Source organism: Peromyscus californicus, unplaced genomic scaffold (genome assembly GCF_007827085.1).
Source record: "Peromyscus californicus insignis strain IS unplaced genomic scaffold, ASM782708v3 Scaffold_7__1_contigs__length_154581171, whole genome shotgun sequence".
Taxonomy (NCBI): domain Eukaryota; kingdom Metazoa; phylum Chordata; class Mammalia; order Rodentia; family Cricetidae; genus Peromyscus; species Peromyscus californicus.
This window is the reverse complement of record NW_026294595.1, coordinates 63,873,036-64,017,214: the sequence shown is the minus strand read 5'-3', so window position 1 is coordinate 64,017,214 and position 144,179 is coordinate 63,873,036. Positions and strand designations below refer to the sequence as shown.

The following is a 144,179-nucleotide window of genomic DNA, read 5'->3' as shown; positions in this document are numbered from 1 at the left end:
AGAATGAGACTAGATTGTCCCAAAGGCTTGTGCCCCTAAGGCTGTAACTTCTAATATAATAATGTAAATCTCTCAAACAAAAGACATTCTACAGTTTTTTACAGGTTGAAGACTGAAAGAAAATATTGTTTTCTTTCTTTCTTCCTTCCTTCCTTTCTTTTCAGACAGCACGACAATTTTGGAGGGAAGAACCCAGCCCATGCTGCTTCCCTGGGTTTTGGAGCTTGTGTCAATAATGAATAAGTGGAGATAGTCTTTCTGCAGATGTTTTAAAGGGCTCATTCAAACTCCTCAGCACAGGTAAAGAAGGACAGATGGGGTACAGGGATAGAAAAGAATGGAAAATATGAGAAATGTTAGTCGTCTAGGTTCTGTAAGTGGGTGGAATCAATGAGGTGATGAGATATATAATTATTTTTAATGAAGCACAAGACCGAAAAAAGAGGTTGTAAAAAAGTTGAGTGGGGAGGGTAGTAAAACACTTGTGGCTTGGAATTGGATAGGGACACGGGGGCTAGAATAGTACAATCAAGACAGACAGAGTAATGAAAAGAAGAAAGGAGGAAGAGCCACACAAATAAAGTGTGATGGAAAATGTCACAAGGAAAATCATTCATTTATGTTAATTAAAGAAACAAATTGAAGTGGAACAGTTTATGCTAGAGAAAAATATCAAAAATACGAATTTCCTTTAGAGTTATGAGCTCTGGGAGCAAAGAAACAAGCAAATAACATGGGAAAAGATAATAAAGAAGATTTATGTGCAAGGTAATAACAGAACTGTTCTCCTGGATCCACTGTACTCTGTGCAAATCATGCTTACAGGAACTGCAATAATTTGCAAAATGAAACATTATGAATAAGTACACGTGACAGCTAGAGTCCCTTGCTTAATAACAGAATGTCTTAAGAGGTTGCATGTCGTATCTCAATTTCGTGAATATAAGAGCACAGAGGACACATGAGTGAATTACTTTTGTAAGTATTTTGACATCATTACCAACAGATTATCTGATACCATGGTCTGTATAACAAAGAGATTATTACCAGAAGACACAGAGATACATATTCTAGGTAAGGAAGTATTTGGTACTTGACCTCCAAGGAAATAATATAATGCAGTATTTTTGATATTAATTACAAATTTGTATTTACAGAAAATCCCTATAGAATGTAATATTAGTTAGTTAGTTAGTTACTTAGTTAGTTATTTAGTTAGTTAGTCTGTGTTTTATTTCATTCTTCTCAGATAATTGAGGGACAAAATGACTATATTAAGTGTCTTGAATGGAGAATCAGAAAATGAAAAAAGGCAAACAAACAGACTGGCTTAGAAATGTGAAGTTTCTGTCAGTCTTCATGAGAACTTACTCTTTGATGAGAAAATCCTCTTGCATTCAGTTTTCTTGTGCCTTTTCTTAGTGAAGGTGTTAAAAAATATCTAATTTCCAGCATAAATGCTCCATTTTCCACAGTTTTACCCCAAGAGTACTTACCAATATTCAACAAGATGATTACTTAGAGGAAATATGTCATCATCTGGGCCTAAAACATAATCAGTCTGATGTTAAGGAAGTGTATACGTGGCTAGGTGTGTGAGGATCAGAGGTGTAGATATGAGTATGGAGGTGGAGCTCTATCTGTATGCTAGTGAGAATGTCACATTTCTCTGCCTTGAATCCTAACAAATACTATAAAGAAGTAAAATACAACTTCTTTTGCTATGTTTTTTATTATTCTGTCAATGTGGAATGATTAATAAATAGAATTGTCTGAATTGCCAGGCATATTAACAGAAAAAAATAATTGTCTTGCGTCTGGTTTTAAAATGTACCAGGTCACAGAGTAAGGAAAAAAGTAAAACAATATAAAAACAAAGAAGCACAACACGAATTATTAGGACTGTGTAAAGGTATAATGAAAACATAGTTCAAAATTTTCTGTAATACTGAGTATCAGTTTAAGATAACATATCATTATATTAACATCAGTCCTATCACTTAGGAACTTGCAGTATTCTGTGAAGAAAAATTAACTAATTTAAAATAAGTATACTACAATCTCATTATATAATCAGAAATATAAAAAGTCAAGAGTTTGCATTTTAACTCAATATGTCTTTAAGAAGAAACTGTAAATGTGGTATTTCCATTAGTTTTTGCCCTGGTCCTTCTTTAAAAATTCCAGTAGTCTATCTAAGACGGCAGGTACACAGATGATGAAATGTACGCTTTGCCTCACTCACCATGGTTTATAGTTGAGTAAGTGTTTCACAGATAACCTCTTTCTATTATTTTTTCTCATTTTCAGGACTGAACAGACTCTTACAAACCAATGATGTTGATATCAGAAAGAAACAATAGTGGGGCCATGTTCACCCTCTTGGGCTTCTCAGATTACCCAGAACTGAAAGTCCCTCTCTTCTTGGTGTTTCTCACCATCTACAGCATCACTGTGGTAGGCAATATCGGCATGATCCTCATCATCAGAATCAACCCCAAACTGCACACCCCTATGTACTTCTTCCTCAGTCACCTCTCCTTTGTGGATTTCTGCTATTCTTCCATCATTGCTCCCAAGATGCTGGTGGACCTTGTTGCAAGAGACAGAACCATTTCATTTATAGAATGCATAGTACAATACTTCTTATTTTGTATCTTTGTGGTAACTGAAGCCTTTTTATTAGTGGTTATGGCCTATGACCGGTTTGTGGCCATCTGCAACCCCCTGCTTTACACTGTAGTTATGTCCCAGAAACTCTGTGTCACACTGGTGGGGGGATCCTATGCATGGGGTCTCACATGTTCCTTGACACTGACGGGTTCTATTGGGCAATTATCTTTTTATGGTGTCAATAGAATTGATCATTTCTTCTGTGAATTCTCTTCACTGCTAGCCCTTTCTTCCTCTGATACTCACATCAATCAATTACTGTTGTTCATTTTTGCCACTTTTAATGCTGTCAGCACACTCCTGCTCATCCTGTTGTCTTACCTATTCATTGTTGTTACTGTCCTCAAGATGCATTCAGCCAGTGGGCGCCGGAAGGCTTTCTCCACCTGTGCATCCCACCTGACAGCCATCACCATCTTCCATGGCACCATTTTATTTCTTTTTTGTGTGCCCAACTCTAATAACACCAGGCTCACAGTCAAAGTGGGCTCTGTGTTTTATACAGTGGTGATCCCCATGCTGAATCCCTTGATCTACAGTCTTAGAAATAAGGATGTCCAAGACACAGTCACCAAAATAATGACCATGATACCACATGTTAAGAATGATAGACACAATTAAAATGTTCAGACACTTGGAGTCAAATAATTTCTCATTGGACTTCACATTATTTTGTGGTCTTTCATGAATATATGAACTGTCATCATACATAGTCTTAAACATACTTTTAGAATTAATTGAGTTAATATTATGCATGGCTAAATTAATGGGTTTGGTTTGGAAAAACAAAATCTACTTCTTTTAGCTTCTGAAAAAGGTCAATGATATTTTAACATTTCATTCCAAAATGGGTCATGTTAAATAGTTTAAAATATAATCATTTAGATTACATGATGATATGTTTGTTATCTAAAAATACTTGTATAATCTAATAAATATTATTCTATCTTCTATTCTTGTCAGATGTTTAGGACACAGGAGCATCTTAAAAAACAGAATGTTTTCATTCTCACATAAAATGGAAATCATTGTGAATATGAGAAATAGTACTTGCCTTCAAAAATGCAGTCATCTATAGTATGGAAAGGATGAATGTGACTATTGCATGATACAGAAAATAATATCTTTGATAGAGATTTTTAAAGAAGTAAATGTTGTAATTGATTAAAGGGTGGTAGGAGGATATTTTCACAAAAATATGTATTATTACAAATTTAGTTCATAAAAAAGAATATATATCTTTTGCATATAACTTTCATTGAGGAATGAATTTTACTCAGAAGAAAATAAAGGTGTAAAATCAGGCATATAAGAATATTGTTACTGTATCAATAATCAAAAATTGTTTTGAGAGCTAATATGACCTTATTGTTGTGCAAGTATATGTGTGTGCATGTACTCAGCAACTATAGTTATTTAAATAACATATTCTCAGTATATTTTAATGGATATCAAGAGAGACTCAACCAAAATTTAAAACTAATTTATTATATTAAAGAAATCTGACTTCCCATATCAGGCTTTATGTGGTTCTGTCCACCTTTTATTTTATACTGATATTGTTACAAGATGCAGGAAACAGAACTCAGAAGATGTCTCCTCAAGATTATACAAGCAGCAATAATTGACTGCTTAAGAGAAGAGATCCTCTGACTGACCAAGCTTGCTACAATTCATGCAGAGAGCAAATGTCTAGATTCCCATCTTCCATTGTACCATTTTACTTCTCTCTTCTGTGCCTGACTCTTAAGAACTCCGGGTTCACAATCAAAGTGGGCTCTGAATTTTACACACTGTTGATCCCATCTGAAACCCCCGTATCTAGAGAGACTCCAGTGATGCTTCTTCATGTACAAGAGAGCGTTACAGTGACATGGGTGACTTTGAGTTCATTTCTCAACCAACGTCCTCTAAATAACCTCAATAAATTCAATAAATGAGTTGAGTGATGTAATTACTTTTGTCTGCCCTTAGTGCCTTCTCTTAGATGAATATGTATTTACTCACCTTTTCCAGCAAATGAAATGAAAAACAATATAGATTTATTTCTATCATACTTGGAGTAAAGATGGTCATATTTTATTTATACAAAAAAATCTATCAAGCTGTCTTCCTGCCTTATAATTGCTAATAATTCAGTAAACCACCAAAGAGATAAGTTTCACAGTATCATTTTCATACTTATATATAATTTTTCTGTGTTCTTATTTGCTTTGGAAATATCTGGGAGATCAGAACATGTTTGAGGACAGCCTGCTCTACATAGAGAGTTCACAGTAAACATGAGATGCAGATCAATATCTTGTATTAACTATCTCACCAACCAGATAAATAATCCAGAAACTCAAAACAGAAGGATGAAAAAAAGAAACAAAAAGTAATCCAATCAGAATAAAAAGATAACAAAAAAAAGAGGAAAAGAAACCCCTCCCAGTAATATTCTTAACCACCATAGATTCAATTTACTTTTTTAAAAATTGAAAATAGATTCTTCTCTCATACAATACATCCTGACAACAGTTTCCCTGTATCCACTTTTCTCAGCCTCCCACAATACCTAGGCAAATATCCAAAGAACTTGATCCTACAATAGAGATACTTGCACATGAATGTTTATTGATGCACTGCTCTCGTCAAAAGCAAAAGTCAGCGTAGATGTCAACCAACTGAGGACTACATACATGGCATGTGGCACATACAGAGAATGAAATTTAATTTTTCATAAAGAATGGAATTCTATTCTTTGTAGGAAGATGGATAGAACTGAAGATCATGTTAATAAAATAAATCAGACTCATAAATGAAAACACTGGATTTTTTCTCTCATATGTAAGTCCTGGATTTCAGTATTTATATTTGTGTATATATATTTGCTTCTATTTCATGACTCTATAAACAGGCAATATGATAGGATAAAGCAATCTTACTTAAGTAGGCAGGGAGGCAGGGCTAGAATCAAACAAGGATAATAGAATACATACTACATAAACGTAAAAGAAGGGGCATTGCAGAGAAGGAGGGAACCAGTGTATGTAGACCATAGCACACAAAAGAAGGTTAAAGGAATGAAATTAGTAGAGAAAACATATTTATGAAAAAATAACATAACAAAACCAACTACTTTGTATGCTCATAAACAGACACTAGAATGAAATATACAGATAGCCTATGGAATGGCCACAAAAAAGACACGAATGTATTTTTTGTGATGTGAAAGTGAAGTTAGTGTAGCATATTGGAGTAATTCAAAGAATAAAAAAAAGATTAAGTAAATTCCCAAGAATTATGATTAGAGGAATACCCTATGGAATACAGTTAGCAATGTATCAAAACCGGTTCAATACTTGTGGCCAATTTATATACTAACAAATATAAGGGATAAGTAATATAGAAATCATAAAGAGGTGGGAAAAACAGGTCTAAAATATTTAGTCCTCATTATTAATTAAATCCACATCTGCTCTAAAAAAATAAACACTATCAAAAAGAAAACCATAACAAAAATATAATTAAAAGATTAATTTATATGATGTTTATGAGTAATGGTTGCAAAGTATTTTTAAAAGAATAAGCCACTTCCTATAATATTTTTCATATCTTCAGGTCTAAGGTAAGGGAGACACCAAAAACCTCTTATGTGAGGCATCTGCTAGGATGCTTACAATCTATTTCCAAAGCTACCATCCATAGCTGCTTTTTCCATTTTGCTCTTGTAGGAATTTGTCATTCAAGAGACACACATAGTGTGATATTATTTCTAATGTCACTAAAAACGAATGGGAGGGTACTATATGTCCATCAACTATGTTACATTTGACTTCAACATATCACTCCACAAACTAAAATATGCATAAAATACGATTATCTTATATAAAATAAAGTTATAGATTTGAATTGTCTTGACGAAAAAAAAATGTCAAGCTTCATGAGAAAACCTCGAGTAATTCTGATGCTTTAAGCTTTGAGCATTTACTCTTGATTTTCCCATTGGAGTAGTTAACACAGATGTAAATATACAAAGGAAACCCTGTGTGTTTAAAAATGAGAGCAAAGATATATCATGATACAGAGTATAAAAGGACACTATGAAAATTACTTCAAACTTGAGAAATTCTCATTGATTATAGGTAATTATATATAAGCCATTGATAGTTGGAAACTCTGATTCTAATTGCACTCATACAATTTTTGGACACTCTGGTGCACCCATAAGCACACAGACTGCTTGAACACACATTTTTGAAGTCCACGTTGTATACTTAGGAAAAGACCAGGTGTGGGGAGAGAGGAGAGCCAGTGTCCTGGTCTCCATCAAAGCACATGGAGTCTGCCATTCCAGTATCACTTCAGCAGCTGTGTTCTTTCCATTGCCAGATGGTTTTACAAACCCAGAAGACAAATCCAGTTTCTTCTAACAGAGATCACATGTTTTTAGCTGAGGGTGGGATTTATCTGCCTAAGTTTCAGTCACCTCGTCTGTAAAGGTAAAGAAATGCTGACAGTATTATAGAAATTATGACAATAGATACTCTAAGTGTGTTAGTTGGGGTGTAGGTACGGCTCAGCCACATTCACTCACTTCTCTCTGTTCTTTGGGGAAACTGTGGTGACTTCTCACCCTTTATTGTGTCTGTAGTGGACTGTTGAAATAAGACAAACATGTCTTATGCCACCTATTCACATATTACACAAAGGAAATGCTCAGTAGTAGCAAACATTGTTCATCAAGAAACTTGAATTAAATTGTGTTAGCTTATGATACACTGATTCACACTGATTAATTTCCACATTTTATACCTCATTGTACTAATAATTGAATCCCAAGAGGGAGTAATTTTCTTGCTGTTACAATGATATCCCACAGAGATTGGTGCTTGTTTTCAGAAGTTTAGGATTGTAGGCTTTTGGGATGTATACTTACACATAAAGGCTGTAGCATTTTCTGTAGTGACATCACCAGGAGCAGAGGCAGGCATGTAATGTTTGTTTCACAGGTTTGTTGGTTGGATCTGCATAAATACATTATTTTGTGGTGGAATACACTAAAATAATGGTTTCCTAGAGTTCAAAATTTGGATGTTTCTCTATGGGACAATATTATTCTACTCATATATAAAGAAGATTTTGTAAATGGAGACTACAAAAGAGTAAACCTTTGTTATTTTGTGTTTTATGCCTTGATTCTGGAGTGTGCATTAGCGGATACCATGCTATGAGAATGCAAGTAGGAGAATGTACTCCTTCCTTGGTAAGGTGTAATCCCAGCAGGAAATCCTATCAGTTTAATCCACAGAAAGACATAGAAGAGCTATTGGTCTGAAAGGAAAACAGTGTGAACAAACAGAAGTGGGATGCTTGCTTCTATATCCTTTGCTACTTTCTTCTTCATGCTAACTTCATCTATTCCGGCTGGCAGAGGCCATGGGGAGATTGGGCTCACAGTCACCCCAACACTGAGAGGAGTAAATAACCCTTGGTACTGTTCAGGAACATAGACATATGAACTATGGCTGAAGAGAAAGGATTTATTTCAGTTTTGAGATAAGAAGTCTGATAAGTCCCTCTTACGCAGCTTTCCCAGCTCTACACCCAGGGACCCTTTAGTCTAGATTCTACTTTATTTGTGTAGTGTATTTAGTGTGAAATGTAAAGCACAATGGGGAGATCAGCAGCCTTTTCTATTAGGTGTCACCAGACTTCCTTCCTCTTGTGACAGCAGAAACTGTCCTTGGAATCTGACACATACCCTCTTGCATCACACTCCTTACTAGTAAAGAAGCAGTGCTTAAGAGGCAATCGGTAAGATATTTTTTCATCATTATTCATGGTAATGGTAAAGCATTTTTAAAATTAGGTTTTCCTTTGAACTCAGAGAAAGAAAAAATTCACTTTTCTTGTACATTTGAAGAATGAACACCTTCAAAGCAGAATAATGGCAAGTGTTAAAAATTAGGTATAATAAAATATATTCTCAAGTCTTTTAAGTCAGGTGATAAATTGAGAAAAGACTGTGATGTTCTCTATATTCATTCCTCCATAAATATCTGAATGCTGCCGCAAGAATGTTTCTATCTAAAGTTAGGGCAAGTGGGCAACTAAGGGGCTCTTTACATTTTTTAATTCAAATTCCTAAAACATCCCAACTTCTTCACAATTATAGCTTGGGAACTTGCTTTAGAATCTGGTTATGTTATAAGTTCTTTATTAAGATATAATTATGTTGAATGGGAAAGCAAAACATGCAGTTTATGTATACAATATTCACCCTATATCCATCATGTTTTTAACTTCCAGTGACTTCCTCTTGGATTTTGTGAGATCAAATATATACAATTATCAATTCAAGTGATGTATTTTTTATATCTATTAATGATATTTCCAATCAACTCAGTTTTCCACTTGATTTATAAACTTTTTTGTTTTGTTTTGCTTTTTGATTTTGTGAGACAGGATTTCTCAGTGTTACCAAGCTGGCTATCTGAGAATTCATTTTGTAGGCCAGGCTAGCTTCAAACCCACAGAGAACCGCCTGTCTCTGCCTCCTGAGTGCTGAAAATAAAGGTATGAACCACCCCCGCCCACTTGATTTATACACATTAACACAATAAACAATTCACAATTAATAGTAGGCAATAGTCTTAGTGATGTTCTGTCTACATCTTTCGTTAGAAATTCTGTCTATATCTTTGAATTTCCCAAGAAATTCAAAGTATATATTTTAAAGTAGTTTTAAATATATATACATATGCATTATGTGTATATAATGTATATATTTATATATAATATATATTTAACTGAAGAGCCATGCATGTATAGTGGAAGGTAGCACTCAAGAGTATTTATTCTCTGAACCATGGCTGGAATTAAATCCTAAAATTAACTAAATCAATGTTATTATTTCACAGAGGTAAATGGTAATATAGAAAGTAATCCAATTTTTCCATTTTAAAACACCTTGGGGGAGCAAATAACTCATCACATCAACCATTTAAGTTTCTCTGGAGATAATGGAGGTTATCTCCAAACTTAGAAGTCATTTCCTAGGGTCTTAATATTTAGAGGATTGTTGAGGTGTCTGGGTAAATATAATATAAATTTTAGAGATCAAGGAGTTAACCAAATAATTAACAATTAATGCTTCTTTTAAATTTAAGATCATGTTTACAATTATGATAAAATCATTATGTACAATGAATGTATTTTAATTTTACTGTGATTTCTGAATTAAACTGTAGATTTTAAGCACTTGTATTATCAAAGTCTTAGTTAATGCTAAATTCAGATGAACATTTGCTTATATCCTTACAGATATTTACTACAACCCTGAATCCAGAATCTATTGTTAGGAAAGAGGTGAAACTACACTTTAAATCATGCAAGAAAGTATAATGTAGTTATTTTCTCCATCAAATTTTCAGTGGAACACATGATTGAGGGAAACTGCACCACTGTGACACACTTCATTCTCCTGGGGTTTTCAGATGTCCCTGAGTTGAGTGTTCTCCTCTCTTTTGTGTTTCTTCTCATTTATGGAGTCACTGTCTTGGCCAACCTGGGCATGACTGCCCTGATTCAGGTCAGCTCTCAACTTCACACACCCATGTACTTTTTCCTCAGTCACCTGTCCTTTGTGGATTTCTGCTACTCTTCCATCATTGTGCCTAAAATGCTGGCTAATATCTTCAATAAGGACAAATCCATATCATTCCTGGCATGTATGGTCCAATTCTATTTGTTTTGCACCTGTGTGGTCACTGAAATCTTTCTGCTGACTGTGATGGCCTATGACCGCTTCGTGGCCATTTGTAACCCACTACTGTACATGGTCATCATGTCCCCAAAGCTCCGCATGGTACTGGTATCTGGCTGCTACCTCTGTGCATCAGTGTGTTCTCTGATTCACTTGTGCTTAGCCCTTGAGATCCCATCATTTAAGGCAAATGTGATCAACCACTTCTTCTGTGATATACCTCCTCTCTTAAGTCTTGCTTGCAGTGATGTCACTGTTAATAAGGTGGTGCTGTTTGTTGTAGCCACCTTCAATGAGAGCTTGAGTATTGTGATCATCTTAACCTCCTACTTGTTTATCCTCATCACCATCCTGAGAATGCACTCTGTAGAGGGGAGACGCAAAGCCTTTTCTACCTGTGCCTCCCATCTCACAGCCATCACTGTCTTCCATGGAACAATTCTTTCCATTTATTGTTCTTCCACATCAGACAACACTGGGGATGCTGACAAAGTGGCCACAGTGTTCTATACTGTAGTGATTCCCATGCTGAACCCCTTGATCTACAGCCTCAGAAACAAGGATGTAAAAGGTGCTCTCAGGAAGTTTGTGACCTCTAAGATATATGCCTAATGAACATTATATTGTCAGTGTGTAGAATTCTTGGGTAGACACAGGCAGATGGATTAATAGATGCCACAAAGTTGAGCTAGAAAGAGAAGGAAGGAGCAGGGCCATTCATAGTGAGTCATTTTTTTTTTCAGTTTTGTGACTCAAATTTACAAGCATAGCACTTTAAAGTTTCCAAAATTTAAAGTTGATTTCCTTGCTTGATTTAAATCAGTTGGTTATGAGTTATGCCCTAACAAGTGAAACATATTTCATTTTGGGCAAGATCTTCCTCAATCTAAAAAGAAGGATTTTGCAAAGTTTATAATTTTATTTCTGTATCCATAATAGATATATATTCATTTCAAAATAGAATGTCTGTAATATATGAAAGTCATTAAACTAACAAACCTGAATGCACACAGTGAGAAGACCATGGAAGACCATGGATATTTGCTCAAGATTTTATTTAGTTTGCTATTGCAGGCTCATTGCTTATTTTATTTTCCCTTTTGCAATGCTGCTACACCACTTGTTGCTTTTGGACTATTGGATGATATGCATTCCTTTAAAAATTTTTAATAATATAGAATAATGCAAATTATATTTTTTAAGTATATTGGTGTTTGAGTCTGTGTATACGCTGTGCATATGAGTGCTTTGTCCACAGAGGACAAAAGTCTTGGGGTCTTCTGAATCACCTGATGTGTGTCCTCAGAAGGATACTCAGTACATCTGAAAGATCAAAAAGTCATCATAAATGCTGAGCCACATCAACTGCCCTTTTACAGAGCATAAAGCACGCATAAGAAATTTTGAATTCCTAGAAAATAAAAGCTTCCATCTTATTTTTCATTGTATACACAGAGAACTCTCTTTTCAGGTAGAGTTAGTGAAATGTTTCTTCCCTTATTTTGTATCTAATTCTGTGTTCATTGCTAACACTGCTACTGATGAAATACTTCAAGTCACCTCTGTTCTCATTCTATGCTTATATATGCACTTACAGATTTTATTTCATTAAAGTTGTACTTTGAGGATTTCATATATGTATATATTGCTTTCTTATTACTGTCAGCCCAATCTCTGTGAGTTCCTCGGCCCTATTATTCCCTCTCATTGAGTGTCTCTTTCCCATGTTCATGATTCTTTTCCTCCTTTTTGTGACTCATAAAGTTCAGTTAGGGCCATCTGTGTGATCTTGGGTTTGAGACTATCCACTGGAACACGATTCCTCATCAGTGGGTTTGAAACTGAATACAGTATCTTTCCCTCCTCCGTGATCCATCCAAAGCCCATAGTTCAACTCACACATCTTCCATCATGATGCAATGTCTGTCATTTCCAAAATTTCCATGTTTCTCAGCCATGTTCATTTTCCATTCTATCTACACTATTAACACTTTTGTATTACACCTTAGTATTTATTCCAATTTGTAAAGTGCATTCAGTTGTTGATAGAAGCCTCTCTTCTTGAATCTATGATGTTATAAAAGCAATGGGCTGGAGTTCAGGAAGCCAGGTTGATGTCTTGACTCTGATATTTCTTTGTCTTTAATTTTTATTCATTTACTCTTGAAGTTTTGTATAATTACCTATATAAACTCTGGGAACCACATATGACAGAAAGCATACACTGTTTATCTTTCTGAGACTAACTTAATTCTCTTCATATGATTACATGAATTTTCTTACAAATGGCCTAACTTTTGCATGAATTCCACTATATAAAAAACATCAACTTTATCCATTCCTCTGTTGTTGGAGACCTAATGTGGCTCCATATTTTACCTATTGTGAATAGTGCTACAATAAATATTAACTTTAAAAACTGTCATAATTTAATTTTCCCTGGTATGGTGGAAAGCTAATGGGAATGTTCTTTACAGGCTTATGCAATCACTATTTCAGTTCAATGAATTGAAGACTTTCTCAGCAAACCAAATGAAACCCAGTCAGCATCTTAGTGGCTTCAATGTAGACTTCAGGAGAGACATTTACCTGTTTGTACCCCAACAAGAGTGCATTGTTCTTTTCATTGTGACTGAGCAAGCACAGTAAAAGTTATTTCTCTAACATTGCTCTAAGTTTACCTTTTGATGGGTTACAGACATAAATCATGTGTGATGAGACACTTAAGTCACTTAATGATACAGAGGAAGTAAGTCTGTATAGGAAAATTATATGATAAAGTTTCTACATTCTCCACATTTCCATAAATTAATTAGGCTCATATTTTCCTGAGTTGTATTAACCAAAATGAGACTCCATGAGGCAAATGATCCTGATGAACTCACAGAAAGTAAAATATGACTTAGAACCTGGGAGGAAATGGAAGGGAGGCATAAAAAACTCAACTGTAAGGTTTCAGATTGGACATTTATGTTTATATTTATATTTTGTGTGTTGTCTTAAAATAGTGCACTCATAGCATGTAAATTGGCCAGGAAAATTATAAAGAAACATTTTTTTCTATAATACCATTCCAGGCAATAAAATCACCTTATCCTGACTAATATGAGATGATAGTTACTCTTGTATCAACCCAAAATTTAGGAAATGAGAGAAATTTTAAAAGAATTAAATGCAAACTTATAATTTCATTGACATTTTTCTTTAATTTTAGTAAGGTACTATGCAAGCACTATGATCCTGTTTTCACAGGATGATAATGATTTTCCATAATAATTTTCAATATGACTTAAAAATTATTCACCCTATGAATAAGATGAAAAAAATAATACAGCAGTGCTTTTTAAATTTATGTATGATACATGCTGTTATAATGTATTATATACATATTTCTGAATATCTGAAAACTTAGAGAAATACAGAGACACCAATCATTATTGTTCCATTCAATTTTCTTAACAAATTTGTATGTTTTTTGCACAGAAATTTAAACGATTTTGTTTTTGGCTTTCTTATAAATTTTAAATTGATATTTGTGACATGATCATCAAGTGAACATTTCCAAAACAAATAGTAGCATCCATGCATTATGTATTGAGTTTAATGTTTAAAACATTCCTGAGAACAACAATGATGACACTCAAGCCATTCCTTGTTCTAACTAGTAGCATTTATAGCGGGACAGAATTCATTGTATAGCAGTTTGGCTGACTTCCCAAAGTCTCTTAAAGATGAGTTCTAGCAATACTTCTGTGTTAAAAATAACTTTGCTTGACATGGCATTTGTACATGGAATTTTTGAGAAGGCATTACATCCCTCTATTAATACACAGAAAAGTACAACATAAAGGCCTAGATTGACATTTTAAAGCCAGAAGAACCTCCAGGTAGAGCCGATGATGGGCATGGCCATATAGCTCTCCATCTAGAAGGCAGAACACAGTGCTGACATCTTTCTGAGCTTGTGCCTTTGTCCATAGAATCAAGCAGATGGGGAGGCACAAAGCCAGCATTTTGCCTTTTCTAGCAAACTTATTTTAATTTTCCCCCTGATTTGTCACCATTTTTCCTTTGCAAGACTAACACAAAGACCATACTGTATTTTGGTTGACTATGATACAGTTTAAACAAAGTAATATTTGTATAATTTTTAGAGGAATCTAAGTGTGTATTATTATTTACCAGTTCTACTCAGTAGTATGTGGTCCTGGCTTTGATTTAAAATGTTTCCTAGCAACACAATAAAAAAAGACTTTGTGAGAAATCCCCATACAATCTGAATTATATTTTAAACTCTTTATACAAGAATGTCAACATCCAGAATCATCCACGAAGTCTGATATACAGTGTGTTTTGATTTTTGAATTGTTTTCCATTATTTATTTGTGTACGTGTTCACACATATAGGAGTCTCTCTCTCTCTCTCTCTCTCTCTCTCTCTCTCTCTCTCTCTCTCTCTCTCTTTCTCTTTCTCATTCTTTCTCTCTCTCTCTCTCTGTTTGTACATTTGTATGAAAGCGTATGTGTGTATGTGTGTGTGTGTGTGTGTGTGTGTGTGTGTGTGTGTGTGTGTGTGTGTGTGTGTGTCATTGTGCATAAGCAAATGTTAGGAGAAAACTCTAAGAGTTTATTTGCACTTGAACTTTGTGGGAATCTTGGATCAAACACAGGTTGTTGAAAACAATTTGCTGGTGCTTGTTCCCAATGAAGCATCTATCAGCAAATATGCTTGGTTTTACATGGTAATTTCCCAAATTAGGGTGTTGGCATTATAAAGACACGTTTGTATTTTGAAAAATCTCACATATGAGAATTGCAACTTTATCACATCTACACCTCTCTATCCACAATCTTCTTTATGGTCACTTCTAATTCCATGCTCTCTTCTTTTAATAATTAGTTGTGTGTTTGCATGTGTGTGTGTGTGTACACACATATATGTATTACCTACTGAGTCCATTTAAAGTTCCTTGTATTTACATTGTCCAGCATTGATCCCATGGGATAGTTTATGCTATTATGTGGGAGCTGGATCTTTTTTGATATACAGATAATAATTATACATGTGAGGGGGAAATTCTGATGTTTTGATTGCATGCATGCATTATTCAATTATCAAGTCAGAGCTATTCTCCTATTCAGCATGCAATACAAATTTCTTTTTATAGTGATAACACTGAGCTTATTTGATTCTTAGCTACAACAGTGGGCAGAAGCCAAAGTAGCTGTACCTGCCTAAGACATCATTTCAGAGGTTTTCTGACAGTTCAAGCTGGGAGTCTTGCTTGACCCTGCAGAAAAAAAAAATTATCTAATGTGTCAGTATGAAGCAGAGTTGGAATTTATTACATAAAAGTTTCAGCACAGATTTACAGAAAATCTTGATAGAGAGTGGTACTCAGGCAATGGATAGACCACACGTAACTGTGGGTGTTTCTCAAGACAGTGTTTCAGTCTTTTATCTTTATAGGATTTTTGTGGCTTCTGGAATTGCATCTAAAATCCTCCCTACAGAAACTTAGATTTGATTATATTGTTAGTCATAATATTCGCTGAATAGGTTTACTGTTTATAAGGTAAATCTCTAGGTCACTTAGGTTGTTCAGAAAATTAGAGATTTTTTTTCACTATGAAAAGTTTAGTTTTGTTTATGAGATCTCCAGAAATCTTCTAGGTCTAGGAAACAAGTGAGAGGCTTATTTGCAGGTTTAGTAGACTTAGACACAGGAATGTCTCGTTATTATTTTAACTCTTTATTTGAAAATATCTCTGCTTAAAGGAATGGTATTTAATCTCTATAATGGCAAAATTCAGTCCAAATGATGTATTTTCTCATGTATAGTATATTGTTTTAACTTTATTGCCACTGCTGTGCAATAGCTCCCTAAACCTGGGTGGTTTATAAACAGATTTCTGATGATGTTCCACAGAGAATAATTTTGAGTCTTCCAGGACATATCTTTAGTTTAACTTTATTAACTCTGTTATGGCACAGAAATTAGTCTTTGTTTTACATAAGAGATCCTTTTCCCAGGAGCTTAATTTACAGAATAAATCTTTGCTTATGAGAAGTGTTTAAATCTCCAGTGCTGGGGAGAAAAATGTCTCAGGTTTGCTCCAAAGCGAATGGCTCTAGTTACCTGAATTTGGAAATGGACACATTTTATTGAGTAAAGTCATGTTAAAATGTATCTAACTTTTCTGTCTTCTAATACAGATTACATATGAGAAGTCTTCAACTTTAAAATTTCTAGGAAAAAGTTGCTTGGTGTTTTATGGAAAGACAGCTGATGATAAATGAGAATAGATTCTTCTAATATCAAGCATTTTGAGCCTGAAAAATTTCAGACTACAGAAATGTAAGACATATTTGTTTTTCTGTCTGTCTCTCTCTGTTTCTCTTTCTTTATCTCTCTCTCTCCCCCGACCTCTCCCTCTGTGTGTGTATGGATGTCTGTGTCTGTGTGTATATTCGTGTGTGTGTGTGTGTGTGTGTGTGTGTGTGTGTGTGTGTGTGTGTGTTACTCTTTTTCTTGCTTCTGCCAACTTACTTCATGACATTTATAACTTATGGCAGAGGATGAGTTTCTTATTACCTGTTAACACAAATCAGAGTGCTGAATTGTCTATAAACTAGTCATGAGTTTAGGTCATGCATACTTTGCTTGGAAACAAAAATAAGTATTTTGTATTCAATTTAATTTGAATTTATCATAAAGTAGCTGCATGTTATCAGCAGAACTCATTGCAAAACTGATTTCCAAGATTTGCCAATGTTATCAAGAAAACTTTCCTAGCATTTTTTCATTGCCCTTTCTTTTCTATTGTCTTTCTCCTTTTTTGTGACCTAGAAACATATTTAATGAACTTTTTAAAAATTATTTTTGCCATCCCATCACCAGAGTAGGTCAGTTCGGGCTGTCTCTCGACCACTGCCAGCAGTCTGTTGTGTGGGTATCTTTGTGGATTTCTGTGGGCCTCTCTAGCACTTTGCTTCTTCCTATTCTCATGTGGTCTTTATTTACCATGGTCTCCTATTCCTTGTTCTCCCTCTCTGTTGTTGATCCAGCTGGGATCTCCCGCTCCCCCAAGCTCTCTTTCCCTCAACCCTCGCCTTTCATTACCCCCACTCATGTCCAGGCTGTTCATGTAGATCTCATTCCATTTCTCTGTCGTGAGACAGTTGATTGGCTTGATCTGTTTGGGAGGCATCCAGGCAGTGGGACCAGATGTTGTGCTCATTGCATGAGTTGGCTGTTTGAAACCTGGGGCCTATGCAGGATTGTTTGGCTCGGCCTGGGAGGAGGGGACTAGACCTACCTGGACTGAGTCTACCAGGTTGACCTCAGTCTGTGGGGAAGGCTTTGCCCTGGAGGAGATGGGAATGGGGGGGGGGGGGTTGGGGGGAAGGTGAGGGGGACGGGAGGGGGGAGAACAAGGGAATCCGTGGCTGATATGTAGAACTGAATTGTATTGCAAAATAAATTAATAAAAAAAATTATTTTTGCTTTTGTTTGGGGGAATTATAATTTAATTGCATTTATCCCTCCAAACTTTCCCATATACTTTATATATTTCCCTCAGCTCTCCTTTCATGGCCTCTATTTTCACTATTTGTTATTGCATATATATATGTATTTATATACATGCATATATATACATGTTCTTCAATATTCAGTATAGCCTGTTCAGTTCATATGGAGTTATATGCATGTATGTTTTCAGTGCTGATAGTTTAGGACTATAAAGCCAATGGATGAGCTCTTCCCTGGGCAAGAGCCCTTTCCTGCTTTCAGCTTTACTCAGTTGCCTATAATACATTGTACCGAGTAGAGGCCTTTTAGGCTTTTTCTTGTTCACTATAATATGTTTCTTGGTGTCTTTCCTTTCTTTCTTCCTTCATTCCCTACTTTCTTCATGTCTGTCTGACTTTCTTTCTTCCTTCCTTCCTTCCTTTTTTTCTTTCTTTCTTTCTTTTTTTGAGACAAGGTTTCTCTGTCCTGGAACTTGCTTTGTAGACCAGGCTGGCCTCAAACTCAGAGATCCACCTGCCTCTGCCTCCCAAGTGCTCAGATTAAAGCAGTACAACACCACACCAAGATTCATTCATTCATTCATTCATTCATTCATTCATTCATTTATTCATTCTCTCTCTCTCTCTCTCTCTTTTTCTGTCCTTTTTCAGTTAAAGAAGAAATCAAGACTACATGACTTTAGTTATTGTTTTCTATTTCTTTTAAGTTAGTTCATGATGTAAGAAAATGCCAGGCTTTTTTTTTTTTAATTTTCCTGTTTTCTTTGTAGTACTGAAAAAAGTATGCATAGTTCTCATTTGTTTTATTTCAGAAAGTCAGAGAATAAAATAACCTCCATGATAGGATTGTGTTTTTACTGCCATATGTTCTCACTGTTTTAAGTCAGCCACTTTGACTCACAAATTGCTTAAGAAATCTAGAGAAGTTGTCACTTACTTCTTTCTTAATTTAGGTAATTGTAATTTATGATAAATATGTGACATATTATATATCATATTATTGTATGTAACATATACATGTATGCCCTTGCATGCTATAACTCTTTTAAAATTAATCGTGTCTAAGATATAATTTGAAAAGTTCATGCGAATTTTCCAACTTATATATAATGATGAACCTTAATATAACAATTCTTCCTTTTGGCAGTTTTTTTGTATTAATATCATATAGATACTCTAATATGATTTGGTAAATGGTTTTCAATAATTTTAACATGATTATATTTTATGAAACATTGAAATTAAATCTTTAGTTTAGAATAATTTAGCTTTTCGATTTTATCTGTTGTCATCATAAGATTCTGAATACATTTTTCTTATTTCCTCGAAAGCATTTGTCTCATATGTCTGAGTCATTGTAGAGTTTGATTGTAGTGAATCAATTAGTTTTAATTGAGAATAAAATTATTTTGGATTTATCATATAGTTTTTAAATTTTACTTTTAATTTTTAATATCATTAACACTTCAGAATCTTTCCAAGGCATTAATTTCAGATGAAATTTTATAGTGTCACAAAGTGTAATTGTAGGTAATTTTGCTTCAAATCTCACACTATTAGATTGAGTGACAGTAGTTTAACTATGTATATGACATAGCTGAAATACTCCACAAATGGCAAAGTCAGATCTTTAATAAAGTTTTTAGTGGTTAGATCAAATCCCATGATATGTCATATTATAGCACTGAATTATTTCAGACAAAATCGCACCACCACCCTCAGATACATACTTAATTGTATTTTAGATGGCCATGACTTATAATAACATGTATGAAAGGGGTATGCTGAGATATGTGTTTTTGTATGAATCTGAACTATGCAATATTTTGAAATTTTTGTAATTCTGTTTTGCTTGTACTCCAAACATATGTTCTTGACATTAATGCTCTATTTTTTTTTTCTGCAGTTAACATGAATCCCTTTTTTCTTTTTCTCTTCCCAGAAGTAGCACGTGGCTTTTCCTAAACTGTCATGTAGCAGTCATGGGTGAGGAAAACTGTACCTCTGTAACAGAGTTCATTCTTATTGGCTTTTCTGATGTCCCTGAGCTGGCTTTCCTTCTTTTCCTGGTATTTCTTTTCATTTATGGAGTGACAGTCATTGCAAACCTGGGCATGACCGCGCTGATTCAGGCCAGCTCTCAACTTCACACACCCATGTACTTTTTCCTCAGCCATCTGTCCTTTGTGGATTTCTGCTACTCTTCCATCATTGTGCCAAAGGTATTCACTAACATCATTAACCAGGAAAAAGTTATTTCTTACCTGGGATGCATGGTACAATTTTATTTATTTTGTGCGTTTGCAGTCACTGAGGTCTTTCTATTGGCTGTAATGGCCTATGACCGCTTCGTGGCCATTTGTAACCCACTACTGTACATGGTCGTCATGTCCCCAAAACTCTGCATGGTACTGGTATCTGGCTGTTACCTCTATGCATCAGTGTGTTCCCTGATTCACCTGTGGTTAGCCCTTGAGATCCCATCGTTTAAGTCAAATGTGATCAACCACTTCTTTTGTGATCTGCCTCCTCTCTTAAGTCTTGCTTGCTCTGATGTTACCAAGAATGAGTTATTCCTGTTCATCATTGTCAATTTCAATGAGATTCTCACCATTGTAATCATCTTCACCTCCTATTTGTTTATTCTTGTCACCGTCCTGAAGATGCGCTCTGCCGAGGGGAGACGTAAAGCCTTTTCCACCTGCGCCTCCCATCTCACTGTCATCATTGTCTTCCATGGAACAATCCTTTTTATTTATTGTCAGCCTAATTCTGGCAATAGTCTAAATGTTGATAAAGTAACTACAGTTTTCTATACTGTGGTCATTCCCATGCTGAACCCCCTGATCTACAGTCTGAGGAATAAGGATGTGAAAGAGGCTCTCAGAAAAGTTTTAGAATCTAAAAAGGATTCTTTCCTAGATTTTTTTTTCACAAGACTTAAGGAGCTATAGTGATCACCCATATATTTACAAATATATGAGCTGAATATGAAGCATAGAAAAAAATAGCTATTATACTAAGATACTTATTAATGACTCTTAGTATTCATATATCTTTGTGTGTTCTCTATTTGCAAAAGTAGGAATGAGATTTTTCAAAGGTTATATTTATGTGTTGTTCTTTATTTTGTAGTATTTTAAACTGATATGAGTTATAATGTGGAACAGGCACCATTTTTCATTTTTGTAAACCTTCGTTATAGCATAATTATGGAATATATGATCCATCTAAAAATTGACTTCCTGATACTGTAAGCAATTTTACAATGAATAACAACACTTTATCAAGCAGTTTATACACAAGTATCTGGAGTTTATACACTAGTACATATTTTGTATACATTAGGCTTTTTGATACTTCATTTAGTCTTTTGTATTTGTATTACTAAATTATTTTTAGAACTTCCTTTAGTATCTGCTTTAGAAAAATGAATGCAAGAATAACATTTATTCATAAGAATACAGGACATATTAATTACATTTTATAACTCATGAAGCTTTGGATTCCTTTTTGTTTTTAATTCTTTGTATTATTTGTCTTTGTGTTTCTCTGTATTGAGTTTTACTATCATTGGATTGGATTATCCATGTCTGCATTTATGACTTATCACTGACTTCATACTATATCTTCAATAGAGTGAAAGTGAAGCATGTACTTTACCTCTAAGTGCATCTCCAATCTCCATTAGTGCTTTACATATGTACTTGACCTTAAAAAATGTTCCTTTGTCACTCTTTATAACTGCCTAACTCACATACCTTCATGCAGTGACTCATATTTCATGTCTATTATATAGGATGATTCATATCAATTTCCACCTCATGTTTACCTGTTCAAGTAAAATATTTATCCTGGTATCTATAAAATGTCAGAATAAAGGTTGGATTAAGTTTAAGAAAGTAAAAATTGGTATTTTGACCTTGATTTTAACTTTGTAAGCAATTTATTTCTTCAGTCCTTGGTGTTCTCTGTGTTAACATTGGTTACTTTTGTTATCCTCATGCTTCTTCAGGGATGGCCAGCAACCTCCATTGAGAGGTTTTGTGGCCACCTCATTCTCTCAGGAAAAGAACATAGACTACCACATGGAAGACAGAGTGGTTTTGGCTTCCTGAAATGTCACTACCTGTGCTATGTATAGATAATGTATACTCATGGACATTTGTGTTCAAATACAAAAATAAATTTTACCATTAAAGTATGATTTAGTAAATTTTAGAAGTAAAAATTATTATATAGATATGCATAAATATTTTCTATAAATATAGTTATCAGCTGGTACAATTGATGAACATTAGTCTTAGGATACATTAAATTTGGGATTTAAATGTCAATGCTTTCACTTCCCATGGAGACAGATGAATCCCCCATTGGGCCCTCCTTATTACCTAGCCTTCTGGGGCTGTGGATGTGGCATTATTATCCTTTAATTTATTGTCAATGTCCACTTATGAGTGGGTATATACTGTGTTTGTCTGTCTGGGTCCGGGTTACCTCACTCTGAATGAGTTTTTTTCTAGTTCCATCCATTTGCCTTCAAATTTCCTGATGTCATTATGTATATCAGCTGAGTAATCCTCCATTATGTAAATGTACCACATTTTCTTTATCCATTCTTCAGTTTAGAGGCATCTAGATTGTTTCCAGTTTCTGGATATTACAAATAAAGCTGCTATGAACAAAGTTGAGCATATGTCCTTGTGGTATTAAAAATCCTTTGGGTATATGCCCAAGAATGGTATCACTGGCACTTGAGGAAGGCTGATTCCCAATTTTCTGAGAAACTGCCATGCTGATTTCCAAAGTGGCTGTGCAAGTTTGCACTCCCACCAGCAATGAAAGAGTTTCCCTTATACCACATTCTCTTCAGCATAAACTGTCATTTGTGTTTTTTATCTTAGCCATTCTGCCAGGTGTAAGATTGAATCTCAGAGTCATTTTGATTTGCTTTTCCCTGAGGGATAAAGATGTTGAACATTTCTTCAAGTGTTTCTCTGCTATTTGAAATTCTTCTGTTGATTATTCTCTGTTTATGTCTGTATCTTAGTTTTTAATTGGATTATTTGGTTTTTTGATGTCAGTTTCTTGAGTTGTTTATATATTTTGAAGATCAGTCCTCTGTCAGATGTGGGGTTGGTGAAGATCTTTTCCCATTCTTTAGGCTTCCATTTTGTCCTATTGACAGTATCCTTAGCCTTGCAGAAGCTTTTCAATTTCACATGGTCGCATTTATTAGTTGTCAATCTTAGTGTCTGTGCTACTGGCATTCTATTCAGGAAGGTGTCTCCTGTGCCAATGTGTTCAAGGCTGTTACCTACTTTCTCTTGTATCGGGTTGAGTGTAACTGATTTTATGTTGAAGTACTTCATCTACTTGGACTTCAGTTTTGTGTAGGGTGATAGATATGGATCTATTTATATTCTTCTATGTGCCAACACCAAATTATGCCAACAGGATTTGTTGAAGATACTTTCTTTTCTCAATTGTATAATTTTGGCTTCTTTAAAAAAAAATCAGGTATGTCTAGGTGTATGGATTTATGTCTGTGTCTTTGATTCCATCAAGTAGAAACCTGAAGCCAGGGAAACTCCCACAAATCTACAAAGATGACTCCAGCTAAGATTCTTAGCAATTGAGAATACATAGCCTGAACTGGCCATCTCCTGTAATCGGATTGGTGACTACACCAATTGTCATCAAAGAACCTTCATCCAATAACTGATGGAAATGGATGCAGAACTCACTGCCAAACATTAGGCCAAACTTGAGTAATCCTGCTGAAGAGAAGGAGGGAGGATTGTAGGAGCCAGAGGAGTCAATCAAGTATACCACAAGAAAAACCATAGGAACAACTAATCTGGCTCATAGGAACTCACAGAGTCTGACACAAAAACCAGGGAGCCTGCATAGGACTGACCTAAGCCCTCGACATATGTCAGACAGTTGTATAGCTTGGTCTACTTGTGAGACTCCTAACAATGGGAAGAGGGATTGTCCCTAATGCTTTGGCTAGATATTGAGAAGCTCTTCCTCATACTGGGTTGCTTTGCTCAGCCTAAATAAAAGGGGAGGTTATTAGTCTTAAGAAAAGTTGATAAGCCATGCTTTGTTGATATCCATGGGGGGCCTGCCTCCTTCTTAACAGAAACAGAGGAGGAGGGGATTGATGGTGAAAGGGAAGAGGGAATAGGAAGAGATGGGGGAGGGGGACTATGGTTAGGATGCAAAATAAATAAGTAAATTTTTAAAAATGTTAATGCTTATTTCAAAAATAGGTCAGGAAACAACACTTGCTTCCATCTTTTCATATATTTTGCCCTGGAATTTTGTAGCTGAAATAAGATTTTTCTGTTCATTACTATTTCATCCCATTCCAAAGGCCTAGTTTTGTGCTTTGTACTGTGCAAACAAAATCTGGGGACATAGAAAATATGATGGGTGATACTGTTGACTATAAACATTATTAAGATAATTCTTGTGCTGAATACAGTCTTTCTCCTAATATATTAATATCCTAAGAGAAATATACTGATATTGAGAATAACAACCCATATTTCTTATGTGGCAAACAAAGCCAAGTATCCTGTTTAATAGTACTGATATGAAAAATTCACAATTGTATCGAATCTGCATTTTACTTGGAGAGAAAGCCATTAGACTATATTCAAAGATAAATTTCTCAAACTTTTTGCAGGACAATAATTAAATAATAGCCAATTCACAGAAATTACAAATAGCAAATAAAATGAACTTGTTTTAGAGTTAGAAATATTTTAAATGAAAGTCACATCTGAACAAAATGTTTGTATTTGAATAAGAAAAATAGATACATAGTTTGATGAGATGTTCTGTAAGTATGCATACATGGAAAACTTGAAAGATACATCATAGACGCATATATAGATAGAAGATGGTAGAAAAATATACAGTGAAAGTGAATGGAGCTAATTCTCATGGAGAAAACATTATGGACTACTTTTAAGAACATGAACATGTTTATATAAGCAACATGAAGTGTACTTGGACTTACAAATTTGGAATAATTTCTTATTATAACATTCACATATTTATTGTAACTGTTTACACATCAACAATGTTATAAAATTAGTCAAGAATTTTAAATTTAGTAGAGATGTTATGTGGAATGTAAAGAGTCATTGTGGCTCAGTGAATCTGGGATCATCAATTGTGCAAAGGAAAGGTCATTGTGTGACCAGTAATATTTTAAAAATAGAGAAACATTATTTTACATTTACTTAAAATTACATATAACATATAAGTACACATCCTTTACTTTAATAGCAATATAATTACAACTAACCTCTTCCTTTTCTTTCATTCAACACTTTCCATGCTCCTGACTCTTACTTGAATCAGTGGCTTCTTTTTCTTTGACATATGTGTCTATATCTATAAATATCAAATGACATATTAATTTTTGGAACTAATTTTATTATATAGACATATCATACATGGATATTCCTTAAATTCCTCAAATTTCATATATATATATATGAAATATATATATATATATATGATTGAGTTTGTTTTTGTTGCTTACGTGTATAAGATTTCAGAGATGACCACTTTGTATTTGATAATTAACTGTGGAGCTTATGGTGGTTTGAAAGAAAATGGCTCCCAAAAGGAATAACACTATTAGGAGGTATAGCCTTTTTGGAGGAAGTGTGTCATTGTTCAGGCAGGCTTTGAGGTCTCTTTTGCTCAGGCTTCATTCAGTGTAACAGTCAATTGACTTCCTGTTGCCTGCCATATATAGCACTCTTAGCTCCAGCACCACATCTGCCTGCATGCCACCATGCTCCCCATTATGAACATAATGGACAGAATTTCTAAAACTGTAGACAAGTAACCTCAATTAAATGTTTCCTTGTAAGAATTGATGAGGTCATTGTGTCCCTTTACAGCAATAAAAAACTAACTAAGACAGAAATTGTTACCAGGAGTAGGGTATTGCTGTGACAGCCCTGGCCATGCTTTTGTTTGGAATAATAAGGACTTTGGAACTTTGGGTTAGGAAAGCAGTGGAGTGCTTTAAACACTCTTAATGGGGCATTAGTAGAAGCATGGAAGACAATGGTACTGATAATTATTTGAAATGTCAATAACTGCCTCAAGAAGTTTCAGATAAGAATTTTAGTATGTTGCCTAGAAATCATTTCTGTGATATTTTTGGTGAAGGAAGTAGCTGCCTTTTGTCCTTGTCCAAGGAGTCTGCCTCAGGCTAAAACAGTTTTGGATGAATTCTGATGGCAGAAGAATTCTCAAAACAGCCTCATATAGACCCTGTCATGTGGATATTAGTGATGACTCTAATGAAGATATAAAATGAAGCGCACCAAGCTAAGCAAGGAAAAATATATGAGGAGAAAAAGATCACCAGAAAGAAGAATGGAACTAAATCCTTTGTTCAAGGAGATAAACAGATTAAGACATTAAATGAAGGAAGTGGTGACATTAGGGTAAGATCCCACCCAGCTAAGTTTCCTACTTGTAAAAAAGAACTGTAGAAAAGCTTAGAGATAGGTGTGGTGGAGCACACCTTTAATCCCAGCACTGGAAAGGCAGAGGTCAGCAAATCTCTGAGTTTGAGGCCAGCCTAGTCTACAGAGAAAGTTTCAGGAGAGCCAAGCTTAGGCATTGAAAGACAGAAGGCTGGTAAAGATGTAATTGAATGAGACGGCCATGTTCCAGCCCCAGGCAAGCAGCAGAACTTGGTAGCTTTGGCCAAGTGGTTCTAGTTTTAGAGTTAAGGATAGAAGAAAGGAGTTATGAAATAAAGCCTCTGAGGCCAGACATGTGTCAGGGGTGTCTCTGAATGGGGGCCATTTTGTGAAACTGTGAAGTTGAAGCTTGGATTGCCTTGGAGAAACCAAGATGTTAGAGATGCCACAGTTGTGGGATATCTTCCAAGGAGAGCTGCGAACTGGCAGTAGAACCAGCACAAGAGAAAAAAGTATGTTGAAGTCAATGAAGTTCAAAGGGTTTGGAGAGCAGAAGAACATTTTGATGTAGAGTTTGGAGTTTGCCCAGCTTGATTTTGATCTCACTGTGCTCCCTTCTATGCATTTTGAAATGGTAATGTATATCCTGTGCCATTATATGTTGGAAGTATGTGATCTGACTTTTTATGTAGCTTTTAAAGGAGATTAAAGTTAAGAGATTGCCATGCGTCTCAGAAGAGACTTTGGACTTTGAAACAAGTTTGAGACTGTTATGGACTGTGGGGATTTTGAGGTTGAACTAAATGCATTTTTGCATTATGATATGGATATAAGCTTTTAGGGGCCAGGAAGTAGAATGTGGTAGTTTGAAAGAAAATGGCCTCTCAAAGGGAGGTGTATACTTGTTGGAGAAAGTGTATCACTGTGGGCATAAGCTTTAAGGTCTCTTTTGCTCAAGCTTCCCTCAGTGTGAGTCAGTGGACTTCCTATTGCCTGCAAGATGTAGTACTCTCAGCTCTAGCACCATATCTGCCCACACATCACCATGCTTCCCATTATGATGTTAATGGACTGAACCTCTGAAACTGTAAGCTATCTCAGTTAAATGTTTTCCTTATAAGAATTGTTGTAGTCATGGTGTCTTTTTAATCTCTTTTTTTTTTTTTTTTTTTTTTTCAAGACAGGGTTTCTCTGTGTAGCTTTGCGCCTTTCCTGGAACTCACTTGGTAGTCCAGGCTGGCCTCGAACTCACAGAGATCCACCTGCCTCTGCCTCCCGAGTGCTGGGATTAAAGGCGTGTGCCACCATCGCCCGGCTTTTTAATCTCTTTATAGCAATAAAAACTTAATCAAGACAGGGCTCATTCCTGGAAGAGACTAATTGTCCCTCCCTCAGCAACAATTAATTGCCTATAGTTATTGAGAACTATGAAATTGAAAACAGAATTGCAGATGACATTACCAATGCTAACACTCACAGGAAACACTTCCAGAGATGCTTCAGTGTTCCATGAAACAGCAATTACATCATAAAACAATATTTAACTTTAATTGCTTGTTCTGAAGTCACAAGAGAATACCACAGCTAATTATTTGTTGACTATAATGCCAGGGGAATTGGTAGTAGGAATAATAAGAGTTAATATCTCCCTCAAATAAGCTCTCTCTACAGAGGCAGGAAGGGACTGCACCTACGACCAACAGGTTTGTCTGCAGGTCTTAGAAAATAGCGGTAGTATTTTTCATGTGAGCTATGTAGAACACAAGATGGCTTTTTATCACTACTTTATAAGAAATATGACTTAGGAGAAATTTTGAGCCACTAAAGACATTTGCATCTGGACATCTAAGGACCAGAAGTCTACTCTTAAAAGTTTTATTGAAAAGACCTTGTTAAGTTATATGCATGTATTTGGAGAAGATACGCCATAAGTGTTTTCAGGAATGTGTTTCTACTTACATATGTGACAATTTAAAATAAATTGTAGTTCAGATAGACATTTAAATTGTTGCATCAAAACAAAGTACACATTCCGACAAAACAAAATGAAGAAAGACTTCAACAGACTCTTACATTTTCTTCACAGGAATGGAGGGATTGAATGAATATTCTAGGTGATTTATAGGGAGAAGAAAGAAATGCATTAGAAAGACACACCATTGTCACTGTTTGTGAGCTTTATTCCTCGATGAGAGAATTTCCTTCCTTCTAATCTGTGTATTTAGCTCAGTGTAGATACTCAGAATAGTTTTGCAGCCATCATCATACTCAGTAGACTAATTTCCACAGTTTTTGACTTGTTAAATGTAACAAGTAGAGATAATCTAAAAGATAATCAAAACAAGAAAATTGATTGTGAGAAGTGGATTTAATCATTTCATATGCTGAAATCTTTCTGAAAGGCAAATACTGACAGTGAAAAACCTTAACAGACTCTTGCATGTTTTTTCCTATTGAAAAGTTTTGGTAAGATTCACTTTACAACAATAAGAGGCAGCACGAAAGGTAACTTACTTTACATTAAAAGCAAAAGTAATCACTGAGTTTGCTAGGCATGACTCCTAGTCCGTACAAATAATATTAATTTTACTGTGATTGCAAGTGACATTGGCGATGTTTAGATACCACAGCATCCAAAAATATTACTACAAATTAGTTGTTATTGGTGATACTTTCTATACTTCCTTGTTTCATTAAGAAATTCAGGACCATTAAAATAAATGATTTAATTTGGCTAACCTTTAGGAGATGCTGCATGTTTGATCACATTTTTATCTAAGTTTCTTAACTATTGTATTGTGCAATAATGATTTTAAATCCTATTTAGGAATGTGATTAAAACTATCCAATCATTCATCATATATTAATAATTTAATTTCTGAATCTCTATTTATTCTGCCTTGATATTTCAACATCTCAAAATCACAAAAAGGGATATATTTTGTTTTACCTTTAGGCATGCAGGCAGTTCATTAGGCATGCTTTATGTGTGAACCTGTTTTCCTGTTTTATTTCCAAGATCAATTTTCGGATCTCACCAGAAGGAATCATGTTTCTGACAGACATAAATCTAACTTCTGAGGCCACGTTCACCCTCTTGGGCTTCTCAGATTACCCAGAACTGCGGGTTCCCCTCTTCTTGCTGTTTCTGGCAGTCTACAGCTTCAGTGTGGTGGGGAACCTGGGAATGATTATGATCATCAGGATCAACCCCAAACTGCACACCCCCATGTACTTCTTCCTCAGCCACCTCTCCTTTGCGGATCTCTGCTATTCTTCCATCATTGCTCCCAAGATGCTGGTGAACCTTGTTGTAGAAGACAGAAGCATTTCATTTTTAGGGTGCATAATGCAGTTCTTTTTCTTCTGTACATTTGTCGTCACTGAACTAATTCTGTTTGCCGTGATGGCCTATGACCGGTTTGTTGCTGTCTGCAACCCCCTGCTTTACACAGTTGTCATGTCCCAGAGGCTCTGCGCCCTACTGGTGCTTGGGTCGTATGCATGGGGTGTGTTGTGCTCCTTGACCCTCACCTGTTCTGCTTTAAAGTTATACTTCCGGGGTTTCAACACAATCAACCACTTCTTCTGTGAACTGTCCTCCTTGATAGCCCTCTCTTGCTCTGACTCTCATCTCAGCCAGTTGCTTCTGTTCATAGTTGCCACGTTCAATGAGATAAGCACACTGCTCATCATCCTTACATCGTATTTGTTCATTATCGTCACTGCCCTGAAAATGCATTCAGCTAGCGGGCACCGCAAAGTCTTCTCCACCTGTGCTTCCCACATGACAGCCATCACCATCTTCCATGGTACCATCCTCTTCCTCTACTGTGTGCCCAACTCCAAGAACTCCAGGCACACTGTCAAAGTGGCCTCTGTGTTTTACACAGTGGTGATCCCCATGCTAAACCCCCTGATCTACAGTCTGAGAAATAAGGATGTCAAAGACACAGTCAGCAAAATAATGAATGTAAGGTATCTTTCTCAGTGACTCTAAGCTTTAACATACAGTTAATTGTGTTACTGAAAAATCTGTTTGGTTTTCAAATGAGTGAACTGTGTATTAACCATTCATTTTTAAATTTCTTTAGATTTTTTTTTAAACAGACATAACATTTTCAGTGAACAGCTGATAATACGCTTCTCCTAAATTTACCCTACCAATTTGGTTGACCTTGACTTCAGTGTTTGTCTTTAATGTTTAGTGTAGTTTATTTTATAGAATGATTTTGTGTAACAAATGAAAATGTACGAGACATATGCGATATATGCATTTGGCACCATCTTACACTGTCAAACATTTATTCTTTATGACAAATGATGCTAGAGTGCTAAATGATTTCCATTTCCAGACTGTGGATTTAGTAAAATAAATGGTAGATAGGAAAAGATGGTTTCATCTTTACAGGACCTCCAAATCCAGAGGTGTTAAATGTCTATCTATCTTATCTATCTATGTATCTATCTGTCATTGATCTATCTATTGTATGTGTATGTATATGATTTTTAATCCTGCTTATCAAAGAAAATATCCAGAGGTAGAGTTTAATGGGGACACTTGAACATTCTCCGCATCATGACTTTTTTTTTTTTTTTTTTTTTTTGGTTTTTCGAGACAGGGTTTCTCTGTGTAGCTTTGCGCCTCTCCTGGAACTCACTTGGTAGCCCAGGCTGGCCTCGAACTCACAGAGATCCGCCTGGCTCTGCCTCCCAAGTGCTGGGATTAAAGGCGTGCGCCACCACCGCCCGGCTGACTTTTTGATAGCTGCCATTCAGTGGTTCAGTGTAGCTGCTATAAGCGTTTGGATCTAAATGCCTTGGTTGTACATAAAAAGTATACTAAATTCTCATTTCTTTTCCTCAGTTTAATTTTTTTGTTTTTATTTTTTTCAAGTTAGGGTTTCTTTTTGTAGGCCAGCCCAGTCTCCTGGACTCACTCTATAGACTAGGCTGGCCTCAAACTCAAGAGATCCACCTGACTCTGTCTCCTCCCAAGTACTGTGATTAAAGGTATGTGCCACTCAACCCAACTTAAATTCTCACTTCCAATTTTAGCCTAAACAGAGAAAAGAAGACCAAGAATATTGTTTACAGTAGAAAAGGTTGATATTCCTATAATTATTGTGACATTTTTCATTAAAAATCTCAAAGAGAAAATGTTAGATTTGGAATTTCATATTTATCTTTTATTAGATTGCCCTACATTTCTGTTGGATTGCATAGAATATAATGGTCTCATAGTCCACATTCCCTATGTCTGGATCACAGAGGTATTGAGAGACTTACCTCTCTCTCTCTCTTTCTCTCTCTTCCTCTCTCTCTCTCTCTCTCTCTCTCTCTCTCTCTCTCTCTCTCTCTCTCTCTCTCTCTCTCTCTCTCTCTCTCTGACAGTGTTCTGTACACCAGGTTGGCCTGCAGCTCAGAGATCAGCCTGCCTCTGGGATTAAAAGTGTATGCCTTCATGCCTGGCTTTTTCACTTTTTCAATTGATTGATTACCTTCTGCAAGAGTAGAAATATAGTAGAAGGTTTTTATGTTATTTTTCTTAAAATCAATAAAATAATAATGAATTACTGTAGCATGAATCTTAAAAGTTCTTATTAATAAAATCAAACCTGAGGCCAGTTATTGGGGTCAATGCTGGTAGATCAGAGAGACAGAACAAGCCACAGCTATCTCACCTCGCCGGATGGATCCTCAGCTGGTCTTGTCTCCTCAGACTGGAGGCCTCCGTGTCCTCATCCCAATGGCTCTCAGCTGAACTGTGCTTGAAACCTAAAAGCTTAACCAGCCAAATGCTTCTCATTTCTGGTCCTCACGCCTTATAAACCTTTCTGCTTTCTACCACCACTCCCTGGAATTAAAGGCTGCTTTCTGGGATTAAAGGTGTAAGTCACCATGTTTGGCTGTTTCCAATGCAGCCTTGAACTCACAGAGATCCAGAGGGATTTCTGTCTCTAGAATGCTAGGATTAAAGGCGTGTGCTACCACTGCCTAACCTCTATGTTTAACATTGTGGCTTTTCTGTTCTCTGACCCCAAATAAGTTTATTAGGATACACAATATTTGGGGAACACAATACCACCACAAATTACCACTTTCAACTAATGAATTGTTGTTTCTTCCAATGAGAATATGACTATGTGTTTTCTTTAAAAAAGGATGGTGCCAAGTAACCTTTTACTCTGATAAATAATATTTTTAAAATAATAATTTAATTTTTGAGCTTCTGCAATCAAGATAACAATTGAGAAACTGGCCTATATAAAAAACATGTTTAGTAAACACTTAATGAAAATAATGATATTTTCATTCTGTGACTTTCAATTTTAAGGAACCTGTGATAGGGAAAATAACTAACATATAGAACTTGATTTATTTTTGTGGATTCAATTTTCATTCCTATGATGCTTAAAATATTTACATTTGAAAAAAATACTAAAAACAGTTTCAAGTGTGAACATGTTTGTTTCATATTTTTTATTTCATATTTTTATACATTTAAATTGAACCAACATGAAACTGGAGAGATAGCTCAATGGTTAAGAGCACTTAATGGTCTTGCAGATAATCTGGTTTGGTTCTTAGGACCCACATGGTGACTCACAACCATCTGTATCTCCATCCCTAAGGTATCCAATGTTCTCTTCTCAAGACCTCTGGCACTAAACATGCATGTTGTGTAAGTACATATATGCAGCCAAACACTCATTCACATAATATAAAAATAAACAAATCTTAAATAAATTGAAAATAGACAAAATTTTCAGTTTATGTCACAAATATTTCATGCCCAACATGATTAAACTGAAATGAATTGATGTGAGATTTCATGACATTTCTCCTGCCTATGACTCACACTTAAATTATACTTACATTCTATGCGTATTTCTTTTGTTAAACCTCTGAATATCTTCTGTGAAACTTAAATTGTATGGAAATCGATGTTTACTTATTTTTATTTATAATAATAACTAATCCAGCCATGATTGCCTTTATAGAATACATTGGTGAGAAGACAGGATTCTGAAAAATGACCTTGCTCAGTCAGTTGGTCAGCCCAGAAGGAATGTTTGCAGAGACAGCTGTCTCCTTTAAAGCAGACAATTCAAGGAAAGAATGCAGAACTGCCCTGGCAACCTATGGCTACATCCTAAACCCAAGGAAAGAGAAACTGCGAAACTGCCCTAGCCTCTTGTGAATAAAAGCAATTCCCTTACCCCACCCCCCATAAGGAGCCACAACCAGCTTTTCTCCCTCACGGGCAACCCTTTTCCTGTGAAATAATGTCCAGCCTTCACAACTTAAATAAACAGTCCAGTCTGTTGAGATCAGGCTCTGGTTTCTTTGCTGTCTTTAGTCTCCTCATGGTGCCTCAGAAATCAAACATATTCTACTCCTATGAATTGTTTCCATTAAATATTTTGTTAAGTATTAAAAACTCACAAAATACATCTTGAAATGTATTCCCTAATCATATTTATTAAGGTGCCATTTTATTAGTTGGTGTGGAATAATCCCCTTCTATTCTGTAAAGATTGTCACTTGAATTGGTTTAATAAAATGCTGATTGGTAAGCAGCCAGGCAGGAAGTATATAGGCAAGGAGACCAAAGTAAGATGATGGGAAGGAGAAGAGCAGAGTCAGGAGTTGGAGGAGAACTCAGAGGGAGCAGGAAATGAACGTGCCATGCTAATAAACATATCACCATGTGGCAAAGTGTAAATAAGGAATATGGGTTAACATAAAATGTAAGAGCTAGTTAGTAGTAAGCCTGAGCTATTGGCCGAGTAGAGGAAGACAGTAATATAGAAAGAATCAACCAGCCATTCAGCAACATATGGAAAATATATCCAAGAGTTTATGTATAACAATATAGAAATATGAAATCCAACTTACCTGAGGTAAAATTAAATTCCTCAAAGTTGTTAAAACATATATATATATATATGTATGTATGAAATTTTGTTTTAGTAAAGTAGGAAATGAAACCAAACTAAAGTTAAGAAAGCAATTTTATGTCAAAAGGAGTACAGCTCTTAGAAATATGATAAGCAAAGTTTGAATAAAAAATCACTAGCATACTTGTGAAGGTCCATTAATTGAAAAATCTTCCTGACCAAGAAAATAGAATGTTTGACCTAAGTGAATGCATAACATTCCAGTTGGGCACGGTTAATCACCCAACCAAGGGTCCACCTCCTAAGAAGGTGGGCTCACCATAAACCGTTTCAAAGCAATAGGAAGAATAATTAATATTTTAATGGGATACTGTACTTTTCATTCTCAGATTCTCCCACCTCCAACCACAGCCATGAGGATCCACCATGAGGTTTATAAAGAAAGGAAAAGACAACACTGCTCCTAGGTTTGGTTGAGGAGAAAGTTTATTGTAGATGAAAGGGAGAACATCGCCAGAGGCAGAAACATCTGCGAGAGTCTACAGTGGTCATGACCCTGAGCCATGTGAACAGAGGTAGGAGGAGAAGAGAGTATGAAGAGAGGGGAACCAGGTATACGGCAGCCAAGGGGGCAAAGGTACAAAAGGGGTGTGTAACCAAACTGGCTGGATCATATAGGGAAGAGCCTCCAGGGAGGAGGGCAGCCCAGCCCAGGGCTGAAGAGTTCAGGCTCGGTGGTTGAGTATTCCAATCATACCCTGTAACAGGTAGAGAATGAGAGATAATGGGGGGACCTGGGGGCCAGGTCCACTTCCATATGTTAAACAGGCACCTCAACCTTTGTCCCAGGGTTTGAGACTTAACAAGGTTTGTCTGGGTCTGCCACCTTTGGGACCTGACTCAGAAAAGAGCAACTTTTTCTTACTTATTTTTTCCTGTCTTTTTCATTCTGATACTGATCAAAACCTATGTGTGTCTTTTCTAACTCTTTGGCTTCCCTAGCGTTTCTCTAGAGCCTCCTCTTACCTGTAGCAGCGTTCCTACCAAGTGTCTGAACTTGATGCGGGATTGAAAGAGGTGACATTTTTCTTCTCTCCTACATTCTTTTTTTTTTTTTTATTTTGCAATACAATTCACTTCTACATATCAGCCACGGATTCCCTTGTTCTCCCCCGTCCCGTCCCCCTCACCTTCCCGCCAGCCCCTCCCCCATTCCCATCTCCTCCGGGGCAAAGCCTTCCCCACAGACTGAGTTCAACCTGGTAGACTCAGTCCAGGTAGGTCCAGTCCCCTCCTCCCAGGCCGAGCCAAGCAATCCTGCATAGGCCCCAGGTTTCAAACAGTCAACTCATGCAATGAGCACAGGACCCGGTCCCACTGCCTGGATACCTCCCAAATAGATCAAGCCAATCAACTATCTCACCTATTCAGAGGGCCTGATCCAGTGGGGACCCCTCAGCCATTGGTTCATAGTTCATGTGTTTCCATTCATTTGGCTATTTGTCCCTGTGCTTTATCCAACCTTGGTCTCAACAATTCTCGCTCATATAAACCCTCCTCATTCTCGCTAATTGGACTCCCAGAGATCCACCCAGGGCCTAGTCATGGATCTCTGCATCCAGATCCCTCAGTAGTTGGATGAGGTTTCTAGCACGACAATTAGGGTGTTTGGCCATCCCATCACCAGAGTAGATCAGTTCGGGCTGTCTCTCGACCATTGTCAGCAGTCTGTTGTGGGGGTATCTTTGTGGATTTCTGTGGGCCTCTCTAGCACTTTGCTTCTTCCTATTCTCATGTGGTCTTCATTTACCATGGTCTCCTACTCCTTGTTCTCCCTCTCTGTTGTTGATCCAGCTGGGATCTCCCGCTCCCCCAAGCTCTCTTTCCCTCGACCCTCGCTTTAAACTACCCCCACTCATGTCCAGGCTGTTCATGTAGATCTCATTCCATTTCTCTGTCATTGGGCGATCCCCGTGTCTTTCTTGGGGTCCTGTTTTCCAGGTAGCCTCCCTGGTGATGTGAGTAGCAGACAAATCATCCTTGTTCCACATCTAGTATCCTGCTATGAGTGAGTACATACCATGTTTGTCTTTCTGAGTCTGGGTTACCTCACTCAGGATGATTTTTTCTAGATCCATCCATTTGTCTGCAAACCTCATGATGCCATTGTTTTTCTCTGCTGAGTAGTATTCCATTGTGTATATGTACCACATTTTGTTTATCCATTCTTCAGTTGAAGGGCATCTAGGTTGTTTCCATGTTCTGGCTATTACAAACAATGCTGATATGAACATAGCTGAACAAGTGCTCTTATGGTGTGGTTGAGCATTCCTTGGGTATATGCCCAAGAGTAGTATAGCTGGATCTTGGGGGAGATGGATTCCCAATTTTCTAAGAAAGCACCATATTGATTTCCAAAGTGGTTGTACAAGCTTGCATTCCCACCAGCAGTGGAGGAGAGTTCCCCTAGCTCCACATCCTCTCCAGCATAAGGTGTCTTCAGTGTTTTTGATATTAGCCACTCGACAGGCGTAAGGTGGTATCTCAGAGTTGTTTTGATTTGCATTTCCCTGATGATTAGGGATGGTGAGCAATTCCTTAAATGTTTTTCGGCCATTTGAGTTTCCTCTGTTGAGAATTCTCTGTTTAGTTCTATAGCCCATTTCTTAATTGGACTGTTGGGCATTTTGATGTCTAATTTCTTGAGTTCCTTATATATTCTGGATATCAGTCCTTTGTCAGATGTGGGGTTGGTGAAGATCTTTTCCCATTCTGTAGGCTGTTGCTTTGCCTTGTTGACTGTATCCTTTGCTCTACAAAAGTTTCTCAGTTTCAAGAGGTCCCATTGATTGACTGTTTCTCTCAGAGTCTGTGCTACTGGTGTTCTATTTAGGAAGTGGTCTCCTATGCCAATGCGTTCAAGACTACTTCCTACTTTCTCTTCTAGCAGGTTCAAAGTAGCTGGATTTATGTTGAGGTCCTTGATCCACTTGGACTTAAGTTTTGTGCACGGTGATAGATATGGATCTATTTGCAATCTTCTACATGTTGATATCCAGTTTTGCCAGCACCATTTGTTGAAGATGCTTTCTTTTTTCCATTGTGCACTTTTGGCTTCTTTGTCAAAAATTCATAGGTGTGCAGATTAATGTCAGGGTCTTCAATTTGATTCCATTGGTCTACATGCCGGTTTTTATGCCAGTACCAAGCTGTTTTTATTACTGTAGCTCTATAGTAGAGCTTGAAGTCAGGGATCGTGATGCCTCCAGAGGTTGTGTTATTGTACAGGATTCCTTTGGCTATCCTGGGTTTTTTGTTTTTCCATATGAAGTTGAGTATTATTCTTTCCAGGTCTGTGAAGAATTGTGTTGGTATTTTGATGGGGATTGCATTGAATCTGTAGATTGCTTTTGGTAAGATTGCCATTTTTACTATGTTAGTCCTGCCTATCCATGAGCATGGGAGATCTTTCCATTTTCTGACATCTTCTTCAATTTCTTTTTTCAGGACTTAAAGTTCTTGTCATATAGGTCCTTCACTTGCTTGGTTAGTGTTACCCCAAGGTATTTTATGTCATTTGTGGCTATAGTAAAGGGTGATGTATCTGTGATTTCCTTCTCAGCTTCTTTGTCCATTGTATATAGGAGGGCTACTGATTTTTTTGAGTTGATCTTGTATCCTGCTATGTTGCTGAAGGTGTTTATAAGCTGTATCAGTTCCTTGGTGGAATCTTTGGGGTCGCTCAATTATACTATCATGTCATCTGCATATAGGGAAAGCTTGACTTCTTCCTTTCCAATTTGTATCCCCTTAATCTCCTTATGTTGTCTTATTGCTCTGGCTAGAACTTCAAGTACTATATTGAATAAGTATGGGGAGAGCGGACAACCTTGCCTCGTTCCTGATTTTAGTGGAATTGCTTTGAGTTTCTCTCCATTTAATTTGATGTTGGTTGTTGGCTTGCTGTAAATTGCCTTTATTATGTTTAGGTATGTTCCCTGTATTCCTGATCGCTCCAAGACCTTTATCATGAAGGGGTGTTGGATTTTGTCAAATGCCTTTTCTGCATCCAGTGAGATGATCATGTGGTTTTTTTCTTTGAGTTTATTTATATGCTGTATTACATTGACGGACTTTCGTATGTTGAACCACCCTTGCATCCCTGGAATGAATCCTACTTGATCATGGTGGATAATTGTTTTGATGTGTTCTTGGAGTCTGTTTGCCAGTATTTTATTGAGTATTTTTGCATCAATGTTCATGAGGGAGATTGGTCTGTAGTTCTCTTTCTTTGTTGTATCCTTGTTTGGTTTAGGAATCAGGGTAATTGTAGCCTCGTAGAAGGAGTTTGATAATGTTCCTTCTGTTGTTATTGTTTGGAACAATTTAGAGAGTATTGGTATTAACTCTTCTTTGAAGATCTGGTAGAATTCTGTGCTGAAACCATCTGGTCCTGGGCTTTTTTTGGTTGGGAGAATTTTAATGACTGTTTCTATTTCGTTAGGGGTTATTGGACTATTTAAATAGTTTATCTGGTCTTGATTTAACTTAGGTATGTGGCACCTATCCAGAAAGTTATCCATTTCTTTTAGGTTTTCCATTTTTGTGTTATAGAGGTTTTTGAAGTATGACCTGATGATTCTCTGGATTTCCTCAATGTCTGTTGTTATGTCCCCCTTTTTGTTTCTGATTTTGTTGATTTAGATGCTCTCTCTCTGTCTTTTGGTTAGTTTGGATAAGGGCTTGTCTATGTTGTTGATTTTCTCAAAGAACCAACTCTTTGTTTCATTATTTTTTTGTATTGTTCTCTTTGTTTCTATTTTATTGATTTCAGCTCTCACTTTGATAATTTCCTGGTGTCTATTTTTCCTGGGAGACTTTGCTTCTTCTTGTTCTAGAGCTTTCAGGTGTGCTATTAAGTCACTAGTGTGAGATTTCTCCAATTATTTATGTGGGCATTTAGTGTTATGAATTTCCCTCTTAGTACTGCTTTCATAGTGTCCCATAGGTTTGGATATGTGGTGTCTTCATTTTCATTGATCTCTAGGAAGTCTTTAATTTCTTTCTTTATTTCTTCCTTAACCCATTGGTGATTCAGTTGGGTATTATTCAGTTTCCATGAGATTGTAGGTTTTCTGTAGTTTTTGTTGTTGTTGAAATCCAACTTTAGCCCATGGTGGTCTGATAGAACACAGGAGGTTATTCCAATTGTTTTGTATCTGTTTAGATTTGTTTTGTGGCCAAGTATATGGTCGATTTTAGAGAAGGTTCCATGGGGTGCTGAGAAGAAGGTATATTCTTTTTTGTTAGGATGGAATGTTCTGTAGATATTAATTAAGTCCATTTGAGTCATGACATCAGTTAAGTCCTTTATTTCTCTGTTATGTTTCGATTTGGGAGATCTGTCCAGTTGTGAAAGTGGGGTGTTGAAGTCTCCCACTATTAATGTGTGGGGTTTTATATGTGATTTAAGCTTTAGTAATGTTTCTTTTACATATGTGGGTGCCCTTGCATTTGGGGCATAAATGTTCAGAATTGAGACTTCATCTTGGTGGATCTTTCCTGTGATGAGTATGTAATGCCCTTCTTGATCTCTTTTGATTGATTTTAGTTTGAAGTCTATTTTGCTGGATATCAGGATGGCTTCACCCGCTTGTTTCTTAAGACCTTTTGATTGGAAAGTCTTTTCCCAGCCTTTTATTTTTAGGTAGTGTTTATCTTTGGATTTGAGATGTGTTTCTTGTATGCAGCAGAAAGATGGGTCCTGCTTTCATATCTATTCTGTAAGCCTATGTCTTTTTGTAGGTGAATTAAGTCCATTGATATTGAGGGAAATTAATGACCAGTGATTGTTCATTCCTGTTATTTTTTGGTGGTGATGTGTGGGTACTTCTATACGTTGGGGTTTACTGCTGTGGCTTTATCTGTTGCCTGTGTTTTCGAGGGTGTATCTGACTTCCTTAGGTTGGAATTTTCCTTCTAGTGCTTTCTGTAGGGCTGGGTTTGTGGATAAGTATTGTTTAAATCTGGCTTTGTCATGGAATGTCTTGTTCACTTCATCTATGGTGATTGAAAGTTTTGCTGGGTATATTAGTCTAGGCTGACATCCATGGTCGCTTAGTGTCTGCATTACATCTGTCCAGGTCCTTCTGGCTTTAAAAGTCTCCATTGAGAAATCGGGTGTTATTCTGATGGGTTTGCCTTATTATGTCACTTGGCCTTTTTCCTTTGCTGCTCTTAATATTCTTTCTTTGTTCTGTACGTTTAGTTGTTTAATTATTATGTGGCGAGGGGACTGTTTTTGGGGGTCTAGTCTGTTTGGTGTTCTATAAGCTTCTTGTATCTTCATAGGTATTTCCTTCTTTAAGTTGGGAAAGTTTTCTTCTATGATCTTGTTGAATATATTTTCTGTGCCCTTGAGTTGGTATTCTTCTCCTTCTTCGACCCCTATTATTCTTAGGTTTGGTCTTTTCATGGTGTCCCAAATTTCTTGGACATTTTGGTTCATGACGTTGTTGGCTTTAGTGTTTTCTTTGACTGATGAATCTATTTCTTCTACTGTATCTTCAACGCTAGAGATCCTCTCTTCCATCTCTTACATTCTGTTGATTATACTTGCATCTGGAGTTCCCAATCGTTTACTCAGATTTTCTATTTCCAGCATTCCCTCTGTTTGTGTCTTCTTCATTTTTTCTATTTCCCTTTTCAGGTCTTGGACTGTTTCCTTCATTTGTTTCATTGATTTTTCTTGATTTTCTCTCAGTACTTCATTGTTTTCTTCCAGGACTTTATTGATTTCTTCTAATTTGTTTGCCCTTTCCTCTAGTTGTTTACAGCGTTCTTCACATTTTTTTGTCTTTTCCTCTACACAAGCCTCTAGCTTCTTCATGATGTCATTCATAAGGCTGTTTTCTTCTGCTTCTTCCAATTTCTGATGTTTAGGTCTAGGTTTTGGAGGAGGGCTAGGTCCTGGTGATGCTGTATTGCTATTCATTTTGTTGTATATGTTTCTGCCTTGACGTCTGCCCATCTCCTTGTGGTTCGTTCTTGGCCTTATCTGCACACTTGGTTCAGATAGAGCTGACAGATTCAGGAAATCTCTCTCTCTTGTCCAGATGGGAGCTCTCTTGTCCAAATTGGAAGTCCGGGGCAGGATGGGAGCTCTTCTCTCTCTCTCTCTCTCCTCTCTCTCTCTCCTCTCTCTCTTCTCTTCTCTTCTCTCTCTCTCTCTCTCTCTCTCTCTCTCTCTCTCTCTCTCTCTCTCTCTCTCTCTCTCTCTCTCTCTCTCTCTCTCTCCTGCTCCAGAAGGGAAGTCCGGGGCAGGATGGGAGCTGGGGGCCAGCCTCTAAGTCTCAGGAAGAGGCTTGGGGCTCGGGCGGATGGGCGTGTGGGCAGGGCGTGGAGACTGCAGGGTCTGCCAGGGGTCTTGTAGACGGGGATCCTTCCTGGTGGGGTTAGAAGGGAACCTGCCCAGTGGACAGAACCTGGGGCCAAGTTGGGCAGGTTTACCCCGGGGTGGCTGGTGCCCAGGGATGGGGTCTGGGGCAAGCTAGGGCACTCACCTGTGCTCCAAAAGAGAAGTCCAGGGCAAGATGGGAGCTGGGGGCCGGCCTCTAAGTCTCAGGAAGAGGCTTGGGGCTCGGGCGGATGGGCGTGTGGGCAGGGCGTGGAGACTGCAGGGTCTGCCAGGGGTAGTGGAGAAGGGGATCCTTCCCGGTGGGGCTAGAAGGGAACCTGCCCGGTGGCCAGATCCTGGGGCCAAGTTTGGCAGGTCTTCCCCGGGGTGGCTGGTGCCCAGGGATGGGATCCGGGGCAAGCTAGGGCACCACTCACCTGTGCTCCAAAAGGGAAGTCCAGGGCAAGATGGGAGCTGGGGGCCGGCCTCTAAGTCTCAGGAAGAGGCTTGGGCCTCGGGCAGATGGGCGTGGGGGCAGGGAGTGGAGACTGCAGGGTCTGCCAGGGGTCTGTGCTCCAAAAGGGAAGTCCAGGGCAAGATCTCCTACATTCTTTACTGAATTTTACAGCTTGTCTGTCCTGGCTTGCTTGCTGACTGGCTTGTTTTATTTATTTATTTGTTTAATTAATTAATTAATTAATTAATTTATTTATTTTGTTTTTTGTTCATTCATTCACTTATTTATTTGAGACAGGGTTCCTCTGTTTGTTCGTTTGTTTATTTGAGGCAGGGTTTATCTATATATACCTGGCTTTCTCGTATCTTGCGTTGTACACCAGGCTGGCCTCAAACTCAGAGATCAGCATGCCTCTGCCTCCCAAGTTCTGTGTTTAAAGCCACCACCACCCCGGCTTTTTTTTTTTTTTTTTTTTTTTACACGTCAAGTAGAATTGTTCATGAGCTTCTGTTTGGGTTCATTCTTAAATTCTTCGATTATTGAGATGAAGAGCCCCAAGAAAGGACCCTTGCATCAAAATTACAAGGAGTTTTTATTGAATGATTAACAACCTTCACAAAATGAACTAGAAAATTAGTTATAATGCTGAGTGTCTCTGTCAATTCAATAAAATGACTCTCAAATATGAATTATTTGTCATGAATACGTACTAACTAATCTTAAACCTCATGTTGTGTTATGTATCAAGTGACCAATAAAACCGAAGCTAGAGAGTAATTGAAGCAATTGAGGAAGTGCAGACAAAAGAGAGGAAACAAATACTCAAGTTAAAGAAATTAGAAGTCCCAGTGTTAAAGGGTTAATCCCAATGGCGAGAAGAAGACTGCTACCACAATTTGAGTCAAATTTGAAGCAAGCTTGATTTTTACAGAAAGGAGACAATGGGACAAAAGGAAATACAAAACAACTTTTAAAAGATCATGAGGTAACAATGTGACTAGGGAGGGATCAGAAAGGGCCAGGGAGGGTCTTGGTATTCTCAAAAACAAAACAAACCAAGGTCATGAGTGGTGAACTTCAGGTTCCAGGAAACAGAGAGCAATTCAACTCTCATAGTAAATAGAAACTTATTTTTAAAAATACAGCATAATGGCTCCTGCTTTCAAAATGGAGTCATGCAGGTTCTCCAAAAGCTTATCTTTATCTCAGTAATGAAGGAAGTTAATAATTATCTTTTGAAATATGACACACATACACATTTATAGTGATCAAACTGAGGCCCATCAAAATCCCAACACAATTCTTCACAGACCTTGAAAGAACAATACTCAACTTCATATTGAAAAACAAAAAACTCAGGATAGTCAAAACAATCCTATACAATACCTCTGGAGGTATCACCATCCCTGACCTCAAGCTCTACTATAGAGCTATAGCAATAAAAACAGCTTGATATTGGCATAAAAACTGACATGTGGACCAATGGAATCAAATTGAAGACCCTGACTCTGCACACCTATGAACACCTAATTTTTGACAAAGAATTCAAGATCATACAATGGAAAAAAGAAAATATCTTCAACAAATGGTGCTGGTATAACTGGATTTCAACATGTAGAAGATTATAAATAGATCCATATCTGTCACCATGCACAAAACTCAAGTCCAAGTAGATCAAAGACCTCAACATAAATCCAGTTACACTGAATGTGATAGAAGACAAAGTAGGAAGTAGCCTTGAATGCATTGGCACAGAAGACTACTTCTTAAATATAACACCAGTAGCACAGACACTGAGAGCAACAATTAATAAATGAGACCTCCTGAAACTGAGAAGCTCCTATAAGGCAAAGGACACAGTAAATAAGGCAAAATGGCAGCCTACAGAATGGGAAAAGACCTTCACCAACCCCACATCTGACAGAGGGCTGATCTCCAAATATATGAAGAACTCAAGAAACTAGACATCAAAATACCAAACAATCCAATTAAAAAATGCGCTACAGAACCAAAAAGAATTCTCAACAGAGGAATCTCAAATGGCCGAAAGACATTTAAGAAATTGCTCAACATCCTTAGTCATCAGGGAAATGCAAATGCAAATGACTCTGAGATACTATCCTACACCTGTCAGAATGGCTGAGATAAAAAAAAAAAAACATTGGTGACCTCTTATGTTAGAGAGGATATAGAGCAAGAGGAACACTCCACTGTTGGTGAGAGTGCAAACTTATACAGCCACTTTGGAAATCAGAATGGCAGTTTCTCAGAAAATTGGGAATCACTCTACCTCAAGACCCAGCTATACTATTCTTGGACATATACCCAAGGGATGTTCAATCGTACCACTGCTGTGGGATGTTCTGTATGTTAAATGTATTGTTCTGATTGGTTAGTAAATAAAACACTGATTGGCCAGTAGCCAGGCAGGAAGTATAGGTGGGACAAGGAGAGAGGAGAATTCTGGGAAGTGGAAGGCTGAGGTAGAGAGACGCTACCAGCCGCTGCCATGACAAGTGAGATGTAAGGTACTGGTAAGCCATGAGCCATGTGGCAACTTATAGACTAATAGAAATGGGTTAATTTAAGATATAAGAAGGACTTGCGGTGAGAGAAATTTTTCCTGACTGTGGGCCAGTCAGGACCAGGAAAACTTTAGCTACATACCACAAGTACACATGCTCAACTATGTTCATAGTAGCATTATTTGTAGTAGCTAGAACCTGGAAACAACCTAGATGCCCCTCAACCAAAGAAAAGATTAAGAAAATGTGGCACATAAACACCATGGAGCACTACTCAGCAGTAAAAAACAATGACATCATGAAATTTGCAGCCAAATGGATGGAACTAGAAAATATCATCCTGAGTGAGGTAACCCATACTCACAAAGACAAACTGATATGTACTCACTCATAAGTGGACACTAGATGTAAAGCAAAGGATAACCAGACTACAACCCACAGCTCCAGAGAAGCTAGGTAACAAGGAGGACCCTAAGAGGGATACATGGATCACTCTGGAAAGGGGAAATAGATGAGATCTCCTGAGTTAACTGGGGGTGATGGGGGGAACAAAGGGTAGGGGATGGAGGATGGGAGCATGGGGAATGGGATGGTAGAGCTGGAACAGGGGAGGAGTGGGAGAGCAATGAGGGAGATATCTTGATAGAGGGAGACATCATGGAGATAGGGAAAAACCTGGTGTGAGGGAAATTCCCAGGATGACTCCAGCTTAGAATACTAGTAGTGGTGGAGGTGGTGCCTGAACTGGCATACCCAGATTGGTAAATGCCCTAACTGTCATCATAGAGCCTTCATCCAGTAACTGATGGAAATAGATGCAGAGAGCCATGGCCAAGCGTGAGGTCCAGAAATCCAGTCAAAGAGAGGGAAGAGGGATTCTATGAGCAAGGGGCATCAAGACCATGATGGGGAAACTTACAGATACAACCAAACCAAGCTAGTGGGAACTCATGAACTTTGGACCAATAGCTGTGGAGCCTGCATGGGACTGGACAGGGCCCTCTGCATGGGCAAGACACTTGGTCTGTTTGAGGGGCCCCTGACAGTGGGAATGAGATCTATCCCTGGTGCATGAACTGGCTTTTTGGAGCCTATGGTGGGATGACTTGCACAGCCTTAATGCAGGAGGATGGCCTTGGACCTGCCTCAGATGAATGTGTGGGCATTGCTGAATCCTCATGGGAGGCCATACCTTTTCAGAGGAGGGGTTGGGAGGGTCGGCTGGGGGGAAGACTTGGGGAGAGTGGGATGAGGGATGAGTACAGATCTGTGGTTGGTATGTGGAATGAATAAAATTTTTCTTAATAAAAAACCAAAATGTTTAAAGTTCAAAAAATTAATTTATCTTTTGTTTCCTGAGTTTTTGAAAGTTGTTCAGGGAATTTTAATGAAGAAGGATATATGTTTTTTTTGTTAAAAAAAAACTGATTATAGTTAATTTACAAAGATTAAGTCAAACATCAATACTATATGTTGTACAACAGTTTCCTCCAAATTGAATCTAACAGATTTTCTGCCCCCACCACAATAATAAGTTTCTCTACTGACACTGTAAGCCAGATCAAGCCAAACTGAAGAAGTATAACAGCAGTTATATTTGAACAATGCATTGTTTGGATGGGTCTTTGGGACACAGAGATTTTGGACTGAGGAGGTACACCACCAAAAGAAGGCAGGGAGAATGTCTAGGCTGTGCAAGAGGGGTGACTTGTAGCCAGAAGTTGCTTGGGTCCCACCCAGCCCCCAGTGGTCCAGACAAATCTCTCTCACCCATGGTCCTGCAGGCACTCAGACCCAAGTAAACACATGGAGGCTTATATTGTTTACAAACTGTATGGCCTATGGCTTTATCTACTTGCCAGCTAGCTCTTTTATCTTAAATCAACCCATTTCTGTAAATTTATGTGGTGCCACATGGCCATGGCATTATCTGTCTGCTGACATGTTGTTGCTCCTTTGGCAGCAGGCTCATGTCTCTCTGCCTCTGTCTTTCTTCTTTCCCCGTCTCTCTCCTTGGATTTCCCACCTTCCTCTAAGCTGCCTTGCCATAGGCCAAAGCAGCTTATTTATTAACCAATGAGAACAACATACACTCACAGCATATGGAAAGACACCTCCCAGCAGGGACTGACAATGTCTGACACAGGCTGGGTTTGTGCCAAAGTAGAATCAAAAGCTGAGCACTTAGGCAGGTGCTTGAACAACTGACAACTTCAGGGGATGATGTTGCAGTAGCTGCCAAAAATGCAGAACTGGGCTTTTTGTTGCCTTTCTTTTGTTCTCAGGCTGTAACATAAATCTTAAAAGGTCTTTTTAATAAAACACCCAGAGCTAGATATTGGGGTAAATGCTGAAAGATCAGATGAATAGAACAAGCCAGCCACAAGTTCTTACCACTAGGAAATCCTTAGCCCAAGAGAGAGCAACTTCCTGTATACTCATGCCTTATATATCTTTCTGTGTCCGCCATCTTACTTCCTCTCTCCGCCCAGCTACATCACTTCCTCTTTCTACCCAGCTCTGTCACTTCCTCAGATCCTTCAAGGAATATTCCTGAGATCTTTTGCTTTGCATGACACCTGGTTCCCCCCTCCCCACTTTGCCCCTTGTCAGTTTGAAGTAGCGTCAAGAACTCAGCACCCTTGTTTCCCACTTGCTTCCATAACTCACCTTTTTTAAAGGCGTGCGCCACCACTGCCCCTCACCTTTTTTAAAAAATAATAATCAAAATGGAGGAATGTTAATATTCTGACATGCCCTCTTGAAATCCCACCCCTTGGGGCTACCCTGTGTCTTGACATAGAAGCCTCTTCTTAGGGAAAAATTCTGCCCATTCGTCTCTCTTCGTCTCTCTTCATCTCTCTCTCTCTCTCTCTCTCTCTCTCTCTCTCTCTCTCTCTCTCTCTCTCTCTCTCTTTCTCTCCACTCCCATGAGGTGTACATCCCTCCCTCAACTTCTCTCCCTTTCTTTCTCTCTCTTCTCTCCCACTTTCCTATCTTCTCTCTATCTCTCTATTATAATAAAACATTTCCACCCAGATGTCAGATGTAGCATCTGGGTTGTGAATGTCTACCTGCCTCCACGCCCACCTGAAGTGGGTCGCCTGCCAGGCTGCCACTGCATCTACCCAGTGTGCCAGCATGTTTCCCTGCACTCATGGGATACACTCGGGGTCCCTGTGTACTATGTCATAACATTCTCCAGTCCCAGAGATCCAGGCCAGAGAATGCACATGACCAAACTAGAGCAGGGAGATTATATAAGTTGTGGCAAGGGGTGATGATGTTTCCACCACAAGCTGGGTTTGTTTGTGACCTTGTATGGTAAAAACTGAGTGCTTTGGTGGGGATTTGGAGGGAGGCAACTTCAGGGGAGGAAGCAGCAGTAGCTGCCAAGAATGTAGAACTGGGGTTTTGGTGCTTTCCCTCTCTTTGGAGACTTTCTGAGCAGGTGGGGTTTGGAGAGACAGGAATAGGGCTTCTCAGACTGTGCTGGAGTAAGCTGAATGTTCCAACTGAACACCTACCTTCCCTGCCTCTTGATCAATATTCCACCCTTCCTGGGCCCTGAAGAAGACACCCCATTTTCACCAGGAAGTAACTAAAAAAGAGACTATACCACCCATTTATCATCAACAAAAGGTTAGAATGTCTAGTTCCTCAAGAAATTCCTTTTCCCAAGGTCAGTCATTGAGACAAAAGCCACCATTCCTTCAAGGGCTTTTAGAAAGTTCTTACTTGCAAGCCGGGCGGTGGTGGCGCACGCCTTTAATCCCAGCACTGGGGAGGCAGAGCCAGGTGGATCTCTGTGAGTTCGAGGCCAGCCTGGTCTACCAAGTGAGTTCCAGGAAAAGGCGCAAAGCTACACAGAGAAACCCTGTCTCAAAAAACCAAAAAAAAAAAAAAAAAAAAAAAGAAAGTTCTTACTTGCTAAAAAAAAAATGGGAGTCATTCTCCTTATCTCTGGCAAGAGGGACTAGTTACTCTTCCATTAACATACAATTATGATGGTTATTAAATTGTCAAGGTCAAAGCTAGCCTCTGGGCTCCCTCAGCACCTCACCCCAGCTCATAAGCCCCTTTTCTCTGGCTCTATTTAACCCTGGAAGTCTTTCCTGTCACTTCTCTTTGCTTCCCTGAGAGACAGCTGTGGCAATGTGGAATAAACTTTCCCTGTTTACCCACAAAGTAGCTCTTTTGGTTACTTTACTAAGGAAGACTTTAGAAAATTCTGTAACCTTGGGTAGCTAGAATTTAAATTCAGTATAGATACAAATATATTACATTTGTAGTTTGTTTTCCATCAACAGGTTGACTTTCAAAATCTAATTATAAAGAATTGAGCTATGTTCAATGAATGAAAGAAAAAAATTTAAAAAAAAGGAAGGAAAGGACATCACTGTTCCTAGCATGGTACAAGAGAAAGTTTATTGTAAATGTGTAGGAGAGCATAATCAAATGCAGGGATATCTGGAAGAGTCCAAATTGGTAATAACCAGACTGAACTGGACCATGTGTAAGAAGGGGAGGGGAAAAGAGAAAAGAGAAAGGGGAGAGGGGAACCAGGTGCAGCAACTAGGAAGCAAAAGGTCCAAAAAGAGAAGGGCAACCAAAATATCTGGATTACATAAACAAGTGCCTCCTGGGGAAGGGCATGCAAGTAGGTACCTCAGCTGTTTGTCTTGAGTGTGAAACTTAACATCCCAATCTTTTTGTTGATAATAATGAATGCTAAGTGTGACATTGATAGATTCACAACACGTCCCCATGATTGGGCATGGTTGTGCAAGCCCAGCAGACCTAGACACTTCTGCCTAGCCAGTTCTGGGTCAAAATAGCCAGTTCCGGGTCAAAATAGCCAGTTCCGGGTCAAAACGCCTCGCGTGACCAGGACCCTGTGGCTTTGCATGGTTGCATAAAGTGCAAAAATGCAACCATGTGATCTACACGCATGTGTGGAGTAGCCACATGAGCCTGTATATGCATGCATGACTCAGCCGTTATAAGCTGGGCGCCATATTCCCGGCTTCCTTCTTTATGCATGTGTCCTTTCAATTGGCCTGAGCACACCTGTCTCTCTCTCTTATCTTAATAAAACTCTTGTTAGTGGATTCTGTCATGTTTTGTGACATTTCCTCGCAGGGTCAGAGTGCCGCAAAATACCTAACAGACATGATTATCTGTAACTACTTCATGTTGACAATGGGGCATCTTTGAGGACCCAAAAAGGTGGAATGTTGGCCAAGTCCAAGAAGAACATGCTGTTTCACTCATTGTCTATGCTCTGCAGGACCATCTGGGCCTAGGGATGTGCAGGCAGCAGCTGGAGCAATATGCAGTTTTTAATTGATTGGAAATCTGCTTAAACGGATATATATTAGGGACAGAAGGTAATATTAAGGAGTTTAGGGGAAATTTTTTTTAGGTCCTGGTAATTGTGGGAGGGGAGTCCCAAGACCAGGGAGAGGTGGTGGAGATCCTCCCCCCTCAGAAAAAGGAAGGTGGGAAAAGAAGCTGTTGATTGACAGTACTTTTCTGGAGTCAATTTAACCTGTGGAAGATGGATCCAAGTCAATTCCCTGAGGCTTACAAGAACTTTTTAAAGTTTACAAAAAGAGAGATGTTTTAGATATGTTAACATTACCACTGTTTATAATCTATACTGAAATCCACATTGTAAATGCCGTTGAGTCATAGTAAAAGCTTTGGAACCCAAAACTAATTCTGCGTTCAAAGTATTAACACTCCTTCCTCTATCCAGAAGACTGGGTGTATATAAATTAGACATGTTTTTAGCACACTGAGAAGCACTTTTATCTTCACACTTAGAAGACAACCAAAGAAAATTTAAAAATCTTGAGCTTGTTACTATGGTAAGAGTAGTCTGTGTTTACTAGAGCTAGATTAATAGCTTATCAGAACTCCATTGATTAATGTAAAGACTCTGAACTTCTGAAGTCTTAATACAACAGTAGCAACTCCAGGGAAAGTTTGAAACTTCACATTCATTTTATTTATTACAATTACATTTAATGTATTTATTTTATCTATAGATAGATATGCTATTCCAATTCATTCCACTACTTTTTTGCATATAATATTCTGAGTGTCATTTGAAAAACTGTTGGGGTTATTTAAATCACAAGGCTAACAAATACTATTAAATTTTCTGTATAATCAAAAATTTGGGAAGCCAAAGTGAGGATATTGCCAAGACAATCATTTGTTTCATCACTCCATTTTGTGCTTAATCAATTCCTTGGGGAAACTGTTTAATTGCTCACTTATTTTCTCATGGGAATTTGGATACTAGTGTTTGGCTCCTTGAAGCTCACATGGGATTAAAGGCCTAAAAGCAAAACTTAAAGTGTCCTGCTTTTCCGAGGAAGCACAGCCTTCTTAAAGGAGGCATAGTTTCTTCAAAGAACACTGAAGGTGTGTCCAAAGTGGACTTTGACAAATGCTACAATCAATTTATATTTTTTGTTTAAGTGTTACACATGTTTTCTGGATGAAAATGAACTGTGGCTCACAACAGTGAAGAAGGAGGTGAATGAAAGAAAAGGCAGCTGTCTGGTAAGGGTTCTCTAATCACAAACCTCAGATATTGACACTAGGTAGGATTGTAGTGGTTCAGTTCCCACAGTCACTATCCACAAAGCTGATTGATGACTGACTTTGAACAAAACCACGTCCTTGCAAGCTTTTATACTTTTGGTGATTCCAACCAAAGAGCCAGCAATAAATCCCAGTACACTTAAGTGTGATAGTCTTAAGACATCACTCCGTATTATTAGATTCTGAGGTGACATCTAAAGAGGAACATATTTATTGATGTAAAGTATTAGTTAATAAATTAAACAGAGCCACACATAATGGAACATACCTTTAATCCTAGTACTTGGGAGGCTGACAAAGGTGGATTTCTGTGAGTTAGCTGTGAAGCCAGCCTGGTCTAGAGGTGAGCTTCAGCCAAGAAAGCCTACATAGGGAGACTCAGCCTCAAAACAAAAGTAACAAAGGAACACGGAGAAGCAGATTCAGATAGCAATTGAAGTGCATGTAATTTGTAAAAGACATTGATTTCCTCTTACGCTTTCTTCATGATATCATTATCTTTAAAGAAGCATGTAACAATCCTGCAGAAGAGATCATTGCATTCAAAGAAAATCTGTGAAGGAAGTGTAAGATTTAGTATGTGGAAGTATGGATAATTAGATGCAGATTTTTTTGGTCTCCTTCAGAAATGCCCTCTTCTTGTCTAACCATTTTATAGAACAAGTTTGTTTGCCTTCTTTTATGATTCATTTGAACTTTGACTGTGTTGAATCATTTACTTCCCTATATTCAATTTTGTTTAATTTTTTGTTCTTCATTATGTTTTCAATCTTGAAACATGCACCAACTTTGAAAGACTATCAGAGTTATCCTTTCCTATAAAACTGAATTTTTGTCACCTGTAATTCAGTCATTAGATATGATGGTCTCTGGTAAAATGTCCCATTGGCAAAGAAAAGAATTTTGCATTACTATTCAGACCAGTATGGCATTTAATTTTGCAGATCACGCTCACCTTTTTTGTGGGCTGTTCTTTAAATGATAAGCATAAAGGAAGCTGCTGCATAGAAGCAGGTTCTTGGGTTAAGGACACTTATTCAATGCTCTATGTATTTTGCTTTTCCCTTGCTTTCTCAGCCATTGCCATTGTGACAGCTTTAGTCAGGTTTTGTATGTGTAGTTATGAAAGAAAGGACTGCAATTCCATGAGATTTGGGATTTCCTGTGAGAAACCTATATTTTCAGATTATATTAATTATATTTTCAGATTATAGATATGCAATATTTGGCTACTAGTCCAGTGGTATTTTATTTTTCCAATTGACTTCAACTATTAATTTTTAAAGTAAAATTATTTAGCTTGAACTTTAATCCTATACAAGACATTTTTACATATTCATATGAATCATGGGTTAAAATAAGTTAATATTGATATCTTAAAAGATCAAACTTATTTTGACTTTTAGTTTGTTGATAATGAATACGTACTAAATATTTGGGACATGAAATGTGATTTTGAAAGTATTTTACATGTCCATATAGTTCTGTAGATAAATGCTACTATAATGTGAAAGATGCACATCTAAAAATAAAACTACAGTATACAAATGACATATTCCAAATCACAGAAACAGAACCATCTAGTTATTTAAATCCAAATGCAAACTTTTCTTTCATGTAGTAGGGGAGGGAGCAATACTTTGTCTATCCATATTAATGGGTTTCATGTGTATTATGATGGTCTATATAGATTAACAGCCATATAAAGGTCAATGAATTAGAGTAATAGGTAAATACAAATATTTCAGTTTTTGAAATACATACTAAGAACATGAAAGCACTCCTGGATATATTTTATGATCATAACTGAATGCAACAAATTTATAAATGTGATCAATTGTTTTTATCATTGTGATTCTATATTTAAACAGTTTGTGAAATCATTCAGAATTACTTTCTTGCCACTGAGAATATGATGAGGCTGGGGAATGAAGTACCCTTTTATTTGTATATATTAAGAAATGTTTTGTCATTCTGATTATAGATGATGAACCTCAAACATGGTGGATGTTTGTCTTGCTGGACATTGTTTGCTGATGAACAATAGAGCTGGGACTCGCTGAAGAGTGATTCCTAGTCTTTGCTTTTTGCTATTCATGCCAGCTGAACAATGCTGAGGACATCCTTTGTTCCTCACCTGGGAACCATATCTCAAACTAAAATGTTCCTTTACTCCTTTGTTGGCAAAGATTCTTCTGGAACTGATACACTTTTATTTACTATAGCAATTAATGGGGAAACATGCAGGAAAACAGACCAATTTATTCATAGTTGTAAAACTACATACTGATTAGAGTAACTCTTTGACCACAGTGATAGAGTGCTAAGGAAATTAAAGGTAAAATGTCATCCATGTTCAGAGTCTACAACCAGTTTGACAGTAAATATGAGGTACGAAAACTTCAAGAAGACATACTATAAATTCAGCATGTGGCATCAAGGTTGAAAATTTATTAATTAAACATGTTATTTTTCTTGCTCTGTGAGTACAATGTAGATTACAAATCACTTTGCTACTGATTTTGAAATTTATTTCTTTTCTCGGTTTCTATTCTATCTTGGCTACAGAAACCAAAATTCGTACCAATGAGACTGGAGAACAGCACTTTGAAGACTGAATTCTTTCTCCTGGGATTCAGTGACCATCCAGAGCTCCAGAGTCTTCTATTTGCTGTGTTTTTCTCCATCTACTCTGTTACTCTTATGGGGAATATTGGGATGATCTTATTGATCACAGTCAGTTCTAACTTACACATCCCCATGTACTTTTTCCTCTGTATGCTGTCTTTCATAGATGCATGCTACTCTTCTGTCATTGCTCCCAAGTTACTTGTAGATCTGATTTCTGACAAGAAGACCATTTCTTACAATGGCTGTGCTACACAGTTATATTTTTTCTGCTCTCTGGTTGACACAGAATCTTTCCTCTTGGCTGCCATGGCTTATGACAGGTATATTGCAATCTGTAACCCCCTGCTTTATACTGTAATTATGTCCAAGAGAGTGTGTGGTCAGCTAGCAATTGGAGCATTCATGGGTGGAACTATGAGTTCAATAATTCACACCACTAATACTTTCCAGTTATCATTCTGCTCCAAAGAAATTAACCATTTCTTTTGTGATATCTCTCCACTCTTCTCTCTATCCTGCTCTGATACCTACACACATGACATCATTTTGGTAGTCTTTGCAAGTTTGGTGGAAGCTATCTGTCTTCTTGCTGTTCTCCTCTCCTATGTATGTATTATAGCAGCCATCCTCAAAACAGGTTCTGCAGAGGGAAGAAGGAAAGGCTTCTCTACTTGTGCTTCTCACCTGACAGTGGTCACTTTTTATCATGGTACCCTGATTTTCATTTATTTGCGTCCTAGTACAGGCCATTCAATGGATATTGACAAAATGACCTCTGTGTTCTATACATTGATTATACCCATGCTTAACCCCCTGATATATAGTCTCAGAAACAAAGATGTCAAAATTGCTTTTAGAAAAATTATGAGTAAAAAATTATTTTCTTAGATAAGTGAAAATAGACCTCACAGCTTTAGTAATTTCAGTTTTTCTTCTAACATTTGGAATAGTCAGTTGAATATTTTTAACTCACAACTGTATGAATAATGAGATACCAATCAGAAAAAAAAGTCCAGAGCCTAATGTTGAAACTAAGGTCTCCCTTGTTACTTTCTCTATCACATTTTTAAGTTGCTATGCTTAGTATTTGTTTTATGTAAGCTTGACTTTTCACTTAATTTCATTGACTTTTATGTTAACTTCTCTCCATAATTCTCAACAGTCATTAAATCCTTAATTAGTTCTTTGAACTTAAGTATAAAATAAATTTGATTCAAATGTTTTCTTCTTTCATTTTGATTCATAAGTAATATATACCTTTCTTGTAGCTCACTTGTTCAGATAGAACTAATTTTTAATCCCTCAAATATTAAGCTATACTTTTTTATGGATAAACTTTTAATTCCAAAAGACAATTTCTATTTTAATCTCAATTTAATGATGGATGTAATTTTATTTCTTTTCTGATGACTCATATAGTTTATCTTTTCTACTTTTCTTTGTAGTTGTGTTAAGTTCTGTCCCACTTCCATAGCTATTAATTCCTATTCACTAATTATTTCCACAAAGTTGATTACTGTGTTTTCCTTCATGTACAAGCTAAGTGTTTTTTTAATAAAATAAATATCAGTTTTCTATTCATTGCTTTAATTTGCTTTGTGCAATTCTAATATTCAAAAAACATGATTTTTTTCTCTTGTATTGTTTTTACTTAATTCCTAAGAGTGGGTATTTGCTGTGGATGATTGATTGACAAATAAAAGGCTGATTGGCCAGTAGCCAGGCAGGAGTATAGGCAGGACAAAGAGAGAGGAGAATTCTGGGAAATGGAAGTCTGAGTCAGAAGACGCTGCCAGCTGCCACCACCATGAGAAGTAAGATGTAAAGATACCGGTAAGTCGTGAGCCATGTGGCAAAGTATAGATTTATAGAAATTGCTTAATTTAAGATGTAAGATCCAGATAACAAGAAGCCTGAGCCATTAGGCCAAACAGTTTAAATAATATAAGTGTCTGTGTGTTTATTTGAGTCTGAGTGGCTGCTGGCCCAGGCGAGACTGGAGATAACTCCAGCTACAGGTACTTCTACATAAGTGTATTTTACAAGATATTATAGAATAAGTTGGCTCCTTAAATAATAACATACAGGTTGTATGAAAAATTATATATGTTGTATAACTTCATTTTTGGTTGAAATGTATTTTTTCAGTGGTTTTAAAATATTTTCTCAATGATTGAGTGGTCTTTAAATCCCTTGATCTCTAATTATGGTCTTAAAATTGTCAGGGGGATTTGTGGTAATGAGGTCACAGATAGGAAATGAAACCTATGAGTGGTAGATGATGGCTTGTCTGCCTGTTCTGTAAGACAAATGCAAATGTTGCAGGAATAACAGAAATCAAATAAGACAAACATGAGGTCAAATAGAGGGAATGAATTAAATGGAAAAGCTTATGATACTAAAAATGTATGCCAAATTTTGATTCTAGGCCAGGGTTCTAGTCACTGAAGTAGGCAAATATTTTATAAACGATAATTTCCCCATAAGTATGTAATGTAATAGAGATCTGACCAACACAAGCTTTAAAAAGTGAAGAAAGATTTGCACCTTAATATTAAATGAAGTAAGGATTTCAGCTTGAATAGCCAAGAGGAAATACTCTTTGGAGTGCCTGAAAGATCATGATTCTTTGTAAGTAAGTGTAAGTGTGGCATTCCAACTTTCCCTGTAGGCAAGGACATTATAGGACAGTGTAAAATATTTTACTTTAGGCTTCATTACTCAAGTGTGCTTTGGAATATAGAGTCTAGGACTTAGATGATAGTGTAGTTAAAGCAGCTGGTCTAAGGAGGCATATGAGATGGCTTGCATGGAATCCTATGCACAGCTCTACCCAGGACTGAAGGTGGCAAAAGGAAAACTACTCTGTAGGTGGAGGTTGTATAGATTTTGCACACAGGTCCTAAGGCTAGAAGGCATATGCTGATTATGGTCAACTAGAGGAATGGATTGTAAAGAGGACAGGATTAGAAACTCAAGTCTGCATTTCATGACATGATGATATAAATAATGTAATCTTTTCTTTAAGGGCTTAGTCCCTCATATATGGCTTAGTATGGTAGTAGACAGTCTCTTGAATAATATCCTGTATTATATTATACAATATTCATATCAGCTCCCTATTTAGAGTTAATATCCATGTGACTTGACCACAAAACTACTATGTAAATAATCAGATAGAGATTTGAACCCATATCTGTCTCAAAGAACAAGTTCTTTTCCTTTATGTACATTTTAATGAAATACAAATGAAACTAACAATAAAAAAGTTGAGTCCTGACAATATGCAAAGACTATTGATGTCTTCATGGAAGAAGTTCTGTTTGCCTAAGGTCCCAGAGCTTGTACTGAGTTACGATGATTATCACCAACCCTGTACCTGGTCTTAGAATCTTACACACTAATCTTTCAGGGATAAACCTTTATAACTATATGGTTTAGTATCTGGAATTTCATATGGGTAAGGTGTTTGACAAACAAATAAAACTTTATTTTTCTAGAAAAGGTGATTGTTTTTAGTTCAGGTGTATAGCTCAGTGTTATGGTACCAGTTTAACATGACCAAGGTCATGGCTTTAATTCCCAACAGATGAAAATTTTTATTTCTATCTTTCCTAGTGGTTCCCAATGTTATATCTAATTAGCAAGAGTAAAATTTTCAGAAAAGATGCATACATTTTAATGGAATAAAATAAAAATCTGATGCATATCCACATGTTTACAAAGGAAAGCATGAAAAAAAATGGTCTTCTTAAAATGCATTCACCAAAAAAAGGTTTGGAAATGGGGCCAAAATGAATAATTGCCACACTATATAGGTACAAAATAGGCATGAAAAGCTATTTTTAGAAGTCTATTTTGATTTATGTTTTGAAAAACTACTTAGTTATCATGTATATTAACTCCACTTGGTCAGTCTTAATGTGTCATTTGCCATAAATTCTGTATATGAAGGATGTGTGCCAAAGAAAGGATATTCAAGGCACGTAAGAATTCAGGTACCATAATACTTTATGCAGTTTCATGTTTCTTCTGAAACCCTGTTAGGACTCTGGCTATTATGTTTTTGCTGTTGTGGCTCTTTCCATTAGCTCTATAAAGGGCTAGCATACTTACAATACAACATTCTCTGATTGTGTGTATTTTTGCAACTGATTTCTGTGACAATTTTAATGCTATCTACTATATTTTGGTATGATGATTGTGACACTAAAATACTCAATGGATTCCTCTAGGAAATAATAAGGCAAGATTCAATGTGATATAACTACGTATATTTTCTAACCATGTTAATCAAATAAAGCATGTTACCCTAGAGCTTTGTTAATTGTCTGATGCATGTCTAGATTGTTTGGAGTCATCCTGGGACACTTTTGATTTTATTAAACTCCTCTTCAATGCTTCCCTTCCTCTAGGGATGTATCCTTCCACAGGCTGTAGCCTACTCTGACAGCACCTAAAGTTAACTTCCTAGGGAGCCATCTCGCCATGCAATGCCATGCCACTTCCATGCCTGTATTAAGCCCAGAGCACAGGAAAAAAAATACATGGTGAAGAACTGATTAGTTCAAGTAACTTCTGAGAGATACTTGAATTTTAATGGATAATGTATCTTTTTAATTCTATGGTGAAAACAATTAAGATAAAATTTTAAGACATCAGAAACAAAGAAGTAAGGTAGATACAAATCAAAAATATATTTATAAAATTGGATTTCCTAAAGGCATTTATACTTCTAAGCATATTAGTCATAGACTATATGTACTTTTAAAATCCTTACTTTAGAAAATTATTTGTCTGGTACTGATTCAATGATTACTGTCAAGTGAGTTCAAAAGATATTGCTGGTTCCAAAGAAAATCAGAGTCATTAATATGTCTAGACATGAACACAGGAAAAGCTCTGTCTGAAGCCTGGGAACAACGGTGATCCATGAGAAGACCAGTATTTTTCAATAATATAAATAGAGTATGAGAGTTTCACTGGCTGGGATATTTGAAGTGTTTTATTGTTTGTTTGTTTGTTAATCTCATACATGGGTATACATCTTGGTCACATCCATCCACCATTCCTCTCTCCAGCTGCCTAATTCCCAGTAACATATTTCCCATCTCCCTTATAGTTTTATGTCATTTTTTAATAATAACCCACTTAATCAAAATTTGCTGAACATACATTTATGTGTAAGGGCCATTCAGTGAGAGATGGGTCACCTATCAATGGCTACCATTCCAAAGAAGAGTGGTTTTTTCACAAACTCACAGCAGCCATAGGCTCCCATCATGTCCCCCATTAGATGTGGAGCATCAGGGCCCCCTCCCCCAAGTCTCCACACTGGATAGAACTTTGAGATATATTGGTCTCTGTTTGTAGATGTACATGCTATGGTGTGCTGTTTATGTCAGAAGACATCTTGTTGATTCTCTTCTTCTACCATATAGTGCCAGTGACCCATTTCAGGTCATAGGGCTTGGGAACAGCCACCTTTTCCCACTTAGTCATCCTGTCAACCAAGGATATCTATGAGTCATTGTTTCTCTAACTTTACAAGCATAACTTCAATATTGATTTTTGTCAAAACTCAAGGAGATTAAACTCCAAGATGAGATCCTACATCCTAACAAGCAGTGTTTGAATTTAAAAAAAATATAAATGTAAATGATTATTTACAAGTTTTATACATTAACAAAAATTTCTATGTTTTACATGTATATATCAATTAACAAGTGTATTGATGTAAGTAAAACTACTTCTGCAACCAAAACTCAATTGAAAGGAAAACATAGCAATCATTTCAATGGTTTACATTATGTTAGGTTATTCTGTGTACTTTAAAAAAATGATATGGAGTAGATCATTCAATCTGTAGTTACTATGACTGGTTTCTAGCCTTTTGTTCTGTGAGATTCCCGCCATCTAAGTATTATGTTTGCTGATGATACATTTATTTTTCTTATTGAGCAGCATCATAATAACAATTGTATCAAATGTTATTTATTTAATCCCAAGTAATGGTAATCTTATCAATTTTCTATACATTTTGGTATACATATAAACTTAGTTCTATGCGGTGTAAAGGAGGGAATGTGATTTTTTTGAGGGGTCTTAAGACAAGGATGTGCTCATCTTAACACATTCTGCCAAATAGTTTCCCAGTGAATACCAGCTTTCATTACTAAGTGACAATATAGAGAGCCATATATAACAGATCTATCCATCCCAATAAACACTTGAAATCAACTTTGTCATTTCTTTTCACTTTAGTTCCTTTTTGGAAGAATCACAGAACTGCTCTTAGATGTTAACTTTGTTGACCTGAAAGATGTGTTATTTAACTTCTGTGATATGTGGCAAAGGTTAAGTGTTATAGGTGGGACAGCTGGTGAGGCTTTTTCAGAAGCAGACTCACAAGGAGGTCATTATCAGTTTCACTGTAGGCCAAATCAGTATTAAAGTATCATAGTCTTTCCTCAAAGAGGAAGCTCTTGACATTATTATAACTATAGTTTTTTTTTCATACCTTGCCAGGATTAGTATGGGATTACATGACAGTAGGAGCCATAACATACTGAGAATAAATATGGCAGCTGGAAGGTTCCACATATGTAATTTGCTATGGATCACTACTTAACAGAAGGGAAAAATATCCAATAAGGAAGAATGGTGGGCCGAATACCACAGTCACTTAGGACACATTGAATACCTACTTCAAAGAATAATTTCAGAGGAAAGAATCTCCAGAGGTCAAAAGCGCTTGCCTCTGATGTGAAAACAGGACTTCCACTTACACAGTTAACACTGTTGGATATACAACATACCACTGTTATATGCCTCCGTGATTATTTGTTGTAACTAAGTATCTAAACTTAACCTTCAAATACATAGTGTTCATGTTTTTAATGAAAAAACTGAAGGAAAAACATTGAGAGTAGAAACATACACATAGTGTTGATCTATTACACAGTCACTGATGATATCATATTTATATAATTCTACTTTCAATTACTTGTTCTCCTGGACATGTATGAAAAGGAGAGAATCATAGAATGAAAGAGTAGGCTTGATATTGAAGAAAACAATCCATGTAGACCAAAGCCTTCTGATATCTATTCCCACTGCAATTTTTACATAATCAAAAATAAATGAAAAGTTCATTAGTATCTCTATCAAATTTATGTGTAGGTCATAAACCTTCTAAGTTATATTATCACTTGATTTTTTTAACTTTTAGCTATTAAAATTCAGAGACATGAAAATATTTTCAATTTTATTTCCTACTTTTAGACATCTATTTCAATTTAATATCCATATGTATTATTAATAAAATCTTCTTGTCTCAGTTCACACTTATTAGATGTAATTACTAGGTCAAGCAAAAGCATTAAAATCATGTATATTCCTATGGCTTATCCAAAGTGGCACTAGATGAATACCTTTTACAGAGTTAAGATATGTTCTCTTTACATTCACTGTCTTACAATCTATAATCATTCCACATATGTCCTTAAACCATGAAGTACATATTCAAAGTATGTGGTATCATTAAAGTTATTATTTAATTTTCTTTTATTTAATTTTTTTCATTTCACATACCAACCGCTGTTTCCCTTCCTCCCCTTCTCCTGTTCTCCCCACTTCTCCACTATGAAAATAGTCAATTTTTGATACACTATAGTTACAATGAAATCATGCAATTTTCTTATTTTCTTTTTTAACTCATGTCTCATCTATAATGTAGGTAATGAAGTGATATTCAAAATATTAACATCTTATCTGTTTTTGTGCCAGGGAGACTGGCAGTCTACACTGATGGGGAAAGATTAAAAATACACAGAACAATGTAATTAGAGCAATGTCATTTAGAGAGAATTATTATGGTAATGGGTTTTTAAACATGGGTGGAGAGGCCAAAGAGATTGACAAACTGTGAAGTGGCAGAGTAGAGAGCTTTTCGCCCAGATTGGACAGTACCAGTGCTCCTTGCTTTTCATTTTTTAATTGTTTTCTTGTTTTATTTTTAGTTGACTCTGTAATATACAAATTCATGTGGTACAGTGTAATGTCAGGAGTCACATGAACATTATATAACAATTAAGTCATCACAATTGTTGCATTCATTACCTAAAATATTTATCATCCCTGTATGGCACAATGCTAGAAATCATGTCTACTTATTTTGAGTTATACAGTATAGTATAATTGAGTCTAATCAGACAAATTAGCACTACAAAGTCAAGCTTATATCACCTTTTATATTTAGCAAACAAAAACTAAGCATAAAGTAATCATAAAATGAGTAAGAGTACATGAAATATTTAAGTAAACGTTTTCAGTGGAAGACGTAAAATTGTCAGAAGTACGGTATAAATATTCAGCATTAGTATGTCACAGGGAGTAAAACTTACAGGCACTTTGCTGCTTATTCTCCATATATCTGACCCTCTCTTGTACACCTTCACTTATCTGACCAGCTCAGCATCTCTGGTTCCAACTTCTGCATCTAAAGTCCATCATCCTACCCAGAATTCTCTACTGTTTCCTTCTCAGTGAAGTTTATGGTGCATATTTCAGTCTTTTCTTCTTGAGTAAATATATATATATATATATATATATATATATATATATATATATATATATACATACAATTTTTCTTTACTTTCCCTGACTTTCAAAAACATAGTATTAAAAAATTATAAAGAAAACTTACACATATATTTGATGTAGTGAAATACAGAATTTTTTAAAACTATAAGTGATTTGTACACATCAGTTACTAAAATAAATATTATAATAAAAAGTTATTTGAGGCTTATCGCACATTACACCTGATTTGAAGAAAAAAGAGTATCAACTTACATGTTTATATTAAATATGTATGCATATAAGAGAATTATCTATTTAATTAAACTGAAACTCTACCTCTCAGGTATTTTTTTGCACTTGATTTTACATCTTTGTTCCTGATGCTGTAAATTAGTGGGTTGAGCATGGGGATCACAAGAGTATAAAACAATGAAGTTATCTTGTCTTGATCCAGGGAATAAGCAGAACTTGGTCTGAAATACATGAAGAGCATTGTTCCCTGGAAAATTGCAACAACAGTTAGATGGGAGGTGCATGTGGAGAAAGCTTTGAATCTTCCCTCAGCAGAGCGGATCTTCAAGACTGATGAGATGATGTAACAGTAGGAGACAAGGACTCCTGAGATGGTGCTCAGTTCAATAAACCCAAATAAGGTGAATATGACAAGTTCATTGACCTCTGTATCTGAGCAAGATAGTAATAGGAGAGGAGGGACATCACAGAAGAAATGGTTGATCTCACTGGACCCACAGAAACACAAGCGAAATGTCAAGGTTGTATGTGTCAAAGCGTCTACCATTCCAACCAGATAAACCACAGCCAGGAGCTGATAGCACACCATTCTGGACATGTCTACTGCATATAGCAAGGGGTTGCTGATGGCCTTGTACCGATCAAAAGCCATCACTGCCAGCAGCACACACTCAGCATCTGTAAAAATGCAGAAGATGAAGAACTGCAGAGAACAGCCAACAAATGGAATTGAATTGCTCTTGGCCACAAGGTCTACCAGCATCTTTGGTCCAATTGCAGTTGAATAGCAGAGGTCAGAGAAAGAGAGGTGGCTGAGGAAGAAGTACATTGGTGTTTGAAGCTGGGGGTCCATTCTGATCAATGTGATCATTCCAAGATTTTCAATGAGAATAATTAGATAAACAATTAGAAAAGTAGTAAATAAAATCACCTTGATTACAGGGTTATTGGTAATTCCCAAAAGAAGAAACTCAGTGGTTGAGCAATTCCCAACTTCCATTCTTCTTTGTTTTGTAAACTGTTTACAAATAATCAAAAAGATAAGTTAGGGATTGTTTTAAGTACAAAAATATTGTTAGCATATATATATATATATATATATATATATATATATATATATATATATATATATTTTTTTTTTTTTTTTCTAGAATTCACTCTGTAGACCAGGCTGGCCTCAAACTCAGAAAGATCCTCCTGCCTCTGCTTTCTGCATGCTGAGATTAAAGATGTGTACCACCACCATACAGTTTGATATTTTTTCTTTAAATTGTTTCTTTTTATCCTCAGTAAACAGCACAGGCAAATATTATGTTTAAAGAGAAGTTATTAAACAAGTCTAGTGTAAGTTGATCATTCATACACTGTTTATGATAAGTGATTTATCTTGACGATCCTTACCCACTCTTAGGCAGTGTATTTGAATGAATTACATATTGACCCCATATTGAAAGTGATATAAAATATAACAAAGGAGGATACATCAGAATATATAAGGCAGCAAAATCCATTTGTTTGATAAAAAGAACACATTTATTGCCATAAGAAATATATTTGAGTTTAACACTATTAACACTATTATTGTGATTGCATATACATTAATAAATGGAAATCATTCTGATGATAATTTAGTGTCGAGGTTTTATTGAATAATCAATTATATTTTGAAGACATCTTCTACCACATGCCTTTACTGCTTTGTCAGGATTTTTCTAATCTCTTTGTTAAATTTACCAGATTTCAAATGATAAATGATAAAACAATTGGAAAGTGAGAAGACACGACATCAAAGAACATGAAATAGCAGGTTTTACTAGTTCTTAGCTTAGTTGTTAAAATGTAAATGGAAAGATGTAATAACAATTTCTGACGTTACAGGTGTCTAGTTCTCTCCTTTATGTTTGCACTCATATATATGTCGCCAGACTCCTATGAGCCTGTCTGTCTTTGGATGTGTAAATATTGGGATGCAGATGGAAATGTGATTCTTCCTTTTTTATACTTAAATATTGGAATTAATATTTAACTAACTTTAGATTGTTAATTGTATTATTATTTACTGAAACACAATTTAAATTACATGTACATTATTACTACAGATTATTTGCAACATAACGATTTACTGATGGCTTCAGAATAAATATGAACAAATAAAATCCTCTTTAAAGTGTTTATAAAAATAACAAGTGAAGTCATTCAAACTCTCAGTACTAACAAGAAAATATCATTGCCCATTAGATTATATATTAAGTTTATCTGCATGAGTGGCTCACTTACACATCACTCAATAACAATTGCTCAGTATTTTAATGAAAGCTGCTTTATTTAAACATAAATAAATCATTACTAAATAAATTAGAAAGAAAGACATGAAGGAATGAAGAAGGAAACTAGCATACCTGAGACGAGTCTTTCCATTCTTATCAGGGACACATGATCTATATGTAGATGACATTTTACTTTCACTCAGAGGCTACTGGGACCTAAATATAATAAACCTCTTCCTTTGATACACTATTTTATTCATCAATGGTTAATTAGTTTCTTTGATCATCCTTTTCCCCAGAGATACTATGCCAGCTCCAGCAAAAGTTGAAATTATAAATTTTTACATGTACTGTACAAGCTAATTAGCGTCAATGATACCCCTACTCCAGGTCAAATAAAGGTTACATGAGCAAAAAAAAATCTTTTGGGCAAACACAAAAAAATGTACATTTTCAAAATGATCTATACTGTAATGTTTTTTCTCGGTATTATAATAATAAGCCACAGAGAGAAAATAGAGTACATGTGTTCATATCTACATTAAATCCAACTTTTACAGTAATATATTGAAGTAGACATGTATTCTATGTAGCCAAATAATATGCTAACTCCTTTTCATTCTTCTATTTGGGTGTTCCAGTAACAAGGACAGATACTAGGTTTAAGATATAAATAATTGTATCACTAAAATTTTCAACCCAGTCATCAGTGGTACAGTATTCAGATAGTGCTTTCCATAAGACAGTGGTCAAGATAGAATGATGTAATTTAGAAATATAATAACTGGAGAACTGATGAGTATCAGTATTTGAACATTAAGGTTTGTAAAATAAGAACATTGATTCACACATAAGTCTAGCCAAAACTGAGAAAAAAGATTCTAAAACGGAGCTAAAAACAGCTTCCTAATTGTCTCTCTCAAATGAGCGGCAGCTGCCGGTTTGAGCTACTGGTGGGTTCCTAGCGTGCACACTCGACCTGCTGTATGGCGGGAATGAGGCCTCTGCAAGTGGCACATTAACCTGTGTGGTGGATTTAGCCTTTGCTAGTACAAAACAAAAAAGAGGTTTCTGGGCTACACACTGCTTGGATAAAAGCATAGACCTACGATAGCTCCCAGAGCTGGCAGTAAACATACCACCGCCATGTTGGGAAGATGAAGTGGGTGGAGCCAGCAGCCACAACACCGTTTCAGTCTTAGAATGCTGCAGTTTAAAGCAATAGGCTCAAGGTAATATAAAAAATAAGCCACGTAAAGATGGCTACCACACAGAGAATCTGGATTATGTTGTCTTTGATATTTGTAACTGAAGAAAAACATTTGATTGTAAAAGCTGTTGAGTTATGCCAAAATGTATATTTTAAAGGTAACTTGACTTCAAAATTTGGATGTAAAGGATGTGTTGCTTTGGAAAGGAGGCTCTGCTTTTGTTTCCAAAGAAAGCCAGAGGCTATGGATTTGTTCCAGATTAAGATACATCAGATTTGACCAGCCAAGACCACCTGAAAGGTCTCTGATGACACAATGGCCCAGATGATCCAACATCCAGAATCATTTCAAGGCAACTGGCTCAGATGATACAGCTTCACGGACTACTCCATGATCCTTAAATTTTCCTTGTGTCCCCATAAGATACAGCGCCCCCCTCCAGAAGGAAGTAGTAAGAGAAGCTATGCCCAAATTCCCAAATATACCAAGCTGGCTTTGGAGATGTGTAAAAGTTAAAACCTTCCTTTTTAAAAAAGAAAAGGGGAAATGCTGTGGGATGGTCTGTATGTCAAATCTGTTGCTCTAATTGGTCAATAAATAAAACACTGATTGGCCAGTGGCCAGGCAGAAAGTATAGGTGGGACTAACAGAGAGGAAAATTAAGGCAACAGGAAGGGAAAGGGAGACACTGCCAGCCGCCGCCATGACAAACAGCATGTGAAGACCCCGGTAAGCCACGAGCCATGTGGCAAGGTATAGATTTATAGAAATGGATTAATTTAAGATGTAAGAACTAGATAGCTAGAAGCCTGAGCCATTAGGCCAAACAGTTTAAGCAATATAAGTCTCTGTGTTTACTTGGTTGGGTCTGAGCAGCTGTGGGACTGGTGAGTGACAGAGATTTGTCCTGACTGTGGGCAAGGCAGGAAAACTCTAGCTACAAATATTTTCAAATAACTCCACACAATGTAATATCAAACCCACAAATTCAGGGAGATAATGCTTACAATTGGATCAGTTTATACTAGACTTTCATGAGACAAGATAAATTGTATTTTATCAAAACATATAATACATGCCATGAGAAAAATATAGAAAGAACTTGAAAAGATTAGCTATAATCTGAAGAAACACAGCATGCTATTATGACAAAAAAAAATGTATCTGGAATATACAAAGAACACATAAATTCAGTTTAAAATAGACAACAGATCTCATTCTTTATTTTTTTATTTTCTTAATTGAAAAATAGATTCTTCTCTCATATAATTCACCCCAACCACAGTATTCCTTCCCTCTGCTCCACCAGCTGACTCTATCTCCTCTTTCCCCACAGATCCACTCCCACTCTGTTTCCTCTTCAGAAAAGAGCAGGCCTCTGAAAGCTGACAGCAAAATAGGACAAAGCAAGCTACAGTCAGACAGAGTGAAAAACCTTATAGTTTTGTTCATCAGTTTGTAGAACATTGGTTTCTTTCTACTTAGTTCATACACATTTGACCTAAACATATGCGTTCATATGATCCTCAAAATAGTATTTAATCATTACAAAAGAAAAGGATAGGGCAATGCATGGGAATTTGCATACTTTAATTACAGACTGTTCAGTGTCTTTCTTGCTTGCTAATGTTGTGTTTCTTATGAGGCTTTCTGCCATGTTGTTGATTGGCTTGGTATGAGCTATTAATACAAAGACCATGCTCCCCTTTCCAGGGTGATCCATGTGTGTCCTTCTTAGTGTCCTCCTCTCTACCTAGCTTCTCTGGGGTTATGGTTTGCAGCCTGGTTATCCTTTGCTTTGTGTCTAACACTCACTTATGAGTAAGTACATATCATGTCTGTCTTTCTGGGTCTGGGTTACCTCACTCAGGATTATTTTTTTTCTGGTTCCATCCATTTGCCTACAAATTTCATAATGACATTGCTTTTTACTGCTGCATAATACTCCACTGTGTAAATGCACCACATTTTCTTTATCCAGTCTTCTGTTGAAGGGCATCTAGGTTGTTTCCAGGTTCTGGATATTATAAATAATGCTGCTATGAACATGGTTGAGCAAATGTCCATGTGGTGTGGTTGAGCATCTTTTAGGGGCTAAATTTTGTTTGTTTTTAACCACAGTTTGGAAAGAAAAGAAACTGCACAGTTAAGACACGGACAAATTCTGTGTATAAATTACGTATTAATAAGTTTGGAAAAGTAAGTTAAAGACATAAAGGAAGAAATGACATGCCATTTTGAGAAAATACCAGAAGAAACACCTGTGCACAAGTCATGTCTGTGGTGGGGATGTGTGAGGCCGGGGTGACTGTTTTACACCACAAACCTTTGAATGAAGAGTGCGCCACCCACAAAAAATACTCAATTAAAATTCATTCAGGGGTGTGAGAAAACATTAAAGTTCCAGTGGAAAATGGGTCAAAATTACTATTCAAGAAGGAAATATGAACAACTAATGAAAAAAACATATTAAGTGTTTAGATACACACCTCACTAAAGAAATTGTGTGGTACTGTGTTATTTTCTAAATAAAAGTAGAGAAGTGCCTAAAAAACAAACAAAAAAACAAGACACACAGAAAAGGATCATTTTGTAACATAATTTAAGAATGTATGTTTTAAAACAGTTTGAATGAAAACCCTCTGCATGGAGCGAAAATCCTACTTGTAGAAGGAATAAGTTATCAAACCAACAAATATTTCAAAGTTCAGCATGGGATATATTCCTGACTTTTTTTTATTAAGGAGATCAAGAGGGCCCCCAAAACACAGAGTATTGATATTATTCTCAACTTCCTACCATAACGAAATAGTAAAACTCTATTGCTGAAGGAGGCATATGCTTTAGTTTCAGAAGAGAGATACATAAATGAAGGTGGAACTCAGCTGGAAGCATCCTTCCTGGGCCATAGGTTTCATATTGCTTGAAGTGCTAGTCAGTCTTCTAGGGGAGAAAATAATTATCTTACCTTCCTGTGATGCCTGTCATTTACAACATCTACTTGACAGGCATGTCATGCCCGTTGATGAAGTAATGTCATTAGTGTTATTGGGGTTAACTAACTGCTTTCCCATTCGTCTTGAGCCCCACCCCTGGAAATAAAATAATAGCTGGGAAGATCGTAGGTCCTGGGAGAATCCACTACTGTTATTTAGTTAAACGGACATTCTGTCAAGCTATTTTCTAAATATTTGCATTTATGTGAGTGGATTTTTGTTAACACAGTCTTGGTTGGAGAGACTTTTTTTGTAGTTGGCAATGATTAGTCCACAGAATCATCTGTGAATAAATAGGTGAGTAAAGAGGACTGTTGAGTGTTCAGTCTAAAATTGAGCCCAGAGTTGAAGGATATATCACAGAAAAAAAAGTATGAGCCCCAGGATGGGAAGAAGTGTAGAGAAATGAATTTTTTCTGGATATAACATGTAATTACCTGGACCTATCAACATTTCTTTGTGGATGAAGTGAGGTCTCTCCCATTCTACAGGAACTGTTGCTATTTTATGTATTCTGGGAGAGGAGGAGTCATATTCTCCACTGATACAGATATGGTGAAGTTTCATTTTTTAATGTTCTTTTTTTTAATTAATAAAAATTTTCTATTCATTTTACATACCAATCAAAGATCCCCCTCTTCCTTCCTCCCCCACAGCCTCCCCCTTAAAACCCACCCCCAACTTCTCCCCACAAGAAGGCAAGAGCTCCCATGGGGAGGCACATCCAGTAGAGGCAAGTCCAAGCTCCTCCCCCTGCCTCAAGGCTGTGTGAGGTGTCTCACCATAGGTAGCGGGCTCCAAAAAGCCTGCTCATGCCCCAGGGATGGATTCTGATCCTACCGCCAGGGGGCCCCCCAAGCCGATCAGGCTACAAAACTTTCTTGCCATGCAGTAAAAATGGCAATCTTACAAAAGCCATTTACACATTCAATGCAATCCCCATCAAAATCCCAACACAATTCTTCCCAGATGTGAAAAGAACAATACTCAACTTCATTTGGAAAAACAGAAAACCCAGGATAGCTAAAATAATCCTGTACAATAAAGCTACTTCTGGAGGCATCACCATCCCTGATCTCAAGCTCTACTATAGAGCTACAGCAATAAAAACAGTTTGGTATTGGCATGAAAACCGACACGTGAACTAATGGAATCGAAATGAAGACACTGTGAAGTTTCTTATGCTCTAAAAAAAAACCCCTCCCACCAATGATCATTCTTTAATCTCTAATTTAAGTCAGAAAATCACAGGAAAAGAGCCTGAGAGTAGGAAGGGGTTTTGTTGGGAAGAAGAATTGTTCTTGAAGGGAGAGAAGGCAGTGAGAAGTGACTATGATTAGAGTATATTATACTTATAAGTCCACATGAAATTGTCAAAGAATAAAAAACCTAAACAGCAGAAAATTACTTTCATTTGTATATTCATTAAGTATTCACACAGACATTTTATTTTACTTATCATTTTATTGTAATTTTTTACTTAAATTTTTTTTATTTCCTTTTACATACCAACCCCTGTTATCCCTCCATCCTCTTCTCCCGCTCCTCCTACCTACCCCCATCCCATCACCATCCCCTCCTCATAGAGGGTAAGGTCTTCCTTGGGTAGTCAATGCAGGCTGGCATACCAAGTTGGGGCCGGACCTAGTCCCCTCTCCCCCACATCAAGGCTGAGTAAGGCATGGCATCCTAGGGAATGGACTCTAAAAAGCCAGTTCATGTACCCAGGATAAGTCCTGGTCCTATTGCCATGGGACCCACAAACACATCAATCCAGGCAACTTTCACCCACATTCAGAGGGCCTAGTTGGGTCCCATGCAGGCTCCCCAGCTGTCAGTCCAGAGTCCATTAGCTCCCCTTAGCTTGGGTCAGCTATTTTTGTGGTTTTTCCCATCATGATTCTGACCCCCTTGCTCTTACAAATCCTTCCTCTCTCTCTTCAACTGAATTTCAGGATTTTGGCCAAGTGCTTGTCTGTGGATCTCTGCATCTGCTTCTATCAGTCACTGGATGTAGGTTCTGTGATGACAATTAGGATAGACACCAATCTGAGTGCAGGAAAGGCTAGGTCAAGCACCCTCTCCACCATTGCTATGAGTCTTAATATACTTTTTTTTTGTTTGGTGCTTTATTTGTTTTGTAGATGCTAGGGATCCAAAGCTGGGTCCTCATTCCTGAACGACAAGCCCTTTACCCATTGAATTCTATCCAAAATCTTCTCCTTGGATTTTTATAAAAATTTGTAAGCAATAGATTGAAATCTGTGCCATTTGTACCTTGAGCTTCTGATCCATCGGTTTCTACTTCTTCCGTTGAAATTAGTTCATTTTTCATCTTATAGTCTCTCTCTTAACTTTTTCTCAAAGGGATTAGTATCTCACGAGGATGGGGATTTTTAATGAACAGTTTTATTAATTCTTTGAGAATCTCATACAAGGGCACCTATACCTAACAATGCAGAAGGGTCAAGTATCTTAGACTAGATAGGTCATGGGCCTTGGGAAAACATAATAATATAATGATATTACGAGATTTCTTAAAAGAGATTTTTGTGTGAATGTTTGTTGTGCATTTGGATTTGTGACTTACCACATTTGTATAACTTTATCCACATGTAGTGCATTCTCAAGTAATGTTACATTAGCTAACATCACATTTTATTTCTTCTTTGTTTTCACCTTCTGTGTTCAATATATTTTGATAGTGCTTTTTACTGCAGAACCTTGATAAAAATGCTTACATTGAAACATTAGATATATTTACTTAAGAATGAAAAATAACCTTAAATAATACTTTAAGTAGTAGATGATTATATGCAATGGATAGTGATATTTAACCAAGGAGAGATTTGGGGAAGGAAGAAAGAAAATCTTCCTAAAAGAAATCATGGAGTAGTTGATGGTCAATAATTTCATCATACAGGGTCATTTTGCCATGGTCTTTTTAACTCTTTGCATATTTTTTATGGTTTAATACAAACCACTTCAGCATTCTACAAAATTACAAAGATAATTATTTCTCTTATTTTTAGTATTATACTCATATAATTTCCTTCTGTCCTTTCCTTCCTCCAAATTCTTTCAACTATCTCTATTAGCTCTCTTTCAAATTTATGGTATCCTTTTCGTTAATTGGTGTTTATTAGATTTATGGCCATAGTTTCTGACTATACTCATAAAGTATTAACATAAGATTACACAAACACGAGGGCAACAAGGACAACCATAGACATACCAAAGTGATATGTCTAATGGGAAAAGCCCATACAGTCTCAACTCTACACAAAAACTATAAGCAACTAAGGAATGTTGAGAGTGGAAGAAATAGTCTTCCTCAGAGAAGACTACACCAATTAGTTATCCAGTGTCAAATGATTAGCCCTGAAAATATACTGTGAATAACATTTATACAAACTGAACAGTTTATATTTAGAAGTATGCATGTGTACACATAATCCTCTTTAATTACTCTTTGCATTCTCTTCTGATAAAACTTCATGGGTTTTAAAATGTCAAGGTTTTCTTTATCTCAATGCCTAGCTATCTAATTGTTAATCCCTACCTCTAGGTATGTAAACATTTCTTTTTATCATCTCCCCAACACACACAACTTAGGTCTGGTACTTGTATCTCTAACCAGAAAAACCTTGCTCTTGCACATTGCTTTTAAGCATTGGCATTAAATAGTAGTGTACATTTCACTTATTTCAGGAGATGAGGCAGATTGTAAAACATTCGAATGTATATTTTAAGGGTGTAACTTCAGTAGTAAATGAAATTCACCAGGAAATAAACTATTGCATTTACCATAAAATATAGGGTATAAAATATGGGAAAATAATGTCAATAAATATTTATAACTTAGTGTAATGAACACAAATGAAATAATAACAGAATAAAATAGGTATAATAGAAGTGACTGGGAAAATTTTACAGTTAAGAAAACATATGTTAATATGACATATATAATAATCATAAAGTTGAGCCAGGTGGTTTTAGTGAATGCCTTTAATCCCAACACTCAGGTAGCAAAGGCAGGTGTATCTCTGAGTTCAAGGCCAGACTGGTCTACAGAATGAATTCCAGGACAGCCAGGACTATACAATGAAATCCTGTTCCAAACAAACAAACAAACAATAAAACAAAACAAAACAAATAGCAGCCCCAAAATTACACACTTAAAGATACACTATACCTAAATGCAATAATATATTAGCACCAACATAACATTTAAAGTAAAAGCAAAATAAAAATATTTTTATGTGTCATCGTTATAATTATCCAGAAAGAACAATCACTTTTAAATAAGTGAACATGTACACGTGATGAATTTGCTTAGAACCAAGTTTTTGTTGTCAGTTTTTGCAGGGCCTCTTTAACATCCTTGTTCCTCAGGCTGTAAATGAGGGGGTTCAACATGGGAATCACTAGGGTGTAAAACAGTGAGGTCATTTTGTCTTGATCTAGAGAATAAGAAGAGCTTGGACGGAAATACATGAATAACATTGTTCCTTGAAAAATTGCAACTGCTGTTAAATGGGAGGTACATGTGGAGAAAGCTTTGAACCTTCCCTTAGTAGAGCGGATCTTCAGGACTGATAAAATAATGTAACAGTAAGAGACAAGGACTCCTGATATTGTGCTCAGTTCAATGAAACCAAAAACAGTAAATAAGGCCAATTCATTAACTTGTATGTCAGAGCAGGATAGGAGGTAGAGTGGAGGTAAATCACAGAAGAAATGGTTGATCTCATTGGACCCACAGAAACACAAGTGAAATGTCAGTGTTGTGTGTATCACAGCATCTACAATACCCACCAAGTAAACCACAGCCAGGAGTTGGTAGCACACCTTGCTGGACATATCTACTGCATATAACAAGGGGTTGCTGATTGCCTTGTATCGATCAAATGCCATCATTGCCAGCAGCATACACTCCACATCTGTAAAGACGCAGAAGATGAAGAACTGCAGAACACACCCAAGGAAAGAAATTGAATTGCTGCTCTTGGCAAGTAGGTCCACTAACATCTTAGGACAAACTGCAGTGGAATAGCAGACATCAGAGAATGAGAGGTGACTGAGGAAGAAGTACATTGGCATGTGAAGCTGGTGGTCCATTCTGATCAAAATAATCATTCCAAGATTTTCAATAAGAGTAATGAGATAAATAAATAAAAATATGATAAATAAAATCACTTTGATCACAGGGTTATTGGTAATACCCAAGAAAAGGAACTCAGTGACTGAGCAGTTCCCAATCTCCATTCTTCTTTTCTTTAAAAACTGTTTCCAAATGATCAAGACAATTATTGATTAGATATTGTTTTTTGCATGTTTGAATATTATTATGTGGTATAACAATATTTATTTCTAGAGTTGTTTATCCTCAAAACATAGCCTAGGCTACATAAAAGAGGCATTATTTTAAAATATGTCTAATTTAAGTGGACCCACTTTGTTTACAATATATACAGTTCAACAAACTCATTTACCTTGACCAGTTATCCACTATTATAGCATTATTGAACCATACGTTAGGTCCAGATTCAAAATAATATAAAAGAAATGCCAACGTAAGCCAGAAAAACTAGAAGATGAAAGAGAAAATAATTTATTGTTTCACAAAAAAATCAATTTATTGGCTTACTCAGGAAATATTAATTTTAGTACTATTGGTGGTATTGCATATAAATTAATGAATAAAAATTATTCTGATAATGTTTAGCATCAATGTTGTTCTGAAGTCAAATGAGTTTTAGTTATATTTATCACATGATGTTACTGTTTTGTAATGAATTTTATAATCCTACCATAAAATTCATCTAATTCTGAAATATGGATCCCTCAAAAATGAAAATAGTCAAAAAGTGTAAGAGGGGCTTGGAATATATGACAGAGGGTGAAACACTTGACAAAGAAGTGTGAATACTAGAGTTAAGCCATCACTCCTTCAGGTATGTGCGCATGCAAACATTTAATACCAGCACTATGTAGGAAAAGAAGGATTGCCTAGAGCAAGAAGGCCAGTTTTTCTAAAGGAAATAGTGAGCTCTGTTTAATATAGAATTAAACATTATTTTAATTGCATATGAAAATGCCATTCAACTCTGATTAACATGCAGTGGAAGACGTCAATCTCTCTCTCCTGTACACACATCCACATGCACTTATAAACACTCCTTTACTGATATTATAAGAATATACATGATCACACACATATATGCAAAGTAAGAAAGAGACCAACGTATTAGTATATACTGTGGAGTGTCATTAGGCTTAAGTTTGAGGTTTTCACATAAAATGATGATGGGTAGACATAAGGAATATTTCTGGGATATAACAGATGCAACTTCTTAAATTGTTTTTATTTATGTATGGATATTAGAGTTTATCTCTCTGTGTGTTTGTTGTTTAGGAATTGGAATGTGGTGATAGCTAATGCTTACTTTTTTCTAGAGTTAAATGTAGTATATTGTCCAGGAGGCCTGAATTAATATACTTTAATATTTTTGTGTTAACTATTGAATGAAACAAGTCTGATTGAAGGTTACATGTGCTACATCACTTTTTTAAGTGATTTTTTTAAAAAAAATTACCTAAGAATCCTAGATAAAAGATGAATAGGTAAAACTTCCACAGACTTTAAACACACACACACACACACACACACACACACGATGTCATACAAATTCACACAATTTTAAAAAGAAAATATTCAATAAAATATTCAAATATCTTTGTATTTTAGGTTAATAATTGCATTTAACTGAGCAAGCCTGCAAGAAATTAACTTTCACATTATTTAATAATGATTTCTTTATTTTTCAAATGAAAGCTATCTGTGTTTTTCTCTATTATTTAAATATAGCCATTAAAAAAACATACCTGAAATGTTTCTGTCGTCATCAATGGTATTTGAATTTGTGTAGATGGCTTTTATTTTCATGCAGTGACTGTTGGGATTTCAATCTGATAAGACTCCTCCATCAGTGTTTAATTGGATTTCTGGTTGGGAATTTCCCCCTAAGAATACTGCAGCAAGCTTAGCAAAAGTTCAAATTTTACTTATTTACCTTTGTGAACTGACTTAATTAGCATCATTGCTACACCTATCTCAGGTCAAAAAAGGAAAGATAGATACTCTCCAGGTACAAACACAAAACAGCTCATTTTCCAACCTTTTTTAATTTTTCAATTGGCTCTCCAGGTAGTAAAATAATAATTCATAGAGACAGAATGCAACCCATATATAAATAATTTATATTTTATCTTGTTTTATGTAAAATAAACTTGAAGTAGTCTTTTATTTGTGTGTGGACAAATAGGCCATCTAATTTTATTCTTTTATTTAGTCATTTCAGAAGTAAGAATGAAGAAAGAGTTAAGACACAAAAGTATAGTTACATCATTAACTCTGCTTACATAGTCTGTTATAATTGTGTTAGGATAATATCATAGCCAGTCACTGATAGACATGAAAGAATGACATATTTTTGAGAAGTAGTGAGGAGTGCATGAAAATATATAAGTAGACAGGAACTTTGATGTATTCACAAGTCTATCTCCTTTAGCTTATACTTCAGTCATAAATACTCTAAAGTAGTTCCACACAATGGAATGTCAAAATGTTTGAATTCAGAGATATTATGCTAACAATCAGATCAGCTTGTGGTGATTAGGGTTGATATTTTTATTGCTCATTTATTTCACAGTCAATTCACTTAAAAATCGGGGCCACCTGAAACTCAAACTGGTTTTTAAATGCTACAGTAGAAAGACAGGTCAATTACATGGAAATTTGTAAATGTTAAGCTTTTCTTTACATTTCAACATATTTCAACAATATCTTCTGCCATGTTGTTGATTTAATATTCAGGGTTGTACATCTAAAGTAAGAAATATTGGTCACATTATATTGAGCAATAGCAGTCATAAATTTAGAAGTCTTGCAGTCCAGCCGTTGCCAGAATCACTTATATTTGGATCCTAATATCCTATTCAGAGGGCTGGGTTTTCACTATGTTCATACAGTAGAAAAGCTGGGAAGAGGCCAGTTATGTTTTATGTGGGAAAGTCCTACTTTCTAGGGGTTCTACACTTATGAATTAATTGCATCTCAAGGACTTCAACTTCTAAAAACATCATTTCGAAGGTTAGAATTTCAAGGTATAAGGAAGCAAGCCATGGTCATATTCATATATTAAAATTTGGAAAGATTAATGGTTGAGAAAATATTAAGGAGGTAGAAAATCAAAAAGCTGTTTATACAAAGGAAGACTCTTTTATAACTACTTTTTTTCCCCTGGCATCTTGTTCCCATGTTCTATACTGAAAACAAGAAGCGTTTATTACTATAGTGAAATGTTACAAGACATATCTCACACTGACAGGTTAAAAACTCTGAGGCAGTCTATGACATTTATTTTATTTAATCGCTGTGCAATTAACAATGTTCTGTGTCTTGGACCTTTAAAATATGATGTGTTTTTTCCCAAAAACGTACTTAGGCTACCCAAAACTTTGAACAAATTAAGATGAAAAGTAATATGCAAATACATACTTTTTCCGTATAGCCAGAATAATATCTTTAGTATGTATTCAGCACTTCAGTGTCCATAGAAATTTCATATATTATCCTAGAAGAAATCATCTGTACATTTTTGTGTGTATGCATGTTTCATAATACATCCCCCAATAGTTTTACCAACACCTAATACACACTAAAAATACTGTGTTATCTAGTATCTCGTTTTGTTACATTTGCCACATTCTTTACCCAAAATATGATGTTACAGCTGTGAAGAGCAGGAATAAAATGCTTAGACCTACATTAAAAAATGCTTAATATCACAATTTGGAGATTTTTACACAAGAAAAGAATATTATTACATAAGAGCATAAGGTGCAAGATAAAGAAAATCTCTCACCAGGGATGCATATACAGAGGAAAGAAAGGGAATGTTTCCTCAAAGAAGTAATACATAATTAAAAAGAAATTTCATCATACAGAAAAGAGATGCACATTGATGAAGGGGAGCTATATCTCACACAGAGTAAAGGGATGCAAGGCTGATGAAGGGAAGTTTCATCTTATACAGAGAAGGGATGCACAGGTGATGAAGGGAAGCTCCATCACACAGAAAGAAGGGATGCATAGTTGATGAGAAGTTCCATCTCACACAGAGAAGATCCGGATGAAATGTTGGTGAGAGAAGCTGAAAGTTCAGTCACACAGGACCATTCCAAGCTCTCAAGAGCTTTTATACAAGGGACATTGATCTCTTTTTCAAGTGTTAATGATGACCAGATAATAAGTTGCAGTTATTTATATGTAAAAATTTCTGCTTCCCAAAATCTCTTCATGCTGATGCTGTATGAAGTGCAATGGCTTTTCCCTGTGAGTATCATTGATGGTTGAATCCCTGCTACTGCTTTTTACATCACAATCAGGTAAGACTTCTGTGGTTTCCAAATGCCGTGGACTTGTTTGCCTCAGTTCTTATCTAGTTGTCAGACCTTCAGTCTATATGTGTTCACCTGTTCCCTATGTATAGTTTTATTTTTCCAATCAATAAAACCATTCTCCTGTACACTGATTTTAAGTACTTTCCTCTAGGTCATTCTTTCTTAATCTATGGTTTGCAACTATTATGGCAAACCCTTATCTATAAAAATATTGACATTATAATTTATAACAGTAGCAAAATTACAGTTATTAAGTAGAAAAAAAATTTGCGCTTGGGGAATCACCACAACTTGAGGAAATGTATCAAAGGCTGCAGCATTAGAAAGGTTGGGAACTATTGCTCTAGATAATAGCCTATACATTACTTACTTCAAGATTATTTTGAAGTGTATTATGAAAATTTGGAGTTCAATTAAAATTTGTTACATTTAATAAAATATATATTTATTAGGAAATAAATTATTTAATTTGCCTTGAAACATGAGTCAAATAATAGGCAAAGTGAAATTAGTAAATGGTCATTAAACAGTTCAATCAAAACTAATAAATTATGTCACGTTCAAATGAAATCACAGGGATACCTGCTCTTTTATTAAAGGGAAACAGAGAGCTGGGCGGTGGTGGCGCATGCCTTTAATCCCAGCACTTGGGAGGCAGAGGCAGGCGGATCTCTGTGAGTTTGAGGCCAGCCTGAGCTACAGAGTGAGTTCCAGGAAAGGAGCAAAGCTACACAGAGAAACCCTGTCTCGAAAAACCAAAAAAAAAAAAAAAAAAAAAAAAAAAAGGGAAACAGAGAAGCGTATCTGGGAGATACAGGAGTTGGGGGGGCTGGAAAGAATGGAGAGAGGGGAAACTGTGGTTAGGATGTAATGTGTGAGAGAAAAAGCAAAGAAAAAACAAATAAAAACAAATAAATGATCAATTATGGTAATCAAGAAAATTTTATAGTCATGGGTGCTATGCATTAGTATTAGATATATTCTCAAACTTGAAATAGTTTGAGGTCTACTACTATTATTGTACTTAGGTGTTAGAACACATACACAGTTTACTGATTTAAACTACAATTCACAACTTCTATCTCTGTCATCATTACAATTTTCCAGGAAAAACACCAAAGCCTTATAAATAAATGGCATGCAACTGTGACACAACTGTTCAGAACCACATTTTCGTTTTCAGTTTTTGCAGGGCCTCTTTCACATCCTTGTTCCTCAGGCTATAAATCAATGGGTTCAGCATGGGAATAACAAGAGTGTAGAACAATGAAGTCATTTTGTCTTGATCCAAGGAATAAGAAGAGCTAGGTCGAAAGTACATGAAAAGCATCGTTCCCTGGAAAATGGCAACCGTGGTTAGATGGGAGGTACAGGTGGAGAAAGCTTTGAACCTCCCCTCAGCAGAACGGATCTTCAGGACTGATAAAACGATGTAACAATAAGAGACCAGGACTCCTGAGATGGTGCTCAGTTCAATGAAACCAAAAACAGTAAATAAGGCCAGTTCATTGACTTGTATGTCTGAGCAGGAGAGGAGGTAGAGTGGAGGCAAATCACAAAAGAAGTGGTTGATCTCATTTGACCCACAAAAACATAAACGGAATGCCAAGGCTGTGTGTATTAAACCATCTGTTGTTGCCACCAGGTAAACCCCAGCCATGAGCATGGAACACACCATGCCAGACATGTTCACTGTGTAGAGCAAGGGGCTGCTGATGGCCTGGTACCTATCAAAGGCCATCACTGCCAGCAGAAGACACTCAGAATCCGCAAAAATACAGAATGTCAAGAATTGCAAAGCACAACCAACCATGGGAATTGATTTCTCCTCAGCTAAGAGATCCACCAGCATCTTGGGTCCAATTGCTGTGGAATAGCAGAGGTCACAGAAGGAGAGGTTGCTGAGAAAAAAGTACATGGGTGTGTGGAGCTGAGAGTCCACTCTAATCAAAATGATCATCCCAAGATTGGCCAGAAGAGTAATGAGATAAACCAGTAGGAATGTGGTGAACAGGGCTACATTCGTGCCAGGGTTATTGGTAATTCCCACAAAAATAAATTCATCTGGAGAGGAGCAATTTTCCCTACCCATTTTTCTTTCTTGAGTAAATTTTAAAAGATAATTTCAAACTTGCGTAGGTGCATTCTTAGTTATTGCTAAAAAAGAAAATAATGCATTCTCAGAAATCTGTTCAGTCATGTTACTCTGTAAGTAGATCTTTATGCTACTGATCATAATAAAATATATCTGATAGTTTGAGGATTCCATTGTCATGATATGTGACATCCATACACCATTGTGCAAAGTATATTCCTTATATTTTCAATATTTTGGCCCTCCCTTCCTCTACTTTTGCAAAATATTTTTTTTTTGTTTTTTGTTTTTTTGTTTTTCGAGACAGGGTTTCTCTGTGTAGCTTTGCGCCTCTCCTGGAACTCACTTGGTAGCCCAGGCTGGCCTCGAACTCACAGAGATCCGCCTGGCTCTGCCTCCCGAGTGCTGGGATTAAAGGCGTGCGCCACTACCGCCCGGCGCAAAATATTTTTGATTTAATGAAATTTTACATAATCTCCAAAGTATGTCAATAAAACAGCATTCATGGAGATACTAGGCTATAAAATAAAAAGGTAAATATTTCTTTATATTTGAAACATTTATATAAACAGAAATATTAATTACAAGTATTCAGATGCTCTAAACCCATTATTGGTTGAAACAATATCTGCCAGTTCTAAAAGTAATGGACGTCTATGTTACTGGTTGATGAAAGTTAAAATCATTTTATTCTGATGCTATGTAGCTTGTATTATGTGATAACAAAAGAATTAAATCAGATTTTCATGTAAGAATATATTTTATTTTCACTTGTCTGTGACTTTTCCAAAGGTGTGGTCTAGAGACAAACCTCTAGAATCTGGTCACTCAAAGATACATATTAAAACAAAATTGATAAATCTATAACTTAACACTAATATTTGTCAAGTCCTTAAGTCAACAATTACATTTTAAATATGAAAATAGAATAAGGAAACATAAAATTTTCAGAGTGCTTTATGTTTGTATTTTAATATGTGATGGATTTGCATTTTTAGAACCCTTAAATAAAATATGGGGAGTGGAAAACAGGGAAGGATATGCATTGAATACTTTTTTTTTTATTATTCTGTCTCAATAATTATTATTTATGACTTACATGGTGCTGAAGCAAAGTTGAATTATCACATGTTGTTACTTATAAAGTGGTACTTCCCTTATCTGTTAAAGGAACCATCAACAGAGAATACCAGCAAAGCCTTCAATTAATTGTCATACTTTAGTGATGGTCAAATCATCAAAGTGTTGCTTCTGAATGCAGATTAAGACAAATTGAGTAAAATGCTAATATTTAATTTCAAAGTCTTCTACTTTGGAGAATAAACTATCACCTAATTGTACTCTACAATATATTAATATAAGCAGAGAGAAACTGATTCATCTATAGAGCCCTCACCTCTTTTCAAGAAGATCAGTATTTTTAACCTTGTGTTTTCAACGTTGAAACCCAGGAACCTACCTGAGGTGAACAGTTCAATCTTAGGTTAATTCTAGGTAGCTGGTGTGTTTTTTTCATGCAGTTAAAATATTTGGGGTTTAAATCTCTGAAGCTACTTCCCTAAGGTTTTGGTGTTGTGAAAACATTTAATTAATTACATTTCTAGTTCAGTATTTTCCCCAATGAATACATGAACATCTTAGGCAAAGCTTGAGCTTAAGTCTTGATGACAGTGAACCAGTTGACCTGTGTCAGGATGGGAACTGAAATTTTATTTTATACCTTAAAAGATAATTAATACAAACATAATATGTACTGTAGAATAATATCTGTATTCCTACCTGAAAATAATTGAACTGTTTCTCTATTTAAATATGATTAGTATCCTTCCAATTTTTATTTAATTTTTGAACCATTATCATATTTTATCAGATTAATACTAACTTTCAATGATATAGTTTTGAGGTTTAACTCACATGTAATAAAATTCTCAGCATTTTGAAAGTAAGAACTGGGTTGGATTTTACATTTCTTAAATTCTTCCTACTTTTCTGTACTTCCAGAACATTCATTACTTCAATATGAAACATATAACTGTAGTAGGCACTACACTCTCTAATTTGCACTCAGATTTAACAAGCTGTAAAAATTTTTCTCAGTTTCAGGAGGTCCCATTTTTTAATTGTTGCTCTCAGTGTCTGTGCTACTGGCATTATATTTAGGAAGTGGTCTCCTGTGCCGATGAGTTCAAGACTACTTCCTAATTCCTCTTCTATCAAGTTCTGCGTAACTGGATTTATGTTGAGGTCTTTGATCCACTTGGATTTGAGTTTTGTGCATGGTGACAGATATGGATCTATTTGCAATCTTCTGCATGTTGACATCAAGTTATGCCAGCACCATTTGTTGAAGATGCTTTCTTTTTTCCATTGGTACTGTTTTGGCTTCTTTGTCAAAAATCATATGTTCATAGGTATGTGGATTAATGTCAGGGTCTTCAATTCGATTCCATTAGTCCATGTGTCATTTTTTATGCCAGTACCAAGCTGCTTTTATTACTATACCTCTATAGTAGAGCTTGAGGTCAGGGATCATGATGCCTCAAGAAGTTGTTTTATTATACATGATTCTTTTAGCTATCCTAGGTTTTTTTGGTTTTCCACATAAAGTTAAGTATTGTTCTTTCCACATCTGTGAAGAATTGTGTTGGGGTTTTGATGGGGATTGTATTGAATCTGTAAATGGCTTTTGGTAAGATTGCCCTTTTTACTATGTTAATTGTACCTATCCTTGAGCATGGGGGGGCAGCCAGGCAGGGGGATTGGGATCCATTCCTGGTGCATGGGCAGCCTTTTGGGAATCCAGTGCCTTGAGCAGCCTTGGTGCAATGGGAAGGGGCTTGGACCTGCATAGGCTCAGTGTGCCAAGCTCTGCTGGCTCCCCATGGGAGACCTTGATTTGGGAGATGTGGCAATGTGGGGTAGCTTGGGAGAGAGGGATGGGGGAATGGGAGGAGGGAGAAGGTGGGATCTGTGGGTGGTATGTATGATGAGTAGAAAATTTCTTAATAAAGAAAAATGAAAAAAAAAATTTCTCATTCCTTGGACTTTATTTGCTTATAACATCAGATATAAAGAAAATTCTATTATAAAAGGCTTTTGGTGTCAGTTTTGAATGCTCTATGGACTGAACAACTCCTGAGTTCTAGGATCTTCTGTTGTTAGATAATCATTGTTGGAATAGCAGAATCCCACCCTATAAGCCATTCTAATAAATTCCCTTTATATACACATATTACGCATGTTATAAGTTCTGTTTTTCTGACTATTACAGGGAAGATGGTCAATACAGAAGAAAACAGAAAAGGAGTAGACATAAATAACATTACGAATGTCTGAAAATTTACAAAGTATCTTATTTTATATTTGCCTATATATACATCAGACATGAAAGAAAACTCCCTTTGAGTTGTTGATCAGGAGAGTCCAAAATGATTTCACGGCAACATAAGCTATTGCTTTTGCCCTTTCCTTTCACAGGTTGAGATAAGTCTATCTAGTCTTGCCTGGCTGAGATCCTTATTTAGTCCACCAATGTCCATCACAGCACTGTAGTAGTATAATAGTGGCACTCATACCTTGGCTGTAACTAAGTGCTGTCTGATTGTACTTAATTTCACTCAGCAGTAGAGAAATCATGCCTGGAACTTGAAACCTAGCCTACCACCCATAGTTAGTGAAATCACAGTTCTCAGGGGAGAAACTATTAATGTCATTTTTCTAAAATAGTATAATTATTAACATCATTCTCAATATTTATGCTCATACTAAGTTACAAGTGCAATTCATTCTACTCATCAAAAAAGTTGCTTTTGCACCAAAAAAAGACAATTACAGAAAGCCACACATAGCCAAATAAAGAGAACAATTGACTGAATGGTGCCCAGCCCCAGTTGATACATCTACAACACAAACCCAACACCGAAGGCTCAAGCAACATAGTGGAAGAGGGTAAGAAACCTATTACAAGCCAAATGACCAGAAATCTATTGTAAGATTGTGTCTTCTAGTTATGGCAGGGGAAAAAGCCCATGAAATTCCAACAACATGGTTGCTTAAATGACCTGAAAAATGCCAACACCGATTGGCATACCACTTCGAATAGAGGAAATCTCACTAGGCCCCACCACTAGTGGAAAAGCTTATAGGCAATTAAGGAGGGAAGGAGAAAAAGTGCTCCCTAGAAATAAGCTCCCTACATCTTTATCCAATATTAAGTGGTCAGTGCTAAAAAGTACACATACAATCAACACTAAATTGACTAAGAAGGTTGCATTTATATATTTATTTGCACATATATAAATGAAATTACTTGCATATATAAATGAAAGAATAAGATGCCATGATTTTGAAAGGGAACTGGGGGCCAATTACATAATTGAATTTTAATTAAGTAAAGATACTGAAAATGAAAAGAAGAAAGAAAACTAGAGGAAAAGAAAGAAAAAAAGAAAGAAGCAGTCCTAGTAGGGATGATCGCATTTTAAACAAAAACTTAATCAATGCAAATAAATATTAGCACATGGAAAAATGCTTTTTTTTCTTATTTTATTGAAAATAGAGTCTTTTCTCTTACAATATATCCTGGTTGCTGTTTCTTGTGCCTCTGCTTATCCCAGTTCCTCCCAACCTCCCCTCTCAATAGTATATATTCCCATTCTGCCTCTTCTTGCATGGGGTTACCTGAGCTCTGAGGACAAGGATTTGATAGAGATATCCCATTTAGTATTGAGTGTTCCAAGGTCTGTCTACCTTTCTGTCTGTCTCTCTCTTTCTGTGAGTAATGTTTTATAGGCCTCTGTATTTCTTTACCTCTGCTGAAGGAGGAAGCTTCTCTGATGATGGCTAAGCAAAGCACTGATTATGCATGCAGCATAATATATTTAGGAGTAATTTTATCAATATTTTTTTCTTTAAGACAATTAATATTTGTTTTACCCTAGGTCCCAGGGCTATCTATTCTCTGGTTCTTTGCTACCAAAGAAGTATTGAGTATGTATTCCATCTCACGGAGTTGACCTACTCCATATTGGATGATTACTCCCTCAGGCTTTGTGCCACCAATAGCCTAGCATATCTTGTAGGCAAGACACCATTGTACATCAAAAATTTTGTGGCTGGGTTAGTGTATATGTTTCTCTTTTAGTAGCCTATTGAGTACCTTCCCATACCAAAGATTCCAGAGCATAGGGGTGAAGATTCTATGTAGGCACTAGCTTGACCTTTCTGTGTTCAGTGAGTGTTGTCTTCAGCAATGGGGCCTTGGTGTCAGTTTATGGAGAGCAAACTATTGTAGCAACAGTCTGCATTGTTTGGGAATTTCCATAGGATCCTTTGGGCCAACAATCAATTGAATGTAACCTAGTCCCAGAATTGTTGTTTGATGACAAAAGATAGCCAGTTGGGACACTATATCCCTTGTTATTTGGAGACATCATTTGGATTGCCTTCATATATTTCAGAAAGCTTCTACTTCCATACAACTTCTAGTAACCCTTAATTCTAGCTGTCTCTGACTATATTGCCCCTGCCCCCACATGATCTTCCTATTCCAGTACGCCCTTTCCAGATTCCACCCATAAAATTCATTTTCCCTCATTCCATGGAGAACAATGTGTCCCTCTAAGTTCCTTCCTGTGTATTCTCTATACTTAATCTCTCTAGGTCTATGGATTGTTGTTTGGTCATCATTTACTTAATGGATAATATCCACATGTAAGCATAACATATTTGTCTTTCTGGGGATGGGTTACCTTAATCATGATAATTATTTCCAGTTCCATTAATTTGCCTTTACATTTCATGACGTGATGTTTTCTACAGCTGAGTAATGATCCATTGTGTAAATGTACCACATTTTTTTAATCCATTTTTCTGTTGAGGGACACATAGGTTGTTTCCATTTTCTGGTTATTGTAAATAGAGAGACAGTGAAAATGGTAGGATGAAGCTTACTTTGGGTATTTGCACAAGGGTTGGTATAGCTTGATCTTGAGATAGCCCTGTTCCTATCTTCCTGAGGAACTTACTCACTGATTTACATAGTGGCTGTATAAGTTTGCACTTCCATCAGCAATGAAGGGGTGTTCCCCTTATTTTACATATTTGTCTGCATGAGTTGTCACTTGCATTATTGGTCTAAGCCATTCTAACTGATGTAAGATGGAATCTCAAAGTCGTTTTGGATTGCATTTCTTTGATGGCTAGGGATGATGAATATTTCTTCAAGTGTTTCTCAGCCATTTGTCTTTGCTCTTTTGAGAATTCCACTCAGATCTTCACTCCATTTTTAACTGAATTATTTGGATTTGATATCTAGTTTATTGACTTATTTATATTATTCTCCTATGAGATGTAGAGTTGGATAAAATCTTCCATTCTGTAGGATGCTGCATTGTCTGACTGACTATGTCCTTTCTGTGTAGAAGCTTCTCAATTTCATGAGGTCCCATTTATTTATTGTTGATCATAGTGCCTGTGCTAAAAGTGTTCAGTTCAGAAAGTCTTTTCCTGTGCCAATGTATTCAAGACCATTCCCTGTTTTTGCTTCTATATGCTCACTGGACCTGGTTTTATGTTGAGATTATTGATCCCTTTGGATTTGAATTCTTTGCAGGTTGATGAGCATGGCTCTCTTTGGATTCCTCTATGTGAAGTCATCCAGTTTAATCAGCATCATTTTTTGAAGATACTGTCTTATTTCCAGTGTGTGCTTCTGGATTTAGGATCAAAAATCAGGTGTCCATAGGTATATGGATTTGTTTGCCTCTTCAATTCAATTCTGTTATTCTATGTGTCTGTTTTGTATCAAAGCCATGCTGTCTTTAAATTTTTTAACATCTATAGCAATTAAGAAAAATTACAACTAAATCCAAACTCAGATATTACAACATACCTGAATAATAATAACTGTTTCAAAATTTTAAATCTTATAAGTATTACTCATAGATAGTAAAAACTTTTAGAATTTTTATGGAGATCTACATGTAAACATTATACTAATATTGAAATAAATTTGAGAAGGACTTAAAAAGTTAAACATGTGCCAAACACTATGATTTATTAAATTATAATTGCTGGATATTTTAGTTTGCTAAGGATGAATCTATGTATTAATTTTCTCATATAAAATGAATACTGTTATCTTCTTATGGGTTGAATATGAATACTTGTGTTGGCATTACTTGCAATAAAATCCTGAGAACTGTTAAATATATGAATACATTAACTAATACAAATGAAATTATATATTCCTACACTTGAAGAAGACTTAGAAGGACAAACATGCTATGTACACACTCATAAGTGGATAGTAGGTGTAAAGCAAAGGGTAATCACACAACAACCCACAAATCTGGAGAACCTAGCTAACAAGGAAGACCCAAAGAGGGACACATGGATCACTCTCGGAAGGGGAAATAGACGAGATCTCCATGAGTAAACTGGGGATGAGGAGTGGGCAATGGAGGTTAAGGGATAGGGGATGAGAATATAAGGGAATGGGATGGTTGAGCTGGGAAAGGGATGGAGTGGGAAAGCAATGAAAGAGATACCATGATAGAGGGAGAGATCAAGAGGATAGAGAGATATCTGGTGCTAGGTAATTTGCCAAAAAATCCCCAAGGATGACCCCAGCTTGGACTACTAGAAATAGTGGAGAGGGTGCCTGAACTGAACAAGCTTACTCCAGTGATCAGACCAGTGGAATCCCTAAGTGTCATCACAAAACTCTTCTCCAAGGACTGATGGAAGCAGATGCAGAGATCCACAGCCAAACACCAGACAGAGCTCCAGGAGTCCAGTCAAAGAGGAAGAAGAGGGCTTCTATGAGCAAGTGCATCAGGATCATGATGGGGAAACCTGCAGAGTTGACCAAACCAAACTAGTGGGAACTCATGAAAGCTGGATCAATGGCTGCCTGATCAGTGGAGCCTGCATGGGACTGGACTAGGCCCTCTGCATAGCAAGACAATTGTGTAGCTTGATCTGCTTGGGGGGTCTCCTGGCAGTAGGATCAGAATTCATCCCTGGTGCATGAGCGGGGATTTTTGGAGCCCACTACCTATGATGGGACACCTTGTGCAGCCTTGAGGCACGGGGGAAGGGCTTAGGCTTGCCTCTACTGGATGTGCCTCTCCATAGGAGGACTTGCCTTCTTGTGGGGTTGGGGTGGGGAGGTGGGTTGGGAGGGAGGACTGGGGGGCAGGAGGAGGGAAGAGGGGGATTTTTGATTGGTATGTAAAATGAGTGAGAAAATTTTCTTAATAAAAATGATTAAATAAAATAAAAAAAGAAGATACATTAGCTAAAGGATAAACTGTTGAGACTTACAAAAGTGTGTTTGAAGTGCAAAATAATTATGGTGAGTAAAAGAAACAACAAAATATCATATACTATACAATTTCTATTTTATAAAATTTTATAAGGACTAATGTATAGTGACAACCGTGAAATGCAGATGGAAAATAACATAAGAAAATATGGAAATATGACTGACATGCATATTATCTAGTTGATGTGAATATGTACCCGAGCCCATGCCAGAAAAGGAACTGATAAAGAAGATAAAAATAGTATATTTCTTCAACTAGTAATGCCTTCACTTTCATCACATCAGTTCATGTTATTTTGTAAATGAAAATTGTGATAATCAATGAATCTTTTCCCAGATTTAAGTTTTGGCTATTAGTCTTTGAGCCATTTAAATGCATGCAGTTTCTCCTGTTGCCTCTTCCATTTCCATAAACAATTGAACTAGATAATTCACAAAAATTTTCTAATGCTACAGTATCATGAATATACCTCAAAAGCAAAATAGGAAAGACTAGTAGATGCAGAAATACTGTGGTTTATGGATTAACTTGATTCACTATTTTTCTGTTTATAAGAAACTCATAGCAACATATTGCATACTTGAGATACACATAAAGGAATTAAAAAATATCTCTGAACTTAGAAAGCGATTTGAGATATAGTTGAAAGATTTGTTTTCATGGTGATTCTAATTCCATCAAGATGGCAAAGATAAAAAAATTCCACAAACTCTTTCTTTTTCCTTCCTTTCTTTCTTTCTTTCTTTCTTTCTTTCTTCCTTTCTTTCTTTCTTTCTTTCTGGTTATGGGCTTGTAGCTGAGTCGTGGCTTTCTTGAGTAAACTCATCTTGACAAGGAGTTGAAATCTTAGTGACATCTTAAAAAATTCTTTGTAGTACCAGGTAGCCTGTGTGGAGGTTTCATAGATAAAATGTAGGTATTTCTAGGTGAGCCATATTCTGCCTATTGCACTATCTATAGTCAACTTTTGACTCATTATTATGGTCTTTATTTAATTGGATCTATTGCTGACATATTCATTAATGTTTCCTATGGCATTATTGTGGCATGATGGCTATGTCCCTCATGATTCAAATTCCTCTGTGTTCACTTTTTGCTAATTTTGGGGTTTATATTATTTTTAAAATATTTTTTCCAGAAAAATAATGCATATTTGAAACAATGACTTTATTGTCTAAGTGTATTAGTTAGATTTCAAAGACCATGATAAAATATCTGAGAGGAACAATGGGAAGTAATTATGGTTTATCTTACTACAAAGTTTTAGAGGCTTTTGTTTCATGATTACTTGGATATTTTGCTTTCTAAGATTGTGCAAAACAGAGCACCATGGTGGTGGAGGCATTCGAGAGTGGATTCAGAGTTGGGGCTGGAGTTAACAATATTTATCTGATTGAATATGTACATAAGGTGTTCTGCTTCCTGTATTTTGAAGCATTTCCCAATGTGGTCATAGATAACATATTTAATGCACTGATTTTAGAGGATACTTAAGATTAAACCATGATAAAATAATGAAAGATGGGTTATTCAAAAGAGTAAACAAGTAGGTTTGTTTATACAAGAAATGTATATATGTTTTGGAATAATTTGTCTTACTCATTTACTGTTTACTAGATTATCTGTTTGGATTTTTTTATTATTCTTTTTCATTGACAAAGAGAGACTGAGTGAGTGAGTGAGAAAGAGAGAGAGAGAGAGAGAGAGAGAGAGAGAGAGAGAGAGAGAGAGAGAGAAAGAGGGAGCACATGATACTAGATGAGTAAGGAGTTGAGAGGATCTGTTGGGAGTCAGGGGCAGGGAACTAGTTGATCAAAATATATTTCAAAAACATTTTTAATAAAATATGAAAAAACAGTAAAAAATTTGTTATAGTAGACTTTCCATCTCCTTTATAATAACCTTATATAATAATCTTAAAATATTTAAACATAAAACAGAGCCTCTATGACCTTCACAAAATGTTTCTAAATACAGCCAGCACTTCAGAATTTTGCTAATCAAATGCTCATCATTTTCTTCTTCCTGGTTTACTATGTGTTGTTTCCAGTAGGATGCACATGAATGATAAAAGGGCACATACTGTCAGGACACCACCACATACACAGGTTATCATACAGACACCCAACTACTCAGCACTTTACTTGAATATGAAAATTCTATTATATGAACCCATGAAATAAAATTATGCTCATAAAATTATTATCCTTTAATAAACTTCAGAAAATAATTGAAGAACAGAAAAACTTTTGCCATGAACATTTGGTTTACTATCACATTTTTCACTCACATGATTTTTACTTACTCAGCATGACAAATTATTGAAGCATATAAAACAGTAAGTAACAAGTGATATACACATATGCACTTTCAGGAGTAAGAAACATGAATGAATAAATATAATCCATCACACTAATATTCAGAATTCAAATGATTAGATGAAGGAGAAAAATAACTATACGCAGTGCAGTAACTTTTACTGTTGTACTGAAGTACATAATCATTCCTAAACCTAAAAAATGAAGAAATGTTAAGGTGAATTGAAAACTCCCTCTCAATGAATTGATAACTTGAGAATCTACTATTGCAAGGATGGGAATTTATGGTTCTATTAGTTGCTGTTCATTTTCCTTGACAAGTCAGTTCAAAGTTTTAGTAATGTTAGTAACATCAGGAATGATGAAAATCTGAAGACTATTTAAGCTGAATAATGCAACTGTGTAGATTGAGAAGGTCCTGAAAATCCCGAAAAACTTCAGAAGCTGCTTTCAGATTTGAGTTCTTTGATTGCTTAAGAATTATTTTTGAAATAATAATGTAATTGTACCATTTTCTTTCTTCTCTTTCCTCCCTCTATACCCCATGTATCCCTTTTACTTTATTTCTTAAATTCAGGGCATCTTTTACTTTAGATATTCAAATATATATTTATATATGTGTGTGCACGCATGTGTGTGTGTGTGTACATATATCTGAATACAAAATGCAATCTGTTTATATATGATAGTTTGAAATATTTAAGATGGCTAAGAGTGTACTTTTGTAGTGTAATTAGGAAAGATATAAAATATTATAAAGACAACAATATTGTCAAAAATAGTGAAAGATGACAAAATATGAACAGGAGTAAAGCATTTAAGCAGGGTAGAAATGCTGTTTTTTTAGTTTAGTGTCATGAGGATTTACTAGAGAGACAGGATTATGCTAACTTCTCTCTCAGTATTGGTATATGTGTAATCTACATCAATGCATGGGCAGTTACATTAATGTACTACAATAGCTACTGTAAAGTGCATAGTTATTGCTTAGACTCTAATTTATGGCAGACTAACATATTTATATGTTCACTCATTTAAATGTAGAAGTAATATTCCATAATAACTTATTATTGATAATTACTGATCTATAAAGTATAGAACCGAAAACTAATATATAAATAGGTAAATGGATATTAAGTAATCAATTTCCCATTAAATTTAATCCATGAACAATAACATTCTGTATTTTGTTTCTTTCTACAAAAAGGAAAGGCAACCACATTAAAATCTTTTATTGAGAAAATACTTTCCCTAGGCATAGATCATTGAAGATAGATAATTTGCATAGTATCTATACAAATGGTGTAAACATACATAAGTGGTAAGTGATTATATTCTCAAAGCAAGCATAAACAGAGTTAAGATGTTTCTCTAAAAAGGGAACCAAAAAACAGCAAAAAACATTTAAAGTAAATTCCTAACACTATGCTTTAAGAAATAACCTTTTTAGAGCTGCAATCACCTCCTTGTTCCTAAGACTGTATATCAGAGGATTGAACATGGGGGTCACAACTGTGTAGAACAGAGAGAGCAGTTTGTCAGTTCCAGGAGAATGCATGGACTTTGGCCTCAAGTAGGTAACTGTAGCTGATCCATAAAACAAAACCACCACTAGCAAATGGGAAGAACATGTGGAGAAGGCTTTTGCCCGCCCTTTTGCTGTTGGTAACCTCAGAATAGTGGCAATGATTTTGCTGTAGGATGTAAGCACCAGTATAAAGGGCAGTGCAGCCACCACCATAACAACCACATAGACAGACAGCTCATGCATGGAAGTGTCCCCACAGGCCAGCTTGAGAATGGGAGGTATGTCACAGAAGAAGTGGTCTATTTGGTTAGAATTGCAGAAATGCAGAGAGAATATCTGACATGTTTGCCCTATCTGGACGGGAATGCCACTGAGCCAGGATCCCACTGCCAGATGGGTGCACTTTGTTGGGTTCATGATCAGAATGTAGTGCAGAGGGTTGCAGATGGCCACATAGCGGTCATAGGACATCACAGCCAGCAGCAAACATTCAGTAATTCCAAAAACAAGGAAAAAGCACAACTGAGTGGCACAGGACGTCACTGAAATGCTTCGGTCCTGCATCTCGATGTTGAATAGAATCCTTGGGACAGTAACTGATATGTAACAGATTTCCAGAGAGGAAAAATTTGCCAGGAAAAAATACATGGGTTTCTGTAATGCAGGGTCCATACTGCTTATTACTATTATGAGGGAATTTCCAATCAGGATAATTATATAAACAACAAAAAACACTGCAAATAGAAATCCTTGGAGGTTGCGAAGGTCAGAAAATCCTAACAGCACAAACTGCATCACTGTGGAAACATTGTCTACGGTTTTGAGCTCTTCATGATTCACCTATGGAAAATGTTAATCACAAATAGACATCACTTCTGATTTTGGCCTGTTTAGTTTCATGTATATTTTTCTGACAGCACACAGTTTAGTTTCTCTTTTTAATAATGAAAATTTTAAATTCCACTGCTCTAAATCTATGATTAAATACATTTTCATAATTAATAAAAGTCCATATAGAAGATGGTCTTTTAGTCTTCTGAGATATATTTTATGTTTTACATTGATAAGATGTATTACTTTAAATTGTATAATTCATTTGTATCTGAAACGTCCTATGATTTTACTATGGTTTCTCCAAGGTGTTTTCTAGGCTTGTGTTCTATGAAACTATGTAATTTCAATAAAAAATAAAATAAAGCCATTCATTATCTTAAAATATTAATTATTTCAAAACTGTTTTCCTTCTAATGTAAGTTATATGAAATCCACAGGCATAAATTGTGTATAGACTTTAAGCTGGGTATTGTGTATCTGGATTTTTTTCAATCATTTACCTCCTCACTAATCCTGCTATCAGTAAACTTGTTGTTTTTCCATTCAGTATTGTCACTCTGTGTGTGTGTGTTTGTGTGCACAAATGTGTGTTCATGCTTATGTTATTTTTTTCTTATGTCTAAATATTGATTAAAAATTTTAAGTCACTATATTTTATCTAAACCTGATGTTTAACAAATAGAATTCTGTTTTATAAAAATAATTTATTAACTTACTGAATAAACTATTGCACATTAAAGTGCCTATTTCACATGAATAGTCCTCAAAAACAAACTGTTGTTCACAGTTGAAGTTCTGACCCACACCAGTTGCACTTTAAGCACATCTTACATATGTGTCTGTGTTCGTGGTCAGATAATGGTTGTGAGTAAGAATGTGGGTGAATTATTTTCTACCCATTCAATCATGTATTGATCATGTATATCAAGTAATTATTTATATTATGAGCAATCTTATGTTCATATTATGTTGTAAATAACAGAAAAATGAAACTAAGTAGCTCACTATAAGAGGGAGAGGCCGCATCATCATTTACATCAGTGTAAGTCTGGGCAACGATAAAGAAACAAACTTCAAACATATATTAAATATTAATGTATTTTTTCTGCAATACTCTATAAAAATAGTAAATTATTTAAAATATTATGAATATCCTGTTATTATATTGTAATTCTAATTAGAAAATAATGATAGAGATTGAGAACACATGCAATGAGGTCTCACAACAGAGACAGTAGAGAATACCAGGGGCTCGGAGACTTGGGGATAGGGTGAGATAGAGGTAGATGGACATGAAGCTGTGGTTGGTTTAGAAAAAAATAAAATTCTACACTTCTATTGGAAAGCAGAGACTTAAGAAATTTATATTGTGTTTCTGGTTAAAAAGGTAACAAAACTGTTTTTGAACATAGTCACCATAAAGGAATTATGCATATTTCTGACAATAATTTACTCAGATTATACCAGGGTAATATATCAATGTATTATATCAGAATTCCATTACTCCAGTATGCATACAATTGACTTATCAGATAAAATAAAAAAGAAGAAAGAGCAAAAACATAAGTAGATGCCCTTGTAGGGAATCTGATAACTGAGTTGCTAGGATATCTATAATTTAAGTAAGTAGTGACATTACTGTGGAGTGGTTTCAAGTTCAGACTGAGCTTTCTCGATACTACTGTAAAGTACCATAGCCATGAAACACTCACAGATTCATTCCAATTGAAGAACAAGACTAAGATAGGAAAACAAGATGGAAAATAATGGAAGCCTTTTAAAATAAGCATGATAGGATGTAAGCCAATTTAATATTATCCACTATCTAACTTTCTTAATGGTTATATAAAATTGTGCTTTTTGGAGACCTTATTTCTAGACTTGAAATACACAAAATATTTGAGTATCTCTTAAAAAGATTTTTTCCTTAATATATATTGCAAGTCAAATAAAGATATTGGTGAAGTTGTGATAATATTTACTATTTAAGCTTGCTTTGCAATCAAGTGCTTTCCATTTCTTTCGTGTGATTACTTAGCAATTATATCCAGAAATGTACAAAGTCTACCTCAATCAGTGTTTAAAATTTAAGCATTAAAGATTTATCTAATTCTCTGTAATTGAGTGTTGTTTTCTGGTGTTTGTATACTTGTACAAATAACCTTGTATTTGACAAATCATTTCACACTTACCTATTTGATTCTATGCTGCATATAATACTTACCATTATTGTTTGCCCCAAAAATGAGGAGAAAAGATAGTTTTCAGCTCATGAAGTTTATTTAAAACAGTTGCTAAATGCCTTCTCAAATGTCTCAGATTATAAAGTAACTATATTCCTTAAGTAATAAGATTCACTACCCTGGGGATCAATTCTTTTCCCATGCAACCTTCTAACTGAGATATTAATTCTGCCTGTCACTCAAAGAGATGGAAACAACAACCAAACTAATATCCAGACAGGTTATTTATATATATATATATATATATATATTATATATATAAATAAAATATAAATATATACATTTATATTTTAATAAATAAAATAAACATTTAATAAATAAATAAAATATATATATATATATATATGTTTTGGTTAAATCAACTCTGCATACCCTCTTCTTCATATTTCTTCCCATCTCCACCACCACTTTTTGCTCTCAACACCCAAACTACCTTCTTCTCCCTGAGTTAAGTTTGTACTGCACGTATGTGTATGGGTTTAGAGATATCTGCCTGAGTACAGACAACCATTTAGGCACCACATTCCTGAATGAAATGCATTCCTCATTCCTAAGCGGCCATCAATTGCCAATAGTGTCTCAGATAGTGTTGGGGCTTAATAGAGCCCTCCCTGTTCCATGCTGACAGTTATGTTGGCTTGATCTTTTCCAAGTCTTGTGCATGTAGTTCCATCTGCTATGAGTTAATGTATGCTACAGTCCTGTTATGCCCAAAAAGTACTGATTTGCTTCGGATGTCAACTTCCTCTAGCTCTTAAATTATTTCTTCACAAAGTTAACCTTGAGAGGTGTAGGTGTAATATATGTATCTCATTTAGTGCTGAGTACTCCACATTCACTTATTTTATACATGTTGCCAACGTTGGAAGTCTTTATTAATTACCAGCTAATACAAAAAGGAGTTCCCTTGGTGATGGTAGAGGAATGCACAAATCTATATGATTTTCAACCTCTACCATTTTGTAATCAAGTAATATGACCTTTGAAAACATCAACATATTATGACTTTATATGATTTATGAATTAAGTGAGATATTCTTTAAAATGGTGACAAATAGGCAAATGCCTTAATGTAAGATAAATTTTAATTTTCTATCATTGAAAAAAAGAGGTGTCAGAAATCAAAAATTGTTCAGGCATCTACGTGATCTTCAACCCTACTCTTTCTTCTCTATGTTTTGTGTTCCAGCCAAGCCTCTATATTCTCTACATTATAAAGGTAGAATAATGAAGAATAATAAATAAATAAATAATAAAGAAAGAATAATGGATGGTAATAAGGCATGTCAATTATGCCTTTTGTGTGTAAAAATGCCAAATAGTGTGCAGACTATCTGCATATCTGCACACAACTCCTTCTGTAAATTTAGTCACAAACCATAGCAAGCAGAAAGAGTTCATTGAAAGATCAATTTCTTGCTCACCCCCTAGAGGACCAGAGAAGACAATTGCTGTCTTTAGCATCCCTCAGTTTATAAATCTAAAGCTCCAATAAGTGATTGAAACATATGCTTAATCGGATCAAATTAACTATAATGGTGATTTCTCATCTTATAATGATTATAAATTACAGAATGCATATGTATAACCTTTATGTAGACATAACCATATGGAAAATAGTTCAAAAAACAAATGGAAGAGGATGCTTAATATAGTCTAAGGAATATTTTATGTAAGTAAAATACTAATTTGTCAATACAGAGACAATTACATTAGAGAGGCAGTCTATCTACTGATTGTTGAAAGTTGTCAGTATGCAAAAGTTATATATTTCGTCAATTTTGAGTTCTATCATTTGTGATTTATTTCGGCTTAGTTATAGCACTAATATATACTTTACTTTATCACTATACTCATTGGGGTTATATGAATCTTAATGGTTAATGATGGTAACCATATTTTGTAAGACATTTCTATCATTTGCATACCTCTTTGGGTAGAGAATATATTAAATTATTTTTCATGTTTGTTTATTATGGATTTTTCATCTATAGCTACGAGTTTGGGGTAAATATTATGTGAACATTCCCCTTGTTATGTAATTAATTTGCAAACATTTCCCATTTTTTAAAAAAAGTTATCTTCAGAATCAATTATCTAAGTTTTGCTAAAATCCAGTTAAATCATTTTATTTTATGGATTATACTTTAGATAACACAATTTACAATTACTTAACATGTTTTTCCCTGATTCTAAAGCTTAAGCTTTAATTTGAAGTAATTGTCGATTTACTGTGCAATTGTATACGTGTGTGTGCTTTTGTGCATGTGTTTTTTCTATTTAGTATTACCATCTGCTAAAAAAAACTATTCCTTTATTATAAAACAGAAATACTTTAAAAATTCTTTAAATGAATTAATTTTCTTTATTTTTTAATTTAATAGCTCTTTCTACCAATTATATATATATATATATATATATATATATATATATATATATATATATATGAATTGTACTGTGATCATATTACTTCCGTTATTCACTCTTGCCTCTCAAAGACCTGATGACACTTTTCCTCTGCCCAAGTACCACCCTTCTATTTTTATTTCATTTTTTTTAACCACTAAATTTCATTTGGCTCTTTGTCTGCACATGCCCTGAAGGTCATTTCCTGAGCAGGGGCAATTTAGCAATGGCAGCACCACTTCAGAAAAAGACACAACCTCATATTTAAAACAAAAATGTGTAATTTTGAAATTTGGGTTTTAAAAATAAACATTATTTTTCTTCTGAGATGGTTTACCGAGGATGGATGAACTTGCCTAATGCATATTTAAGTATAAGAAACTGCACGAGAAAATATGTTTGAAAAATGCATTATAAAATGAAAATGATTGCCTTCTCAATATGAGAATAAAAATTTCAAACTGTGTGAGTGACAAGTAATGCAAGAAAATAAAACACTTCAGTGCTAACACAAGGCCCTATCTCTGGAGTATTAATTTTCTCAGTGCAGCAATCACCTCCTTGTTCCTAAGACTGTATATCAGTGGATTGAACATGGGGGTCACAACTGTGTAGAACAGAGAGAGCAGTTTGTCAGTTGCAGGAGAATGCATGGACTTTGGCCTCAAGTAGGTAATGGTACCAGAGCCATAAAACAAAACCACCACAAGGAGGTGGGAAGAGCATGTGGAGAAGGCTTTTGCCTGCCCTTTGGCTGTTGGTAACCTCAGAATAGTGGCAATAATTTTACTGTAGGATGTAAGCACCAGTATAAAGGGGAGTGCAGCTACCACCATAACAACCACATAGACAGACAGTTCATGTATGGAAGTGTCCCCGCAGGCCAGCTTGAGTATGGGGGGTATGTCACAAAAGAAGTGATCTATTTTATTAGAATTGCAGAAATGCATGGAGAATATCCAACAGGTTTGCCCAATCTGGATTGGGATGCCACTGAGCCAGGAACCAACAGCCAGCTGAGTGCATTTTCTCTGGTTCATCACCAGAGGATAGTGCAGAGGGTTGCAGATGGCCACATAGCGATCATAGGACATCACAGCCAGGAGGAAACATTCATCAGTTCCCAACATAAGGAAGAAGCACATCTGCACAGCACAAGCCAGCACAGAAATGTTTCTATTCTGTGTCCAAATGTTGAACAGAATCCTTGGGACAGTAACTGATGTGTAACAGATTTCCAGAGAGGAAAAATTTGCCAGGAAAAAATACATGGGTTTCTGCAACGCACGGTCAAGCCTAGTTATTAATATTATGAGGCAATTACCAATGAGGATAATCAGATAAATGATGGAGAACACTGCAGACAGAATCCCTTGGAGGTTCGGAAGAGCAGCGAATCCCAGCAGGACAAATTGCATTACTGTGGAAATGTTGCTTTCTGCATTGAACTCTTCCTGTTTCATCTGTGGGGATGAATTTAATCAGTCTGAATAATTTCTAACTTAAGCTTTGTTTCCTTTTCTATAATCCAAGAATAGTTTTCATTCCTATTTCTCCATTCTCTATAAGACTTGTCACTGTAGTAAGTGTCTATGCAAAGCCTCATATTTCATCATTTTCAAGAAAATATATTAATATTTACTCTGATGAATTATTTTAACTTATAGTGTTCATTTAAACTCACTGTAATTTGTAATCTGAAATATGTTCAATATAGGTTCCTTGAGTTTTTATTCATTACTCAAACATGTTTCCTGTGACTCTCAACTTATATTTATTTTATATTCAAATCATCATTTTCAGTCTAAGATAATTTAATGATCTACAATATCTTCCTAACTAGGTTGCCTGATTGTTAACAATTACTAGTAAGGAACAGAATATAACAAAATATTATTTAAACTTTAATGTAAAATCTGCAAAATTGGCTCTCAAATTATGTTCAGATTTTACAGTGAATAGTGATAATGGTTGAGGGGAGGTAGGTGTAGAAAGGCTCAGTAGTAACTCTAAGGAGAAGGTGCACATTCACATTACATCTTTACTTAATTTATAAAAAGATTGCCTCCTGCTACTTGCATATGTGGCTGGCTAAACCTCTCAGCTCCTCATTAATTATTGATAATGTAATTTATTGCATTCAGGGTTTTCCACTCTGTGGTGTGTTATTGCATAGGGGTATTTCATGATGGGATTAAATATATTTTCATTTCCTTATGTCCAGACCTACATTGTATGTGGTTTAAAAAATATTACCCACACTTAATGTATGTGGGAAACTTATTTTCTGACAAAAGTGGTTTAGTATCTTATTGGAAAATTACTGATAAGTCTAAGTGCCTGCTTTATCAGGCTATCCTCAAGGTGTAAGAGGAGGTTTCACCTAGAATTCAGAACCTCTCCAATTTATTGAAATTTTTAAAATTTATGTCTGTGACTGTTAAGTAGGTAGGAGTTGGGTGTGGAAGAATGATTTTACTTCCATTGTCCCTTGCCAAAATAGTATTCCTATTGTAATTTTGGTACTAATAATATTGTGACATTATTTCATAAATAATATAAAGGATAAATGGACTAATTCACTGCAAGAGAGAACCACATGACAATCATTTGCTAAGAGTGATAAGTTTAGGCCGAAATCTAGATGCATCAAGTACAAGTTAAATAAGAGTTTATTGTTTTATTGCATTTCCAATACTCTGAACAAAATAATTACTTAAAATATACAGTCATACAATTCTATTGATTAAAGTGTGATGCTAAACATTGTAGAAAACACTTTATGCTTTCTCAAAGAAGAGAACATTGATAAGTTACCAGAACCTGAGAGAACCAGGATTTGGGGGATACAAGGTAAGGTTCATTAGCAGAAACCAAATTCTACTTAGAAGTATATGTTGCTTTTACGCTATCCTACAGCTGTGGCTATAGGCAATTATATTTTACTGTTTGCTAGAGTTAACCCCATGTGAAATACTAGAATATATTCAACCTAATAATTATATATGCTTCAGGAGAGAGCTTTATCCAATTTTAATGATACAGAGTAACATGCATCAAACCACAACATGGTACCCATAAACTTTCAGAATTGCAATGTATCAGGTAAAAATAAATGAAAAATAAATGAAACTAAGAGAAATGGATATCATCACAGACACACTCATACACACACACACATACATACACAGAGTGTTATAACTGAGTTACTAACATAATCATTTGTTTGTGGATAGCAACACAACTATGATATGATTTCAAGTGTGACTTATTAAAAAATGCTCATGTCTCCTACACTATCCTACAATATCTTAATTTAATTTCTTCATGTATTCATTCCAATTTATTTTCATTCTCAAGCACAATGCAGGAAAAGAAACTCAAACAAACATAGAAGCCCTTTGTTAGTAGGTGGATGGAATATGAACCAAGTCAATATCATGCAGTCTATATCTTATTATTAATTATGTAATGATTATGTTTTGCTCAAATACTGTCTTCAGAATAGATATGTGTAAAATGTTTATGTATATGTTAACTCAGTATTCTATTAATACATATTAATGTTTCTGTGATTATGATGATAACAACAATAATGATAATAACTAATTTTAGTATCTGTGCTCACTATATAATAAAGGTGTTTGCCTTTTGACCTCATTTGATCTCATGATAAGTATATTTATGAATGAGGGTTATAGAATTTTAAACAAAAATCAAAGAATCTATATTTTTAAAATATTATATTACTATAAATCAGTTACTGATAATAAACATACATGCATTTGTAAAGGTAAATTATAATATACAAAAATAATTTATGTTAAATTATTTGAAACAAAATATATAAAGTACATACCTTTATTGGATTCTATAAAAAGATAGAAAAAATTAAAAAAACAAAAAAAAACCCTTAAGTCAGATATATCATTTAATTTTTTTCAGACTCTATCTGCTTTCTCCAATATGGTCTAGTGTCAGAACCAAGAGCATTCTTTAAGTACTAATGGTTCTCTACCCTGGGGAACAGCTACTTTCCTATTATATTTTATAATTAAAATGAGCTAGTGTGTCTGACACTTATAGGGTTTGATACAACACCCAATTACTGTATGTATATGCTTTCTTCTTCTCCTCCTCCTCCTCCTCTTCCTCCTCCTTATTCTTCTGCTTTCTCTTCCCCATCCTCTCCTTGGTTTTTAAATTCTCAGCCTCTCATGTTTTGGGGTTATTATTTTGAAATGAGATTTAAAACTGTAGTACTATTTTAATAGTATATTACTTATATATAAACTAACTGCTCTTTATAATGAAGTAAAATATAGTGTTTTGACTTAGAATACTTATCCATTTTTATTGACAACTGAGATTCCTGCATTCTATGGATGTTTGGGCATTTGAACAGTTGTTGGATCTTCACTATGAGACTTCCTTTGCCATATCCAGGTCACTCAATTCAGTCCATCTGCAACCTCCCTTATCTTATGAAGGAGAGGCAGGTTAGTGGGCAGTGATGACATATGGCCATCACTTTTAGATTTATAAGAACTGGAAATGACATTCAGAGTTTCCATACAGAAGTCCTCATGTTAAATTTAATCACAAGAAAAGCTAGATGACGTTATTGTCAGTTTAACTTCTGTGTGACCAGAAAAGCAGCCCAAGGTTTTGGTAATATAAAATTCAGAATGTGTCTGTACTGTGTTCAGTCAAGAAGGAGCTCCTATTAGTGGTGGCTTCTGAAATTTTCATAGCTAAGTAAGAGACTGCATGCAAGTAACACACACCAAACATTTACATTCCTGATGTGTTAGCAGTAATATCATTTACAGTGTAAAAATGTGTGCCTAAAATCACAGAGAAGGCCGGGCGGTGGTGGCGCACGCCTTTAATCCCAGCACTCGGGAGGCAGAGCCAGGTGGATCTTTGTGAGTTCGAGGCCAGCCTGGTCTACAGCGCGAGATCCAGGAAAGGCGCAAAGCTACACAGAGAAACCCTGTCTCGAAAAACCAAAAAAAAAAAAAAAAAAAAAAAACCAAAAAAATCACAGAGAAGAATTTTTGACTTCAAAGATCAAGTCTGCAACAAGTTCCTAATGGCTATGCAATAAAATGAATGCCTGTTAAGATAATTATCTTTATGAGTGAGAGAAGGGGAAATATTTTTCCCCAGGGAAGTACACACCAATTGGTTATTCAATACCAAATGGTCAACCCTGAAGTCTCACACATAAAACACACACACACACACACACACACACACACACACACACACACACACACACACTAGAAGTACAGAGGAAAATGTGTTATATATACATCACTATGCAGATTATATTTTGGGATACATATGTATATACATATATGCAAGCAATAACAATTAATGAGAAAAGGTGCCATAAGTTGAAACAGAGCAAGGGGCAATAAAAGAGAGTTTGGTGGAAGGAAAGGGAGTGCTATAATTATTGTTTAATCTTAAAAATAAAAGAAATAATTATCTTTCTAATTTAATGGGATGCTGAAGAGGTTTGTATTAAACTATACATTTATTAACATAAACTTAATTGTTGATATTTTATACTTTTAAGTCAACCAAAATGTCATATAAATCTAATTTCTAAATAGACAAAATGTTGTGATTAAAAATAAGAGTAAGTGTGCAGGTGGGGGACAGATCTGGAAGTAGTGTTTTATTTACTTCCGTTGTAAAGTTGAAAATTACTAATCTTTATATCAAGTAAAGACCTGTGGAAGGCTGCTACTTTGCACAGGTGATGCCCACTGAAATCATACCTGCTTAGAGTCATGGGGAAGATTCTCTATTAGCCATGTTGCAGATGATATTTAATAATATGTAAGACAAGACATTACATTTACATCTGTAATTGCTGTTTTCCCTCAATACCTACAATTAAATATTATATTAAGATTATATACAATCATCATGCCACTCAAGAGTTATAGTGCTATTAATTTAATTGTGATTAAGACTGTCCATTCAGGGGCTATCTATGACTCAGTGATAAAGATCATTGGGTGCTTTTTCAGAGGATCCAGGTTCAGTACACACTACAAGGCACCTCATAATCCCCTGTAACTCCAGTTCCAGGGGATCCAATGCTCTCTTCTTATCATGCAATACACTCATATGTGTAAAAGAAAATTTCTTATGGATGTTTTCCTGTCTTCAAGGACGATAAAATCCCTAGTTAGGTTATATATACGAGCATTACGGATAATTTATTTTCTTTCTTTATTGTTAAATTCAAACAAATATATAAAGATATACAGATAGTCTAACTACAAGCACTGCCATCAGTCCACAAATCTTACACATTAGCCTATCACTTCCCTTTACTTTCTACTCTCCAGCACTGAACAATCATTAATCTGTTTTATCTCTGAATTTGCCTTTCCAAGATCACATATTACATGGCTTTTATGAACTTTCCCCATGTTATGTAATGATACTTTCTCATGAATGTGTAACATTCTAAAATACAACTGAAAATGAATTTATCTCAAGATACTGTATAACAAAAAGGTGCATAAGTCTTGTAATTAGTACACTACCTGTGATTATGATGTAAAGCAAATCTGGTTGCAACATGGAGATTACAACTAAAAACTCACATTACAAGTTTCATGCTTCTTTCTGTATTTCCTAATTCTTGAGTAGTATGTGATAATATTGATTTTGAAATTTTATTTTATCACAACTTGTTCAGGGTGAAAAAATTTCTTGTATGTTGTAGAATGGGTTTAATTACTATTTCCCCTTGAGTAGAAGCTAGAGATGGAGTCAGGCATGTTGCATCACTTATTTAATCCCAACATTTGGGAGGCTGAGACAGGTGAATCTCTGTAGTCTAGGCCATTCTGGTCTACAACAGCCAGGGCTACATAATAGAGAGACTCTGTCTCAGAAAAAAATATTTAGCGATTGTGTTTTGGGGTGACTATGTATTGGTGTATTCAGAAAGAATAGATACTTTCATACAGTTTTACAAGTCAATATGGCAGTGATTATAGAACATTTCATATATGTTTATTGTCAAAAATTAAAATTAGTTTAAAAATGAGCTATAGTCATTTTCTACATGATTCAAATGCTTCACTGATGTTATAAGTTTTTTTTTTTTTTGCTTACAAACTGTATAGCCGCAGCAGGCTTCTTGTTATCTAGTTCTTATATCTTAAATTAACCCATATATATTAGTCTATAAGTTGCCATGTGGCTTGTGGATTGCTGGTACCTTCCATCTCGTTTGTCATGGCAGCGGCTGGCAGCATCTCTCTGTGTCAGCCTTCTACCTCCCAGAATTCTTCTCCTCCTTGTCCCACCTATCCTATCCTTCCTGCCTGGCTACTGGTCAATCAGAGTTTTATTTATTAACCAATCAGAGCAACACATTTAACATATAGAACATCCCACAGCATTTCCCCTTTTCTTTTTTCAAAAAGGAAGGTTTTAACTTTCACATAGTAAAATTATAGATAACAAAACAAGTATCAAGCAAGAATTACAGTTACAATATCTAGTCTACTTATAAAAACTAGTCTATTTGTGTTTGGCAAAATTAAAGAAGATATCCTATCTATCTTATATTTGTGAGTCTAAGATTTCATATCCAACTTATCTTTTATCATAACTAAGGAAATTATAACTATCTAGTATTCAACTACATCAAAGACCTCAGAAGGATATATTACCTGAGAAATGGGAGAAGGATGCAAATAACTTTCGGGAGTTTTGTGACAGTAGACAGAGACAGCTGGCAGCCTGGACAGTCATCCAAATTTCGTTTGTAAATTTGGGGCATCTGTCTTCAGCCCACAGACCTAGAGTTTCTCAGTCACTTCTTTCCGTGTCCTGTAGAATGTCTGGCAGTTTCCTCTACAAAGCAGGAACCTGAAGGACCATTTTGTCAAACAAAGTTCAGTGGTCACCTTCCTATGGGTCCTGCATGTCCAGTTGATCAAGCAGTCCAGGCAAGAACAGATTCTTGCCCAAGTGGCTATTTTTGCCAAGGTGAAGATAAACTCTATATAGAGTGTCTTCAATGCCCATCCTCCTCTCTAAAGTAAATAGGTGCTGCCAGGAACAGACATGTCTCATTGTCCAGAAAGTCTAAATTTTTAAAACATTTTAAATATAATATTCTGTAGGTCTTTAAAGTGTTTGAAGATTGCCTCCTTAATTGAATTTTATCTATGTATACCTAGAAAACAACATGACTATAAGTTTGACTATCATAGAAGACTAATTATTAATCTGTATTTCTTAATTATCCATTACAATCTAAATGAGTTACATAAACATAATATCTCTAATGAGAATAGAAATATATATACAGTATAACAAAATTAAGTTTAAACTTGTATCAATAAACTAAAATCCATAGCAATGTAAAACGTTTTTAAACAAGTTGCTCTTATAAAAGTAGATTAAAAAATCTACCCTTTCATCCTATCATATCTATATCACATTCCCTTTTCTTTTTTATTTATTTATTTTTTATTTTATAATTTAATTTAATTTTACATATCAGCCACAGATTCCCCTGTCCTCCCTCCCCCCCACCCTCCCCCCAGCCAACCCCCCCATTCCCATCTCCTCCAGGGCAAGGACTCCCCTCCTGAAGCTGTGCACCTGATCGAAGAGGACGACCTTCCCCAAATAGAGGAGGACTGGTCTTCGGTCAAGTGTATACAATTAGCTGCGCTCCCCTGCTAGAACCTCCAAACAAGCTCTCAAGATTATAAGTTTTAATTACTTCAGCATTAAAAGCCTTAAATATACACTTCGGCTATGTGCTCAAGGATTTCTAAATCCAGTTCACAAGCTATTACATGGCCAAATTTGAAAATAATTGACTTTATGAAATTAATATTATCTCACTGGCATCACTGTTGCCATTATTTCAGATAAGACTTAATAGATGTTAAGTGCAATTCTTTCATACCCAAACCAAACACTAATTTTATTATGCAAAGTATTTTTACAAGTAATATGAAGTTTATATAGCAATATAGTCATAATTTTTAATCACAGAGAATACCAGACAGAAAAGAGACACCTGGAAAAGATCCTAGAAATCATCTAACTTAATTTTCATCTAACAGAGTTTTTTCAATTAGAGAGAGAGTTCTGAACTCTATAAGAAATGCTTAATCTTTAAGGACATTTCCCAAGGCAGGGAGAGGGAGGGGTGAGAGGCAGAGGGAGGAGAGGGAAAATCTCCAGTGCATGGTAAGAGCAGTTGCTACATCTACTTAATTCTAGAACGTCCTGATTTTTGAGTCTCTTAATATTATTATTATTCTACTTTAACTATGCTATGAAGATTATCAGTAGTATTTCTCCATAAAATTAAAATATAACATGACATTTACAATACCTTAAGATGCCTCTTTATACTTAACATCAATTATCTGTGAAAATCCTAATTCTAATGTACTGAACTTGTACACAAGTGTGCCATATATCATTATCTTTGGTAAGATCTTTCAGTGGCAAAAAGAAAAACAGTGTGTCAAGATACAGGGTTGTGTGTGCATAATAATAACTGTGTAATTTTAGCTATATACTCAATTATAGCATTATATTTGGACAAAAATATTTATTGTGAATTATTGGTAAATAGGCAGCAAAGATGTGACTTAGAGATACAATAGGAAAGGAAGATAACTGCTGGGATAAAATAAAATATTTAACAGAGTGTTGAATGTATCTATTAAATTTTAAGAAATTGTATTCTGCAAATTTTCATAAAATAATTTTAATGGGTTACTCAGTCATAAATTCTAAGGAAGAAAAGAGGAAAAAGCACATGTGTATATACACATTCACACATATATGTCTGATTGAACACAAATGCATACACATCACACATGTATACACATAGGCATATGTATACTAAAAAGAGAATGGACTGTAGCGTTTGGAGATCAATTATTCTATTATTTAGCACTAAAATAAATACCAGTTTCATTAAGTAAATTTAAATAAATATTAAATGAAATGCCATTTTTTCATATGACATAACTTTAGAAAAGCAAAATAACCCTCTATGAGAAAGGTGGGAAACTTTAAATAGGTATTTAACAGCATCTTTTATTTTTCAGTTTATTCAGGGCTTCTTTCACGTCCTTGTTCCTCAGGCTGTAAATCAGAGGGTTCAGCATGGGAATCACTAGTGTGTAAAACAGTGAGCTCATTTTGTCTTGATCTAGAGAATAAGAATAACTTGGCCTGAAATACATGAAGAGCACAGTTCCTTGGAAAATCGCAACTGTAGTCAGGTGAGAGGCACAGGTGGAGAAAGCTTTGAATCTTCCCTCAGCAGAGCGGATCTTCAAGACTGATGAGATGATGTAACAATAGGAGACAAGGACTCCTGCGATGGTGCTCAGCTCAATAAACCCAAATATTGTGAATATTGCTAATTCATTGACTTGTGTGTCTGAGCAGGAGAGTAGTAAGATTGGAGGGATATCACAAAAGAAATGATCTATTTTATTAGACCCACAGAAACACAAGTGGAATGTCAGTGTTGTGTGTATCAAAGAATCTGCCATACCTACAAGGTAAACACCAGCCATGAGCAAGGAACACAGCCTGCTGGACATGTTCACTGTGTAGAGTAAGGGGTTGCTGATGGCTTGATACCGGTCAAAGGCCATCACTGCCAGCAGTATGCATTCAGAATCTACAAATGTACAGGAAATGAAGAACTGCAGAGCACAGCCAACAAAAGGAATGGACTTGTCATTGCCAAATATGTCCATCAGCATTTTGGGCCCAACTGCTGTGGAGTAGCAGAGGTCACAGAAAGAGAGGTTACTGAGGAAAAAGTACATTGGAGTTTGTAGCTGGGGATCCACTTTAATTAAAACAATCATTCCAAGATTTCCCACAAGGTTGGTGAGATAGACCAGTAGAAATATTGTGAACAGAACCACTTTTACCTCTGAGTTGTTGGTAATTCCCATTAAGATGAACTCAGTAAAGGAAGAGCAATTTTCCCTCTCCATTCTTCTGTGCATTTCCAAACTGTTTGGGAAATGTTCAAGAGGATGGGGAATGTATATTTTACTTTCTGCACATCAACAATGCACCTGTAAGACAGAAAATGATTGGCTTCAGTTATTATTATTCTGTAAGAGAGTCATAAGTCAGTTTAAAGATGCATTGCTTTTTTTCTTGAAAGTCTTAAGAACTAATATCTCAGCTAGTCTGTTTAGAAAATTTGATCTCATTTCCTTGATATTCATGAAGCATGTTGCTTTGTACAAGTTCGCTAATTTCTGTGAGTCATGTTTCCTTGCCATGGAGTATATTTGGCTGAAAGAAGTATTTTAAATTTAAAACGACATCAAAGAACTCTGGCATTACAGACAGTTTAGCAGACCTCCTTTTGTGCATTGGAGTATTCATGTGACACAAAAAGCATCTCATTATTTCCCTAAAAATCATGATGGCTTTGAAAAGATTTTTCTGTCAGTTATCAAAGTATATTCTAGGTTACTGAATAAACTTAATAGCCTTTTTTTTTTTACTGTAACTGATCCAGGTATCCTCCTTACCTCTTCTCAGCAGTCAAGGGTCTCCTACTCACAGATGACAACAAAAAACATTTGTCTTAAGCTTGATTTTCAAATCAATTATTATATATAATATTGCAAATCAACAGAGAGATCCAGGACATTTACCACTACACACCCAACAACTGTCCATATCAAACACACCAGTAACTGAAGGAGCTCACCAATCCCTGCTTTCTCTGATAGCAGTGCATATGAGGCAGAAAGGAAAGGAAGACCTAGCCTAATGTGGTCTTTTCCTGTGCCCTGGGTGTCTCTGGTGGCTCTTAGGTATCTGACTAGCCCAGACCATTGTCTCTTACAGAAACAGTAATGGACTTCTCCATCAACAATTTCCATGATCTAGCAACAACCCTAGAGAACATTAGAGAATATTGTGATTTGTCATTCTACGGGATTAGACGGATAATTTATGTGACTGTATGTGTTTGGGCACAGGACAGATCCAGGAGATTGACAGAATTCTGATAAATATTCTGTTCACAATGTAAATATAATTTAATAACTTCCAAAACTCTGGAAATTGGACAATAGAAAAAAATATTTCTGGCAAATATAGGATTCATCTGTCTCCCTGTCTCGGTCTGTGTCTGTCTCTGTCCCTATCCCTTTCTCTTTCTCTCTCTGTCTTTGTTTCTCTCTCATGTGTGTGTAATTTATTATTTTTTTTTTATTCTGTGATTGGATGTATCTCTTTGTCCTTAATGGTATGTGAAAATTGGAATGTGGGTGAAGAACACTTGAAGGATTTTCTAGACCTAACAAATCATGGCAAGATGCTCACATGGAGCTCCATTTGAATAAGTTTTTCACTTTTCGTACTAATTTTTGATGTAAATATTGCATTAAGTTCATGCATGTATTTGCACATTTATAGAAAAAAAAATCAAGTCGTTGTCATGTAACCAAACTAAAATAAAATTTTATTCTGTTACTACTATTAAGTTCAGTTACATTCTTCCAGTTCTCTGCAAGTAAATATTTTCAGCCATTAAATATGAAAACATATGGACTATATGAATGAAGGAAGAAGGTTAAAAAATGACTGTTCCAAAATCTTTTTTAATGAAGGTAACTTTCAGAATATGTATCTTTTGTGTTTAGATCTGAAGATTTAGAACTTACCTTAGTTGAGCAGGTCTCTGCCAGATGAGCATGAAGCAGGTAGCGTTTTATCTTACCAGCTGACATTTGGGACTTCAGATTTTGAAGACATTTCCCTAAGGCCTTGGTGTGATTAATTATAATTTTGGGTCTGGATTCTATGTTTTAACTCCAGTGCTAATTCTTTATTATGGTAATCAAATTAATACAAAACAGGAGAAAAACTATTAACTATTTCATAACTATAAAATATAATCTAAGGTTTACTTCTCCACTCAAAGCAGAAATTTAGCAAAACTCAAACAATTATCTGTCTCTACCAGCCCCATCCCTTTCTGTAGTATTACATATTTTTATCTTTTTAGTTTTACATTATTTCAGGAATATTTCAGCATTGACATAATTATTTCATTTCTTAATAAAGTGATAAAGTATAGTATTCACCTTTTAAAGCAAAATTTATTTGATTTACAGTTATACATTGATTGTACAGTCACCAACACTAATTATAGAAATTTCTTAAAACTTAAGTAATAAATTCATACTCATTAGCAGTCATCCTCCCTTCTCAGTTGTCTGGAGTCTCTGGAATACACATTTCTGATGATAAACATCTGCCTATCTAGGACAGACAGAAGATAAAATTTTAACTATGCAAAATGTAAACTCTTGCAACAGACTCATTTTCATGTAAACTCTATTTGCATGCATCAGAATATCTTTCTTTTTATGGCTAAATTCTTTACACACACATGCATGTACACAGAAAAAAATCTACTCTCTGGTGGGCATTCAATTTATTAGAACTTTCTGTCTACTCTCTGGGTATTTAATAATTCATTATCATGGATGTGAATGTCAATGTTAAGGGTGCATTCCATGAGTGTTAGGTGAGTGGAGGCTATAATCAGATACCTGCTTTGAACCAATAATAAAATATGTTTGCATTCCATAGTTGACATTGCATGCTAATTTGTGTGTGTGTGTGTGTGTGTGTGTGTGTGTGTGTGTGTGTGTGTGTGTGTGTGTTTGTGGGTTTGTCCCTTGATTTGTATTTGAGACCAGAGGAAGATGTTAGATATCTTCCTAGCACTCTCTACTTCATTCTCTGATGAAGTGTCTCTAACTTAATCTAAAGCTTGGCATTTGTGGCCAGTTTGGTTGCACAGTGAGCTCTCAGGACTACCTGCATCTGCCCCACAGTGTCGAAGTTATGGGAACTCAGAAATTTTTAAGTGATGCAGGAGGTTCACACTCATTTCTTCATACCTGCAGAATAAGCACTTTTTACCACTGAAATATCTCACTGGCTCCAGCAATGTCATGGTCTTATCCCTCAATGAAATGACCCCCACAATGTTAATTTTGTAATATCATAATTCTATATACTTAGTATGTACTTTCTTGAACTTTCTTGTTTTTTTCTCAACCAAAAAGCATAGGACTGTCCTAGTCACTGTTCTATTGCTGTGAAGAAACATCAAGACCAAGGCAATTTTTATAAAAGAAAGTATTTAATTGGTGGTTTACTTAGAGTTTCAGAGAATTACCTTGTTGGAGAGCACGGTGGCATGCAGGCCAGCATAGCTATGTGCTTCATTCTGATACATAGAGAGAACATGAGTCATTGAGTCTGGCATGGGCTTTTGAAACCTTAAAGCCAACCCATAGTGACATCCTTCCTCCAAGAAGGCCACACCAACTCCAACAAAGACACAACTCCTAATCTTTTAATTTTTCTCAAGTAGTGTCACTCCCTGATGACTAAGCCTTTAAATACATGAACTTACTGAAGCCATCCTTTTTTTATTTAAAACAATTTTTTTTATTCATTTTACATACCAACCCCAGATCCCAGATCTGCTTCTCATTCCTCCTTCCAGTCCCATGAATCATTCCCCCGACCCACCCCTCTTCCCCTCCTCCAAAAGGGTAAGGCCTCCCAAGGGGAGTCAGCAAAGCTTGGCATATTCAGCTGAGGCAGGACCAAGCCTCTTCCCCCTGCATAAGGTTGAGCAAGGCATCCCACCATAGGTAATGGGCTCCAGAAAACCAGCTCATACACCAGGGATAGATCCTGATCCTATTGCCAGGGGCCCCTCCAACAGACCAAGTTACACACCTGTCTCATGTATGCAGAGGGTTTAGTCCCATTCCATGCAGGTTCCACAACCTTTGGTCTAAAAATCATTAGTTCCTACAAGATTGGTTCAGTTGTCTCTGTAGATTTCCCCATCATGATCTTGACCCCCCCCCCTTCCTCATACAATCCCTCTTCCCTCTCTTCCACTGGACTCTGGGAGCTTGGGCTCATGCTTGGCTATGGATCTCTCCTTCTGCAGGGTCATTCTTATTCAACCACCACAAAGACCTTATGGGGAACTTAATTGTCTGCTTTTTTTGATTGTGTGAATATTCTAGTTTGAATATTTGAAAAATAATGGCTGAAATATATTAACTATTTTAGTTTAGTTGAAGTTGATAATAAAGGGAAAAAGTAGAAATGAAATAGGCGTGGGACATATTTCTGGAATGAAAGTATTCTATGCAAAGTAAATTCAACTCTGTGAATATGCAAATTATGAGCATGGGACTCTGTCAAAGTGAAGCATTACAATGCAGTTGGAGGATGTGCAGTGGTGACTTTACAAGCCAGGAGCAGAAAGAGTAGAGACTGGGTCAGTATACTCAATGACTACAAGACCTTCCATCAGACTCCTCAAATGACCCATGGCAATTCCCAGCACAAATGTTCTAGGGCTTAAGCCTCTACCAATTTATCTTTAAATTAAGTTTATCTAAACCATTGCACTGTTTTCTAGGTCAATTGTTCATTGTTTATGTGCAAATTTGTTTTCCATTCTTTCTTGATTCCTTATTCTTTGAGATTTGATACCTATATGGCATACTTTATGTATAAATAGTGCAGGTATTTGCTTTCTGTTTCCTTATGGATTTTGCCATGTTTAAATGATATTGATAACAATTTAATTTTGATCACATACACAGACTATGTTTTTATGTTTTCTTATTTTATGTATGTATGTATAGTTTGTGTGTGTGTGTGTGTGTGTGTGTGTGTGTGTGTGTGTGTGTGTGTGTATGTGTGTGTGTTAGCATATGTGGTGGTAGATATACAGGTACAGGTTGGTTTATAAAGAGTCCCAAAATTCATGCCAAAAGTTTTCCATAGCTCCTCTACTTTTCCCTTTGTAACGGTCTCTTAGTTGAACCATTTGTAGTTATATGCATTTCACCAATGTATAATTTATATCAACTACCAAAAATGTTTTTGTATTCTTTCACAATTAACTTAACTAATTTTAATTCTTTAGGAAAGGATTGATGAAATTCTTTTCCCATTCTGTAGGCTGCTGTTTTGTCTTATTGACCATGTCCTTTGCCTTACAGAAGCTTTTCCATTTCAGAAGGTCCTATTTATTAATAGTCTATCTCAGTGTCTATGCTACTGGTGTCATATTCAGGAAGTAGTCTCCTGTGCCAATGTGTTCAAAGCTACTTCCCTCTTTTTCTTCTATGAAGTTCAGTGTAACTGGGTTTAATGTTGAGATCATTGATCCACTTGGACTTGAGTTTTGTACATGGTGACAGATATGGATCTATAATCATTCTTCTACATGTTGACATCCAGTTATGTCAGCACCATCTGTTGAAGATGCTTTCTTTTTTCCATTGTACAAATTTGACTTCTTTGTCAAAAATCAGTTGTTCATAGGTGTGTGGGTTAATGTCAGGGTCTTCAATTCAATTCCATTGGTCCATGTGTCTGTTTTTATTCCAGCACCAAGCTGTTTTTGTTACTATTGCTCTATAGTAGAGCTTGAAGTCAAGGATGGCAATGCCTCCAGAAGTTGCTTTACTAGTTAATCATCAGATGTGATAAAGTCAGGAAATGTGATAAAGTCAGGAAAAAACATCTAAGTCCAAGGATCTCATAGTGACCCCGGTTATAAAATGCCACAAAAGACTCTATCTGCTAGAAAACCACCTACTTCCAAGAATAGCTTTCTAGATCTAAAGAGCAGAATGCTGTGAAAAAATCACAGGACACTGATAATAAAAACATTACATTCCTACTCCTAGAAGAATAACCAGCTTGAATTTTGTTCCTTCTCAGATACATAAGAAGAAAAGAACATATAAAATATAACAAATAAGAACACAGATGAGAGGAGACACACACACACACACACACACACACACACACACACACACACACACACAGAGAGAGAGAGAGAGAGAGAGAGAGAGAGAGAGAGAGAGAGAGAGAGCGAGCTATGTCCTTTGTTAGAAAATGTTCTATGAAAGAGGCCATACTCTTAGTTCCATAAAGAAAAAAATATCTAGTGAGTTATTCCAGGAGATGTAACTTACATATTAGTATTATAAATTGATCTTCAATTTATATTATATACAAATTATCCTTTTAAAACCTCATTGTTTCTTTAAAATTGTGTAATCTTAGCCAGAAGACAATGTGATGATACAAGTCTGTACTCAAAGTACTAGGAAGGCAAAGGGAAAGCAGTCATGAGTGTTAGGTGGGTGGAGGCTATAATCAGATACTTGCTTTGAACTAATAATAAAATAATAAGTGCTTGAGATATCTTTCTTTATGCTGTGAATGTGTTGCTCTGATTGGTTGATAAATTAAGCTGTTTGGCCAATAGTGAGGCAAGATAAAGTTAGGCAGTCCATTCCAACTGGAGAGAGAGGAAAAAGAAAGGAGAGGCAGAGGAGACACTGTGAGCCACTGCCAGGAGAAGCATGATGTGAAAGTACTGGTAAGCCACACAGTCATGTGGCAACTTATAGATAAATAGAGATTAAGTTATAAGAGCTAGCTAGCAAGATGCTTGAGCCATAGGCCATCCAGTTTATAAATAATATAGCTTCTATGTGTTTACTTGGGACTAAGTAGCTTTGGGATGTGAATGGAAGAAATTTATCCCAACCATGGGCCAGGTGGGACAAAGGAAAACTTCTGATTACAAATAAGAATTAACACCTATACAATCTTTTATTTACAAATATATGTAGAGAGAGATTATATTTCTTAGAAGGTATACTAGAAATGTATTTTCCAAAATGAAAATATTCCTTCACTGGAAAACTGGTGAACAGACTAAATAGTGAACATCATTACGAACCCTAATTAGCTGGCATTCATTGCAATCCTGTTTAAAAACAATTGATCTACTGTCTGTAATTTTGAGGTTTGAAGCAGTAGTAAATATAGCAATTCCTCAATTCTCTGTCTGCTCTTTCCATGCCATGTTACTTGAGAAATTCTTTTCTGCTGAGTTCAGAAGTACCATAGTCCTGGTCATCATTGTGCAATCTCTACAGTTGCATCATATTTCAGAAAATTGAGGATCATGAAGTTTGCTGCAACTTTAAACAATTTTAAAACATTTCCTTCCATTATTTTATAGCATGAAACAAACCTAGGTGACTGATAGAGAGTTGGTTTCTGACTACAAGTGAATGTGCACTGCCTGATGAAGACTATCTTAGGTCTTATTATTTTCTGCAATTGTGTGTTAATGAATGAATCTGCACTTGCAATTTTGCTGAAACAGATAGCAACATCTATGAATTGCTTGTCTGTTTATGTATTTATATAGACATAACCATTTTAATACATAATCATTGTTTTTATTTGTTTCCATTTTTCATGTCAAATAGACAATGCAGTTGTTTATAACATACATGGGGCAGTCAGGCCTTGCACAAAGGATTTTCACAACCTCATACTGAATACAAATATCTCACACATATAGAGTCACTGTTAACAATGGCTTTGAAACACAATTATTCATAACCTCCAAAGGGAACATTGAAGTTGTCAGGGAAAAAAAGAGACAGTACCAAGAAAAAATGATACCAATGTAGTACATGAGTGTCTTTATAAAAGTTCATTCCTTTCTTTCTAAGCTATTTTGAACATCTGTGAATCTAAAAAGGAAATGGACTACTGGCTCATAAGAGTTTTGGAATTACAAGATGTTCTGTCTAGAATACATTTCTTTCTTTAGCGTGCATAACTTTAGGTATAAGACAGGGTCTCTCATTCAAGGTTGCTGGTCTCCTGCAAACAGGATTTAACATTTACCTCAGGAATTATTCTGCCCAGAACTCATTCTATGATAGTTTTGAAACTGATTAAAAGTATTTTTTTTGCTCAAAGTTCTTTATGTCCATGACTTACATTAATTGATATCACTCATGTTCATAAATAAAAGATAATTCAACACTAAGAAAAATATGTAATACAGAAAAGCACCTAATATAATGCTCACGGGCTTTGATCTAAAGCCTAATTATGCAGCCTAGTCTCCCTCTGACATAGAATCCTCTTGCCACTTGCTATCCCATGCTAGGCTTACTGGTGTATGTGCATAAGTTTGGCTTATGAAAATAATGTTTCAATGGGATACATGAAAAACAAAAAAAACCTGTCAAAATGAAAAGATTTTTAAAAAGTAATTGTGTAGATACAAATTCAATTTGAGGAAACGATGCAAAGACTTGCTGGGCTAGTCTTTTAATCTCAGATATGGTCGATTGAGACAGGGGTTTCACAATTTCAAGGCCAGTCTGGAAAACACAATAGATAGCTACAACTACATGTGAATGACAAAAATGTTGTGTGGATGCTGAATAAATATTTAAAACAATCTTTTGTTTTTAATTTTCTTCAAGGTCTCTTTCATACACTTGTTTCACAGACTGTAAATCAGCTGGTTTATCATGGGAATCACAAGGATGTAAAATGAGAAGTAATTTTCTCTTGATTGAGGGAATAGGAAGAACAATGCTGAAAATCTGTGAGGAATACAGTTTTCTGCATGCACCTAGATCAGGTGAGAGGTGCAAGTAGGGAAACCTTTGAACCTTCTTCAGCACAGTGGATTTTTAAGACTGATGAGATGATATAACAATAAGAACTAAGGACCCCTGAAATGGTGGTCAGTTTAAGGAAACCATAAATAACAAATAATGCCAGCTCATTTACTTGAGTATCTAAGCAGGAGAGGAGGTAAAGTAGAGGTAAATAGCAGAAGTTGTTGATCTCATTGGACCTACAGAAACATAAACAGAATGCCAATGTTGTTTGTATCGATGCAATCTGATGTTCCCACATGGTAAACCCTAGCAATAAGCATGGAACACAACTGGCTGGACATGTTTGCTGTGTAGAGCAAGGGGTTGCTAATGGCTTGGTATCTGTCAAAGACAATCACTGCCAGCACGATACACTCAGAATCTTCAAAAGCGCAGCATCTGAAGAACTGAACAGCACAGCCCCAGAAAGGAATTGACTTGTTCTTGCCAAGTATATTTACCAGCATCTTGGGACCAATTGCAGCGGAATAGAAGAGATCACAGGAAGAGAATTGGCTCAGGAAAAAGCACATAGGTGTGTGAAGCTGGGGATCCATTCTTATCAAAATGATCATAGCAAAATTCCCCAGAAGACTGATGAGTAGAAATATGACAAGCAGCATCTCTTTCATCTCAGCACTATTGGTAACTCCCTCCAAAATTAATTTGTTCAAGGAACCATTTTTTATATCCATTCTTTCTTCCTATCTCTAATTAGAAGAAATTACAAATGCAGTTTAACTGCTGGATATCAACAATGTTTTTTTGAGGTAGAGCACAATTCATTTCTTTCTCATGTATTTTGTACTATTAAAATTTCTCAGTACTGATTCTTTCTTGCGACCTTTTCTTAGTCTATTTATTAATAATATAATATAGCCAGTATCCACGACATTCTGCCTATTCTGTAATGCACTTAAGATCTACTTTTCTTATTGCAAGAAATAGATTTGGTTACATTTTTTTCTCATATGACTTTGTAATAATATGAAATAAACACAGGTATTAGAGAGCCAGACTGTACATAAAGAGGATATTATTTCTATTCTTTAAGATATTAAATACTCAGTTAGTTTGGTTATTATATTCCTGAAAGATCACATGAGCTGAAAAAGATTTTATTGCCTTAGAAATAATCAGTGATTGATAACTGTAATAATGACTAAATATGCTTACATGGTTATAGAAATATAGAACACATACATTTACTAGTCACGAAGATGGTTATTACTTTACTGTTTTACTTTATTTTTCTTTTAAGTGCTTTTAATTGAAATAAAGTTTTATCACTTCCCCTTCGCTTACCTCCCTCCAGCAACACCCTAGTATTTCTCTGACTCCACTCCCATGCTACCCACTCTTACATTAATGGCCACGTCTTAATTATATTTGGTATACATATGTTATATATATACATATATATTATATATGTGTGTGTACACATATGTATGCACAAATATACACAAAAATAGAATGTGCTGATTGATTTTGTTATTTTGTGCAAATGATTTCAAGGTTAGACATTTTTCTTGGTCTATGTTACATTACTTCAGGATTTACTAAGACATAAGGTAACTTTTATTTCATTTTTTGCTTTTAGAATACATGTAGTTTTGTAATAGTACTCCTTACCCATAAGAAGGAGTGGTCTGGTAACAAAGGATGGTTCTTCTGACCCATTGGATGGCTAAAAATGAACAGCATCAAAAGAATTTATCAAATACAGTTGGGATTCACTACTTGTATTGTCTTCTCAATGAAGAAAAGCAATTAGGATGGAGCACAATAAATGTTCCAAAATATATTTGCATGTGTGGATATTTTCATGTATATGTTTCACATATGTATATCTGTGTGTATACACATGTTTAGGTGAACATTCGAATGTCAATGATGGATAATTTGTCTTTTTTTAGATTTTGTAAAAAATATGGAATATATTTCATAACACATGACATTGCAGGCATTATTTGTGACACAATAAGCCAGAGGTTCTTACTTGATATTTACGTTACTTAAATCCACACATGGAGGCATAATCGTAAAAGAAGTAGGGACTTTTTTATGCAGAAAGACAAGAAGAAAATAATGAAAATGCTTTCTGTGGATACCACGAAGCTTTGTGAAACTCATGATTCTGTTCAAAAACCATTTTCTTTTTTTTTTTCATTTTTCTTTATTAAGATTTTTTTTACTCTCTCCACATACTATCTACAGATCCCCCCTCCTCCCTCCTTTTACCCCTCAGCCCTCAAGCCACCCTGCATCCCCATATCCCCCAAATCAAGGTCTCCCATGGGGAGTCAGCAGAGCCCAGCACACTGAGCCTAAGAAGGTCCAAGCCTCTTCCCACTGCACCAAGGCTGTGCAAGGTTTCACATCACAGGAACCAGATTCCAGAAGTCTACCCATAGACCAGGGGACAGATGCCGATTCCCCTGCCTGGATGCCCTCTATACAGTTCGAGCCAAACAACTGTCTTCCATATCCAGAGGGCCTAATCCAGTCCCATGGGAGTTCCACAGCCACCAGTCCACAGTTCACGGGCTTCCACTAGAGTGGCCGGTCATCTCTGCACATCCTCCCATCATGATCTCAACGTCCCTTGCCTGCAGAATCTCTCCTCTCTCTCATCAATTGGATTCCCGGAGCTCAGCCTGGTGCCTGGTCGTGGATCTCTGTATCTTCCTCCAGCAATCACTGGACAAAGGCTTCTGATGACAGCTAGGTTATTTGCTAAGCTGGTCACCAGAGTAGACCAGTCCAGGTCAGAAGGACAAACCTAGTATGTATTCACTCATAAGTGGATACTAAATGTGAGGAAAGGGATGGCCAGACTGCAACCCACAACTCCATAGAGGCTAGCTAACAGAGAAAGACCCTAGGAGGGACACATGGATGTCCCTGTGAAGGAGAAATGGATGAGATCTACATGAGTGGACTGTGTGTGGGGGGAATGGCAGAGGGCAAGGAGTGAGGGATGAAAACATAGGGAAATGGGAGGGTCAAGCTGGAACAGGGACAGAGTGGGAGGGCGGGGTGGAAGATACCATGATAGATGAGGACATCATGGAAATAGAAAGAGGCAGCGTGCTGGGGAGGCCCTCAGGAATCCACAAAAATCATTTTCATTCAATAGATTTAGTATCTATTAAATTCAGCAGGCAATAAAATCATCACTGAAAATTGTAGCAGGCCTTCTTGGAGTGCCAGCCCTCAAATCATGACACAGGGACTTATTATTAATTATGAAAGCTCAGTCTTAGCTTAGGTCTATTTCTAACTATCTCTTATAACTTAAATTAACCCATTTCTATTAATTTACATACTGCCACATGGCTCATGGCTTTTAAGTCTCCTATTGCATGTCCTGCTTCTTGTCCCTCTCTTCTGGCATCTCTCCCCTGCCTAGAAATCTCCTCTTCTTTTCTCGCTGCCCAGAAGTCCTGCCTAACCTCTTCCTGCCTAGCTATTAGTCCTTCAGCTCTTTAATAAACCAAGCATAAGATGCCTTAGCAAAGACACATCTTCACAGTGTACAAAAGGATTATTTCACAACAGAAACATCTGTTTCTCAAGAGGTAAAATTGAAATTGTTTGCTTTACCCTATTTCTGAAAAGAAAAAATACAGAGACGTAAGATCCCACCTGAGAAGAGTAATTCTTAGGTGTCTCAATGCTTTGATGGTGATATATTATTATGCTAAATGTCATTTGTGACTGAAGGTTGTGAAATAATTTTCACATGGCTTTGGCATGACCAATTAGTTTTTTTCTTCTATAGTCTTCTCTGTAAATACATCACAATCTTTAGCAAATATACAGCTTGAAGTGTTTGATACCCTCATTATTTTTCTGTTTCAGTAAGGATTCCACAATGTATATTAGAAATCTAAACTTTCCTTATCCAAAGTAGAAAGCTAATAGCTCAACCTTTATGGTCTCATCTCCCTTTTCTTGCACATTTCTTCTCAATATTAAATGATTTTGATGGGGATTGTATTGAATCTGTAAATGGCTTTTGGTAAGATTGCCCTTTTTACTATGTTAATTGTACCTATCCTTGAGCATGGGGGGCACCCAGGAAGGGGGATCAGGATCCATTCCTGGTGCATGGGCAGCCTTTTGGGAATCCAGTGCCTGTGGTGTGATGCCTTGAGCAGCCTTGGTGCAATGGGAAGGGGCTTGGACCTGCATAGGCTCAGTGTGCCAAGCTCTGCTGGTTCCCCATGGGAGACCTTGATTTGGGAGATGTGGCAATGTGGAGTAGCTTGGGAGAGAGGGATGGGGGCATGGGAGGAGGGAGAAGGTGGGATCTGTGGGTGGTATGTATAATGAGTAGAAAATTTCTTAATAAATAAAAATGAAAAAAATTTTCTCATTCCTTGGACTTTATTTGCTTATAACATCAGATATAAAGAGAATTCTATTATAAAAGGCTTTTGGTGTCAGTTTTGAATGTTTATGGACTGAACAACTCCTGAGTTCTAGGATCTTCTGTTGTTAGATAGTCATTGTTGGAATAGCAGAATCCCACCCTATAAGCCATTCTAAAAAATCCCCTTTATATACACGTATTACACATGCTATAAGTTCTGTTTTTCTGACTATTACAGGGAAGATGGTCAATACAGAAGAAAACAGAAAAGGAGTAGGCATAAATAACATTACGAATGTCTGAAAATTTACAAAGTATCTTATTTTATACTTGCCTATATATACATCAGACATGAAAGAAAACTCCCTTTGAGTTGTTGATCAGGAGAGTCCAAAATGATTTCAAGGCAACATAAGCTATTGCTTTTGCCCTTAGTTTCCTTTCACAGGTTGAGATAAGTCTATCTAGTCTTGCCAGGCTGAGATCCTTATTTAGTCCACCAATGGCCACCACAGCACTGTAGTAGTATAATAGTGGCACTCATACCTTGGCTGTAACTAAGTGCTATCTGATTGGACTTAATTTCACTCAGCAGTAGAGAAATCATGCCTGGAACTTGAAACCTAGCCTACCACCCATAGTTAGTGAAATCACAGTTCTCAGGGGAGAAACTATTAACGTCATTTTTCTAAAATAGTATAATTATTAACATCATTCTCAGTATTTATGCTCATACTAAGTTACAAGTGCAATTCATTCTACTCATCAAAAAAGTTGCTTTTGCACCAGAAAAAGACAATTACAGAAAGCCACACATAGCCAAATAAAGAGAACAATTGACTGAATGGTGCCCTGCCCCAGTTGATACATCTACAACACAAACCCAACACCTAAGGCTCAAGCAACATAGTGGAAGAGGTTAAGAAACCTATTATAGGCCGGGCGGTGGTGGCGCACGCCTTTAATCCCAGCACTCGGGAGGCAGAGCCAGGCGGATCTCTGTGAGTTCGAGGCCAGCCTGGTCTCCAAAGCGAGTTCCAGGAAAGGTGCAAAGCTACACAGAGAAACCCTGTCTCGAAAAACCAAAAAAAAAAAAAAAAAAAAAAAAGAAACCTATTACATGCCAAATGACCAGAAATCTATTGTGAGGTTGTGTCTTCTACTTATGGCAGGGGAGAGAGCCCATGAAATTCCAACAGCATGGTTGCTTAAATGACCTGAAAAATGCCAACACCGATTGGCATACCACTTCGAATAGAGGAAATCTCACTAGGCCCCACCACTAGTGGAAAAGCTTATAGGCAATTAAGGAGGGAAGGAGAAAAAGTGCTCCCTAGAAATAAGCTCCCTACATCTTTATCCAATATTAAGTGGTCAGTGCTAAAAAGTACACATACAATCAACACTAAATTGACTAAGAAGGTTGCATTTATATATTTATTTGCACATATATAAATGAAATTACTTGCATATATAAATGAAAGAATAAGATGCCATGATTTTGAAAGGGAACTGGGGGCCAATTACATAATTGAATTTTAATTAAGTAAAGATACTGAAAATGAAAAGAAGAAAGAAAATTAGAGGAAAAGAAAGAAAAAAAGAAAGAAGCAGTCCTAGTAGGGATGATCGCATTTTAAACAAAAACTTAATCAATGCAAATAAATATTAGCACATGGAAAAATGCTTTTTTTTCTTATTTTATTGAAAATAGAGTCTTTTCTCTTACAATATATCCTGGTTGCTGTTTCTTGTGCCTCTGCTCATCCCAGTTCCTCCCAACCTCCCCTCTCATTAGTATATATTCCCATTCTGCCTCTTCTTGCATGGGGTTACCTGAGCTCTGAGGACAAGGATTTGATAGAGATATCCCATTTAGTATTGAGTGTTCCAAGGTCTGTCTACCTTTCTGTCTGTCTCTCTCTTTCTGTGAGTAATGTTTTATAGGCCTCTGTATTTCTTTACCTCTGCTGAAGGAGGAAGCTTCTCTGATGATGGCTAAGCAAAGCACTGATTATGCATGCAGCATAATATATTTAGGAGTCATTTTATCAATTTTTTTTTCTTTAAGACAATCAATATTTGTTTTACCCTAGGTCCCAGGGCTATCTATTCTCTGGTTCTTTGCTACCAAAGAAGTATTGAGTATGTATTCCATCTCATGGAGTTGGCCTACTCCATATTGGATGATTACTCCCACAGGCTTTGTGCTACCATTAGCCTAGCATATCTTGTAGGCAAGACACCATTGTACATCAAAAGTTTTGTGGCTGGGTTAGTGTATATGTTTCTCTTTTAGTAGCCTATTGAGTACCTTCCCATATCAAAGATTCCAGAGCATAGGAATCAGGGGTGAAGATTCTATGTAGGCACCAGCTTGACCTTTCTGTGTTCAGTGAGTGTTGTCTTCAGCAATGGGGCCTTGGTGTCAGTTTGTGGAGAGCAAACTATTGTAGCAACAGTCTGCATTGTTTGAGAATTTCCATAGGATCCTTTGGGCCAACAATCAATTGAATGTAACCTAGTCTCAGTACTGTTGTTTGATGACAAAAGATAGCCAGTTGGGACACTATATCCCTTGTTATTTGGAGACATCATTTGGATTGCCTTCATATATTTGAGAAAGCTTCTACTTCCATACAACTTCTAGTAACCCTTAATTCTAGCTGTCTCTGACTATATTGCCCCTGCCCCCACATGATCCTCCTATTCCAGTACCCTCTTTCCGGATTCCACCCATAAAATTCATTTTCCCTCATTCCATGGAGAACAATGTGTCCCTCTAAGTTCCTTCCTGTGTATTCTCCATTCTTAATCTCTCTAGGTCTATGGATTGTTGTTTGGTCATCATTTACTTAATGGATAATATCCACATGTAAGCATAACATATTTGTCTTTCTGGGGATGGGTTACCTTAATCATGATAATTATTTCCAGTTCCATTAATTTGCCTTTACATTTCATGACGTGATGTTTTCTACAGCTGAGTAATGATCCATTGTGTAAATGTACCACATTTTTTTAATCCATTTTTCTGTTGAGGGACACATAGGTTGTTTCCATTTTCTGGTTATTGTAAATAGAGAGACAGTGAAAATGGTAGGATGAAGCTTACTTTGGGTATTTGCACAAGGGTTGGTATAGCTTGATCTTGAGATAGCCCTGTTCCTATCTTCCTGAGGAACTTATTCACTGATTTACATAGTGGCTGTACAAGTTTGCACTTCCATCAGCAATGAAGGAGTGTTCCCCTTATTTTACATATTTGCCTGCATGAGTTGTCACTTGCATTATTGGTCTAAGCCATTCTAACAGATGTAAGATGGAATCTCAAAGTCGTTTTGGATTGCATTTCTTTGATGGCTAGGGATGATGAATATTTCTTCAAGTGTTTCTCAGCCATTTGTCTTTGCTCTTTTGAGAATTCCACTCAGATCTTCACTCCATTTTTAACTGAATTATTTGGATTTGATATCTAGTTTATTGACTTATTTATATTATTCTCTTAGGAGATGTAGAGTTGGATAAAATCTTCCATTCTGTAGGATGCTACATTGTCTGACTGACTATGTCCTTTCTGTGTAGAAGCTTCTCAATTTCATGAGGTCCCATTTATTTATTGTTGATCATAGTGCCTGTGCTAAAAGTGTTCAGTTCAGAAAGTCTTTTCCTGTGCCAATGTATTCAAGACCATTCCCTGTTTTTGCTTCTATATGCTCACTGGACCTGGTTTTATGTTGAGATTATTGATCCCTTTGGATTTGAATTCTTTGCAGGTTGATGAGCATGGCTCTCTTTGGATTCCTCTATGTGAAGTCATCCAGTTTAATCAGCATCATTTTTTGAAGATACTGTCTTATTTCCAGTGTGTGCTTCTGGATTTAGTATCAAAAATCAGGTGTCCATAGGTATATGGATTTGTTTGCCTCTTCAATTCAATTCTGTTATTCTATGTGTCTGTTTTGTATCAAAGCCATGCTGTCTTTAAATTTTTTAACATCTATAGCAATTAAGAAAAATTACAACTAAATCCAAACTCAGATATTACAACATACCTGAATAATAATAACTGTTTCAAAATTTTAAATCTTATAAGTATTACTCATAGATAGTAAAAACTTTTAGAATTTTTATGGAGATCTACATGTAAACATTATACTAATATTGAAATAAATTTGAGAAGGACTTAAAAAGTTAAACATGTGCCAAACACTATGATTTATTGAATTATAATTGCTGGATATTTTAGTTTGCTAAGGATGAATCTATGTATTAATTTTCTCATATAAAATTAATACTATTATCTTCTTATGGGTTGAATATGAATACTTGTGTTGGCATTACTTGCAATAAAATCCTGAGAACTGTTAAATATATGAATACATTAACTAATACAAATGAAATTATATATTTCTACACTTGAAGAAGACTGAGAAGGACAAACATGCTATGTACACACTCATAAGTGGATACTAGGTGTAAAGCAAAGGATAATCAGACAACAACCCACAACTCCGGAGAACCTAGCTAACAAGGAAGACCCAAAGAGGGACACATGGATCACTCTCGGAAGGGGAAATAGACGAGATCTCCATGAGTAAACTGGGGATGAGGAGTGGGCAATGGAGGGTAAGGGATAGGGGATGAGAACATAAGGGAATGGGATGGTTGAACTGGAACAGGGATGGAGTGGGAAAGCAATGAAAGAGATACCATGATAGAGGGAGAGATCAAGAGGATAGAGAGATATCTGGTGCTAGGTAATTTGCCAAAAAATCCCCAAGGATGACCCCAGCTTGGACTACTAGAAATAGTGGAGAGGGTGCCTGAACTGAACAAGCTTACTCCAGTGATCAGACCAGTGGAATCCCTAAGTGTCATCACAGAGCTTTTCTCCAAGGACTGATGGAAGCAGATGCAGAGATCCACAGCCAAACACCAGACAGAGCTCCAGGAGTCCAGTCAAAGAGGAAGAAGAGGGCTTCTATGAGCAAGTGCATCAGGATCATGATGGGGAAACCTGCAGAGTTGACCAAACCAAACTAGTGGGAACTCTTGAAAGCTGGATCAATGGCTGCCTGATCAGTGGAGCCTGCATGGGACTGGACTAGGCCCTCTGCATAGCAAGACAATTGTGTAGCTTGATCTGCTTGGGTGGTCTCCTGGCAGTAGGATCAGAATTCATCCCTGGTGCATGAGCGGGGATTTTTGGAGCCTACTACCTATGATGGGACACCTTGTGCAGCCTTGAGGCAGGGGGGAAGGGCTTAGGCTTGCCTCTACTGAATGTGCCTCTCCATAGGAGGCCTTGCCTTCTTGTGGGGTGGGGTGGGGATGTGGGTTGGGAGGGAGGACTGGGGGGCAGGAGGAGGGAAGAGGGGGATTTTTGATTGGTATGTAAAATGAGTGAGAAAATTTTCTTAATAAAAAATGATTAAATAAAATAAAAAAAGAAGATACATTAGCTAAAGGATAAACTGTTGAGACTTACAAAAGTGTGTTTGAAGTGCAAAATAATTATGGTGAGTAAAAGAAACAACAAAATACCATATACTATACAATTTCTATTTTATAAAATTTTATAAGGACTAATGTATAGTGACAACCGTGAAATGCAGATGGAAAATAACATAAGAAAATATGGAAATATGACAGACATGCATATTATCTAGTTGATGTGAATATTTATCTGAGCCCATGCCAGAAAAGGAACTGATAAAGAAGATAAAAATAGTATATTTCTTCAACTAGTAATGCCTTCACTTTCATCACATCAGTTCATGTTATTTTCTAAATGAAAATTGTGATAATCAATGAATCTTTTCCCAGATTTAAGTTTTGACTATTAGTCTTTGAGCCATTTAAATGCATGCAGTTTCTCCTGTTGCCTCTTCCATTTCCATAAACAATTGAACTAGATAATTCACAAAAATTTTCTAATGCTACAGTATCATGAATATACCTCAAAAGCAAAATAGGAAAGACTAGTAGATGCAGAAATACTGTGGTTTTATGGATTAACTTGATTCACTATTTTTCTGTTTATAAGAAACTCATAGCAACATATTGCATACTTGAGATACACATAAAGGAATTAAAAAATATCTCTGAACTTAGAAAGCAATTTGAGATAGAGTTGAAAGATTTGTTTTCATGGTGATTCTAATTCCATCAAGATGGCAAAGATAAAAAAATTCCAGAAACTCTTTCTTTTTCCTTTCTTTCTTTCTTTCTTTCTTTCTTTCTTTCTTTCTTTCTTCCTTTCTTTCTTTCTTTCTTCCTTTCTTTCTTTCTTTCTTTCTTTCTGGTTATGGGCTTGTAGCTGAGTCGTGGCTTTCTTGAGTAAACTAATCTTGACAAGGAGTTGAAATCTTAGTGACATCTTAAAAAATTCTTTGTAGTACCAGGTAGCCTGTGTGGAGGTTTCATAGATAAAATGTGGGTATTTCTAGGTGAGCCATATTCTGCCTATTGCACTATCTATAGTCAACTTTGGACTCATTATTATGGTCTTTATTTAATTGGATCTATTGCTGACATATTCATTAATGTTTCCTATGGCATTATTGTGGCATGATGGCTATGTCCCTCGTGATTCAAATTCCTCTTTGTTCACTTTTTGCTAATTTCCGGGGTTTATATTATTTTTTAAATATTTTTTCCAGAAAAATAATGCATATTTGAAACAATGACTTTATTGTCTAAGTGTATTAGTTAGATTTCAAAGACCATGATAAAATATCTGAGAGGAACAATGGGAAGTAATTATGGTTTATCTTACTACAAAGTTTTAGAGGCTTTTGTTTCATGATTACTTGGATATTTTGCTTTCTAAGATTGTGCAAAACAGAGCACCATGGTGGTGGAGGCATTCGAGAGTGGATTCAGAGTTGGGGCTGGAGTTAACAATATTTATCTGATTGAATATGTACATAAGGTGTTCTGCTTCCTGTATTTTGAAGCATTTCCCAATGTGGTCATAGATAACATATTTAATGCACTGATTTTAGAGGATACTTAAGATTAAACCATGATAAAATAATGAAAGATGGGTTATTCAAAAGAGTAAACAAGTAGGTTTGTTTATACAAGAAATGTATATATGTTTTGGAATAATTTGTCTTGCTCATTTACTGTTTACTAGATTATCTGCTTGGATTTTTTTATTATTCCTTTTCATTGACAAAGAGAGACTGAGTGAGTGAGTGAGAAAGAGAGAGAGAGAGAGAGAGAGAGAGAGAGAGAGAGAGAGAGAGATAAAGAGGGAGCACATGATACTAGATGAGTAAGGAGTTGGAGAGCATCTGTTGGGAGTCAGGGGCGGGGAACCAGTTGATCAAAATATATTTCAAAAACATTTTTAATAAAATATGAAAAAACAGTAAAAAAATTTGTTATAGTAGACTTTCCATCTCCTTTATAATAACCTTATATAATAATCTTAAAATATTTAAACATAAAACAGAGCCTCTATGACCTTCACAAAATGTTTCTAAATACAGCCAGCACTTCAGAATTTTGCTAATCAAATGCTCATCATTTTCTTCTTCCTGGTTTACTATGTGTTGTTTCCAGTAGGATGCACATGAATGATAAAAGGGCACATACTGTCAGGACACCACCACATACACAGGTTATCATACAGACACCCAACTATTCAGCACTTTACTTGAATATGAACATTCTATTATATGAACCCATGAAATAAAATTATGCTCATAAAATTATTATCCTTTAATAAACTTCAGAAAATAATTGAAGAACAGAAACACTTTTGCCATGAACATTCTGTTTACTATCACATTTTTCACTCACATGATTTTTACTTACTCAGCATGGCAAATTATTGAAGCATATAAAACAGTAAGTAACAAGTGATATACACATATGCACTTTCAGGAGTAAGAAACATGAATGAATAAATATAATCCATCACACTAATATTCAGAATTCAAATGATTAGACGAAGGAGAAAAATATCTATATGCAGTGCAGTAACTTTTACTGTTGTACTGAAGTGCATAATCATTCCTAAACCTAAAAAATGAAGAAATGTTAAGGTGAATTGAAAACTCCCTCTCAATGAATTGATAACTTGAGAATCTACTATTGCAAGGATGGGAATTTATGGTTCTATTAGTTGCTGTTCATTTTCCTTGACAAGTCAGTTCAAAGTTTTAGTAATGTTAGTAACATCAGGAATGATGAAAATCTGAAGACTATTTAAGCTGAATAATGCAACTGTGTAGATTGAGAAGGTCCTGAAAATCCCGAAAAACTTCAGAAGCTGCTTTCAGATTTAAGTTCTTTGATTGCTTAAGAATTATTTTGAAATAATAATGTAATTGTACCATTTTCTTTCTTCTCTTTCCTCCCTCTATACCCCATGTATCCCTTTTACTTTATTTCTTAAATTCAGGGCATCTTTTACTTTAGATATTCAAATATATATTTATATATGTGTGTGCATGCATGTGTGTGTGTGTGTGTACATATACCTGAATACAAAAATGCAATCTGGTAATATATATATATTATATATATATATATATATATATATATATATATATATATATATATAATATATATATTAATTTGAAATATTTAAGATGGCTAAGAGTGTACTTTTGTAGTGTAATTAGGAAAGATATAAAATATTATAAAGAAAACAATATTGTCAAAAATAGTGAAAGATGACAAAATATGAACAGGAGTAAAGCATTTAAGCAGGGTAGAAATGCTGTTTTTTTAGTGCAGTGTCATGAGACAGGATTATGTTAACTTCTCTCTCAGTATTGGTATATGTGTAATCTACATCAATGCATGGGCAGTTACATTAATGTACTACAATAGCTAGTATAAAGTGCATAGTTATTGCTTAGACTCTAATTTCTGGCAGACTAACATATTTATATGTTCACTCATTTAAATGTAGAAGTAATATTCCATAATAACTTATTATTGATAATTACTGATCTATAAAGGATAGAACCGAAGACTAATATATATAAATATGTAAATGGATATTAAGTAATCAATTTCCCATTAAATTTATTCCATGAACAATATCATTCTGTATTTTGTTTCTTTCTACAAAGAGGAAAGGCAACCACATTAAAATCTTTTATTGAGAAAATACTTTCCCTAGGCATAGATCATTGAAGATAGATAACAAATGGTGTAAACATACCAAAGTGGTAAGTGATTATATTCTCAAAGCAAGCATAAACAGAGTTAAGATATTTCTCTAAAAACGGAACCAAAAAACATTTAAAGTAAATGCCTAACACTATGCTTTAAGAAATAACCTTTTTAGAGCTGCAATCACCTCCTTGTTCCTAAGACTGTATATCAGAGGATTGAACATGGGGGTCACAACTGTGTAGAACAGAGAGAGCAGTTTGTCAGTTCCAGGAGAATGCATGGACTTTGGCCTCAAGTAGGTAACTGTAGCTGATCCATAAAACAAAACCACCACTAGCAAATGGGAAGAACATGTGGAGAAGGCTTTTGCCCGCCCTTTTGCTGTTGGTAACCTCAGAATAGTGGCAATGATTTTGCTGTAGGATGTAAGCACCAGTATAAAGGGCAGTGCAGCCACCACCATAACAACCACATAGACAGACAGCTCATGCATGGAAGTGTCCCCACAGGCCAGCTTGAGAATGGGAGGTATGTCACAGAAGAAGTGGTCTATTTGGTTAGAATTGCAGAAATGCAGAGAGAATATCTGACATGTTTGCCCTATCTGGACGGGAATGCCACTGAGCCAGGATCCCACTGCCAGATGGGTGCACTTTGTTGGGTTCATGATCAGAATGTAGTGCAGAGGGTTGCAGATGGCCACATAGCGGTCATAGGACATCACAGCCAGCAGCAAACTTTCAGTAGTTCCAAAAACAAGGAAGAAGCACAACTGAGTGGCACAGGACGTCACTGAAATGCTTCGGTCCTGCATCTCGATGTTGAATAGAATCCTTGGGACAGTAACTGATATGTAACAGATTTCCAGAGAGGAAAAATTTGCCAGGAAAAAATACATGGGTTTCTGTAATGCAGGGTCCATACTGCTTATTACTATTATGAGGGAATTTCCAATCAGGATAATTATATAAACAACAAAAAACACTGCAAATAGAAATCCTTGGAGGTTGCGAAGGTCAGAAAATCCTAGCAGCACAAACTGCATCACTGTGGAAACATTGTCTACGGTTTTGATCTCTTCATGATTCACCTATGGAAAATGTTAATCACAAATAGACATCACTTCTGATTTTGGCCTGTTTAGTTTCATGTATATTTTTCTGACAGCACACAGTTTAGTTTCTCTTTTTAATAATGAAAAGTTTAAATTCCACTGCTCTAAATCTATGATTAAATACATTTTCATAATTAATAAAAGTCCATATAGAAGATGGTCTTTTAGTCTTCTGAGATATATTTTATGTTTTACATTGATAAGATATATTACTTTAAATTGTATAATTCATTTGTATCTGAAACGTCCTATGATTTTACTATGGTTTCTCCAAGGTGTTTTCTAGGCTTGTGTTCTATGGAAATATGTAATTTCAATAAAAAATAAAATAAAGCCATTCATTATCTTAAAATATTAATTATTTCAAAACTGTTTTCCTTCCAATGTAAGTTATATGAAATCCACAAGCATAAATTGTGTATAGACTTTAAGCTGGGTATTGTGTATCTGGATTTTTTTCAATCATTTACCTCCTCACTAATCCTGCTATCAGTAAACTTGTTGTTTTTCCATTCAGTATTGTCACTCTGTGTGTGTGTGTGTTTTCACAACTGTGTGTTCATGCTTATGTTATTTTTTTCTTATGTCTAAATACTGATTAAAAATTTTAAGTCACTATATTTTAACTAAACCTGATGGTTAACAAATAGAATTCTGTTTTACAAAAATAATTTATTAACTTACTGAATAAACTATTGCACATTAAAGTGCCTATTTCACATGAATAGTCCTCCAAAACAAGCTGTTGTTCACAGTTGAAGTTCTGACCCACACCAGTTGCACTTTAAGCACATCTTACATATGTGTCTGTGTTCGTGATCAGATAATGGTTGTGAGTAAGAATGTGGGTGAATTATTTTCTACCCATTCAATCATGTATTGATCATGTATATCAAGTAATTATTTATATTATGAGCAATCTTATGTTCATATTATGTTGTAAATAACAGGAAAATGAAACTAAGTAGCTCACTATAAAGAGGGAGAGACTGCATCATCATTTGTTAACAGTGTAAGTCTGGGCAATGATAAAGAAACAAACTTCCAACATATATTAAATATAAATGTATTTTTTCTGTAAATTATTAAAATATTATGAATATCCTGTTATTATATTGTAATTCTAATTAGAAAATAATGATAGAGATTGAGAACACATGCAATGAGGTCTCACAACAGAGACAGTAGAGAATACCAGGGGCTCAGAGACTTGGGGATAGGGTGAGATAGAGGTAGATGGACATGAAGCTGTGGTTGGCTTAGAAAAAAATAAAATTCTACACTTCTATTGGAAAGCAGAGACTTAAGAATTTTATATTGTGTTTCTGGTTAAAAACATAACAAAACTGTTTTTGAACATAGTCACCATAAAGGAATTATGCATATTTCTGACAATAATTTACTCAGATTATAAAAGTGTAATATATCAATGTATTATATCAGAATTCCATTACTCCAGTACGCATACAATTAACTTATCAGATAAAATAAAAAAGAAGAAAGAGCAAAAACATAAGTAGATGCCTTTGTAGGAACTCTGATAACTGAGTTGCTAGGATATATATAATTTAAGTAAGTAGTGACATTACTGTGGAGTGGTTTCAAGTTCAAACTGAGCTTTCTCTGTAAGTACCATCACTGTAAAGTACCATCACCATGTGACAATCCACAGATTCATTCCAATTGAAGAAAAAGACTAAGATAGGGAAACAAGATGGAAAATAAGGGAAGCCTTTTAAAAAAAGCATGATAGGATGTAAGCCAATTTAATATTATCCACTATCTAACTTACTTAATTGTTATATAAAATTGTGCTTTTTGGAGACCTTATTTCTAGACTTGAAATACACAAAATATTTGAGTATCTCTTAAAAAGATTATTTCATTAATAAATATTGCGAGTCAAATAAAGATATTGGTGAAGTTGTGATAATATTTACTATTTAAACTTGCTTTGCAATCAAGTGCTTTCCATTTCTTTCGTGTGATTACTTAGCAATTATATCCAGAAATGTACAAAGTCTACCTCAATCAGTGTTTAAAATTTAAGCATTAAAGGTTTATCTAATCTCTGTAATTGAGTGTTGTTTCTGGTGTTTGTATACTTGTACAAATAACCTTGTATTTGACAAATCATTTCACACTTACCTATTTGATTCTATGCTGCATATAATACTTACCATTATTGTTTGACCCCAAAATGAGGGGAAAAGATAATTTTCAGCTCATGCAGTTTATTTAAAACAGTTGCTAAATGCCTTCTCAAATGTCTCAGATTATAAAGTAACTATATTCCTTAAGTAATAAGATTCACTACCCTGGGGATCAATTCTTTTCCCATGCAACCTTCTAACTGAGATATTAATTCTGCTGTCACTCAAAGAGATAGAAACAACAACCAAACTAATATCCAGACAGGTTATTTTAAGAATTTCATGCATATATATGTACACACACATATATATATATATATGTATATATATATATATATGTATACACACACACACACACACACACACACATATATATATATATATATATATATATAGATAGATAGATAGATAGATAGATAGATAGATATATGTTTTGGTTAAATCAACTCTGCATACCCTCTTCTTCAATTTCTTCCCATCTCTACCACCACTTTTTGCTCTCAACACCCAAACTCCCTTCTTCTCCCTGAGTTAAGTTTGTACTGCACATATGTGTATGGGTTTAGAGATATCTGCCTGAGTACAGACAACCATTTAGGCACCACATTCCTGAATGAAATGCATTCCTCATTCCTAAGCGGCCATCAATTGCCAATAGTGTCTCAGATAGTGTTGGGGCTTAATAGAGCCGTCCCTGTTCCATGCTGACAGTTATGTTGGCTTGATCTTTTCCAAGGCTTGTGCATGTAGTTCCATCTGCTATGAGTTAATGTATGCTACAGTCCTGTTATGCCCAAAAAGTACTGATTTGCTTCAGATGTCAACTTCCTCTAGCTCTTAAATTATTTCTTCACAAAGTTAGCCTTGAGAGGAGTAGGTGTAATATATGTATCTCATTTAGTGCTGAGTACTCCACATTCACTTATTTTATACATGTTGCCAACGTTGGAAGTCTTTATTAATTACCAGCTAATACAAAAAGGAGTTCCCATGGTGATGGTAGAGGAATGCACTAATCTTTATGATTTTCAACCTCTACCATTTTGTAATCAAGTAATATGACCTTTGAAAACATCAGCATATTATGACTTTATATGATTTATGAATTACGTAAGATATTCTTTAAAATGGTGACAAATAGGCAAATGCCTTAATGTAAGATGAATTTTATTTTTCTATCATTAAAAAAAAAAGAGGTATCAGAAATCAAAAATTGTTCAGGCATCTACGTGATCTTCAACCCTACTCTTTCTTCTCTATGTTTTGTGTTCCAGCCAAGCCTCTATATTCTCTACATTATAAAGGTAGAATAAAGAAGAATAATAAATAATTAATAAAGAAGAATGGATGTTAATAAGGCATGTCAATTATGCCTTTTGTGGGAAAAAATGCCAAATAGTGTGCAGACTATCTGCACACAATTCCTTCTGTAAATTTAGTCACAAAACCATAGCAAGCAGAAAGAGTTTATTGAAAGATCAATTTCTTGCTCACCCCCTAGAGGACCAGAGAAGACAATTGCTGTCTTTAGCATCCCTCAGTTTATAAATCTAAAGCTCCAATAAGTGACTGAAACATATGCTTAATCAGATCACATTAACTATAATGGTGATTTCTCATCTTATAATGATTATAAATTACAGAATGCATATGTATAACCTTTATGTAGACATAACCATATGGAAAATAGTTCAAAAACAAATGGAAGAGGATGCTTAATATAGTCTAAGGAATATTTTATGTAAGTACAATACTAATTTGTAGATACAGAGACAATTACATTAGAGAGGCAGTCTATCTACACATTGAAAGTTGTCAGTTTGCAAAAGTTATATATTTCATCAATTTTGAGTTCTATCATTTGTGATTTATTTCGGCTTAGTTATAGCACTAATATATACTTTACTTTATCACTATACTCATTGGGGTTATACGAATCTTAATGGTTAATGATGGTAACCATATTTTGTAAGACATTTCTATCATTTGCATACCTCTTTGGGTAGAGAATATATTAAATTATTTTCATGTTTGTTTATTATGGATTTTTCATCTATAGCTAAGAGTTTGGGGTAAATATTATGTGAACATTCCCCTTGTTATGTAATTAATTTGCAAACATTTCCCATTTTTTTAAAAAAAGTTTTCAGCCGGGCAGTGGTGGCGCTCGCCTTTAATCCCAGCACTCGGGAGGCAGAGCCAGGCAGATCTCTGTGAGTTCGAGGCCAGTGTGGGCTACCAAGTGAGTTCCAGGAGAGGCGCAAAGCTACACAGAGAAACCCTGTCTCAAAAAACCAAAAAAAAAAAAGTTTTCTTCAGAATCAATTATCTAAGTTTTGCTAAAATCCAGTTAAATCATTTTATTTTATGGATTATACTTTAGATAACATAATTTACAATTACTTAACATGTTTTTTCCCTGATTCTAAAGCTTAAGCTTTAATTTGAAGTAATTGTCAATTTACTGTGCAATTGCATATGTGTGTGGTTTTGTGCATGTGTTTTTTCTATTTAGTATTACCATCTGCTAAAAAAACTATTCCTTTACTATAAAACAGAAATACTTTAAAAATTCTTTAAATGAATTAATTTTCTTTATTTTTTAGTTTAACAGCTCTTTCTACCAATTATAATATATATATATATATATATATATATATATATATATATGCATTGTACTGTGATCATATTACTTCCATTATTCACTCTTACCTCTCAAAGACCTGATGACACTTTTCCTCTGCCCAAGTACCACCCTTCTATTTTTATTTCATTTTTTTTAACCACTGAATTTCATTTGGCTCTTTGTCTGCTCATGCCCTGAAGGTCATTTACTGAGCAGGGGCAATTTAACAATGGCAACACCATTTCAGAAAAAGACACAACCTCCTCCAAAATGAGTTGCAAATTTGGAAATCTGGGATGAGATAAATGAAATGTATGATTATGTTGATCAATGTTTAATTTTGCTATGCAGAACAATTTAATGTCTGAATAATTTTAGTATCCCTAGTCAGGGTTAAAAGAAAAAGCACATATATGCAGATACAACATATCTGTTTGGACTTCAGCAAATTCTGAAATAACACAAGTACTTGCATTCACATTTAAATTCAGGGAATTTATTTTTTTAAACATGAAGAAAACAGAAGAGTTGATGTTTGAATTGTAGTTGAAAAAGGACTGAAATGAAATGGACTGTGTGGGGGGGCATGGCAGAGGGCAAGGAGTGAGGGATAAAAACATAGGGAATTGGGAGGGTCAAGCTGGAACAGGGACAGAGTGGGAGGGCAGGGAGGAAGATACCATGATAGATGAGGACATCATGGAAATAGAAAGAGGCAGCGTGCTGGGGAGGCCCTCAGGAATCCACAAAAATCATTTTCATTCAATAGATTTAGTATCTATTAAATTCAGCAGGCAATAAAATCATCACTGAAAATTGTAGCAGGCCTTCTTGGAGTGCCAGCCCTCAAATCATGACACAGGGACTTATTATTAATTATGAAAGCTCAGTCTTAGCTTAGGTCTATTTCTAACTATCTCTTATAACTTAAATTAACCCATTTCTATTAATTTACATACTGCCACATGGCTCATGGCTTTTTTTTTTCTTTCTTTTTTTTTTAATTTATTTTAATTTATTTTGCAATACAATTCAGTTCTACATATCGGTCACGGATTCCCTTGTTCTCCCCCCTCCCGTCCCCCTCACCTTCCCCCCAACGCCCCCACCCCCATTCCCATCTCCTCCAGGGCAAAGCCTTCCCCACAGACTGAGGTCAACCTGGTAGACTCAGTCCAGGTAGGTCTAGTCCCCTCCTCCCAGGCCGAGCCAAACAATCCTGCATAGGCCCCAGGTTTCAAACAGCCAACTCATGCAATGAGCACAAGATCTGGTCCCACTGCCTGGATGCCTCCCAAACAGATCAAGCCAAGGCTCATGGCTTTTAAGTCTCCTACTGCATGTCCTGCTTCTTGTCCCTCTCTTCTGGCATCTCTCCCCTGCCTAGAAATCTCCTCTTCTTTTCTCGCTGCCCAGAAGTCCTGCCTAACCTCTTCCTGCCTAGCTATTAGTCCTTCAGCTCTTTAATAAACCAAGCATAAGATGCCTTAGCAAAGACACATCTTCACAGTGTACAAAAGGATTATTTCACAACAGAAACATCTGTTTCTCAAGAGGTAAAATTGAAATTGTTTTGCTTTACCCTATTTCTGAAAAGAAAAAATACAGAGACGTAGGATCCCACCTGAGAAGAGTAATTCTTAGGTGTCTCAATGCTTTGATGGTGATATATTATTATGCTAAATGTCATTTGTGACTGAAGGTTGTGAAATAATTTTCACATGGCTTTGGCATGACCAATTAGTTTTTTTCTTCTATAGTCTTCTCTGTAAATACATCACAATCTTTAGCAAATGTATAGCTTGAAGTGTTTGATACCCTCATTATTTTTCTGTTTCAGTAAGGATTCCACAATGTATATTAGAAATCTAAACTTTCCTTATCCAAAGTAGAAAGCTAATAGCTCAACCTTTATGGTCTCATCTCCCTTTTCTTGCACATTTCTTCTCAATATTAAATTATATCCTTTACTATCTTATTTTGGAATATAACTATTCTTTTTTAAAATTTAATTTATTTTTGCTTTATGTGTATTAGTATTTTTTCTGTACCAGTTTATGTGTACTGTATGAGCACATGTTGCCAACAGAGGGCAGAAAATGGCATTAGATCTCTCATAAACAAAGTTACATGAGGTTGTGCCCTACCATGCAGGTGCTAGGAATCACAGACAATCCACTGTAGGAGGAGCAAATGCCATCTCTTCAGCCCCCATAATATCTATCCTTTAAAAATAGCATTTTACAACTCATATCTCTTTTTAGAATATCCATAAAGTTATAAATCTCCTATCACTATCTAATTCCAGAACACTTTTTCATCACTTTGGGATGATGATGTTTTTAGTGAACAGCTCTAATTTTGCTTCATCCTCTACAATTAATGTATTTACTGAACTTGCAGAAAATTGTTTTGAAATAAAAAGTATTTGAGAGTGGACAGTGTTGTACTGAAACTTAACTTACTTGAAAACCATTTAGTTCTTTACTGGATTCTTATTATAAGTAGGGTTCTTATTGAAATGATATATGATCTTTGTTGTCCTGACAATCATTTCTTCAATAACTAACCTACTGAAAATGTTCATCCATAGAAGAAGTTTCTCAGATTCTTATTTACATTTATGAAGATGGTGTTATTTTAGCTCTATATATTGATAATATGTTAAATGACATTTGTAGTGTTAATCTCACTAAACTAAAGACCACCAGCCCAAATTTTGGTCTAATTAAAGAAGTTTTAAGGATGTGCCCAACAAAGCCAGTCCAGCAGCTGTCTTGCCCTAAAGTGGGGTAAAAGTTAACTTTCTAGGCTCTTTTAATAGAGAAAAACCATAAACTGGAGGTTTCCAGGATTTCAAAACATAGGAACTTGGCTAGCAAAATTCAGAAGCAGACAGCAGTTTAATATTACTTAGCATAATGATTTATGGTTTCGTGAAGGGTAGAGGTCAAGTCGTCACGTCATAGACAGGGTGTGGAACAAGTCAAATTCCAGGAAAAAGAAACAAGTTTTAGAGTAAACAGAAACTTATTTTGACCTTTGTAACAAGATGACTTCTCATCTGAAGATGGAATCGGGCTGGTCCATCAGTAAGTAGATTTCCATACTTATATTTATTGAGATGATCTTTATTTCCTATTTCTGTAATTGTTAATGTAACTCATTTGTGGACATCTGTGTGCTGAACTAATTTTGCCTTCCATAAATAAATTCTCCTAGATGAAGATTAAGATAGATTTAATGAATAATTTAATAAAATTTGCCAATCTTTAGGAATTTTTTGAATCTACAGTAATGAGAGGCACCAACCTGTAAATTTATTTTCATGTCATTCTCTTTATCAGGGTATATTATGCTCAAGGGTATATATCCTAGGTGATTCTAGGTCCTGTCAAGTTGGCAACAATAACCATTGCAACCCCTATCCTTGTCAACGGATCAAATTTAAGATAGCTTTCCATCACTTGTTTTCATAGTCTTGTGACAATTTTACAATGTAAAATACAGACAATTAAACATCAAAAAGCTCCATATTCATTAACAATTTATACACTTTAAAAGTTTAAAAGTCTTAACTGTGAATTTTGTTGAAGGGAAAAATTATCAAGAACAGAAAAAAAAGTTATATACGTCTAACACATAATGCCACAGAGCAAACATTTCTAATCCAAACTAGAACAATCAGGGCTTATCAGAGAATGAAAAAAAACCCACAGAAAATGAAAAAGAAACAAATATACCAAGAACAAATGCCAAATCCTGCAGCTCCATGTCTAGTTCCTGGGACTCATAATACATTTATCTGGGTGACAAAGAACTTAGGTAGCTCCTTCACCTCTGTACCTGAAGCCTGAAACGCTGTCTGGAGCCTGAAGTCAGCTGTCATCAGCCTATGTCCCATGGTCCAGGTCTCTTCAATATCCTAGGATCTCTGAGAATTTATACAACCTTTTTCTTAACTTCTGTTCTAATTTGTTCTCTGTTGCTGTGTTAAAGCACTCTGTCAGAAAGTAACTGATGGGTGAGAAGGGTTCATTTCAGGTTATACTTCCAGGCCATAGACCCTCATCAAGGGAATTCAAAGCAGGAACCCAAATAGGAACTGTAGCAGAAAGCATAGAGAAAAGATACTTAGTGGCTCACTCTCTGTCTCATGCTCAGTCAGCTTTCTAAGGGATTGGAACTCTCACACTGACATCACTCAACACAGTTTCTTATAGACATGGACATAGACAATCTGAACTGGACACTTCTTCAATTGATGGTCTGTATTCCTTGGTGACTTGATATATGTTGTGTCAAGTTTATTTTACACACACACACACACACACACACACACACACACACACACACACACACACACACACACACAACCATGTATTCATGCTTTCTGTTATGGCCCAGCCAAACATTACCCAGCCCTAGTTCTTCCATGAATACCTCAATGTGTTTTAGACTAGCGCTTGCCTTCCGTGAACCATAGTTGTATCAGCCTCTGTGTGATGAAACTGGAGGAACAATTTCTGAGGAAATTTCTTTCCAGGAAGAGGGAGCCCCTTCATCTTGGGCTTTCTTCATTTCAATGAGCCTGAATGTCCCCACGATGGAGTATGGGATTATGAATTACATTTGGCTGTGTTATTAAGCAAGAGTTTGAATAGTCGTCCCAGTCTAATACTTGTGCATTTGCTGTTAATGTTGCTGCAAGTTCCCATGTTGGCATCTGTCTTTGGAGTTAGGTGAATTTTAAGTGGTACTTGTCATGGAGATTGTACCTTAGATCTTAGAGCTCTCTTAGTGGCATCTTTTACATCTTTATTTCTCAAACTGTAAATCAATGGGTTGAGCACTGGGATGATAATGGTGTAGAATACTGAGATTATTTTATCAGTATTGGGGGAATAGAGGGAGCTGGGCCGAGAATAAATGAAGAGAAGTGTGCCCTGATAGATGGCCACAGAAGTGAGGTGAGAGGCACATGTGGAGAAGGTTTTCTTCCTTCCACTTGTAGAACGGATCTTCAAGACTGAGAGAAGGATGTGGAAGTAAGAGACAATGATGATGAAGAAACAGATGACCTCCACAGAACTCCCGTATGTGGAAAGCAGCCACTCATTAATGGATGTGTCTGTGCAGGAAAGCTTCAGAAGAGGAGGGAGGTCACAGAAGAAATGATTGATGACATTTTTGTCACAATATTTCAGAATAAAGGCAAAAGATGTGTGAACCAGGGAACTCATGTTGCCACCAACATATGACAGCACAATCAACCATATGCAGAGGTTCCTGGACATTGCAACTGTGTACAACAAAGGATTACAGATGGCAACATAGCGGTCATAGGCCATGGCAGCCAAGATAAAGGATTCAGTATCCGCAAATGTACAGAAGAAATAAAACTGAAGGGCACAGCCAAGGTAAGAAATAGATTTCTTTGCTGAGAAGAAATTGACAAGCATGTTGGGAACAATGACTGAAGAGTAACAAAGGTCTACAAAGGAAAGGTTGCTGAGGAAAAAGTACATAGGGGTTTGAAGGTGTGGGTCTGTTCTAATTAAAAACATCAAGCCAATATTCCCTACTAAAATCATGCAATACAATGTCAGAAACACAAGGAATAAGACAACCTGGAGTTCAGGCCTTGTTGGAAAACCTAACAAGATGAATTCGGTGACCAAGGTGTAGTTTCCATTTATAAATTCCATGCAGATATAGTTTATTTCTTTTTTCTTTTTGAGAACTGTAAAGGCTTAAAAAATGGTACAGGTAGAAAGCGTGAGATAATTCAGAATAAACTTATTTCCTTATTTTAAAAACGCTAGTTAAATAAATACAAGATCTATGCTCAAACTGTTTCCAAACAATATCTGTGAGATGTATTCCAGACTTTAGTAGATGACAGAACTGAAGGTTGCCTTGTGTTATTTTTATTCACTATTCTTTCTGGCACTGGACTATTGACATTTTCTGTACTACATTGTAACAATGCATGTTTTTGTTTGCATTTTGGTACTCAAATGTAATAGAGTATCTAGATGAAAAGAATGAAGAAGTTGTTGATGAAAGCTCTATGTTAAAAGAAAAGTTATTTTTTATTTAAATTCATATAAATTGATACCTCATTTTTTTCTTTTGGTAATAGGAATTTAGAACAGTCTGCTTGTTTTCTTTTTCTTCCTCACCACCCAAGATTTAAGATACAGGCGTCGTGTGCTGGCTAGTTTTATGTCATCCTGACATAAGCTAGAGTCATTGTAGAGGAGGAAGGATCCTCAACTGAGAAAATTCCTCTGTAAGATTAGACTGTAGACAAGGCTATGAGGCATTTTTTTTTAAATTGATTAACTTGGGAGGGCCCAGCCCATTAAGGAAGACTCTACTCCTTGGCTGGAGGTCCTGCGTTCTAAAAGAAAGCAGTCAGAGCAAGCCAGGATGAGCAAGTCAACAAAGTGCACCCCTCCATGGCCTCTGCATCAGCTCCTGCCTCCAGGTTCCTGTCCTGTTTGAGTTCCTGCCCTGACATCCTTTGACAATGACCAATAATGTGAAGTGTAAGCTAAATAAATCTGTACTTTGCCAGGTTGCTTTGGACATGGTGATTCATTACAGCAATAGTGATTCTAACTAATACACATGGGTTTCCTTTTTAAGTGTT

General features: G+C 35.9%; 13 protein-coding genes and 1 pseudogene across 13 annotated transcripts; 5 read left to right on the top strand and 9 right to left on the bottom strand.

The window, feature by feature from the left end:
- Nucleotides 1-2,337: 2,337 nt before the first annotated feature.
- On the top strand, nt 2,338-3,294 carry LOC128101858 (olfactory receptor 5D18-like). Its single transcript, XM_052725279.1, has one exon. It carries the CDS (start codon nt 2,338-2,340, stop codon nt 3,292-3,294), a length of 957 nt encoding a protein of 318 aa, XP_052581239.1.
- Nucleotides 3,295-10,099: 6,805 nt separating this feature from the next.
- LOC128102153 (olfactory receptor 5L1-like) lies at nt 10,100-11,035 on the top strand. Its single transcript, XM_052725692.1, has one exon. It carries the CDS (start codon nt 10,100-10,102, stop codon nt 11,033-11,035), a length of 936 nt encoding a protein of 311 aa, XP_052581652.1.
- Nucleotides 11,036-19,939: 8,904 nt separating this feature from the next.
- On the top strand, nt 19,940-20,911 carry LOC128100905 (olfactory receptor 5L2-like). Its single transcript, XM_052723645.1, has one exon. It carries the CDS (start codon nt 19,940-19,942, stop codon nt 20,909-20,911), a length of 972 nt encoding a protein of 323 aa, XP_052579605.1.
- An 8,563-nt stretch (nt 20,912-29,474) lies between these two features.
- On the top strand, nt 29,475-30,419 carry LOC128101943 (olfactory receptor 5D16-like). The gene has a single exon (XM_052725407.1). It carries the CDS (start codon nt 29,475-29,477, stop codon nt 30,417-30,419), a length of 945 nt encoding a protein of 314 aa, XP_052581367.1.
- Nucleotides 30,420-53,893: 23,474 nt separating this feature from the next.
- On the top strand, nt 53,894-54,844 carry LOC128102705 (olfactory receptor 1020-like). Its single transcript, XM_052726715.1, has one exon. The coding sequence runs from the start codon at nt 53,912-53,914 to the stop codon at nt 54,842-54,844; it is 933 nt and encodes a 310-aa protein (XP_052582675.1). The 5' UTR covers nt 53,894-53,911.
- An 8,014-nt stretch (nt 54,845-62,858) lies between these two features.
- Nucleotides 62,859-63,806, bottom strand: LOC128101931 (olfactory receptor 5W2-like). The gene has a single exon (XM_052725392.1). It carries the CDS (start codon nt 63,789-63,791, stop codon nt 62,859-62,861), a length of 933 nt encoding a protein of 310 aa, XP_052581352.1. The 5' UTR covers nt 63,792-63,806.
- A 9,794-nt stretch (nt 63,807-73,600) lies between these two features.
- LOC128101883 (olfactory receptor 5W2-like) lies at nt 73,601-74,548 on the bottom strand. The gene has a single exon (XM_052725335.1). The coding sequence runs from the start codon at nt 74,531-74,533 to the stop codon at nt 73,601-73,603; it is 933 nt and encodes a 310-aa protein (XP_052581295.1). The 5' UTR covers nt 74,534-74,548.
- A 5,344-nt stretch (nt 74,549-79,892) lies between these two features.
- Nucleotides 79,893-80,843, bottom strand: LOC128101909 (olfactory receptor 5W2-like). The gene has a single exon (XM_052725374.1). The coding sequence runs from the start codon at nt 80,823-80,825 to the stop codon at nt 79,893-79,895; it is 933 nt and encodes a 310-aa protein (XP_052581334.1). The 5' UTR covers nt 80,826-80,843.
- A 12,056-nt stretch (nt 80,844-92,899) lies between these two features.
- On the bottom strand, nt 92,900-93,838 carry LOC128102052 (olfactory receptor 10AG1-like). Its single transcript, XM_052725556.1, has one exon. It carries the CDS (start codon nt 93,797-93,799, stop codon nt 92,900-92,902), a length of 900 nt encoding a protein of 299 aa, XP_052581516.1. The 5' UTR covers nt 93,800-93,838.
- A 5,167-nt stretch (nt 93,839-99,005) lies between these two features.
- Nucleotides 99,006-99,950, bottom strand: LOC128102014 (olfactory receptor 10AG1-like). Its single transcript, XM_052725517.1, has one exon. The coding sequence runs from the start codon at nt 99,948-99,950 to the stop codon at nt 99,006-99,008; it is 945 nt and encodes a 314-aa protein (XP_052581477.1).
- Nucleotides 99,951-108,590: 8,640 nt separating this feature from the next.
- On the bottom strand, nt 108,591-109,535 carry LOC128101916 (olfactory receptor 5W2-like). The gene has a single exon (XM_052725378.1). The coding sequence runs from the start codon at nt 109,533-109,535 to the stop codon at nt 108,591-108,593; it is 945 nt and encodes a 314-aa protein (XP_052581338.1).
- An 8,354-nt stretch (nt 109,536-117,889) lies between these two features.
- Nucleotides 117,890-118,801, bottom strand: LOC128102568 (olfactory receptor 5W2-like; annotated as a pseudogene).
- Nucleotides 118,802-131,773: 12,972 nt separating this feature from the next.
- On the bottom strand, nt 131,774-132,712 carry LOC128102065 (olfactory receptor 10AG1-like). The gene has a single exon (XM_052725567.1). It carries the CDS (start codon nt 132,671-132,673, stop codon nt 131,774-131,776), a length of 900 nt encoding a protein of 299 aa, XP_052581527.1. The 5' UTR covers nt 132,674-132,712.
- A 9,572-nt stretch (nt 132,713-142,284) lies between these two features.
- Nucleotides 142,285-143,229, bottom strand: LOC128100459 (olfactory receptor-like protein OLF1). The gene has a single exon (XM_052722628.1). The coding sequence runs from the start codon at nt 143,227-143,229 to the stop codon at nt 142,285-142,287; it is 945 nt and encodes a 314-aa protein (XP_052578588.1).
- Between the last annotated feature and the right edge of the window lie 950 nt (nt 143,230-144,179).

What these genes read in the sequence shown, in the direction of transcription:
- LOC128101858 (XM_052725279.1), top strand. Translation starts at nt 2,338, where the DNA reads ATGTTGATATCAGAAAGAAACAATAGTGGGGCCATGTTCACCCTCTTG.
- LOC128102153 (XM_052725692.1), top strand. Translation starts at nt 10,100, where the DNA reads ATGATTGAGGGAAACTGCACCACTGTGACACACTTCATTCTCCTGGGG.
- LOC128100905 (XM_052723645.1), top strand. Translation starts at nt 19,940, where the DNA reads ATGGGTGAGGAAAACTGTACCTCTGTAACAGAGTTCATTCTTATTGGC.
- LOC128101943 (XM_052725407.1), top strand. Translation starts at nt 29,475, where the DNA reads ATGTTTCTGACAGACATAAATCTAACTTCTGAGGCCACGTTCACCCTC.
- LOC128102705 (XM_052726715.1), top strand. Translation starts at nt 53,912, where the DNA reads ATGAGACTGGAGAACAGCACTTTGAAGACTGAATTCTTTCTCCTGGGA.
- LOC128101931 (XM_052725392.1), bottom strand. Translation starts at nt 63,791, where the DNA reads ATGGAAGTTGGGAATTGCTCAACCACTGAGTTTCTTCTTTTGGGAATT.
- LOC128101883 (XM_052725335.1), bottom strand. Translation starts at nt 74,533, where the DNA reads ATGGAGATTGGGAACTGCTCAGTCACTGAGTTCCTTTTCTTGGGTATT.
- LOC128101909 (XM_052725374.1), bottom strand. Translation starts at nt 80,825, where the DNA reads ATGGGTAGGGAAAATTGCTCCTCTCCAGATGAATTTATTTTTGTGGGA.
- LOC128102052 (XM_052725556.1), bottom strand. Translation starts at nt 93,799, where the DNA reads ATGCAGTTTGTGCTGTTAGGATTTTCTGACCTTCGCAACCTCCAAGGA.
- LOC128102014 (XM_052725517.1), bottom strand. Translation starts at nt 99,950, where the DNA reads ATGAAACAGGAAGAGTTCAATGCAGAAAGCAACATTTCCACAGTAATG.
- LOC128101916 (XM_052725378.1), bottom strand. Translation starts at nt 109,535, where the DNA reads ATGCACAGAAGAATGGAGAGGGAAAATTGCTCTTCCTTTACTGAGTTC.
- LOC128102065 (XM_052725567.1), bottom strand. Translation starts at nt 132,673, where the DNA reads ATGCAGTTTGTGCTGCTAGGATTTTCTGACCTTCGCAACCTCCAAGGA.
- LOC128100459 (XM_052722628.1), bottom strand. Translation starts at nt 143,229, where the DNA reads ATGGAATTTATAAATGGAAACTACACCTTGGTCACCGAATTCATCTTG.